The sequence below is a fragment of the Lissotriton vulgaris genome, chromosome 2_1 (assembly GCF_964263255.1).
Source record: "Lissotriton vulgaris chromosome 2_1, aLisVul1.2, whole genome shotgun sequence".
Classification (NCBI taxonomy): Eukaryota; Metazoa; Chordata; class Amphibia; order Caudata; family Salamandridae; genus Lissotriton; species Lissotriton vulgaris.
Genome location: NC_141687.1, coordinates 1981533769 through 1981677947, shown reverse-complemented (window position 1 = coordinate 1981677947; position 144179 = coordinate 1981533769). Strand labels below are relative to the sequence as shown.

Genomic DNA, 144179 nt, shown 5'->3' with positions numbered 1-144179 from the left:
GATCTTTTAGGAAATTGCGGACATATCTTATCCTCAAAGCCCCTTCTAATTTCAAGGTATCCAAAAGAATATCTCTGTTTAATTTTGCCTCTTCTTTAGTCCAGAGCATAAGCCATAATAGCACAGGCTCAAGCTTTATTAAATCAGAGATGAAGGGGAGTCCTAACACCGCATGGCATATACACGCTGAAGTACCCGTAGGTACGGTTAAAATATATCTTGGGAAATAATTTTCTGCTCATTGGATAGAGAGCATGTTGGTAAAGCCCCAAACTCCTGCCCCATATACTACTGCTGAAAGACGCTTTGCCTTATAAACTGCAATGAGCTCCTCAGGTGTTCTTTTGCTCCGTTTCCTGGCAAAGGTGGTGATGGCAGATGTTGCTTGTAGGAGTACCCGTTTTTTCGCTGCAACTGTATGTGCCCAGTTAACATTATGGGCAAACAGAATAACCAGATATGAAAACCTCTTGCTTACCCCGATCTTCTGACCTGACACAAACATAGTTCAAGATTTATTGATGCCAAGACTGCAGCGCTTAATGGAAGTCTTGGAGGAATTTGTTCTAAAACCAAGATCCTTCATAAATAGAGAAACCCTGTCAAACACTCTCTAAAGACCTACTTGTGTGCGGGACATCAACACTGCATCGTCCGCATACAAGAGTGCTGGTATTGGGCATCCGGCCACTTGAGGGGAGTGATGGTTATTGAAATGAAGTTTAATGGTAGTCATGAGGTTGATTCTACTTGGGGGAGGCTCTTCTTAAAGATTAATTTTGTTATCTTTAAGAAGAGCCTCCCCCAATCCACTGATGTAAAGGTTAAAAAGGAAAGGGCCAGGACACAGCCTGGTCTGACTCCGCTCCTAATCGGAAAAGCAGCCGAGTGCTCGCCCTTCAAACCGCAGCGCATGTGTGCCTTGGCATCACTATAAAAACGTTTTGAAAAATGAATGATCTGAACATCAACTCCCTTAACTTCTAAAATTGACCAGAGCTTACTATGAACCATGCAGTCAAGCGCGGCTGTGAGGTCAACAAATGTTAAAAACAGGTTCCCCTTCCAAGCCTGCGTGTATTTCCCCACCAGGATGGACAGATTTATGCCCTGCTCCACCTTCCCTAGACCGGCTCGGAAGCCGTATTGCAGGTCAGATAGAACAGAGCTCTCCTCGGCCCAATCCTGGAGACATTCAAGAATTATTCTGCCCGCTACTTTAGTTAATGCATCTAATATGGAAATTTGCCCTGTAGCACCCTAGGTCCTGTCTATTGCCCTTTTTAGGTCTCGCGCCTAGCGGTGCACTGCGCAGCAGTGCTCACCCAGTGCGAGACATTTTGTATGTGAAAAAAGGGGAATGTGAGGTGACCTAGGAATCGCACACACTCGTGCGTGTGCGTTTCCTTTTGTGCTCCCCCATTGGCCTTTGCGTGCGTCTTATTGTAAAAGAGTTGCGCGCATAGCTCCTCTCATGCCTATTGGTGTCTATTATGCGCACCAAGTGCGTAATAGACACCAAAAAGCCATGGGAGGAGCAATGATCGTGCCCCGACACAGGCGTGACGCACGCATGACTTGTGGGCTTGTTTCAATAGCGATCAGTTTCGCAATCGCTTTCAGTCCGGCTTTTCAGAGAAAGCCGTGTTTTTTTTTTTTACTGTGTTTAACAAATTAACTTATTTTTTTTAATTGGGCACCAGCGAGGTCAAAGGAGAGGTTTACCTCAGCGTGCATGGACATGAACTCCAAAGCCCCGAACGCACCCAGCAAACTGAAACTAATCACTGCTGTATAATCCCGCCTGTCCGACAAGGTAGATGGTAATGCCTGCCCTGTCCCCACAGTGCACACTAAACCAACAACGTGAGAAAAATTGCGCAAAAAAAACTTACCTCGCCTTTGCAGAGGAATTTTTTATTTTTATTTATTATTTGCACATGATCCCGTGTCCTTTGTAGACACGAGGGAACATCACCAGCCTGCCTGGTAGGCAGAGACAAGCTGATGAGAAGCACTGAACAGGGGTCAGTGCGAGAGACCGCAACGCCTCGAAATGCCAGGTTGGATACTTTTCTCATGATAAAAGGCCTGACAAGTGCCGCATTCCTCGCCGCGCCCTCCCTCTTCCTTACAGAAAGGTATGAAAGCCTCCATAGAATGCACTCTGCTCCGTGATGTAAGCGCTGAGGTATCTTAGGAGTACTCACGTTGGAGCTGTGGGTAGTTTAGTAGTAGGTTTAATTATTTTTGCATGCTTGCCTAACGCTTCCTAGAGCATGCAGGTAGAGTTGTGAATTGTGTACATTTGTGGCAGTCGAATTTTCTCAAAGTCTAGGAGTGGTGAGGATGGCTGGCACATGGCACACCAGTCTGCCAGGGGGCATTGAGAGCGGGGTTCTCTTTAGATCCGTAGTGGTCGCCTGTTCCATTGGGACTGGTATGGGAGCCTCGCTGGCATCTTTAATATCCTTGCATTCCATTGCTGGCACGCTGGTTTCTGTGGCTTATTCTGCCGACAGTTGGAAGTGCCTTGCATGGCTGCTTGACATTGGAGTTTCACTGCGCTGCCCAGGGTGTTCTCTTGTACAGCTGTACCTTTCAGTAGTGAGCGATCCTACTACAGTGTATCTGCAGCAGACTGTTGGGGTGCATGTAGGAGCGTCCAGTGCAGTATAGTCCATTATGATAGTATGGACTCTGGTTCTTCCCCATGGCTGAGTAGGGTGCGTGGCAGGATCAGTTAGTGAGTTGTGTACATTCAGCGAGCGCTGCCCTGGGTGTTCTCTTGTACAGCTGTACCTTTCGGTAGTGAGCGAACCTACTACAGTGTATCTGCAGCCGACTGTTGGGGTGCATGTAGGAGCGTCCAGTGCAGTTTAGTCCATAATGGTAGTACGGACCCCGGTTCTTCCCCAGGGCTGAGTAGGGTGCTTGGCTGGATCTGTTAGTGAGTTCTATACATTCAGCAAGATGTCCATGTCTTAAAAATTGACTAGACTAGTTTTTTGGGGCTGGGTGTGCCCTCCCCCCTTGCTAGTCTGTGCCTTACTCTGCAGACCATGTGTATTTATTGGTGCTGCTGGCAGGCGGCTGTAGTGTTCCTGGTTATATTTGCATGCATTACAAAATTGGGCAGACTCTGTTCAGCATTCTGCAATCCCCGCCTCACCCCACTCAAGTGAAAGTCGTGGCTCGCAAAAATCTATTTTTCCGTTCGTGCTTTGAGGAGCATAGGCAGCGTAGGCCCCTTCATATGTGAGGAGGTGGGCAGGGAGTGATGCAGCTCTATTTGTTTCCTCATTTGTACTGCAATAGATTTTGTTTAGAAGATGGCATCTTCCCAGCTCATTGGCACTTATGCAGGTGGCTTTTCTTAAGATATCCAGTTGTTCTGGTAAGTGTGGCAATCTCCCGTGTGCTCACGTGCATGGTATTGCCACCTTTAGTCAAACTTACTGTGCTAACCGTGTCGCCTCCATATTAACTTTTTCCTTTTAGCCCATTCTCTCGACACTTTCATTCAATCAGACAGTCTCCTTTTTTCCTGTTACCAAATAATTTCACTTCTGTGTCCAGCTTCTCTCACCTGTCTTATTCGTCTTACTTCTCCTCTCATACCACCCTATTTTTTAGGTATAGAGGCAGTTTCTCTGCCTTCTAGCATATCATTCCACAGTCTCTTTTCTCCTTCTTCTTAGCTTTTTGTCTATCCTGTGTGTTGGACAGGCCACAGGACGGGCCGCTCTCCCCCGGCTCGACCAAGCCCGAGCCAGTCATACAAGCACCACACACCACCATTGCACGTCCTACGTCCCCTCAGGGACACCTGCCCTCGAGCATGATAACCTCGTGGGTCCGATCCACGGCCGACCCACGCGCCCAGCCCGGGCCGCCATCTTGGACACTCGCCACGAGGCCGCCTGGCCCCCGATCGACCTCAACCCTGGGCCTAGCCCGGCCTCAGACATTCCGGCACCACCCTCCACCCAGGAGGCGAGCGAGCTACTTGGCCAGTCAATGGGAGAAAGAGGTGTCGATGGTTCTCCCCCGGCCAGTGCCGCTCGCCCATCGCCTCCCCGGGCGCTGGCTCCACCCCCCTGCTGGGTGTCTGGACTCCCTCATCCCGGACCTCCCGACCTCCAAGTGCGAGGGTCCGGACATCAAAGCACGCCAGCCCTATAACTGGGGCAGCTCCAGAACAGGAAGGCAGTTGTATCTTGGAGTCGAGAGACGAAAGAAGAACTCATCCTGGACGGACTACTGGCGCTGCCGTAGCTCTGTCCTGTGCACCATCATCCTGCCTGTTGGCGCTGCCACAGCCGTCGTAACCTTCATCCTTCACCGTCGTCCGGATCTGCTGGCGAGGCCGCGGACCGTTGTAACTGTCATCTGCATCGGGACCTGCTTGGCTTCTCCACGGCCCGTCGACCATCCTTCATCCATATCGGGACCTGCTTGGCTTCTCCACGGCCCGCCGACCACCCTTCATCCATCTCGGGACCTGCTTGGCTCCTCCACGGCCCGATCAGCAATCACGCCGAGCTCGAGGATTGAGAGCTATTGAACTCATTGGTAACTAAGACTGTCCCGCTACCCTTTTCCTCAACCAGAGATCAGAACCGAGGGGACCCCTGAGTCCAGACCTCCTTGTATTATATCAACGTAACCTAAGAAGTGCATATAAAGTCTCGTTAACCTTCAATCTTGTGTGGTGTCCGTCTGTGGGGGGGAAGTTACTTATCTGTACAGTCGTTGGAGACGGCTCTCCCTGGAGACCTCTCCCCGTAATCTCGGCCGACCCTCCCGGTCCGTCTAACATTGGTGGCCAGCGGCGCGATCCGAATCACCGCATAACGTACAGAGAGTAGCTCACCCCACAACGAACAACAATGTCGACTAAAGAGAGCGGATCAACTGAGAAGTTCCAAATGGAAAAGCTAGAGGAATACAGCCATCGTGAACTAAAGCAGTTCTGCATCGAACTAGGTATCGCTACCACCGGACTAAGTACCAAGGACGATTTTAAGCATGCCCTAGAATCTTGGGCAGAGACCGGGGATGTCGAAGCCCCGGAGCAAAGCACCGCGAAAAAAACCAACACGGCCCCTGAAGAGCAAAGAACGGGTCTCTCGCAAGACGAGATCCAAGAAAGAGAAAAAGCCCGACTACACGAACTTGAAATGGCCCGACTCAAGATGGACATAGAACTCAAATTGGCCGAGCAAAAAATAAACTTAGAGCACCTTCGCCTCCGAGAAGAAAGAGAGGAGAAACAGAGGCAAAGGGAGCTCGAGGAAAAAAGACTAACGTACGAGCACGAGCGGAACCTAGCCGAGATCAACCTGCGCAAACAGAATAAAGAATTAGGGGTGCCCGACAGACCGTCCACCCCCGGGACCACGGACAAAAAAGTGCACATCCCCAAGGATGTGGTCCGAGAATATTTTCGAGAAGACGACATCCAGCAATGGTTTAAGGCATATGAAATCGCGATGACTGCGCACCGGATCGATAGAGCCGACTGGGGAGCCGGCCTATGGGGCAAATTCCTCAATGAGGGCCGCGATACTCTGTTACAGCTCCCAGACCACCAGATGACCTCCTACGACCATATGAAAGCGGCCCTCCTCACTCGCTATGGCCTCACGCCCGAGATGTACCGTCAGAGGTTCCGAGACTGCACACGCATTCCAGGTACAACTTGGGTGGACTATGTAACGTACTTCAGCCGAGCCTTCGAAGGCTGGATCAGAGGGAACAACGTCACGACCTACGAGCAGTTGTTCAATCTGATGGTATGGGAGCATCTGTCCAACAACTGCTTCATTGAACTACGCCAACACCTCCTCGACAGCAAGTTAACCGATCCCCGGCAGCTCGCAGCCGAAGCTGACCGGTGGGAGATCACCCGAGTGGGCCGGAATGGGTCCTACGAGCAGAACAGGAACAACAATGGTCACCACCGATCCAGAGGAGGAGGAGGGGGCCAAGGACGAGGAAGAGACAACACTCCGGCCGCCCCCACTACCAGCACCACCCCCCCGGCCAACCGGGGCAGCACCCCGGCGCGACCGGGATACAGAGCCAATGTTACATGTCACCGATGCCAACGAGTAGGCCACTATGCAAATGACCCAAGCTGCCCGCAGTATCCGAGCCCAAGACCCCGCCAGGTGGCCGCCGCGGCACTAGGGGAAGAACAGATCTCCGAGGAACCAGAAACAGACGAGCAAGAGTATCAAGGGTGGGAGCCAGCCGCCATGACTCTCGCGTGCTTAGGGGGAAGAGACATGGTCCCGCGGGTCCCCCTACCCGCTAACACCCAGAAGTACAGCCAATGGGTGAGCATCAATGGACAACGGGCCGAAGCCCTTCGAGACACCGGGGCCAGTGTGACAGCCGTCCGCTGTCATCTGGTGACCCCAGAACAATATCTACCGAACATTCTCTGCCCTGTACGATCAGCCGACAACTCGGAGAGTCTGTGTCGGATGGCCTGCGTCCCCTTTGAGTGGGGAGGGGTCTCCGGCATGTTGAAAGTAACGGTCCGAGACGACGCCCCCGTGGACTGCCTCCTCGGAAATGACCTGGAAAGCTCCCCGTGGGCAGCCGTGGAGCGAAAAGAACACTTGGGGATGTTGGGCGTCCCAGACTGGGCGTGCGTCACCACCCGGTCTATGGCCGCCCGTGCCAACCATCACCCGGAAGAACCAGAATGGCCGGCGCCTCCGCCTCCGGTCGCCCCCGCCGAGACCCCCGACCAGGGCATCCCCCTCGAACCTGCTCAACCTTCCGACCTTGCTAATCTCGACCAGTGGGCTCAAGAAGGGGGGCCCACACAAGAACAATTTCGTCAGGAGCAGAAGACCTGTCCCTCCCTTGAGGGACTCCGACAACAAGCGCTCGCCCAAAGCGCAGGGGATACCTCCGGAACTCATTGGGTCTACTGGGACAATGACCTACTGTACAGCGAGCAACGAATCGCCGAGCTGGGGGCCAACCGAGTACTAGTGGTGCCACTCCGCTTTAGAGACTTCCTGCTAAATCTGGCCCACGATGTCCCCCTGGCAGGGCACCTGGGACAAGATAAAACCTACAGCCGCCTAGTGACCCACTTCTTCTGGCCAAAAATGAGAAACGATGTGCACCAGCATTGCCGATCTTGCCCCACGTGCCAAGCCAGTGGGAAGAGCGGCCGCAAATTAAAGGCCCCCCTGCAACCCTTTCCCGTAGTCACGACCCCATTTGAGAGGGTCGGAATAGACATTGTGGGACCCCTAGACCCACGTACAAGACAAGGCCATCGCTTCATCCTAGTACTAGTGGACCACGCCACCCGCTACCCTGAGGCTATTCCTCTCCGGACCGTCACAGCCCCAGTGGTCGGCAGGGCCCTGATGGGGATCTTCTCCCGTGTGGGGTTCCCCCGAGAAGTCGTCAGTGACAGAGGCACGAACTTTATTTCCAAATACATGAAGTCCCTCTGGCAACAGTGTGGGGTCACCTACCGCTTCACGACCCCCTATCACCCCCAAGGAAACGGACTTGTTGAGCGGTTCAATCGCACTCTAAAAGGGATGATCGGGGGATTGGAAGAACCCCTCCGTCGCCAGTGGGACGTGCTGCTGCCGTGCCTCCTCTTCGCCTACCGGGAGGTCCCACAGAAGTCCCTAGGCTTCAGCCCATTCGAGCTGCTCTATGGGCACCCAGTACGGGGGCCACTCAGCCTGATCAAAGAAGGCTGGGAGTTGCCTCCGGCCAAGAGTCCTCCAGATGTCTTCCGGTACCTCCTCACCCTCCGCAACCAGTCCCAGCGGTTCAGAGACCTAGCGAAAGCCAACCTAGAGGCCAGTCAAGAGGACATGAAGAGATGGTATGACCAGAACGCCTCATCTATTGAATTCGAGCCGGGGCAACAGGTCTGGGTAATGTCCCCCACAGAACCGTGCGCTCTCCAAGACAAATGGACGGGACCCTTCAAAGTAATCGAGCGCAAGGGACCCGCCACCTATCTGATCGATATGGAGTCCGCCCGGAATCCGCTCCGAGTCCTCCACACCAACAGACTGAAACCCCACTTTGCACGAACAGAACTCAGCCTCTTGATGGCCACAGACAACGGGGTTGAGGACGACTCCGAGCCTCTCCCTGACCTCTTGCGGACCCAGGAGCAAGACGGCTCCGTGGATGGGGTCCGACTCTCGGAGACCCTCTCCCAGGAACAACGCCAAGAGTGCCAAGCCCTCCTATCACGGTTTTCCAGCCTGTTCTCCCTCACCCCAGGTGTCACTTCCTGGTGTGTGCACGATGTGGACACCGGAGACAGCCCTCCTATCCGCCACCGGGCCTACCGCGTACCTGATCGGGTACGGGCCTGCATCCAGGCGGAAGTAACTAAGATGCTCACGCTCGGGGTCATCGAGCCCTCCGACAGTCCATGGGCCAGCCCGGTCGTACTGGTCCCCAAAGCAGCCGCCCCCGGAACCACACCCGAACTCCGGTTCTGTGTCGACTACCGGGGCCTGAATGAAGTCACCAGAACGGACGCACACCCCATCCCCCGGGCAGATGAACTGGTCGACCGAATGGGCGCTGCCCGCTACCTCAGCATCTTCGATCTAACGGCAGGATATTGGCAGATCGGCCTCACACCCCGAGCACAAGAACGTTCTGCCTTCTCCACCCCCGATGGCCACTATCACTTCACGGTCATGCCCTTCGGCATGAAAAATGCCCCAGCGACGTTCCAACGGCTCGTCAATCAGGTCCTGGCGGGGCTCGAAGAGTTCAGCGCCGCCTACCTGGACGACATCGCTGTGTACAGCCACCACTGGACCGAGCACCTCCACCACCTCCAAGCAGTGTTGCAAGCCCTTCAGCGAGCTGGCCTCACGATCAAGGCCAGCAAATGTCAAATTGGACAAGGGTCAGTGACCTACCTCGGACACCAAGTGGGAAGCGGTCTAGTGGCCCCTCTTCAACTGAAAATTGCCGCCATCCAGAACTGGCAACCCCCTAACACTCAAACTGAGGTGCGAGCCTTCCTGGGCCTCACGGGCTACTACCGAAGGTTCGTGAAAGACTATGGTACCATCGTGGGGCCTCTCACCGAACTCACGTCGAAAAATCAGCCCAAGAAGGTGAACTGGACCCCAGAGTGTCAAGCGGCCTTCGAACAGCTAAAGGCCGCCATGTGTTCCGCTCCTGTACTCCAGGCCCCAGACTACAGCCGGGAGTTCGTCGTCCAGACGGATGCCTCCGACCAGGGCATTGGGGCGGTCCTGTCCCAGGTGAACACCGAAGGCCTTGATCAACCGGTGGCCTTCATCAGCCGGAGACTCCTACCACGGGAGCAACGCTGGAGCACCATAGAGAGGGAAGCCTTCGCTGTGGTATGGGCCCTCAAGAAGCTCCGACCCTACCTTTTTGGCACCCACTTCCGGGTGCAGACTGACCACCGACCCCTGCAGTGGTTGATGCATATGCGGGGGGAAAACCCAAAACTGCTACGCTGGTCCATCTCCTTGCAAGGTATGGACTTTACCGTTGAACACCGGCCTGGGTCTGACCACGCCAACGCGGATGGCCTGTCCCGGTTTTTCCGCCTCGACGAAGAGAGTCCCCAAGAGGATGGGTAACTCTCCCCGCCTTCAGCTGGGGGGGACGCATGTTGGACAGGCCACAGGACGGGCCGCTCTCCCCCGGCTCGACCAAGCCCGAGCCAGTCATACAAGCACCACACACCACCATTGCACGTCCTACGTCCCCTCAGGGACACCTGCCCTCGAGCATGATAACCTCGTGGGTCCGATCCACGGCCGACCCACGCGCCCAGCCCGGGCCGCCATCTTGGACACTCGCCACGAGGCCGCCTGGCCCCCGATCGACCTCAACCCTGGGCCTAGCCCGGCCTCAGACATTCCGGCACCACCCTCCACCCAGGAGGCGAGCGAGCTACTTGGCCAGTCAATGGGAGAAAGAGGTGTCGATGGTTCTCCCCCGGCCAGTGCCGCTCGCCCATCGCCTCCCCGGGCGCTGGCTCCACCCCCCTGCTGGGTGTCTGGACTCCCTCATCCCGGACCTCCCGACCTCCAAGTGCGAGGGTCCGGACATCAAAGCACGCCAGCCCTATAACTGGGGCAGCTCCAGAACAGGAAGGCAGTTGTATCTTGGAGTCGAGAGACGAAAGAAGAACTCATCCTGGACGGACTACTGGCGCTGCCGTAGCTCTGTCCTGTGCACCATCATCCTGCCTGTTGGCGCTGCCACAGCCGTCGTAACCTTCATCCTTCACCGTCGTCCGGATCTGCTGGCGAGGCCGCGGACCGTTGTAACTGTCATCTGCATCGGGACCTGCTTGGCTTCTCCACGGCCCGTCGACCATCCTTCATCCATATCGGGACCTGCTTGGCTTCTCCACGGCCCGCCGACCACCCTTCATCCATCTCGGGACCTGCTTGGCTCCTCCACGGCCCGATCAGCAATCACGCCGAGCTCGAGGATTGAGAGCTATTGAACTCATTGGTAACTAAGACTGTCCCGCTACCCTTTTCCTCAACCAGAGATCAGAACCGAGGGGACCCCTGAGTCCAGACCTCCTTGTATTATATCAACGTAACCTAAGAAGTGCATATAAAGTCTCGTTAACCTTCAATCTTGTGTGGTGTCCGTCTGTGGGGGGGAAGTTACTTATCTGTACAGTCGTTGGAGACGGCTCTCCCTGGAGACCTCTCCCCGTAATCTCGGCCGACCCTCCCGGTCCGTCTAACACTGTGTCTCTTTAATTATTATTCTACCTTCCAATGTTTTGCTCCACTTCGTATCTCCATTGTACATTTTTGGGGTTTTACTTCACCTGCATTCAGTGTCTCTCTCCCCCATACATCTCCAGTGCCTCTTTCATTCTCCATCATCCGTACTCCATATTCTTTAAACTCAGCAAAAGTACAAACCATTGTCATTTTCAAAGTCCACAGTTCTAACTTTAACAATTGCAAGACCTATTGCATTGCAAATGCTTGTTAAAAATGGGCACCATCCTGGATTCTACATAGGTAGATAAAAAAGGAGTACTGCAGCTAGCAGTAAGCACCTGAACTATAATAGGCCCCTGCAGAGAAGTATTTGCTTTGAACAAGACTACAGGGATTCAGTCTGGTCCAGGGGCCTTGCCACCCTTACTGACAGAAAGTGCCCGCTCCACCTCATCCAGAGTGAACAGCAGGTCGTGATGCTGGGGTGAGGGCTTCCACCTGTAATCCTCCCATACATGGTTATCTGTCTCAACCGGGTTTACCTCACCATTATATACTCATGAGAAATGGTTAATCCATTGTTCCTCACTAATTGCAATTTCAAATGAAGGGTCAACCTCACTGTGCAGAAATGGTGCCTTGACTGCTTTCCAAAATGCCGCACTATCTTTAGCTACAGAGGCCGTGTGTAATGCCTCCCACACCAGGGGCGTAACACAGGCCGAAGAACCCCCGCAGTCTGGGGGCCCCAAGGAACCTTTACCCTGGAGGGGTCCCCATCCACTTCAGAAGCCTTCTCGCAAGGGCTTCTGGAATAAACACAGCAGCTGCTGCCTGGCTGAGAGCTGCTGTACAGGATGGGATATCCCAGCACAAGGAAACACATAATAAACATGCAAAATGAATCGATTTTGGCAGAGGGGGCTCCCGGCTAAATGCGCCTCAATGTCTCTGTATGTCAGTGAGGAAGGCAACACCTGCAGAGCCCAGGGTGATAGAGGGGAAAGACAACGCAGGGAAGGAGAATGGCAAACGAGTAAAAGCAAGCACTAAAAAGGCACAGGTAAGAGGGAGAAAGAGAGAGAGAGAAGTGCAAAATTTAGTGACAGGCAATAAAGAACAGGTTACAGAGAGAGGTGGAAAGGTGGGAGAGACGGGAAAAGGGCAGATGAGAGAAGAGACAGGTGTGAGACAGAAATAGACACAAGCCAGCTCCCAGAGAATTAGAGTGGAGGGGTGAAAAAGAAGCAGGCAGGTGAGATAGGAATTGGCTAGAGAGAAAGAGAAGAGACAGGTGTGTGAGCGATAGGCAGGAGAGGCCAGTTAAAAAGGTACAAAAGAGACTGCATAAAGAAAAGTAATAGCTTAGAGAGAGAAAGAGAGACTGTTAGAAATGGAATTTCTGGTTGGCTAGGGCTTGCGCCAAAGCCAGGCAGAAACCACCATTCCTAAGGTAGGGTAAGGAAGTCACCCGCCAAGACAATACCCTGCTCACCCTCTTGGTAGCTTGGCACGAGCAGTCAGGCTTATCTGGGAGGCGATGTGTAAAGCATTTGCGCACGCACCCACCAGCAACAACATCCAAGGCCCCCCACAAAAGGAACTGCACACAAGGTATATGTAAAAATAGCCTTTGTATTGAAAAACACATTAGATAGGAACACCCACTTTACAATGTGCCAACAGGCACGGGCAGAATTTACAGGGGATTATGTACAGGACAGGGCCACAGGCACCACTGTCAGGAATATGCACTTAGTAGAACTAGCACTTAGAACATTTAACAATCAGAAGCTTCACACATGATGCATAGAACATTCAGAGGTGTAGGAAACACACATGATGTATAAACATACATTCAGCAATGTAAGGAACAAGGCACATGACGCATCAAAACACATTCAGAGGAGCAGGAGAAAACACATGATGCATAAACACACATTCAGAGGTGTAAGGAACAAGGCACATGATGCATCTACAACACATTCAGAGGTGCAGCACAGGTGAACACATGATGCATAAACAACACATTCAGAGGTGTAAGGAACAAGGCACATGATGCATCTACAACACATTCAGAGGTGCAGCAAAGAACACTTCGCAGAAATCCTATTAGCATGAACTGAAAACTATACCCAGGCCAACTGGCCTCACTGAGGCTAGGACGCCCTATGTCGCAATGCCAGGACAGGCTGCAGGTAACCAAGAACACCTAAACGTGGCAGCTGCCCACGAAGTGCTGGGCAGCTGTAGATGATGGGGCCAACGTGGGAGCCTCCCAGTCTCTGAACAATTACACTGTCCCCCTGAGCCTCTCTGGGCTCGAGCAAATGTAGCACCAACGTTGGAGTTCCCCCTCTGGGAACTCGAAATCAATGAATGCCCCCAAGAGCCTCTCTGGGCTTGCAAAACAATGAAATGCCGCTTGATTGGGGGAGTCCCTCTCTGGGGACTCTCAGCAAAAATATGCCCCGTGGAGCCTTTGGGGGCTCGAGAACAATTGCACCTCCTGAGCCTCGTGGGCTCTGCTCAAACACTGCGGCACTCCAGCGCCTCTCGGGCTCTCAACCAACTGTGGGGCTCTGGAGCCTCTCTCTGGCTCGTGACTAAAGGTAGGGGGTAGGCGGAGTCCCTCTCAGGGGACTCGGCATCACTCGAGGCCCCTCCGGGCCTCTTAGCACAAAGTGACTCGTCTGGAGGGGAGGGGCGGGCACCGGCAATGTGCTCCGACGCCGCTCCTCCCCTTCAGCCAACTCACCGGGTCTCTGGACGCGCCGGACTCTTCTTCTGTGCTGCGCTCTTGGGAGCCCCGGGGTGGGGGGGACGGCGGCTTCACCACGGGCCATGCAGGAGCGCGGAGTAGGCTCCCGCCGCTACCTGCTTCCTCTTTGCTCTCCACTGGGGGCTGGGCTCCTCGGGCCACCAGCCAATCACGGCGCGGCCCGGAGAATGACGTCAGAGGGTATCCCGGGCCGGCAGCCAATCCCAGCGCTGCCCGGGGAGAACGTCTCGAGGGGTCCCGGGCCAGCGGCGGTGAACTCGGGGGACAATGAGGGGTGGGCTCCCTCGAGAATCTATTAAATAAGAAATAAAGCGAGGTAGGCACTCGCTGGGGGTCCCGGAAACCTTCGTATGACGGGGTAAATGCCGGGTGGGCACCGGCTTGGAAACCAAAGCGCTCTCAGCGCTAGGGAGAAATGAAGCGCTCCCAAGCGCTAGAAGGTAATAACCAGCGCTCCCAAGCGCTAGGCAGGAGGAACAGCGCTCTCAAGCGCTAGGGGCCAAAGGAAAGCGCTAGGGCAAGCAGAAAACTGCAAAGTCCTTCAAGGGTCCAGGACCTCAGCAGTCCAGGGGCCAGGGCAGGGCCCAAAGAGGCAAGCATCCCCCCGGGCCCCAGCAGCAGCACACCCCTGGTAAGATTCAAGTTGGTAACAAGAACATTTGACAAGAGGTCACAGCCTCCTTTTATACAGAGAAATCCTTAGTCTAAAGGTGCAGGGTGGGGGAAGAACCAGTCGCAGCTGGTCTGGAAGCACCCTTGATGTGCTCAGCACCTCACTCTATTCACTGGCAGGGCTAGGGACATTAGACGCACCACAGGGGGCGGAGCCAGCATTGTGTGGGGAAAGCCCAGCACTATTCAGGACCCAGGTGCACTCCTCCCCAGCCATCAGCATGCTAATCTCACACTCACCACCGGGCAGACCCATCCAGATTCCTGGAGCCAGGCTCACCAGCCAGCTCCAGCCAATCACAAGCCAGACACAAATTACACAACCATGGCAACGTCTAGAAGTGGCACTTCCACACTAGACACAATCATGCCGCATATATCATTGCGCAGCATTCAATCACACGAGTCCGCACATACCAAACTCGAACCTGCACATACCACGCATCAGGAACTACCAGGGACACAGACATTCCCCATGCATTCCTATGGGAGGGCAGGCCAACCTCACTACACGCACTCAGAGTGCGCACGCACTTTCCACTGGGACACAGTGAAAGTGCGCAGAAACCAAGACATCACTATAATTATTTAATAACACCAGGCAAAAAGTTCAGGGGTGAACCTGCCAGAAGGGCCAAGTCCAACAGAGACAGAGTGAGTGGGATGGGGGTTGGTACAGAGACAGCCATGTTATAAATGACAACGGAGGATAAATGTGTGGAAGAGACAGATGTGAGAGAGATAGCAGACAAGCGAGAGACAGTTATTGAGAGAAGGGGAGAGGAGTGATAGAGCCAGAACAGTAAGAAAGAAAGGCAGTTGAGAAAGAGACAGTCAGTTGTTCGGAGGGAGATAAGTTAAATACAGACAAGAGGTATGGAAAGAGAGATTTGTGTGAGAAGTGATGAAGGCAGAGGCATATGAGAAAGACAGCTTAAAGGACACACAGACGGGGGCATGGGAGAGGGAGAAGAGCTGGGAGGGGGAGACAGGAGAGCTAGCCAGAGTGAGTGAGTAAGAGAGAGAAGTAAAAAAAAGACTGAAAAGTAGAAGAGACAGAGATAGGGAGGAGACAGGCATTTGTTTGAGAAGAAGAGAGGGGAACGTAAACTGAGAGAGGTAAAAAGGGTGGCAGATGAGAGAGGCTTTAAAGAGACAGCCAAGAAAGCAATAGCCTCGAGAGAGCATTAGTAGCCATAAAAGAGAGGGATGAGAAAGAGAGGTACAGGTTGGAGAAACAGAGGTGAGAAAGGGACAAGCTAAAAGAGGAAATTAAGCGACAGACAGATGCGAAGGGGGCAGCAGAGAGCGATAAGGAGGGGCGAAGTGAAGGTTGAATATGATCAAGAGACAGTTTACAAAGAGGCAGTGGGGAGAGAGATTAGGGTATATTAAGAGACAGATACAGATGGGAAAGAACTGAGAGAGGGTGGGTAGATAGGAGAGAGCATGGTGATACAGAGACAGGTTAGAAAGAGAGCAGAGGGGGAAAGAGATAGCAAGTTGATAAAGGGACAGGCATGATATAAAGAGACAGGTGACACGAAAGACAGCGAAAGGGAGTGGAAACCATAGGAAAGGGAAGATGTGAAGGAGAGGGTGAAAAGAGAAGGCCACGTGAGGGAGAATATTAGTAGGAGAAGATACAAATGGGTAGAGTAGCTACAGGAAGGGGAAACTTGCAGAGGAGTACAACACAAAGGAGAAAAGTAAGCATGTCCTATTACAAATATAGATTAACATTCTGGTGTTCTATTATGGTGAATGTGTATGTATGTAGAGTGTTGGCCGCTTCACAAAGAACAGCATTACCCAGTAGAGCAGCAACTCATCCTTAGCTATACATTTTCTAGAAATGGCTGGTTTTAAACAGTTTCTCAGTTACCTAGTTTTCCAAAGGCAATATGTAACATAGGGAAACCACAAAGATGGCAAAGAAGGCTCCACTGGAATGACTTTTACAGTATCTCAGTGAGATAGGTCTCATTGGAGCTGAATATCGCAAATGTCTTCTGGGGCAGCATCTTCTAATGAATTGCTTTTTAAGGCACAAATCCCCTTTGTAATAAGTAGCTCTATGGGCCGGATATAGTACCTTTAATTCCATAGAGCACAGCATAATGTGGTTTCTTTACGCAGTAAATAAATCACATAGCACGTTAAATCTGCCCAGTAGTTATCTTGTCATGAAGGACATTATCATAGGCCATACAAAATAAAATGTTAACCCTCATAAGTGCAGCCCTATTAGTTGAGCCCAAGAACGGAACAAGATGTCGGGCCAGTCTGGACTACACTTTTCACTTCTGTTCTAATTTTAGGACTTAAAGAGAGTTGATGGTCAGTATAGACTTTTAGTATCTTAACGGTAGAGATAGTTCATGATGCTGCCATAAGGAACTCTGGCCAAGAAAACAGAGATTAAGATAAAATAGCCACTCCATTTTGTGATATTTCCTTTTTTCCGCCACAGAAAGTTGGTTTACTTACTCTCATCCCCACAAGAAGCTGTTATTTACTCTCTCTCTATTGTCAGACATGAGGGGATGGAATACAACAACCCTCACTCTAAAATAGTGCATGCATCCTAGCTTACAAGAGGCAGCACCAAGCATCAGGATGATGGCAGTCTAAATTCTGTCTTTCAAGATTGGTCTTTGAACTTCAATGGTTGTGGAGTGAAATGGTAATCAGCAGTACAGTTGACCAGCTGTAGACTAGGTAGTGATAGTAAAGAAACCAGAAGCCTGGAGTGACGCACTGCTAGTTGAAATTCGGATCTGAAAATGCCTGGTAATAAAGGTATCTGACGAGGGATAAATATAGTAGGTCAGTAGAAAAATAGCATAATGGCACTGAAAAGGCAAAGAGGACAATTTGGAACTGAGAGGCTAGGAAATCTAGAAGAATGAAAGAGTACACACTAAGGGGTAGGCAAGGAGAAAAATGTGGAGTAGTGATGAGCAGAAGTACAATTGAGGATGCTTAGAAGAGCTGGAGAGGTTCTGTACTGCAACGAAATGCTGCGGAACACTGGAGCTAAACTCCTTTTTAAGTGTGCTGATATTCAAACATGCTCAATTGATCAGAATTTTCTTAAAGGCATTTGCTGCATTCCGTTTACTGAAAAAAGGCATGTGCAGGATAACAGCTAATTCCGTGCTTGGTGTGATTGCTGATGAAGGCTCATGGATGAAGGCAATGATTCCATGATTAAATGTTGCCACCGAGAGGCCATCATCTCTGTGAGCCTGTAAGAATGTGGGAACAGAGCCTGGCAACTACCTTCCTCCAGATAAGCCCTTTGGGTGTCATCTATTTAGTGCTGAATGTCCACTCCAGTTGAACGTCAGCCATATACCCTTTAAAAAGCAATCGCTAAACTGCAGAATTTTGTGGCAGTGCAAAAACAAAGCTCCCTCACCATAGGATAATTATCTTAATCACTAAACCCAGTCTAAACCTAATTACAGACAAGCTTTGTACCTCAAATCCGTAGGGAAAAGTTCTCCAGTTCCAGAAGAACAGAGTCATCTACTGTAACATAGGACAAGGACAGGTTCAAGCAAAAAAAATACTATCTCTGTACCATGCCCCAGTTGAAATCCTAATTACCATTCTCTGAATAAGTAAAACTTACAAACATGCTTCTGGATCAGAAACCAAAAGATGGGTGTTTGATAGAGTCATCCTTAAAGATGAGTCAGTGATTGAACAATTAAAAGTGGATAATCTGCTCTTTTTTTCTAAGTAAATGATCAGTCCGCCCCTCTGGAGAGAATATGGGATGCCTATAAGGTGTATATCAGAGGCAGAATCATTGGTATCTCGGCTAAAATTAATAAGGAAAAAAAAGAAAAAATTAAGCTACTGGAAGCAGAAATTCTTAAAGCCTCGCTTAACCAAACAACAAGTCGAAGGGGTGTAGAACAGAAGGAGGAAAGTCCTGAGCTATTATCCAAACGACGATGCATCGCTTTTTATGGGCACAAACACATAAACCTCAAAGAGATGTCGCCTAGGCAACAGAACTTGCGCGATCGGGCCCAGACCCACCCACAGGTACTGATAGGCCGCATCCAAGACGAGCCCCTAATCACCATTTAGCGGCTGTACCTCGCGGTGCAGACAGGCCCCCAAGATATCGCTACATCTAGCGTGAGTGCTCCGAGCTGCCCCATGACCAGTAATCGCCGAACAAGAGAGAGGTGAGTCCTACCCGGCTGTCCCTAGATTAACTGCATCTTGTTACAAGAACTTTTTGAGTAATACGTAGCTACCCACTTGACCGCAATGTTATTTTACACACACTGCCTCAGCCCGATTTAGTTCACTGCGACGGTGCCGCGCACCCGATAGTAATGCGCTCTTGTCACAAGATTGTTTTGAGTAAAACGTAGTTACTACCTACTTGACCGCAATGTTACTTCACGCACACGGCCAAAGCCCAATTTAGTTCACTGCAACAGTGCCACTTTCTGGGGTATTGCACTTTGATAGCCCGAGCTCTTCTGACAGCGCGTCCTTTTAGCGAAGACACGCTGGGTCGGATTTTCAAGCGTGTGATGTGTTAGCGACACATAGCCTTACACCCTGCATACCATTGATGGGTCATGCCCGAACATAAGTAAACTGCTGACACCGAGTATGCCGATACCACACCCTGGAAGTGCTCTGGGGTTATTGACCCGGCTAGCCTCCTTTCCCCCCGTTCTCACGCTGACAACGCTTCTTCCTCGATAGTATAGTTATGTAGACACCTCATCACGATTGGAATGCACGCGTTGTTCTAGCCCTACATAGCCTCACTTCCTGAATGTACCTGGTTTGCTATGCCCGAACTCACTTACCATTTTGAATAAGAACTCACATCTCTCTCCTAACCTTGAGGGAGGACATGCTCCTGAACGACCCCTTTTCTTCTCCCTTACAGACCCTGTTTATGATTGAATCTACTCCGCATCGGGAGACTCGTCACCCCGTTTGCCAGGTTTACTGAAGAGTGAATCTCTGTACCGCCAACCTCATACATGAGGATTCTAGATTCTTCTACCTCATACTTAGTGCCTGTATTCCTGTTTAGATTTCCAGGAGCCTTTGTGTGCCCTACAAGGATTGTGCACTTTCCGTCCTTCCTTTTACAAGTAGGTTTAATCCGGATGACCTACCGCGCGTTTCACCAGAGATACTATACACACAAACATACTGAACCATTTCCATTACTTGCAGGTGCTCCACACTTATTCTTGTCCTGATGAAGACCCCAAAGTGAGGACCAAGTCAACCTCCTTATGCGTGGGGTCGAAACGTAGACCATCTACCACGTACCAACAATTACCCAATACCCTCTTCTTCATCCATGTCACACTGAGAGCATTGTAAATATTACATGCACTTTAAATGTATTCAAGTTGATACATGTTGAAACATTAATGCTTTGATTTATAATTGCAATTAATGAATGTGTCACTTATGGAAATTAAATTTCCTTATCTTTGAATTGAATCAAAATTCTCTGTGGTGAATTGTCTGTTTCTATGTATATAGTGTATAGTAATAAGAAACTACCACAACCACCTCTTGAAAAGTACTGTACTACTGACCCAGGCCGGGTAGTTTTATGGGTTCACCCCGTTAAAACTTAACACTATATTCCACTCTGGCCAACCTTACCATAGTCAGATATCTCGGGATCTTATGCAGCTCTTTTTTAAGTGGGAGTAGGCTTGTGTGCACCTAGAGTCAAACCATCCCTTTGGGTTCCTATTACTACTTTTCCGTCTAAGGAGGACTCTCTTACTGCATTGGAAATCATGGAGAATGATGATAAGATGTTAGCTAGAGCAGCTGATTCACTCAGACATGTCTCTATAGCAAGTTTACACTGCCGACCACTGCTGTGACTAGTGCTACTTGAATCATATTCCAGCGCAGGGAATATCCGCTAACACTCCCGATGGCTAGATTTTCTAACATCTGATCTTTAATTTTAGACACAGTAATTTTGCTAGAAGGTAGTGTAATAGCAAGGCATAAAGGAAAATGGCCACTTAGCGAGTTGTCTGAGACATGGAAGAAATGGAGCCTGTGTGCATGACAGCTAGATATTAAAACATAATCGATAGTAGAATAGAGACCTCTGCCCTTGAAAGTCCAGGGCATGGGGATAGGTGCTGGGCATAATTCTTTAACAAAACCCAAATCAAGACTAAAGGTTAATTCATTTAAATGCTCCCCTAAAATTGAATACCAGAAATGTGATCAGCATGCCCCTTCTTCATTTAGGGCTCTGCATAAATTATTCCCAGCATTAGCACATAGCGCACAGTTAAAGTCCCCTGCTAATATTACCATTGTGTCTCTTACTAAGTTTCTCCCCACAGATTTAAACAATTGCAACATATATTTAACAACAGTTCCTATTTGCTTGGAAGGAATGTTATTATAGAAGTTGGTCAGGACTATAGAGTGTTTAGCATCTATGTCCGTTTTACTTAATTGGTAATAGTGGTCGCTAGCAAGCATCGTTATCTTCTTTACGTTCATGCTGCATGATATATATGTACTCGACCCACCCTTAGCCCTACCACTCAGACCATCAAATGCTTGGGTGTGAAACGTCCTGAACCCATTTAGATGAGTTGCCTCCTTGGTCCATGTTTCTTGGAAGCACATAACCTCAAACTGTGAAATAAAGTCCCACCATAGATGACTGCCTAATTTGGAGCAGATACCTGCAATATTCCATGAAACGATATTATCTAGGGCGGGTTTGACGTTATCCAAAGGATTAGTGGGGAATGCAAGCCCAGGTGGATCCTCAATTACATTGCTACGTAGAGGAGAAGCAGTTAGAGGACCATCTTCAATTACATTGCTATGTGTAGGAGAAGACATTAAATGACCATGAGGATCTGCATGTACTGCCAGCTCTAAGTTTGTAGTCATAAGGACCACATCTATACCTCTTTTACTAATATATGTAGGCAGTGAGTCAACATTACCAGTTGAGGTCAGTCTAGAATGGCCCTCATCATTGGGCCTACTAGCTTCGGGGCAGGGACAAACAGGCCTCTTTAAATTCAGGTAATCAATGTCTTCCAAGGGATTCAGGACATCGAAACAGTTACCTACCGGGACCGAAAAGCTGAGATCCCTGGTCCTCGTGGGGTTGCCTCCTACGTGCATGTGACCTCAGAAGTTATGGGGATTAGGTGGTTGATAAAAATAACCAAGTGGAAGTACATTTATCTCATTAAATTTGATGTATCCATTATTTCCCCTCTCTAAGATTTCATGCACCAGAAAAGGGGAGCTAAAAGTTAGGACTACACAATCTCCAAAAAGTGATTTGGCTGAGGGCCCCACCAACCCTATTCTCCGTGCCATTTTACATTTTGAGAAAAGGAAGTTTTTAATGCTGGTCTTTGAGCTTAGATAGTGTAGTGACTTGTTCTTTAAAGTCGACCAGTGTTCCTAGACATTATGGGGTGAAGAAGGGACATTAGCCAAGATGACAGTGAACGGAGTTGCTTCTGTGGGCAGATTTAAATGTTGTGGGGAATTAGGAGGTTTATCTTCGTGTTCTTGGAAGTATGTCCCTCTCTCAAGCTCCTCATTTCTGCCATGTATTCTAGCCCCTGGGGCTCCTCTCTCGGAACTAACTAAACTATTAGTTGCTCCTACCGAAAGTCCTACTCCAGGGGGAATCTGGTCAGTACAAGTGGGGATGTTAGTTACACTAGGTGCGAAATTATCAAAACTATTCTTGTCTTGAGCCTGTCTATTTGCAGTAATACTAACTGACTCACCAGCCCTCGTATCTGTCCTCACAGTTCTTGACGGGTCTATGTTGTGTTTAGAGTTAACTGCCAGAAATGCTGAAGAGTTACAGCTCGCCAGTTCCTCCAATTTAATTTTTCTGGCTTCAACGGTACATATTTTTTGCAAAATATGTTCCAGCAATGTTGACATCATAGTTTCAAGTCTGCCCCAGAAATTCCCCTCTTGTACACTATCAGCAGGCTTCTCTAACACAATGTGAGGAGGGAAGTTGAAGGGACCCTCACTGGGTTCATTTACAATTATAGCAGATTTCGCTTTCTTCCCATGTATTCTTTGTGCGGGTTTATTCTGTTGTGGTATCCCTCTACTCTTTCTTTTATTTGGGGGGGTTCAGTGGTGCGATCCGATCCAGAGATATTGGATTAGACACCCCAGTCACTTATCCTGACATAATGCTAAATAATTAACACCTATCCACATCCTGGTAGGATGATACCACCAGGGCAGACTCAACCAAAGATGGAATGGGAGTTCTTTAATTAAATCAAGCTGGATAAGCAGTGATCCAGAAGAAAGGTATATTACTTAAAATACCTACAGGTCAGGGGCGCAATGTCCATTGGGCTCAAAGGGCATCAGCCCCCCATCGTGTGTGTCACCCCGGGCTGAGACAGCTTCCCGGGCACACACAGGCAGCTTTTTACCTTATGGCAGCCGCACCTGAGTACTTCACAGGTCTTTATAAGACCATTTACTTGTTAACGAGGCTTTGTTGTGTTTTCACCCATTCTTAGAGCCCCTACATCTCCATTCTGCCTAGTACTGGAAGAATTAGCTCCCCCTCTGAAATTGCTCCCCCTCTGAAATTTTCATTAGCTCCACCCCCTTCCCCCCGAAATTTGGCTCTAGTTGCGCCTCTGCTACAGGTATACCCAAAGGATTGCCATTATTTATAGGGTACAAGGGGTATGGGTGAAAACATTTTTTTATAGAAAATAATTGTTCAATTAGACCCCCTATGTCTGTGCCAACATGTTTCGGCCCACTCTATGAGCCCGGTTGGGTCTGGGGCCTTCGTCAGGGCTTGTTATGTGTATCCCTGCCTTTCTGTGAATGCATATTGTGCACATTCATGAGGCCTAAAGCTCTCACCTGTCTCGTTTTCTATCCTGAGAGCTTTCCGCAAGACAGAAAGGTTAGATTGAAAGAGGTTAAAAGTGGACCTAACCTGTTCTTTATTAGACAAGCTACTTGATCCCAATATATAAAGAGATATTTTCCAAAATATAGTCTACACCGTCTTAATTCTGAGCAATTGGGGAAACGTTCCTTATATTGAAGTGATAGTGATGCTACCAGGTGACTTTATGTGTTTTAACTCGTCTGGGTAGTTTACACGAGGAGTTAATACAATTTTAACCGATTTTTTTTTGTGTCTGAAACCCTGCTGGGCGAACACCGCGCTGAATAGCAACGAATAAATAAAGATCCACCAGAATTGTCTATAAATGTCATTGTTCACTCGAAGACCCTAACTCACTAAAGCGAGAAAAAGTTTCCAGAATGCAACTAATACCCAAGGCTAGAAAGCTGGAAGCTGGGTCAGGCATGGGCGTGAACAGGAGCGTGATTAAAGTTTACAGGACACGTGATGAGAAAACAGGTTTCAGAAAGTCAGCGTGAAATTGAGTTTCACAGCGGCAGTCTCTGTGGTAAATCCTGCCATGTGCACCCACAGGGCAGCTTCAGAAGCGAGGAGCGCGCCTCTAGGAAACTCTCGGCTGCAGGCAGGGCCGGTGAGGAGGCGGGGCGTGGGCGTGTCCTGCGCGCTGGACTGGACGGTCGCTGCGGGAGGTGGGCGGCGAGGGAAGCCCAGAACACGGCTGGGAGATCCCGAATCAAACTAGCTTCAAGCGGCCGGGAACCGAGGCTGCAGGAGCTTCCCTCTGGCGGGCAGCAGCGCACATTGTGCTGGAGCGCCCCCACAGCTGCCCGCCGCCATGGACTACCTGCTGCAGGTGAAGCTGGGCTGCCTCTTCGGACTGCTCGTCCTGACCTTGTTCTTCGGGCTCGTTCCATCCAGGGTCCCGTTCCTGCGCGACTCTGCGGGCACAGGTGAGGTGCATGGACGGGGGCAGCGTGGGAGGGGTGGGGCAGGAGTGAAAAGGATGCACATGGGCGAGGAGAGGGGCGGCTGCACTTGGGACAGGCAGAGTGGGGGAGGGCAAGGGGCACCAGGGAATTGGAAGAGTGAGAGGAGGAGGTCTCAAGGTAGAGGAGGGGGCAGGGCTTTAGGATAAGGATTAAGGACAGGGTCGGACTGGGACTGAAAATTAACATGGGTACACAATAAAAGATCAGATAGCTATAAAAAGTGACCCATGTTCGCATAGTGGGGCGGGTATGAACTTGTAAAACGCGCTGTGTTTTTACATTTGGACGAATGCATTGGGTTGAGCTTTTTCTTTTTTTTTTTTTGTAGTATTATATAGCGCGAACTCTACCCAAAGTTGTTATAGCGCTTTACACGAGGCCCAGTTACGTTACATACGGACACATTCATTATTATTTTAGACACGGGAAGATTGTCCACAATCTCTGGATGTTGAGCTGACGCCGAGATTATATTGGTTCCAAATTCGGCAGCTCTGGGCAATGTTTACAGTAATATCGGGGAATTCAGAAGTAAAAACTGACTCAGTGCACTATAAAACAACCGAAACACCGACCCCACGCAGTCTTTTCAAGCCAGCCCACTGGGCCCTGCCAGATTGTCGGAGATCCGACCGTGGCTACAGAGGGGGATTAAAGGGAGCGAGGCTCGCAGGAAAGTAGGTGTGCACAAGCAGAGATGAGGGTGGGTCCCGCATACAGAAACACACTGCTGACAACTTTCAGATCAGGACATGTCTTAAAAGTTGGCCTGACTGACACGATAAGCATTCTTGTAGAAATATGTTAAACACATAACCGAAACCAGTGTGGCTTTATTTTGCCCTGCAGATGTATCCGCATCACGTGTTTAAGTAACTTTCTTATCAGATAATTGCTAATTTTATCAGGTCAAGTGAAAGGGATGATTTCCACATAATAATACAACGAACTAATTAATGGAAACAGCAGACAAAAGGATCGTTTACATACAGACCCACCCCAACCCTTTTAAAGGTGACTCCTTCAGTAAGTCTACTATGCGCCTGCTGATCATTGCTTCAGAAAAGTGAGAACAAACAAAAACAAAGACCACGCATTCTCTTACACAACGTGTCCGAAAGCAAAGGAGAAACCATTCATTTCGTCATGTGGATCAATGAATATGACCTACACTAAAGGTTCACCAGCCACATGTATATTCCTAGTTCTGATGTTGATGGCAAAAGATAGAAAAAATACCTCCTGAAGTTTATCAAAGACCCCCAGACCACACATCCCTCCTAAGAGATGACAGTCCACATCCAAGATCATTCTTCTGTTGATTGACAGTTCCCCTTGATCAGGCACAATTGCAAAAATAGCGCCATATTCCTTGAACAGCCAGATGAGTTGATCAAAAAATTATCTGAAAAACTTGATTGAATGCAACTATTTTGCTGTTCAAAGAATTAGCTCTGAACAACAGGAAATATCTTTTTGAGACCCAAGAGACAGATAAGAATAAACATACTCCATGCATGAACAACTACTTGTCTATATCAAAGAAGTAAAAAAGATCACAAATAAACACCAGTGTTTCGTCAACGTAAGGAAAATGCAGCCTGACTGCATTATTTGCGATAAATAAAGGTCACGGCTCACTAAACTTTCTTGAATATATCGGTTGGAAACTCCAGATAGGCCACGATTATTGAATTTTCCACTAGTGAATGGACATTTCCCTTACATTAATGATAGTGTATGCAGATTTATTAACCAACCCATGAGATGGACATGGGCCCACACAAACCTCAGGAGATGCGTACAGACAGTAGTTTTAATAATGGCAATGGTCAAAGACAAGAATGTGCACCCTGGAGCAGTTTTGTGTGTAACGTACTACCATGAAAATGTCTACACACCTCGTAGAAGTAGGACACTCTGGAAATGATCTCATGTGTGTGGTCTTAGAGGAAGCACAGTCTGAACCACATTCGTCCAGAACACAGGCAAGACAGTTTACAATAGAATACTGAAATTTTCGACTACGGACCAACGTAACAGAACCGAACAATGACATTCAGTCACACCAGGTTCACTAGTAAGTTCTATTCCAGTCACTTCCCTCTGAAACACTATTAAGCTTCTATCACGTGACACATTAGTCACATCCATTGTGGCCAAATACTTCCACTACACGTTCTCTAGGATACCTTACAAGGCCATGCAGTCTGGCTGTGATCCTACATTGAGAAATAATATCTTTGTGCAATTTTTCTTTTCTTGAAAACCTACTGGCCCAGCATGCAGGGTGTTTTAAATTCTAAGTTCTCATGTACCTCTATAATTGATAGACAGTAACTACAAGATAATTTCCTCTCAAACAGCACGTTGCCAAACAATTCTCAGCATAAAGGAGGTGTCACAACCATGAAGGTGCTCATTCATTTGTCACCTACTTTGGACTTTAAATGTGGTAAAACAAAGTCCCGGGCACACATTACAAGGTAAAAACAATGGTTAACAAAGTCTCTTGCATCTGGAGAGTTGTCATGTAAGGTCCACTCAAGTAGTTAGAATTTCTTCAATTATTTAATCTTTGTCATTGGTGATAATTCCGACCCGGATGGTCTGGTTTAAGTATATAAGGATAAACGGAATAATTCTTAGGAATGTAAAAAAAGAATTGGGAAGCTCCCGAGTACCTTTTGGAACAGAAGTGAAATAGTGGCTGCGTTTCCCATAGCACACACACTAGAGGTTCTGTTGTAGGGGCGGACCCGCCACTCAACTTGATTACAGGCACTTACTTCCTGGGATCTCCGGTACACCGGAGAATCCCAAATCCTTTTTTACATTCCTAAGGATTATTCCGTTTATCCTTATATACTTAAACCAGACCAGCCGAGTCGGAATTATCACCGGCGGAGCGATTTCTCATACAACCCTGAAGTAGTCACGGGATACATCCCATTGTGACGAAACACGTGTTGGCTGGTTGTGTCCATTAATAATAAAGATTAAATAATTTAAGAAATTCTAACTACTTGAGTGGTCCTTATATGATAACTCTCCAGATGCAAGAGACTTTATTAACCATTTTTTTTTACCCTGTAACGTGTGCCCGGGACTGTTTTTCTGAAATTTGTGCGGGTCTCTACTCACACACACATAGGAGTTATAGGGTATTTCCTCTAACCTTGTTGCACCGTGTCGCAGTTATAGCAAACATATTAAACGCAAACATAGCAAGGCGCCTTACTTCCTGGCACATCCAAAACAATACTTTTCAGACAAACGTTTGATTGTGGTATTTCAGTGATACTTTTCTGTGATCAGTTATTGATCATACTCACCAGCAGCCGGACTGCCTGGTCATGTGTGAAACCAAAAAGCAGTCAGTATTTCTCTGCCACTTGCATGCAAGCGGGAGCAGAGACAAGAGTTGGTAGGTTTACCTGTGCTGTATTTTGCATAGAAGGTACTCCTGCAGCACCTTGTACTTTGTACAAACGCCTAACCTCGCTCTGATCCTAGTGTGCAAAAATAGTTTCATTGTCTATCTTTCCCTAGAGTCAAATGTGTCCTTGCAAGTAGGAGATTGGTCGCTGCCTCCATGAGGCCTTCCCTATGTAAGGTCAAGGTAAGTGAGTTGCAAAGCATGTTGCACTCTGCCACCATGTCTTGACAGATGCTCTGCATGTTGTGTTTGTTACATTGTCTGCCTCTGTAAATACTACATTCGTTACAAACCCTTTGTTGACTTCGTGGGCACCAGGTTTAGGGAGAAAAAATACTGTTGAAATCCGACATCATTTGATTTAAAATACCAGGGACTTCATTTGTCCTGTTGAATTGTCACAAACCTAGACCCGTCTATTTTTGACCCGAAACATGCCGATAGCCAGACATGAAGGGCAATAATTCACCCTCTTGCTTTTTTTTTGAGTTGCCACGCGCTAATAAAATACTAATTTTGTCTAACACAGACAATTTTATTATTGGGAGTCTGTAGCAGTAGTGTGAAGAGGGCGCCTTACCCAGTGCACCATCCTTTGGAAATCATCGTTCTAGTCACCAAATGGTCATTGAGGAACAATACAAACATGGGTGCTTCTTCTGCTAAAAAGCTTCTACCCAGCCCACCCCTGACAAACTCTGGTGTTTTAGTTGAGTAGCAGGCCTTATGATGAAGCATGCAACGTTGTGCAATGTGGGCCTCGAATCTGGTGTGAATTCTGCTGTGCTAGACTCTGCACAACAACCTAGGCTCTCCCTAAATAATTTGTAACCCTCTCTGTATCACACACAATGCCCGGCATGGTGCCCTTCCCCCACCTTTTGTTACATGTCACTGTAGCCATGAATTCTGGCCTGAGACAAGGAATTAAGGTGATCAACACCATGCCATGAGCCTTCCTCCCCTACTGAGAGTTGTTTCAAGTTCTTTGTCCAGTGCCATTGTTGGGAGTGCCTTTGTGGTGCAAGTACAGCCACTCATTGTAGAAATTGTCAGGGTGTGCAGATGGACATAGGCTATAAAAAAAAAAAAAGTACATTTAAAAATATACCTTTAAAAAAAAAGTAGTGCCCTGAAAGTAGCGCCGGCCGCGACGCTGCTCTGGCCGCGACGTAGCGCTGGCTGCGATGTGCGTGATGAGGACGTGCATGATGACGAGGCGGAGAGTGCGTGATGACGAGGCAGAGAGACGTGGAGCTGCGGTGAAGTGAGGAGCGCAGGCGCGTCATGGCGAAGAGGAGCGGCGGTGAAGTGAAGATCGCGGGAAGGAGCGGCAGCTCAGGTAAAGTAAATGCTCTTTGAAATCGAGGCGGGCGGCGGGAGGGGGGCGGGAGCGGGTGTGCACAGAGGGACAGGTGGGAGGGAGTCGGGGCGGGAGGGAGTCGGGGCGGGAGGGAGTCGGGGCGGGAGGGAGTCGGGGCGGGAGGGAGTCGGGGCGGGAGGGGGTCGGGGCGGGAGGGGGTCGGGGCGGGAGGGGGTCGGGCGGGAGGGGGTCGGGGAGGGAGGGGGTCGGGGCGGGAGCGGGTGTACTGCCCTCAGCCCCTTTCTGCTCCAGGCAACGCTGGGGCGGGCTGCTAGTCGATCTAATAAAGGTGGTTGGGTAAATCTTTTTCTTGTATATCAGCCAGGCTGAAAAGCAGAGTAAGCATGCCCTGGTCTCATAAATAAGAGTGCCTGATTGAGGTACATACAGACTAGCATGGTTTTGTCGTCGCACAACAGTGTACCTCTCTGCAGTCTGCCAATCATGCTGCTAGCCCAGATGTGAGGTAACACACACTTCCACACACACACACACACACACACACACACACGCTTCTAGCGGCCATCAGGTCGGGCCCCTCCCCACACCGCACAGCGCCATCTGTGCCCCCAGCCTCGCTGCCATCTGCTGCATTCTGCCTAATTTACTGCTTGTCTCACTGCCAATTCTGTAGTTTTTTCCCATTTTGCTGTACTTATTCTGTCTTGCCACGATTCCCACTCTCCTTTTTTGCATTCTGCCTTCTGTATTCCCGTTTTCCCCCGCTGCCTCCCTGTGGCCCCCGCCTCGCCGATTGGCCGCCCAACTCCCGCCTCCCAGATGCCCCTCCCTTCCACCTACCATTATATGGCGGCCTCTGCACGGCAGCGCAGCGGACGCCCTGCTGGCGCGCCTAAGGCAAGCCCGTCTGCACCTGGACCACGCCCAGCTCCAGAACCTCTGGCCCCCGCACATGCCACAACGAACGCCTCTGCTACGACTCCAGCATCCTTCACGCACTCAACACCAGGCGATCACACACCTGCTTCCAGGCCGCCCTGAAGCGCACCCAAGGAACCTTCTCCTGCAGGAACTGCAGCTTCACCAGCATCCGGCCTGCCAACCCACCAACCAGGTAAGAACTCGACTACCTCGGATGTATTCTTCTGAACACCCACTCTGCCCGCAAACACGCCGTTGAACTCTGGGACCTACTCGACTCAACCACCCCAGACGTCGCCTTCCTGACTGAGATCACCCCCAAGGACTGCACCAACGGAGTAGGTGGAGGAATCACCATCGTCCAACGGAACACTCTCCGAATCTCGACCAACACCGTTGACCCCCTCAGCACTGCTGAACACCTGCACTTCCAGATCCACACCGACCCCAACACCACCCTCCAAGGAACCCTTATGTACAGACCCCTGGACCCCAACCACAGTTCAGTGACTCAATCGCCGACTTCGTCAGCACACACGCCCTCGCCTCCACGGACCTGAACTTCTACCTCGTGAACAACAACAACACCAACTCCACCACACTGATCGACAACCTATCCAACCTCTGACTCGGACAACTCGTCACAACACCCACCCACCCACTCCTCCGTCCACACGCTTGACCCCATCTTCTCCGCAAGTCCCCACGTCTCCTTCAACCACACCTGCGAACTCCACTGGACTGACCATCGCCGCATCCACTTCACCTTCCGGAAACCCACCACGCACCACCGTACCCTACACGTGCCACGCCACTGCTGGAGCAAAGTCACCGAAGATGAGCTAACCATCGCCCAGAGCCCACCGGCTGACCCCGCCGCCTACAACCTCAGGCAATGGATCGACGACTGCTCAACACCCTCGCCCCGTTCAAGAAACCCTCCTACAGCCACACCAGCAAGAAAACCAGCAGACCTCAAAGCAAAACCTGCTGAAAGCTAGAGAAGAACTGGCTCCGTAAACGAATACACAGACACCATCACCTCATCAGATCTGCCAAAAGGGCCTCCTTCAAAGACCGCCCAGACCACAGCTTTCCAAACTTTTCATGTTGGTGACACACCTTTTTGTGAAAAGATGTTCAGGGACATGGTAACGCGAGCGAGCCCAAACCACCTAAGGGGGGTCGGGCCCCACACACACACACACCCCACACACACACCCAGGACCCTACACACACCAGACCTCCCACACCCCCCCCACACACACAACCCCACACCCACACAACCCCCCCCACACACAACCCCCCCCACACACTCACCCCCACACCCCCACACACTCCCCCCCCCCCACACACTCCCCCCCCCCCCCCACACACACACACACACCCACACACACAACGCCCCACACACACACAACGCCCCACACACACACAACGCCCCACACACACACAACGCCCCACACACACACAACGCCCCACACACACACAACGCCCCACACACACACAACGCCCCACACACACACAACGCCCCCCACACACAACGCCCCCCACACACAACGCCCCCCACACACAACGCCCCCCACACACACAACGCCCCCCACACACACAACGCCCCCCACACACACAACGCCCCCCACACACACAACGCCCCCCACACACACAACGCCCCCCACACACACAACGCCCCCCACACACACAACGCCCCCCACACACACAACGCCCCCCACACACACAACGCCCCACACACACACAACGCCCCACACACACACAACGCCCCACACACACACAACGCCCCACACACACACAACGCCCCACACACACACAACGCCCCACACACACACAACGCCCCCCACACACACAACGCCCCCCACACACACAACGCCCCCCACACACACAACGCCCCCCACACACACAACGCCCCCCACACACACAACGCCCCCCACACACACAACGCCCCCCACACACACAACGCCCCCCACACACACAACGCCCCCCACACACACAACGCCCCCCACACACACACCGTCCCACACACACACACCGTCCCACACACACACACCGTCCCACACACACACACAACGCCCCACACACACACAACGCCCCACACACACACAACGCCCCACACACACACAACGCCCCACACACACACAACGCCCCCCACACACACAACGTCCCCCACACACACACCGTCCCACACACACACACCGTCCCACACACACACACCGTCCCACACACACACACCGTCCCACACACACACACCGTCCCACACACACACACCGTCCCACACACACACACCGTCCCACACACACACACCGTCCCACACACACACAACGCCCCACACACACACAACGCCCCACACACACACAACGCCCCACACACACACAACGCCCCACACACAAACCGCCCCCCACACACACCGCCTGTTAGACCTGACATCATTGGCTTGAGTCTCTCCTCCATTTTTTTCTGTTTGCCTCTACTGTGTTACGATGTTTTGCTGGTATATGCTTTGGGCGCCGTGTCACTGCTGATCAGTGCCATAGCGCAAGTGCTCCCTCTGTTAAAATGATGTATCTATTGTATCCATGTTTGGCTTATTTGGTTTACTGTCAGCCCCTAGTCTAGTGCACCAGGAGTGCCAGGGCTTGTAAATACAAATGCCGCTCGTGGGCTTGCAGCACGTGTTGTGCCACCCACAGGAGCGGCCTTGTAAACGAATGTCTACGGGTCGGTCATTGCGAGACCCACGTGCAGTCCTGCACTGTCACGTCGGCTGCGCAGGTATACCTACTTGCCAGCCCCTCCAACCTTCCCTTAACTTCATGTTAGTCACCCCTATGGTAGGCCCATGGGCAGGGTGCATTGTAAGTGTAAGGTAGGACAAGCCTGACCAAGTTGGCATGTCCTGATAGTGAAGTGCCGCCATCTTAGGGCTTCACTATTGCGAGGTAGCCTGCTCTCCGTTGGATAGAATGGGCCGCCGGGATTATTAACGCTATAATCCTAGCTGGCTCGGGGAGCATGGTGCAATGTCGAGTTTGGTATCCCTGAACTCGGGGTTTAATTACGCATCCGTTGGTGTGGATGGTCTTTGGACTCTGGGTTCGAAAATAGCACTTTTAGAAAGTGTCTATTTTCTTGTCTAACCATATCTGGTCTCTGCTGGTCTTGCGTGTGTGTGACAGGAGCTGGGTGGCTCCAAGAGGTCTGGATGAGTCAGTGTGGGATGAGTGGGACATTACGTTGAGAGTAGGGGGAGAGTAGTTGTTGATAGCCTGCCTTGCCTGATACAATGCTGGCTCCACCTCCTGCCGAGCGACTGATGGCTCTGTACCTGCCATGGACGATCCTAGCCCCACCTCCTGCCAGGAGGGCGATAGCTCTGCTCCTGCCAGTGTCAATGCTGGCTCCACCTCCTGCGGGGCGTCTGAGGACCCGGCCCGGCTCAATGAATAGGCCAGGTGCTACTGCCTAGCTCCACCCACCACAGACCCAGGATGTTGGGAAATCCCCGGCATAGACAAAGGGATCAAAGACGAAAAGGGGTATAAGAGGAGGACCCCTGAACTAGGAAATCAGATCACTTCTGACAAGGAACCCTGTAACCAAGGACAAGAAGCCTGCTGATCTAAAGGACTGCTTACCCCTTCTGCCAGTGTGCTGTTGTTGGGGGAATCCTGCAGCGCTTCTTTATTTTTGCCAAGGAACCAGGAGAGAGGAACTGTGTGTGTACTCTCACGCTTGCTAAGAAAATCTCCAAGGACTGGAAGAGTGCCAGTCTCCTGCCGAAGTCACAGGGCTAAAGGACTTCACCTGCTACAAAGTGCTATCTGCTGGAAGTGTGAATCCAGCATCTCTGAAAGAACCAGCAACCACGACGATCGGACGCTGGGCCCAACCGACGCCAGCAGCAACGCCAGTGAGTAGGAGTACGGCTCTAACTCCAGAGGACCTCGTGTCTGCCCCGCTGCTGATCGCATCAACCGTGTGCCCTTCGACGCCGTGAGCGCTGCTCACTCCGTGCAACTGCATCATCGACAACGCCTGCTGAGGCCTGATCGACACCGGAGACGCGACGCCGGATTGCTCGACGCCGCTGATCATCGTGTGCTTCATTTTCCTAAGGTACTGTGTGGTTGGGGGTCCGTGTGACTCCAGGCCCGACGCAGCGCTCCTCGCGGTCGACGCCGAACCTGTGGATTATCTCTGCCCAGCGTTGTGTAGCTCCCGTGTGAGTTACCCTGTTGCTAAAGAACTGTGTTTCCAAGAAGAAGATTTGCTTGATATAAAAGACTCTTGTGCTAAAGAAGAAACTACCTTTGAACTATCCTTTTTCCTTCCCGAACGTATTTATTCCGATTGTGTACAGTTTTGCCGTTATTTTGGGTCTTGTGCTAAGCCTTATATAAAAATACTTATTTTTATAATACTACGGTGTCGTGTCCATTTGTAGTGTATTCACTGTATTACTGTATGTGGTCATAATTGCTTAACACACAGCCTCTGAGATAAGCCTGTTCTGCTCTGCCAAGCTACCAAGGGGGTGAGCAGGGGTTATCGAAGGGTGTGATCCCCTTGCCCTGACTAGAAAAGGAGTGTCCCTATTTGTCAGAAGTGTATACCTCTGCCAACTAGAGACAGCCGGTTCTAACACCGCCCCACACACACACCGCCCCACACACACACCGCCCCCACACACACACTGCCCCCACACACACACCGCCCCCACACACAATCCCCCCCCACACACAACCCCCCCCCACACACACAATCCCCCCCCCACACACACAATCCCCCCCCCACACACACAATCCCCCCCACACACAATCCCCCCCACACACACACAATCCCCCCACACACACACAATCCCCCCACACACACACAACCCCCCACACACACACAACCCCCCCACACAAACACAACCCCCCAACACAAACACAACCCCCCCACACAAACACAACCCCCCCACACAAACACAACCCCCCACACACACACAACCCCCCCACACACACACAGCCCACCCCCACACACACACACACAACCCACCCCCACACACACACACACAACCCACCCCCCACACACACAACCCACCTCCCCCACACACACACATACAACCCCACACATACACACAACCCCACACACACACAAGCACAACCCCACACACAAAAAAAGCAAGTGTCCATCTGTAACACAACTGGTGCTCATGTAAAGTGCTCTGATACCTTTGGCTCTAGTGTCCTCAACAAAAAAAGTTTGGCAAAAGTAGGTGGTAAAGCGTAAAGGATGTTTTCTACCATTATTTATCAACGTAATTGCTTTCTTAGAATTACTCCACTACGCTACACTGATGGTCGATTGGTCCCCAAACTACATTCACTTAAGAATCCCCATTTTGAGTACTTTGAAGCCCTGAAAAGAAATCAATATGAGGTTTTATAAAAACAATAGTTTCTACTGAGTGCCGATATGTATTTCATCCGTAGCCTCCAGGAGCACATGGGTGTAAGTGTGTGTGTGTGTGTGTGTGTTGAGTTTTGGAAAACCTACAGTACTACAGAGTGCAACACCATACAATAGGATACAATACTATACTATATACAGCAAATTAGGAAATGCTCTGAGCTTTTCACATTTACATCAGCTGGCCTATATCGTAGTCACATTTAACAGTTACAATACATCAGTTGACTATATCGTATACACCTGGAATATATTGATCCATCCTCAAACATCACAAAGATGCTGCAGGAGTCTGCAGATTTAAGCCAATTCAAAACTTTGAGAATTATGTAGAATAGTCCTTTTATGAGTAAATTGTTAATACTTCGGCCACCTCACAATTTCCTAAACATCAAGTATTTGTAATTTATGTCCATAGTTTATACAATACCATCCTTCCCCAAATAGCCGACATTGTAAGGGCCTAAAACGCTTTCCTATGCAATCTATTGATTGTAAATGTACAAATCCATTATTTCACTCATAAAAAATACAGTATTTACTTTATACAGTTAGAAATGCACTGTGAAATTACTACTGCGCATACATTTTTAAATACAGAACACTGAGTCACAGCAGAATATACTGATTTCCGTATTTTGCTTCTATGCCTACTGTAGACATATAGACATGCACAGTGAACATAAGTTATTTTATATCGCCTTCATGAACACAGTACATACCCAACCTCAGATACCTACATGCTAGTGCTACTTGCACACTCACAAAACCATATACATAATACATAACACACGTTAACCCAGTCAACACTAAAACACATTAAAAAACTGCACTTTTACAAGCTTTGTGTCCATGAGCAGATGGCCGTCCAAGAACCACCTCAGCACACTCATACCCTCAGAAAACATACAAGACTTTCAAAGACCAACACGGGGGCATGCAGAAAAATGCATGCATATACCTCACATGTGGCATACGTGTCTGCACGCACATGACATTACACAAAGTCGTACATGCAGACGTGTGTCACACATAGAAGCATGTATATAGCCATATACACAAATGCTTTATGCTTGTGTACATATGCACCCGAGTACTTCGCAGGTCTTTAAAAGACCATTTCCATGTTAATGGGACTTTGCTGTGAATAATCGGCCCCCATAGAGCAGAGTGTCTCGGAGTCCGCGCTGCTGCGGCAGACTCCGAGACACTCTTTCATAGGAATGCCTCTTCATTTTAGCAGCAGTTATGTGCTAAGTGCCCTGTCAACCTGCGACACACCCACCACTTGCAGGCGACACAATACTGTGTCGGGACACACATTTTGGAAAGCTCTGGCCTAGACAATAAGGCACACAACAGCAAAGAGCTCTTCCAACATCGTGAAGGAACTCTCCAACCCCAGCTCCAACACCAACGACATCCCACCTCCGCAAGACCTATGCGACTCGCTGGCCACCTTCTTTCATTGCAAGTTCGCAGACATCCACAACCTCTTCAACACCACAATCGCCCTGGCAACCACTGACACCACCGCCCCCACGTCCTCCACCCGCACCAACCGCCTGCTCTCCTGGACCAACATAAACGACGACGACACCATCCAGATCATGAATACCATCCACTCCGGATCTCCGTCAGACCCATGACCACACCACACCACCGCCAAGACCTGGACCACCCTCCCCATCCACCTACGGCAGACCCAAGACCTGCTGACCTTTAGAAGACTCCTCAAGACCTGGCTTTTTGAGCAATAGCAGCATTCCTGACCTGCCAGCGCCTTGAGACCCTCACGGGTGAGTAGTGCGCTTTATAAATGCTATGATTGATTGATTGGGTATGTAAGATGTTGTGTAATGTATTTGTAGTTCATTTATGTGAAGGGTATAAACAAAGCAACAAAGTTGGATTTCCAATGCCCCCTTCTCTACGGACGGTGTTGTGCTACCTGGAGGGCATTCAACCCATCCCACCTGACACGTTAATTTTCGTTATTCATTTATTATAGAATGCATCTAGAATAACGTGGACACACCTAAGACTTGGAAATGGGGACAACAAAGACACAACTTGTTGATTTACTTGCAAAACCGACTGCTGTAAGCCCCATTTCGAAAATAGTTATACAGGATCAGTTGTCCTCCTGATTACAATTATCACTTCAAGTATTGCCCCCACAAACATTGGCCAAAGTCGCATTGAAATGCCCATCTGTTTTAATTGGGTGCATAATCCCACACTCTTCTGGACTAACGAAAAGCTATTAGCAGTCTCTACTCCGAGCCAGTCCCTAGAATTGGTGTTACCTTTTATTGCTCATTCACAGAGGCTTACTGAGGACGTTTGACCTTGATCATTCGAGAAATAACCTATTCCTCTGACCGTCCAATTTTAAAATGTTGTGTTAATTTTATTTTAATTTACTAGTAAAGAAGCTTTAACTAGACACAACAGCACAATAAACATGTCTGTAGCGACACATGTGACATTATCCAAAACTATTGGTCCGATAACCAGGTTTAGGAGAGATTTTATAAAAGTAAATATATCCGTTTCAGTTCGCAGGAGGAAGGATTTCCAGAATCTGGTAATGGCAATGCAAAATGTACATTGGGTTGCCCCTTACGCCAGCTGAAGGTAGTGCAGCTCAGTGCTTTTGCCCATGCCCTTTGAATACTCAATATGCCCTTTGATGCATGTAAATGTTTAACCTACTTTTGTTGTGCTTTTCACAGCTGTTTTTTCTGTGTGGAATTCGACAGCACAGATGTGGCCCCCATCCCTTGGACTCATTCTTTCAATAGAAAAACTGCAGAAGACCAGAACACTTACAGGAATGCCATGACTGAATATGACCAGAGCATAAGAGCCACCAAGAGGACCTTTTATCCAGAACAAAATCCACACCAATGCAAGTAACGCAAAATAACTCTTCAACCTCATACAGCAGTTCACCAAACCCCCCAGCAAAGCCACGGACGTCACACCATCCCAGGACCTCTGCAGCAAGCTCAGCTCCTACTTCCACCTGAAAATCAAGGCCCTCTACGACCACTTCAGCGAACAGACTCCAGACATCACCCTCCTCACCACCACTGACAACTAGCCCACCATCACCACCTGGAAACCGGCTACCACTGATGACACCGCCACAACCATGAAGAACACCCACTCAGGAGCCCCCATGGACCCCTGCCCGTCGCAAATCTACCACAGAGCTGCCGCCGCCATAGCACCCAAACTACGCCGGACCATTATCCACTCTTTCAAATCCGGCATCTTCCCTGGCGACTGGAAGGGGGTAGAGGTTAAGCCCCTCCTCAAGAAACCCTCGGCTGACCCGATGGACCTGAAAAACTACCGGCCCATCTCTCTCCTTCCCTTCGCAGCCAAAGTCACTGAGAGATTCGTCAATGCCCAGCTGACCACCTTCATCATAGAAAACACCATCCTCGACTCCTCCCAGTCCGGATTCCACAGCACTGAGACCAACCTCCTCACTCCACCAAAGACATCCGCATGCTACTTGACCAGGTCCACACAGCGGCCCTCAACCTACTAGACCACTCTGCAGCCTTCGACACCGTCTCTCGCCGCCAGACTCCACAACGCTGGCATACGTGGAACTGCCCTCGACTGGATCCACTCCTTTCTCACTGGCAGAACCCAAACGATCAGACGCTCTCCCTTCCTCTCCAAACCCACAGAGATCAACTGCGGAGTACCCCAAGGATCCTCGCTCAGGCCCATGCGTTTCAACATCTGCATGACCGCCTTCAATAGACAGCATGGGCTCAGCAAAGCATACTTCGCCGACGACACCCAACTCATCCTCTCACTCACGAAGAACCCCGAAGACACCAGACTCCGCTTCCAGTAAGGAATGAAAGATGCCGCAGACTAGATGAACAACAGCTGCCTTAAGCTCTGCTTGGAGAACCCCACACACTCCATCAGACCACGCCCCAAACCTCAGCATCATTCTAGACTCCTCCCTCACCATGACCCACCGAATCAATGCCGTCGCCTCCACTAGCTTCAACTCTGTCCGCAAGACCTTCAAGTGGATACCCCCCGAATGCAGAAAGACAGTTTCCCACGCACTCGTAACCAGTAGACTGGACTATGGTAACACCTTCTACGCCGGAATCAGTAAAACCCTGCTACACCAGCTTCAAAATATCCAGAACACCGCAGCCAGACTCGTCGGCGAGTAGCTTGAAGGTTACTCTCTTCTAGACGGGCAGCCAAACTCGGCCTCAAAACCCCATGACATGAGCACATGACCCAGCACCTACGAGATCTACACTGGCTCCCCGGTAAGAAGAGAGTAACCTTCAAGCTACTCACCCACGCCTACAAATCCCTCCACATCATCGGACCCAAATACCTCAACAAGAGTCTCCTTCCCCTTTCCCAAAAGGAACCTCCGCTCTGCCAACCTCGCCCTGGCAGAGACCCCACAAATCTGCAGCACAACAGCAGGTGGAAGAGCCTTCTCCTAAATCGCAGCAAAGACCTGGAACGAGCTCCCAGTCAACATAAGACAATCCCCCACTCTGCACACCTTCAGGAAGAGCCTCAAGAACTGGCTATTTGACTGATCCGGAGCTGCAACACCCGCCCCCTCCCCCTTTAACACCCCTCCCACCCCCGCTGCCTTGAGACCCTCACAGGCGAGTAGCACACTCTAAAAAAAACACTTGATTGATTGATTGATTCATTCTTCACTTTGGTGTTCTAGCCAAAAGGCTGATGCTGCATGCCACTGCCAGTACATATGTGGGGTTTGAGGCATATTTGTGCACACATGTCAGTGTATGGACATAATAGCACTTTGAAAGTATAGGCCTTTATTTTATTTTGGCGATTTTTTTTAGAGCGCGCAAATACCCAAGGGTGTCTCGGCGCTATAGTTGCAGAACTCTCTGGTGGATAGGGGAGAATTAGGCTGGGAACAACCAAGTTTTCAAATTTTTTCCTGAAATTAAGCAGAGTCGGAGCACACTTGATGTGGAGGGGGAGGGTGTTCCACAATTTGGCTGTGGCAACAGAAAAACGTTTGTCGCCCCAGTTAGCCCTTCTTGTGCGGGGGACTCTTAATAAGTGAGCTGAGGATGACCGTAATGTTCTTAGGTGTTCGAGCGGGCGGAAGGCTTGTCTTAGGAATAGAGGGCCGTGGTTGTGGATAGCTTTATATGCTATGCATAAAGCTTTGAATTTGATGCGGCTCCTCACAGGCAGCCAGCGTAGCTGTCGGATGTAGGGGGAGACGGATGCAAATTTGGGAATGGATAACAGAGTCCTGGCTGCTGCATTTTGCACTGTCTGTAATTTGTTAAGGACCTTTTGTTGTGCATTTAGTAGCAAGGCATTACAATAGTCAGTTTTGGAAAAGACTAGAGTGCTGATTAATGTTTTGCCTGCGGATGATGGTAGGTACGGGATTAACTTTTTGATCCTTTTTAATATGTGGAAGGAAGATGAAACCACCGAGTTAGCATGCTGCTGGAAGGACATCTTGTTATCGAAGATAACACCTAGGTTTCGTACCTTGGTTACTGGTTCAGGAGGTTGTCCCATCTGATGGGGCCACCATTGCGGGGACCAAGTTGGTTGCAATCTCCCGAATGTCATCACTTCTGTCTTATCAGAATTTAGTTTAAGACAGTTGGATGACATCCAGGAGCTATTGCCTTCATTCCAATTTGGAAATTAGCAGCTACAGAGGTGCCATCATCGTATACGGACAACACCAGTTGGGTGTTGTCAGCGTATGTAGTGAGGGAGATTCCGTGGGATTGTATGACCCTCGCTAAGTCAGACACATATATGTTGAATAGTGTCGGGCTTAGCGAGGATCCCTGCGGTACTCCACAAGGCAGGGAAAAGGTCTGAGAGGTGTAGTTGCCTAGCTTCACAGTTTGTGGGCGGTTGGACAGAAATGAAACAAGAAGATCCTTTGCTTTGTTTTTTATTCCTATGGCCACGACACAGTCGATCAGAGTGGCATGATCGACCGTGTCGAAGGCTGCGGACAGATCTAAAAGTATCAGGATTGCGGCTCCTCCGTTGTCCATCGTGGACCTTATCTCGTCCGCTGCTTTTAAGAGCGCAGTCTCTGTTCCGTGGCCCTGTCGGAACCCGAACTGGTTGTCATACAGTAGGTTGTTGTTGTGAATATAGGTTGACAGCTGAGAGTTCATGATTTTTTCAAAAATCTTAGCAGGGAATGGGGGGCATGCGACGGGCCTGTAGCTGGCAGGAAGGAGACCGTCTAGGCTAGGCTTTTTTAGTAGAGGTTTGATGATAGCTTCCTTCCAGACCGAGGGGTAGGTGCCGGATGTAAACATTGCGTTACAGATGGTAGTTAGTGACGGGGCAATAGCTTCAGGGATGAGATTAAGAACGCCTGGAGGGCAAGGATCAAGAGGTGAACCGGATTTGGTTCGGGCGATCAAGGGTTGAATGAGTTCTTGCGTGGTGTTTTCAAAGGCTGCAAATTCTGGGGAATTATCGGCGGTAGATTGCCCGGTGGAAGTGAGAGAAGGGTCAGGCGAGAAAGTAGAAAAAATGGCTCTGACCTTATCTTCGAAGAATTTGGCCAATGCGTCCGAGAGGGCCTGAGATCCTTCTGAGCGGGGTGCAAGAGGATTGGACAGGTATGTTACCACCTGGAATAGTTTCCCTGTTGAGTTTTTGGCCTGATTGATTTGGTTGGTGTAGCAGGTGGTTTTCTCAGCTGTTATAAGTTTTTTGTAGTTGGAAAGGGCATTTTTGTAGGTGATCTTGTCAGTGTTATTGAAATGGCGACGCCATTGCCTTTCTAAATTTCTGCAGTATTGTCGCTGTAGTCGGAGCGACTCGGAGAACCAAGGGGCTGAGGGAAGTTTTCTACTCCGGTGAGATGTTTTAGTGGGTGCTAGCTTGTTGCATGCTCCATTCAGATTCTCCAGGTAGGTAGCCGAAGCTGCTGTGGGATCCTGTTCGTTTGGTATAGGACTGTCCCGCATCATTTGAGTAAGATGGTCGAGATTAATGTTCTTCCAGTGCAGATAATAAGGAAACTGACTGTAACAATCAATATTCAAAAACACAATAAGAAAATTATAAAAGATTAAAAACTGAATTGCATTACAATATTAAAAAACAATTCATGGCACATGATTAATATATTGTCATATATCCTATTATCATAGTTATATCATATTTCAATGATTTAAAACAATTATTTCAAACAATCATACATATATCAACAATCTAAAACCAATAACATATACAGCTACGACATTAACGGTGGCAAAGAGAATCAAGTATCTTTGACGCGCATTTCAACGCAAACTGCGTCTTTGTCAGGAAAAAGCCACACAATGACTCTATATATTGAAAGTGGATCTATGGATATTGCTGTTTTTTCATATGATTTGCAGCATCTCTCTTAGATGTCCAACTTTTAATTTTATATGATGATCAAAAAATTCTTTGAATAGACTGCTTTACATAAATCTGTGGAGTCACTTTAAAAGTTTATATTTCCTTCGTTTCTGTAAGAGTTAATCTTGTTTTTCGGTATATTGATATACCTTGAGCTGATTCATTCGGGATAAAATTTGTCTAAAATATTGATACAGTTGATTACTGTTCCGTCGGCGTCTTGGATCCTGACCGGTCGTCTCAAGTAAGCAGTTTGTGTCGAAACGCACGTCGAAGATACTTGATTCTCTTTGCCACTGTTAGTGTTGTAATTGTATATGTTATTGGTTTTAGATTATTGATATAAAATTGTGGATATATGTATGATTGTTTTAAATCATTGTTTTAAATCACTGAAATGATATAAATATAAGAATATGATATATGACAATAGATTAATCATGTGCCATGAATTGTTTTTTAGTATTGTAATACATTTCAGTTTTTAATCTTTTATAATTTTCTTATTGTGTTTTTGAATATTGATTGTTACACTCAGTTTCTGTATTATCTGCACTGGAAAGGCCTATATATTCATAGATCTATGACAAGTATAATAAATTGCCTAGGGATATACAATACACTTGAATAGTGCCTTGCCCTAGGATTTGCTGTACCAATTCAACAGGGGGTCCTTGTTACTTTTCGACATAACAGCACTTTTATGCTGTTGCACACATACTAAAGGGAAATATGGGCAACCTGGATGCCGTTTAAGGTCACACTTCTGCCACCCAAGGAATCCATGGAATGCTCTCTGTTCCTGGTGGGTATTTTATGACGGAGCCATGATGCCTAACCATTATCCACCAGTAGACCTCCAGAGAGAAAACAGTGGGTGGCAGCTCTGCTGTCTCAAGCCCCCAACCCCTCTCCCCAAACCATAGTATCGCACAAGTGCTCTCTCTAGCAGTGAAATGAAGCAGAAGATCAGATTCTTCAGGTGGTTCTGTCCTCGGGTTCATGGCTTTGCCAGTCGAAATGGAGAACCGGGTACAGTTTCCCGGCCTCTCATTCGACCACAAGCAACAAAACAGTGGCTGAACTGGCCTTCGAACTAGTGAAAAGATTCCCTTCACTTTTGGAAAAGAAGAGGAGAATTCGGGTGATTGTTTTCGCCAGGAAAGAAACCCCGTCTTCTGTTTATGCAAACATTAACCACTGTCGGCTGCATCAAGTGTTGTATCTAGTCTGTATCTGAGTTTATTCTGTGCCTAAACAAAAGTCAAGGAATAAGCTATACAGGGTAAAACAGTCACCCCACCTCCCTTCCCACCTCCACCCTCCACCCCCTACAAGTTTGAAGCTCATTGCACTTGTACTTTCCACTGCTTCATTTCCCACCGTCTTTCTTCTCAGTTCTCACTGGCCTTAAAGAAATCTCCCATTTCAAAGTGTGTGTGTGACTTGGACAGCTTAAATGTTGTTACAAAGCAATAATGCGCTCAACGTAATTGGGGATTTTATATTAAGATGGCTGTATAAAGTGGAAACAGCGAGGTTAAATGGGTATACAGCTTCTTGGATGGGAGTGACAAGGGGGTGTTGAGTACTGGGGTTATAGGTATGCTGTGGCAGAGCAGTGGGTGGGATATGGACTGGGAGTGGAAAATCTTCAGGTTGTCTGCTATTTGAGTGGTTACCCATTTACGTGTTACTTGAAGAGATGGTTTTCCAGCTTCTTGCCGAATTTGTGACTTAGTATGGCAGGTCTGCAGTTGGATAGAGTGCCCTATCCCCACTTTCACAGAAAGGTTATTGGTGGCCCTCAAACTTGCTCATGAATACAAAATGCATCATCGCTGTTAAAGTGATAATAGTACTGTCAATCAGGGCCTCCCTGGCATGACTTTTTCAGCTGTAGGTTGTCAGAATCCTGGTGTGGTCTTTAAAAGCCCCCAAAATAAATGTCATTAGCAACTCCTGTAATTAATGGTTAATACGTGGACGACCAGGTCGATAGCACTCTGTACCATGTGTGCTGATGTAAAAGAAACACGATAGTGATCAAAGGGTCCAGTGTACTAAACACCTTTGCGTTCACAAAAGCGGTGATCCACAAAATCACAGGGTTTTCAAACACAAAAGTTTTATATGCATCTAGGAAACCTACTTTGCAAGTCAGAAAAGCCTTTCCGAGTTGCCAAATAGGGTTTGCAATCCATTTTAAATTGCAATTAGGAGAGGACATGAAAAGGGCAACCCTTCCTAATTATGTCACAATGGTATGTGTTGATGGTTTGTGACTGCAGTTGATTGCAATCCTTAGATCAGTTATTAGCATCTCAAAAGAGTTGGTAACTGATTAACATCTACCCCTTTCTGAATTGTGTCGGGCATACTTGGTGGGGAGTGGAGGGAGGTTTCTGAAGAGGGATGCAGGCAGCGGTCCATGGGACTGCTTTCTGCTGTCACTGTTTTGACGAATGGAAAAAAATTCCAGATGTTTATTTTCCTTATATTATGCATAGAGTGGGCTTCAGGTCCACCATCCACCCATTGACCTTCTTCGACCAACATCTTTTATCCACTGGCTTGAGACTTTGATAATCGCGTCTTGGCTCAGCGCAGTGGCGTTTTCATCTCTCACCTAATGCTGTTAACTAATAGTAGAACCAAAAGATAGGTTTTTCCCTTGCGCCCAATTGTCCAAATGTATAAGAACAAGTTATCAAAAATTGCTACCAGGGATAATAATGACGTCTATCTAGCGTCATAAGTGGTGTAATAAATTACACACAAAACATTTATATACAATATATCCCGAGCAAATCTGTGTCGTGTACAAAACAGAAGTTCAATCCAATGAAATGTTCCAAAATTTCTTTTATATCAAATTCTTCTTCTTTATTGTTCTTGATAAACCACAAATATCTCCTCTGATTACTAGCCAACACGTGTTTCGTCTATTTACAGCAGTCTATGCAATTAGACTTCATCAGGGCAATTCAATCACTTGCGATATAATGTTTAGCATTGGCAATATCGTCACAGCGATAATATTTGTGTTTTTACAGACGTCGAAGAATAATCTCATCCCACGAATTAACAGCACCTTAGAATATCACTATGAACACGACCCGCGTCAGGGCTGGTCCAGTTTCTCATCCGTTAACTTGGAGTATTCAAGTCCACGAACAGTCATGAGTGCGGCGTATGCTGTTAACTGTTTGGGTGTTTCCTTCCCTGTTCACTAGTGTGCTTGTATTGAACTGCATAACTAATATGTCCCCTCCTGCAGGCTCCCTCCTGTGATTAGTGTGCTAATGTTGATGTTGGAACATGAAACCCAAATCTATTGGCGTTGCCAGTGCTTGCAGAGGTCTTGCTACAGACCACCTCAGCTGTCTTTTGCAGACCGAATTGTATACAATAATCCATAGTCACCTCTTGCTCATACTAGGATGGCTTTCTCGTCACTCAGTTCCCTTTGCACTGGTGACTTTCAGCTCTGTCTTCTGTGTTTGTCCCTCCCCTTACCCTTCCTTTTGATTGGCTATATGTAGCCATCCACTGTTGACACCATAGAATTATGATTTTGTATTGTATTCATGTCATTACTTATTTAGCACTCCATGGGAGTCCATAGCATTGTTTTCAGCGCGTGCTCATCCTCTTTACTTTAATTCCCCCATCTTCCCCCCTGTTCTCGCTGCTCACGCATCTCGACAGCGCGTGTAAGGTGATGGCCATTATGATGACCTGGAGGTTCCCTAAATACTCCATTGTGGCATGCATTGCGATGTCATTCGCGATACATGGTGGAAGGTGCTATTGGCTTTGCCGCTGGTGGTGGAGTTAAAAGGTTTTAAATTCCTCAGGCATTGGGAATGTCAATAGTGGCCTCAGGCCATGTTAAAAATATTATAAACAATGAAAACATTGTTCTCTGTTCTTTCAGGATGGCTTTTACATTGCGTGACTCAACGTGTGCTTCTTTGTAACGTTATGGAACCACGCTTGACAACATAAGGCACGTTGCATCCTGCAACCTGAGTGTTATATTAAATGTTTTGAAAGTAATCTATGAATTGTTTTCCACATTTTCAACATGGCCGGTCGGGCATTGTCAAAGCCATATGTGTGTCTCGCTTTTAGCGCTGAATAGTGAGATTGATTGACTCTGCCAATGCTTTTTAAAAAGATTTCTTTAAGGAACCCGGGGTGTGTTAAAGCAGCAAAAGTTTCATGTTGTGGAGTGCTGCAATCACAGGGATGATGGCCTGCGGTTTCTTGCATATAACCTTCGCTGTTTGGGTCCACAATCTCAGGGAGTTGCAGATTGCCTCCTGCCTAATCAATGTATCGCTGGGCAAGTCGTTCTGTGACCGTCTGTACACCCTGCCCGATCAACCCCCCGGGACCTGGGAATGGTCACCACGACTTAATAGTATGTGACCTGTATTGCATCACAAACCATGAAATGGGGGCAGAAAGGTGCAGTGCACTTTGCCTTTCATGTCTTTTGTCATGTGATTTAGGATTAGTTGTCACGGGGAAGAAATGATGGCTGGGATCCTTGACAAATCCACAGAAACGACTTTGTCAGTCAAGCAGTGTTTGCTCAGTGAAGAGTAGATTTCTAGGGATCAAAGGTCTGCTGTGATGAGGGCTCTGCAGGGAGGCTTTCCCTCTGCAGCTCTCAGCATGTTAAGGAAGGATCGAGCGGCTTTGTAGTTCCCCGAGAAGTTATCCTAACTCATGCAAACTTAAACCATGTATTGCTGTAATATTCCAGTTAATAATTTTCGAATTACTTTCAAATTCATGAATTGAATAGGAACAGAATTCTGTTTTTAAAGAGCCGACGTGTGTTATACGTGACCGTTTTCCACCCTGTGTTTATATTGCTGCTCTTTTTAATTGCACGTTCTTGACCTCTGCTTGCACTTTTCATCATTTGAATACTCGCTGCTCATTATATGGTTGCTGGGAGCTTGTTTTGACGTGAGGGGTGCTTACACTTCAGGTGAAGAGGGAGCACCATGCAGACTGCATCATTGCATGCGCATCATCTGCGCGAGGAAGCAGGCGCTGATCACACACTATAGTCGGACTGAAGGGTAAGAGTCTAGCACTGACGGGTGCCTCTGCGAGCATCTGTGGAACCTGAAACTCTACATTTGTGGCTCAAAGAGGCAATGTGGGGCTGGAGCAAAGACGGGGAGAGCAGGTTTTCTGCTTGGCAAGAGCATCACGCCAGAAAGAAATGATATAAGAGCACCAGCATCTTATAAATGTAGAAACAGATGGGACTTAAACTGCAGCTCAGTATTCCAGTGAACAAGCCTGGCCTCGTAAAGTGGGTGCGACAGATGCAGACTTGGTCAGTGCACAGATAAAGGCTGCCCCTCGCCGCGGGACAGCCGTGACCTCACACCTGCTATGGAGGCAGCACATAAGTGAAGAAAGTGGACCAGCTGACTAAGGTAGCTGTTCCACTTTTCATAATGCAATGGCAACAATGCCTGTTGTGTCCAGCTCCTGCCTGGAGAGGAATGTCTGGGTCATCCATGGTACCTTCTTTTATCCCCTTTCAAGGGGTGGCCTTTGCCTCTGCGCTTATATCTGTAATACCATGTAGGCGCGTGGAAAAGTGCGCTGAGAAAAAGGTTTCTCTCATTTGCATGGCGCCACCTGAGGCATTTCTTTGGCTTTCTGCTAATAATGAACCAGCATTCTCACAGAGGGCATGGTATTGATAGCTGGAGGTAAGACCTGGCCTAGTGTCCTCGCCGTTCAAAGAAGTTACACGGATAAACTACGAAAAATATAGGAGATTCTAGGGAAAACGAACCAGACGCTGCAGGAGACAGGGAAAATGAATGCTGAAGTGGTCTGCTACAACCTGAAAAGTAAGCACCTGTCGAAGGTAAAGCCCTATGATGAACTACTTTGCATTACTATTTCTGTAAACTGACAGCTGGCATTTGTTGATTACATACAATGTTAAGGAATACAGATAGTTAATTTATTGACGTAAGCAGCCATATGTTCCAAGAGGTACACAAAATAATATGGCTCATTACCCCCTACAACACCATAAGTTAAATGAACATTTCTATGAATAATCATTATTAGAAAAGATGCAGGCAAAACCCCAGTCATCCTGCCCTGTACCATCATGAGAGTCCTGGGTAAATTCTGTGAATGGTGAAGGCCAGTAGGGTAGAATACTGATGAGCTTCACTCACCAGAATGGTGATAGTATCAAAATATTCCACCAAAAGCAGAGCATTTAAAAACATCATAAAAAGGAATTGGATAATTCTATCTCAAGAAACTGAATTCAACAACATTTTTTGTGAACCACCTTTGTTCGCCTACCAAAGAGCCCAGAATTTGGGAAACCTGATTAAACCTAAGAAGATTGAAATGACTGAAACTTTTCATGGAACATTACCTTGTCACAATTGCAGTCACTGCAATAATATCATAAAAGGAAACATCATTACTCACCCAAGTAAGGGATATAATATCAGATTACGTGTGTCAGCCACTTGTGATTCAATGAATGTTATCTATTTGCTGAAATGTCCCTGTGGACATGGTTACGTTGGTAAAACAGAGAGAAAAATGAAAATCAGGTTGAACGAACATAAATCGAACATTCGTAACAAACAAACGAAATCCGCAGTAGCAGCACATTTTTGTGAAGCTTCCCACAATGTCAGCCAATTGAGGTTTACCATTCTTGAAATTGTGGCTAAGAGAAAAGGGGTGGACAATAACAAGAACTTATTGAAACAAGAGAACTTCTGGATTTTTAAATTGGAAACTTTGAAACCAATGGGGATGAATGAACGTACAGAATTCAGTTGTTACCTTTAATTTATGTCATGACACAGTTAATTCAGATTGATATGTAGGCTTCCTCTTTCATTGCCCTGATTGATGTCTTTATAATCTGTTTGACTTTTCGTTTGCACTTCATTCTATCAGCTCACTTTACACTTCTTTAAGATGGCGCCCACTGATTTCTTTTTACCTTAGTCCTACTTTTATTTTCACTAACTTCACGGCATTTATAGAATACGTGCACGCTTCACCAGTAGCTAACAGCTTTCCAAACCGGCGGTAATGAACGCCCGGCACGAGTTCTTCAAATGTAAGTAGATATCACTTGTGGTTACCTTTGGTGAATGGGCTTGTGTTTTACCGACACGCTCTTAGTTATCACTCATATGAGGTCTTGAACTAGCAGCACCGGCGATGTTATCACATCACAACCGCGTTTAACATTCTTTTGAACCTTGAATTTCACTTTGGTGGTCTGTCCTACCGAACCGGCACATATAGAACCGATTCTTTATTTTCATTTTCACTTCACTTCTAGATGATTCCGATAATTTTATTTTGACATTGGGCTACACTTGATTATCTTTCTTATGTTCGCTCCGTCACTTCATTCGCTTTTCTTTACCCGTTGCTTAATTTACTATGAGAGAGTATTTTTACCGCTACGTTAATAACTGTTTGCATATTCTCTGAGTATTCCTCATATATGATCATAATTGTTTGAATTTTCAGAAATCCTGTCCCCGATGAAGGCTAACCAAGCCGAAATGCATTGGACAATATGACATTGGATATATATTGGATGTTACCGTTGATTTTTGTTGGATTAATCTGAGGATTTGAACATAAAATCAGATGAAAGAATAAAGAAATCTGAAAACACGAACACTTTTGAACTCATATTGTGAAATTATAACTTAAACTTTACAACCCACATGTTTGGGACTCGGCTGTGACTAGGGGACGTCACCCAATTCAGGGTAAATGTAAATGTATTTGAGCTTATATAGCGCACAGCTACCCGCAGTGGGTTTCCCGGCGCTTGCTTAGGGAACCTGTCCTGGTATTCCCCTGTGAGATAACCCCGGCAGGGTATCCACAAGGTGAAAGCCAGGCATCCCACCACGAGGGGCCGTTGTGGAGATTAAGCAAGCTATTGCCCAGAGTCACAGAGTGTGAACCCGTGAGTTGAGAAGGCACCGGAGCGAGAATTATCGAGTCCGTGGAATTTTTAGCCCAAGACCTGCCAAGGCGGGGAATTGAACCCTGGTCCAGGGCCGATCTCAGCTTCCGGGTCTGCCGCCTCTAACCCCTGAGCCACACTTCTCCACGCTTTCTCATTCACTCACCTCTGCCATGTGCCACCCTGGCATATAATTCACGCTCCATAAAGTACACCGTGCATCTGTGGTTTTGTTATACAAATTCCATTAACGTTCTTTTCTACGTAAATGTATTAGTGTGCTGTCTTAGAACTCTGATTCATCAAATGAAACAGCAGCTATGTATTGTCATTGCTAGAACAAGTAAATCTAGCATTTATTTTTATGAATAGACCATCTTTATATTTTAATAGTTACTGGTGGACCTCTGCATTCACTTCACGCAGTGTCTGTCCTGTTTACCGCTCAAAAAATGACACTAAAACTAGTAGCTCCTTTTGTGTTTGTAACAACATCTGAGCATTGGAATGAATGTGGAGTGTGGCTCAAATTTGAGATGAACTGGGTTATAAAGTTATATTATCTGAATTCATAGGCATGACCAGTTTTCCACCAATGCCAGAACATTTTCTGCCTCTTGTCAGTTCTCTGATGGTGTGGCATTCGTCAGTATGAGCTCCTGCAGTCTTATCTTTTCTACGACCAACATTGTTTTGTCATTTCTTTGGAGCAGAACGTCATCGAATGTGTCTCAGTTTTATCAGCTGTGTTGCTGGAGGAGTTTTTCTGGCTGCCTGCCTTTTGGACATCATTCCGGACTTTCTGTCTGACATCGGAGAGGAGTTGGAGAATCATCAAATAGAGGTATGGGATCACTTTTGCTTTATTCTACTCTACCTTATGTTTTTAACAGGAACCAGAAGAAGAAAGAAAAGGAGTGCATTTTATCATTACCAGATAATTCTGAAATCACATTGTGTTTGCTCCATTGAGAACAGGTAGCAAAAGGAAGATCTTGTCAAAAAAGAAATAATCGTTTTTTTCCGGTTTCAGTTATTTAATTGAACCAAACCTGTTTTTTAACAGAAATGTACGTCACATCAAATTTCGAAAAGCTAAACTAATGTCAGGTACACTGCAAGAAACCTTATGAAGATTAGGACTTGTAAAATGTTTCACAATTTCAGTCTTATAATATTAAAGAGCAATGCTAATGTCTGGCATCCATGAGTAGACATCAGAATAGGGAAGGGTAGAAAGAGGAGAAATAACCGGTAACCAGAAAAATCCCACCCCATATCAAAATCCCTTCAGCCAATCCTCCCCCCTCCACCAAACTGTATCCCCTAGGACGACATCCAGCACAAGCCAAGCAAAGTTCGAAGCATCTCACCGGGTGCTCTGTGTAACCTCCTTTAAGTGCTTAAATAATCTTATCAATCTTTACACGCGTTTATTTCCTTCAGGTAAACTGACGTTCTTCTTTCATGTTAAAGGGCTATGAAATATCCTGATAATAAATGTTCAACCCGGCAGGGTATTGGAGCGATCCTGCAATTTGTAGCATACAGTAGCTCTTTTTTTCTCCCTACTGTCTAGGGTTCCGGTGGTAGGCAAAAAGGAGGGGCTTCTGCTTCTATTTTACCACTTTCCTTCACCAAGGTACTTGCAACGTGCAGTCCTCATGTCAGTGGATCTCAATGTCACCAGCGCTGTACCCCCATCAGTCTCTGCGGATTTAAGGCTTTTCATAGGCAGCCAACAGGTGCTAAATACACTATCTTGGTCACTTTGATTCTGTTTCTCACTGATCTTTTCTTCCATCACTGCTGTAGTGAGTGTATGAGGAAATCTTGTTCTGGGACACTTTTGAATCTGTTTGAGGAAAGTGAGCGTCAAATTGTGTAGTTCGGACAGTTACACCCTTTAAAACGTTTTTACCTTTATTTATGGGGCAACGCAGAGCGGACATTTTGGGAGGCCCTTCCTCTGGGAGTGATTAGCATTGTAGATGTCCTGGCTTTTCCTCCCTCATTACAGCCCAGGCCTTATCTAGCCATGGCCATAGTGCGGACACGTGCAGCAGGAGCGCTGCTGGTGCACCAGAGGCAAGACTGTCTGTGCTCATCCTTGGCCAAACGGGTCCGGGGCCCGGGAACTCTGGCTCTTTTAACTCGATTAAATTAAGATATTCTGCGATGCCTGTCATCTCACAGCCCTCTTTTGTGCTACCTCAGACGTATGTCATTTATCCATGAACTTGATTACTGGTATCACAGCGTGTAGTCATTTTGATTTTCATTTTTCTCCTCAATTTGCTAGTTCAGGAACATGTAATAAGACTGATGCTCTTCCTTCTGATGTTTCCACTGTGAGGGCTCTAGAATTATTGAACCCCAAACCCACCTTCTACCGTTTTTTCAATAATAATTGCCACTCTCGGGCTAATCACCAGTGAGATTTATTTAGCTTTCTACTAACTAGCCTGCCGGATGCTGTTTTTCTAACAGAAACCTGGCTTTATGAAGCCTTAGCTCCAGTCGTTACTGTTGCTCTTCCTAGTAATTATCACTTGATTGGATTAGATTGCGTGGACAAGAAGCGCATTGGAATGTCAAATGTTTTTTAAATGTAATATCCGCGCAGAATGCTTGATCTTTGTATCCCAAACTGTGAGTCTTTATTTTCCACCTTCTGCCTCTCAACAATTTTGAAATGCTGGGGCTTTAGTCACTCACCCACCACGACCTGTTGGCAGTTGGAGTCCTCAGTTATCAGAAGCACTTTCTCCCTATATACTCCAATGCGCTAATGTTAACGTTCTAGGTGAGTTCAACATTTATTTTAATGACCCAACTAGAAGCATCTCCACCTCAGTGGTAGAGGATTTTCGAGGCTCAGATATAATTTTAATGAATAATGTCCCCACGCATAAAGCTGGACATTTGCTTGATCACCTCTTTTATAACCTCAAGGGTTTGTGGCTGGATTGTCTGATTCCTCTATTTTTGTTTGGATCATTTTGCCGCACTGTTTTCCATCTCGATTTCTTCCACAGTTACAGTGCAGTCTCGTAGTCAGCTACCCATTCTAGAAATTGATCAAAACATAATTTCTCTACTTTTAATACTACACTACAGGATACAAAACCTGCTTTGAGCTTTGAGTCAGTTGATTCTGACTTCTGTGCGATTGATAATTGGATTCGGACCTCTCTTGACTCTGTTCTTCCTTACAAACTATTACTCATCTTACATCTCTTCCCTCTGCCCCCCAGATTTAATTATACTCTTTGTTGGGTCAAAAAGCATTAAAAGCACCTTGAAAAGATTTGGCCCAAATCTTACTGTGCGGAAGATAAATGGAAATATAGCCTGGCCCTGAAGAATATTACAAGGCCTGCCTCTCCACCCGAGCTACTTTTTATTCTGATAAAATTACTATGGCATAGAGCTGTCCAAATATTCTATTTCAAGTGGTCATGGATCTATCAGACCATGGGAGGATCTCTCCTTCCCCATATCTTTCACAGTTGCAATGCAAGGAACTGGCTGGTGTCTTTTGCAAAAAAGTGGTGGAAATTCAGAATCTTTTATCTTTTGTTTCGGACTTCCTGCCACTAGCTACAATCAGAAAATAGCACTACTTGCACCGCGGCCGCCTGTATTAAAATGGAAGTTGGTAATGGAGTTCAAAGAGGATCCAGATGGGACTGCTCTTTGGGTAAATTTTTGCCCATCAATGCACATGCTTTTTTTTTTAACCTTTTTGAAATCAATAAGTAGTCTGATTTGCCTCGATACCCTCCGCTGCCCTCCTATTTTAGTAAGTTATGCCACAACTATCTGCAAATGGTGATTTCTCTTATCTATATTTTACTGTTGGAAAGCAGAGACCCTAAAGCGTAGTAACATGTTATGATTCTACTCCTAATTAAGAAGCCTAATCTCGATCTCTTTAATTGGTCTAACTATTGACCAATTTTGCTTTTACCATTATTTTCAAAAATCCTGTAGAAACACACGAATCAACACATTTTGTTGATTGTTGAAATGAATATTCTTCTTCACCCTTCTCATTCTGGTTTTAGGGCTGGTCACAGTACAGAGTCACAGAACAGCTCAGATTCTATCTTAAAAGAGGTATGTTAAAGTGAAAGACGAAGCAGTAATCCTTCAAGGTTGTTTATTGCAGAATAAACATAGAAGCACAGGCGGAGCCAGGAACACATCTCACAGCAAGGCAGCCAGTTAGTAACTGACTCAAATAAGAGAACACTGTTGAAGTATGAGCAAACATTCTAGAGGCTCGCTCCAACACGAGCCTTAAAGCTACACACAAAGAATAATCACAACATAACACACCCCCCCCCCCTTACAAAGAACAGAAGGAATAAAGATAAAAGGGTAGAGGAAAAGGAAAAGCGGGGAAGATAAGACAATAAAAAAAATAAAAGATAGCCTACCTAACATAATCTTTTAGACAACCAGGCAAAACCCTTGACCTCTTTCAACTACCTGCGACAGGTAAACCGGCAACAGAATTAGCATCAGTAAGAGCGGGGCAAGAAGTCACATTTCCGCCCTTATAATCAACAACACCGTGGCTAGGTAAAAACTCACCTTGAGCCTGACAGATAGGATCACTAACCACCACTTCCCCCTCCCTTAATTGAGGAAGCGACACGTCAGGCGCTAACTGAGACTGCAACTCAGTATTCTCAAAATAATCTTCAACCCAATCAAAATCACCTGAACCTTTCCTCCCAAAAGACTCCACATCATGATCTTGACAAATGTCAAAAGCCACATCCTTTAAATTCCAAACTTTACCATCACTTAGACTAACAGTGTTCCTGAGAACATCAACAACCATTTTAGGCGAATCAAATTTATTCTCACCTTTCACAACTTTATAAGGTTTCCTAACTCCTACCCAATCTCCAGCTTTCACTACAGTGTATTTAGCACCATGACGTTTATCATAGTATACCTTGCTTTTGCCATGAACCAATTCAAGATTTTTTTTCACCTCCTCAGGGGACCATTCCTGAACACTGTCTTTAAAAACCCAACCTGGATTGAACTTACATCTGGGTAACCTACATCTCATCATTACAAAAGGGTACACACCAGTACAATTGTTCACAGTGACTTTATAGGACCAAACAGCCTTCTGTACTTCCAATTTCCAATCCAACTTCTTGTTGTTAGCCGCTTGCAAAATGCCTTTAATAACCCTATTAAAGCGTTCTACCGTTCCATTCCCACTAGGATTGTACAAAGAGGTGGTTTTATGTGTGATGCCACATTTTACAAAATACTCTTTGGCATCTTTGGATAAAAACTGTACTCCATTATCCGTTAGGATGTTCACTGGTAACCCTTCCACTACAAACATTTTATCCAAAAACTTTAAAACAGCTTGGGTGTCCACTTTTCCTACGAATTTAACTATAGGCCATTTGGTAAAAAGATCAATAGCCACCAATCCATATTCCTTCGCATCCCCAATTGGACCAAAAATGTCCATTGCAATAGTCTCCCAAGGAAGAGTAGGAATGAGTCCCTCACTCATGGTTGGTCTCAAAGTCCTTAACCCTTTCGATGCTGATGACGAGCTCAGCTCGTCATCACCCACGGGTGTCGTGTGCTGATGACGAGCTGAGCTCGTCATGGTGCCACTAAAATGGCATTTTCCAGCACACGGGGGGGGGGGGGGGAACGCCTAGCAGCCATGTGGTTAAAGACTTATCTGCTGAACTACAAACTGAACAACCCCTTACAAAAATTTCTACCTCTTTATCAACTTTCGGCCACCAAAACAAATTCTTGACCGCTAATTTCGTTCTTACAATGCCGAAATGTCCCTCATGGCACATCTGCAAAATTATTTTCCTTAATCCAGCAGGTGGGACAATCCTGTCACCCCTCATCAAAACCTCTTTCCAACGATAACTCTGATCGTATTTCCCAAAACGATTTCAAACTGCCTGACATAAATTTTTCTTTAGGCCATCCTTGACAAATAAACTTTGAAACTTCCACCAAATCCTTGTCCAAACCATGCTCCTTTAACCAATCATCCCTGCTGATGGCTGGAACCCCGGAGTCATGTACAAACGCCACAGTGAAGTTCCCCCACGGATCATCAACACACTCCTCTAGAGGAGAAGGTAATCTCGATAAACAATCAGCTACCACATTGTCTTTCCCCGGTACATAAGTGATGCTGTATATGTATTCTTTCATACGCATGGAAATCCTTGCCAACCTAGCAGAAGCAGTTGCAGTGCCATCAGTAGATAAGATGTGGACTAACGGTCTATGATCTGTCCTGATGTTTACCATCTTACCCCATACAAATGCACGAAAATGCTCTAATGCCCATGCACAGGCTAAAGCTTCCCTTTCTATGATAGGGTATCTGCTTTCTGCTGGTGGCAAGGCTCTGGACGCAAACAAAATAATCCTTTCTTTTCCATTTTCTCCAACTTGCGATAAAACGGCGCCTAAACCTTTATCGCTTGCATCAGTTGTCAAAAGACAATCTAAATAAGGATCAAAACTAGATAAGGCGTTTACTTTCTGCAGTTCCCACTTAATCTCGGCAAACTCTTTCACATTCCTTAGTCCATTCAAACTTTACATTTTTCTTTAACAAGGACCTGATATTATACACCTTAGAAGCGAAGTTTTTAATGAACTTAGCGCAGTATTCTGCCATTCCCAAAAAGGATTTGATTTCTTCTTTAGATTCAGGTGCAGGCGAAGCAACAATGCTTTCTATCAGCGACGTCTTCGGCCTGACACCCTCCTCGCTGATGATATGGCCAAGATAAGAGACGCTTCTCTCACCAAATTTACATTTGGATAATTCCACAGTTAAACCTGCTGAGTTAAGTGTGTCAAAAACCTTCCAGAGTTTAGCATCATGATCTTCTTTGTCGGTACCTGCAATGAAAACATCATCCTGAAAAAAACAAATGCCATCCATATCACCAAACAATTTGTGCATTAAACGCTGAAACACAGCTGCGGCCGATGCAAGGCCAAATGGCATTCTTATAAATTGGAAACAACCAAACGGCGTGATGAAGGCCGTTAAATGCCTCGACTCTGGTTCCAAAACTACTTGGTGGTAAGCAGCAGAAAGGTCTATCGTAGAGAACCAAGTTGCCCCTCTTAAGGAAGAAAACCATCTTGTTAATTTTTGGTAATGGAAACTGTTCAATTACAATATTTTTGTTAAGATGGCGTAAATCAATACACAAACGAATTTTGCCATTGGATTTCTTTGCTACAACTACTGGACTAATCCACTCCGAGGAATCTACCTCTTCAATAACACCTTTAGCCAAAAGACCATGAATTTCTTTCTTAACCTCGTCCCTTATTAACAGGGGAATAGGTCTGACCTTGTGCACTTTGGGTTGTGCATCACCCTTGAGCATGATTCTATGCTCAAAACCTTTCAACTCGCCTAAGTGTCCACTCACAACATTGGTGAATCTACTTTTTAATGCGTCTTCTATTTTGCTACACTCATCTAAGACCAACACTTTCTCCTTGCTGTTTGGGTCTAAGATGATGTGGAGATTTTTTTGGTCAAACCAGCCCAGGACAGATGGTCCCGTTTTGGCTATGTACAATTTACCTCTAGTTACTCTACCTTTAAAGAGGAAAGTGAGCCATCTGAAGCCTAACAACCCTATTCTTTCTCCTGTGTAACTCACAGGATTAACATCTGAGGGATTCAACTTGTCCCCTATTTTATGTGTAAATTTCTTCCTCCATACCTCCTCATTAACGATCGTGTATGGCGATCCAGAATCAGCATACACATTCACCTTAATGCCACCTAAAGACACTTCGCAAATTGGTTTACCTTCCATTGCTTCATCAGTGATGTTTAACATATAGTTACCCCTTACATTTTTAACGCAACCATCCTCATCTTCACCACTTTCACTAGCACTCACATCTTCATTCCAGATACATTTGACATCACTGCGCTTGCGACACATTTTGCTGAAATGGCCTATTAGACCACACACACTACTCTTTTTCCGTAAGGCAGGGCACGACTTGCAGTAAGCCATATGTTCTTTGCTACCGCAACGATAACCTCTTCTATCCTCCGATCTATTGTCTCTTGCTTGATTCCTGAAAGGTTGATTAAAGTTCTTGTTCTGAAATTGTTTGGTCTGATTCTTTGTTGTTCCTTGAATCTTGAAAACGGCAGACGACACTTTATCCGATTCCTTTACCGTGTCCTTGACAACAGTAGCACATCTCCCTGACATTTCCGACTTCCTCGTTATAGCAAGTACATCATCTAAAGGTGCGTCACCATTCACCCAAAGACGATCCTGAATTGGTGAGTTGTCATTGTGCATAACCAATTGGTCTCGAATGAGGTCTTCGTGCAAGTTTCCAAACTTACAGTCAATAGCAAGTTTTTTTAAGTCATCAAACCATTCATCAACCAACTCTTCCTTCTTCTGTTTCCTTTGAAAAAATTTGTGCCTCACCACACCTATGCATACCTTAGGTGCAAAGTACCTATCCATATCTGCAATGGCGTTATCAAATTCACTTAGGTCAGCATTTATTACTTTTCGCGTTTGTGAGAAAGTTTTTAAACCTTTAGGTCCCAAAGAATGTAACAGTATCCTTTTCTTTTGTTCAGGTTTCATCTTTCCATTTTCATCAATGGCGCAAATATAGTCATTGAAATATTCTTTCCATTCCACCCACTTCATGTCAGGTTGAGAACCTGTAGCCCAAAAAGGTTGTGGGGGGCTGATTACAAAGCTTTGTTGGGCCATCGCCGTATCCGGAGGTTGTTCCCCAGTATCCATAAAAAGTAACAATTCAAATGTACAACTAATGCCCAATAATATACAAAAAAATAAATAAATAAATGAGTGTCCCGACTGTCTCACCTGTGCTCCTTGTGAAATGTCAATCGATTCAAAATCCTGCGTGTAAATAATTAAACCTTGCTTCGTGTAGTCTCTGTGGTGAAACGGCGTGTGAAATTGACCATAGAAGCCGACAGCCGGAATTCCCACAAAATGGCCGCTACGCAGGGTCACGCAGCGTGACCTTGCGCGCCTCCGTCATCCCGCAAATGTTATTGAGTGACGATGCAGAGAAGAGTCGCGTAGGCAAGAGGTCGTTGCAAAGCCAAGATCGCGACTAGAACCTTGTAAGGAGATCGAAAAATGCAGGCAGGCGGCGTCAACAAGATCGTGAGTTGTAACGATTTTTGCCTACCGTGACAAAATTAATAGAGTTCCTTAACGGTTGTGGTAGGAATGGCGGAATAGCGGTCCACATCAAGGAGAAGTCCAGAAAAGTAATAAATCGTCAAATTTAAGTAACAAATATGTCTTTTTTTTTTTTTTAAATACCATGAAATTAAAGATCCGGATTGATCCCTCGTCATCGCCAATTGTTAAAGTGAAAGACGAAGCAGTAATCCTTCAAGGTTGTTTATTGCAGAATAAACATAGAAGCACAGGCGGAGCCAGGAACACATCTCACAGCAAGGCAGCCAGATAGTAACTGACTCACATAAGAGAACACTGTTGAAGTATGAGCAAACATTCTAGAGGCTCGCTCCAACACGAGCCTTAAAGCTACACACAAAGAATAATCACAACATAACAAGGTAGCACAGAAGCATTCATTTCATTTGATCTGATTGTCGCATTTGACACTGTATTGCACCAGCTACTTCTAAAAAGACTGTGAGTGTTCGAGACTTGGTATTGGCCTGCTAGATTCAGTTTTACAAGATCAGACTTTTCTAATTTTTGACACAAACCATACTTCCAGCACCCATCATCAACCTTAGAGTGTGCCCCAGGGGTCGGCTCTTAGCCCTATGCTATTTAACATTTATGTACGCCCCTGTGCAGACATTTTGGAAAGTTGTGGTCTCTCTATTTTGTTTATGCAGATGATACCCAGTTTATTTTATCCCTTTCACCTAAGGAGGATCGCAACTCCCACATCCTCAACATATGTCTTTTGAAGGTGGATGCCTGGATGAGCAACAACTCCCTTTAAGTAAATGGAGACATGACAAAAGTTTTGTTATTGGGCAATAACCCTAATTTTTGGGGATCTCCTCACTAATCGTGTGTGTTCGGCAATGTTCCCTCTAATTTTTTTTCTCTGTGTGCGGCAGTGGAGGGTCTCTGCCATAGAAGCATGGTTATGTGTGCCAGGAACCAAACCGCGCGTGTCTGCGGCGCCAAATGGCACTCCAAAATTTTACTTTAAAAAGTGAAAAGATAGTGCATTTTCACACATACAGCGCCACAATAAGGGTCTTAAGGGCAGTTTGCAAATTGGATAAGCACAGCATGGCATGAATTGGTTACACTGGCAAGTACACTTTAAGTTTAGAAAAGCACAAGACTTCAATGGTGGTACCATCATAAGATTTTAATAAATATTCTTAACTGGAGCACAATTCATTGGGTGGAGTTCGGTACTTCTCCAGTCCCTGATTCTGTGTTGCAAAAACATAGGGTTTTGGCTTGATAACAAGCTCTTGCTGAATCATCAAAATTTGAAGGTAGCCATCACCTGTTTTGGTGTTTTATGGTGGCTTAGGAAAATACTTTAGGTTACTGCCTGTTCCTGCCCAACGAACAGTAATACAGTCTTTCGTTCTGTCTAGATTGGACTATGGTAACATTCTTTATCTCGGGCCTCCAAGACCTCACTCAAATGTCAGCAGATTGCGCAGCATGCAGCTGCCTGATTATTAGCTAGATTATTAATCCATATCCCCAGAAATTCATCCACATCTAATCTTTCTCGAAACCTCCACTGGCTTCCAGTGGAAAAGCGTATCCAGTTTTCTGCACAAAGCTATGTCAAGCTCAAGTCCACAGTATCTTACAATGTTGGTGACACACTTTCCAGTCATTCTCGCTGATCAAGCAATAGTAATTTCTATGTAGTGCCCAGAATCTGGAGGATCCAACTGGGTGGTCGATCTTTCTCTTATCTGGGTCCTAAATTGTGGAACGCACAACCTGCTTTTATGAGAACATTACCGTCTTTAAGTGCTTTTTGGAAACTTGTACTGATTTGACTTTTTTTTCTAAATCTATTTCTGCTCTATTTCTGCTCTACCGTTCGGGTGTCTTCCCTACACATGCTTAGCGCTGGGAAACACTGTTGGGTAGCTATGCACTCTATAAAACTATATAATACTAGCAGCCCGTCCCGACGTTGTCCGGCTGCTTCAGGCCCCCCGCCCGCCCCGCAGAAGAGTTGTCTGTGCAAGTCCTGGCCCTGTTCAACTGATTTGGCCCACTTGTGTTATTTTTTTAGTTCGTATGTATTGTTTTCCGTGTTTTATGTTGTCCGCAAGATGTGAGGAAAGTGTGGTGTCACCTGTTTAATGTTTTTTTTTCTTTCGAAGGCTCTTTCCGTGTGTTCGTTTTTGTATCCCTTCAAAGAAGTTTCCCTTTCGTTTTGTCAATTGTGTGGTGAAGTCCTGGCAGTGCTCAAGTGATTATGGGCAGTTGTGTTATTTTCGTTATTCGTATGTCTTATTGTAAGCGTTTGATCTTGTCCGCAAGATGTGTGGAAAGTCTTGTGAATGCGCAGTCTATTGCGTTTCTCCGTTAAGAAATGTCGGCTTTTTTTGTTTGTGTTTACCCCCGTGTGACGTCGTTGGTCAATGGCCAATGGTTAAAGACTTTTTTTTGGTAAGCCGAAGTCGTGTGTGTGTTTTCTTTAGTGCGTTGTGATTGGTGTAGTATGCAATTAATCCTTCCCCCCTGTGTAGCGTCATTTGACACTCCTCGTCGATGGAAGGCCTGCCGTTTTTTAATGCAAAGGCGTCAATGTTGTCTGGGTAACTGCAACAAGTGTGTGTATATTTCTTACAGCGTGCACCTCTGCTGTTTTTGTATATTGGGGTTACCGCGCTGTATGTGTGAATTTAAATTCATTGAAAGCGCATTTCTGCTGTATGTGTTGGGATTTGCAAATGTTTGTTAGAAATTCATTGAAAGCGCGTTTCCGCTCTATGTCTGCATATTGTGCATTCTAAATTCAGTGAAAGCGCATTTCCGCTCTGTGTGCATATGTTAGTGTGTTGTGAAGTCGCTTGGCCTATGTTTGTTATTTGCACTTGGCACGGCCCTGTAAACACCCAAATTTGTTGTTTGAGATGCCCACGGCCACGACCACGCCCCCAAGGGACTACTTTACCACTTTTGGCGTTTTTTGCTTTTTTAATGTATATGGTGTACATATCTATAGCCTATGTCCTTCTGCCACATCTTCCCTTTCAAATGGTGTATTGGGTGTAGTGATTGGTGCATTACTTTTGTAGTTTACCTGGCTCAAAGGTTTGTGTACTCTCTTTATAATAGTAGTATAGATAATAATAATTACTGTCATAAAAGAGAATGGTACTCCGATTTTCAAAGCTTATGTTCTTTCAGGGATTCAAACTTGGATTCCAACTTTCTCTGCACCTTTTCTATCCTAAACACTCTCCTGCCCAGATCCTGTAATGTACCTTGAACAGATTTGATCACCAGTTATATTGTCCCAGTTTTGCTATTTAAAAAAAATAGTTTTAACTTTGTTTCATACTGTTCAAGTATACAGAGGCTTCTTTCAGCTTAAGAGCAGTGTAGTTCCAGCGCCAATAAAGAAATATCGAAAGCCACAAACACCACCACCACTCTCTCCTAAGACAGACATTGGTTGCTACAATAGCAGAATGAATCAAAAGCAATTAGTTACACGCACCAGTACATCAGACCATCCCACATCCAACCCTCTTTAAAGCCTAATCTGGCTCCAATAACAATCCTCATCATACGGTACTGAAAAACACGAGTGATATTGCAACCAACTGCCCCAAATCTTACGGAGTCTCCAGGGTCAGCCTCTGCACGTTACTTTTTCGGCAACCATATACATAGCCATGCCTCTCCTCCGCTCCTGTAACATAAGGCTTTACTGTGCACCCCAGTAGTGGGCTATACCTCTCTTTGCCACTATAAGGGCCAAGCTTAGATCTGGGTAAGTCCATGTCATTGGGGATTCCGAAAAGGATACATTTAGGGTCCAGTGGAACTGGTCCCAACAATGCCCCTGGAGTTGCTCAAGAAATCGCTGCCCAGTACACCTGGATTAAGGGGCTGCTCCAAATCATGTGAATAAAGGAGCCATCCTTTCCCTAACATCTCACACAACTTGGAGTCGGTGCCCTCTCCAAAGCATGCAGTCTCTGTCTATCATAGTAGTATCTTGAATTTGACTAAACTGCGCCTAGTTTTAATTGCCACTTCCTTCGGATGCATTCGCGCCACCTCCCAGTCATTATCTTCCAGGTATCGCACTTTTTTCACCCACTTTCCTCGCAGCATAGTATGGGTATCAGGCATGTTGCTATTCAGGGTCTTATAAGTAATTTGAGACCATACCACTACCCAACTCTTCTGTAAACAGCCACCTTGTACCCTGGGAGTCCCTCTGCTCACAAGGCAAGCCATATCTGTGTGTAATGTATGAATTTGTTGGCATGTAAATCAAACATTTGCTGAAGAGGCACATAACATGACATCGCTGCCTTCTAACAAGTCCCCAACCTTAGGGATACCGATAAGATCCCAGGCCTTAAAGCCTTGCTGTTTCCTTATTTCCAGGAGCCACGTTCCCTCCCACATATAGAGTACCGATTTGTCCCAATCAATTCGATAACCAGTGTAACTCACATACTCCTCAAACAGTTGGAAAATTAAGGTAAGGGAAGTTGACAGTTTTGATATTCTTGTCATGTTGCAAGTTCTTGAGTGACATTAAATGTGCATTTTCTATACTTTTGTTCCTTCCTGATGACATCTTCTTTTATCGATGTCTCCACCATGGCGAATGTCCTAAATGTAAATATGTTGTCCCCACCTCTTTTCCTTGCTCAGCATTGATGCACAGTGGCCAGATCCAGTCTCTGTGGAAAACATTAGGTTCCTACTTAGAGATCACACAAATGTCTTGTGGAGTCTCCTGATTCACTTTGAGGCAGAAATCTGGGTCCCAGTGCTTGATGCATGTTGGCATTTCTGCTGTGCTCGTGGTCAAATTTTTTACGGGGCGCCGAAGACGGAGTCTATATCCTATTGACTTGCGTTTGGTCCAGTCTCCATGAGACCACAAACTCAGCGTTGAGTTCGAAGTTGTGTGGTACATGTATTGTCTCTGGTGCTCCCAGAATTTGATATTCAAGTCTAACCAGTAAACACCAATGTGTAATGGAATACATGTCAAATTGACATAAAAACACACTGTAGCAATGAAGCAGGTGAGATAATGAGCCTTTACTTGGGAATGTGTTGCGGTGGACATTATGGGCCCTCTTCAGGAACAAGATGGTTCTCATCGGTACTTGATTGTCCTCATTGATTTGTTTTCTAAATGGCCCGTTGTTAAGGTTGTAGAGAGGGCAGATACTGATTCTGTTCTAAGTTTCCTGGATGAGACTTTTGTTACAGAGGGAATCCCTTCTTGCATTCTCACCGATAATGGTGTTCAGTTTTTGTCTGTAAGAACGAAAAGATATTTCAGTAAACTTGGTATTAGGCATAGGACAACTTCTCTTTATAATCCTGGTGGTAACGGTGTCTTAGAACGTTTTAATAGGGTGTTGAAGAATACTATTCAGCTTTCTATTAGTAATAATCTGGATTGGCCAACTCAGGTTGGGAAAGTTGTTTGGAATTACCGTATTACCGTTAATGATTCTACTGGTGTTTCCCCTTTTGTCTTAATGAAAGGTAGGAACCCACGTTCTAAAACTATCCCTACTTGGTTATTTTCAGGTGAAGTTGAACCTTATTCTAAGGACTTAGTTAAGGCACGGTTGGTACAGGTCCATGACAAAAGTAAAAAATATCATGATTTGAAACATGGATCTAAGGAAGTCAAGATAAATGTTGGTGATTGGATTAGAATTAAAAAACCTTTTAAGGTACAGAAAGGCGAGTCTACTTTTTCGGAACCCTTTCAAGTGATGGAAGTTTTAAAGAATTCTGTTAAACTTAGCAATGGGAAAGTTTGGAATTTGAGTAGGGTTGCTAGATGTAATCCGAGTTGTTTTTCTAGACCTGATTTTTCTACCACCCTTTGGAAACCAGAAGATTTGGATGTTGATGATTCTAGTGGTAACAATAATTTGATTGACAGTTCTGGGGTGGTTAGCTGTCCTAGTTCGAGTGATATTCCTAATTCTAGTGTGGTTGTTTCTGAGAATGATAATTTAGAGTCTTCTAAGCAATATCTCTGAAGATTCGGTTGTCACTCTTATGGAAGGAAGTTCTGTTGTTACTGGTGAGGATCCTTTTCTCCGCCATTCCTCAAGGAAGAGGGTGGTTCCTCTGTGGCTTAAAGATTATATCACAAACAATAGTTAAGGGTTATATCACAAACAATAGGTAGTAGTTTTCTTGTTTTTTTATAGCATTTAATTGGAAAAGTTTTGATCCACTTAATGTATGTTTTCCTTTGTTCTTTTATTTTTTATTTTATTATTAGAAAGGGGGATGTGTTGTGTTGCTTACTTATTGTACTGTTCCTTTAATCATACACATTCTAGTTATGTCATTACTGAATGTGGAATGTTATACATGTCATGTTGATGTGCATCCTTTGTAAAGGACAGTTATTCCTTGATGCTGATCTTGCTGGATTACTTGTACTGTGCTCTTCGATTGAAGAAAGGATCTACCTTAATTTCCTTGAATTTATCTTCATTTCATATTTGCACCATAATTGTCTATGGTTCTTCCGAATCTGGCAAATAGTGTCCATGCCCCACTTGAACGACCACCATTGTGATGTCTGCAGAAAACATGGTGATTGAGCGATCTAAATTAACAATAGTCCTAGTGGGTCATGTATACTTGATAAATTCACACCGAGCTGCAACTCCTTTTTCCTGTCAATCAGACTTTGACTTCAAGCTAATTCAAATCTATATAAGTGGAATCTGGTAGTGTCCACAATTCATCTCCTCTCCTGCTGTGAAAGCAGTTTAATACCCTGCCTGTTCTAAGTCTGGTGTGTTTCTGGTGCATTGTTCATCTAGTTCACATTCATTACGGGTGGACTCATGCCAGTCTCACACAGATCACGTTGGTAATGCTGTCTTAACACAAAAAGGATCCATTTCATGCTCTCTCATTTTTGACCACCACAGTGCATAGTGTTTCTGGAAATGTTTCTAGAGATGGTTGCACACCATGGAGAGTGTTTGTTGACTTTGGCACGGTTTTCAGTTTTTGTGGTAATATCACTGGATTATTGTGTTGTATGGGTTACATGGTATTATTTGACTGAGTTGATGGACACCTTCATCTTCTTTGACCCTGGGAATTTCAACTGTCCCTCAAATCTTGTGCTCTCTGAGCACTATACAGGTTATTTAACTATGATGTATCATTACTTAATACCCTTGTACTTTAAAGCTGGCTTAATCATGGTATTCATCCTCTCCACCATGCCGTTCATTTATGCAAGAGAAGTTTGAGAAGGAAGTAGGGCTACCTCTTTGGTAAGTGTTTTTACTAATACTTTGAAAGTGAAAACCAGCCCTTGGATGAGTGAAAAGTACACACCTATCCAATTACTACCAAGCCCAGTGGCTTGGCACTATGGCCACGCTCCTACTAAGTGACTGCATAAGTCAGCCCTACTAATACTAGTTTTTACATAGTAAGTGTTGGGAGAAGAGCAATATGGGTGAAGTAAACTGTCTCAAAGGACAACCTGCCATTTGCAAGAGAAATAGGTGATGGCCTTAGAAGTTTTGTTAATGGACATATTTTGCACTGTAGTACATATTGTCAGGTTGCATTTAGCATTAACCGCTGGCAATATAGCTTATGTAACCTGAGTAGAGACTCCAGCAGAAGTTGAATCTGCACTTATGAGCTGCACTTATAAAGTCAAGTCAGGTAGACTAATTCAGTACATCCTCGTCCCATACTCCTTCTACTTGACATGGTATCGGGTATCAGAGCGCTTTACATAGCACCGGTTACATTACTTGAGGACACATTCATTCTTCGGTCAAGCCTACGCAACTCGCATGCGCTGCATTAGGGACCTCTTGCAATTGATTTGCTTTTTCGGAGACAAACGTGCACGCGTTGCATTGCATTCAATGCCGACGCGTGCAAGTTTGTCTATTCCCTTGCAGGAGCGAGCTTTGGATAGTGCCCCTGCTTGCTCCCGCAAGGGAATCGCTCTGTGTGCTCTCGGCCACACTCCTCCCCTCCCTCCCCTCCCTCTCCCCCTCCCTCTCCTCCCAGCGTCTACAGGCCGCGCATGAGCCATATGTTATCTCGCGCCGTACCCGCTTTCACTTTGCTAGAAGCAGGCGCGCTGTCCCAGACTCGCCTTTGTTGGCAAGCCAATACTTCACCCTCCTATGATGACTTGTTTTAAAGATGGTGGCAATTCCAAGGAGGACCTAGTGGGTTCATCAGTGTTCTAAATGCACATTTATTCTACTACTGTACACCATTTTTCACCTGTGAGCTAATTAATCATTCCTCGCCCTGTGGCAGACAGCCGTGGCAAACTTTTTTAGAACAAGGCGATGTTAAAAGCACTTCAATAATATATATATTTTTATAAATCTTTCAGTCTTATAGGAACAAACGCATCTCTCATCGATTACACTTGAGGCGTAGTTTGAGGAAGAGCACAGACTGATCCATTTTCATACGCAATTGATAAATGGGTGTGGCCATCACAAAACGCCCAAGTCCGTTTTAGGTCGAGGACCGAAGGCTGCGCTTGCGCAGTCTCCGGGAGGAGATTTAATGATTTGGAATATGGTGGCTTGAACCGGCCTCTCTCCTCCTCCTCTCCTCCATTAGCTGGCTTCCTAAACGGAGCCCAGCCATTGGAGGAGACAGGCATCACTCCAATAAAGCCCCGTCTCTTTCGGATTCGGGGGCGTGTTTTCTTGCGTTCTTTCGACAGTGACGTCATCCGTCACTCAGAACGCCAAACACGCCCCCGAATCCGAAATTTTCGGATGTTTGCGGCCGCCATTTTTTTTGTGTTCTTATTTATTTAGCGTGCAGTCTCGGCTGTCCGCATCATTCTGGTACTCGGTGCTGAGGGTCACCGCCTTGGTGTTCAACCCTTCACCCCGCCATACCCAGCTGCCACACGGACTGACTGGAGCGGCCCCTCTCCCGGGCCTTCGGCCGGCTGGGCGCATTGATCGCCAGGCATCCCTGGTGATTCCTGCTGGTGCCCGTGGTGCTGGCTGCAGGGCTGGGAGCCGGGTTCTACTTCTTGCCCCAGAGGCTGTCCAATGACATTGAGGAGCAGTTCACACCCCTCGGGTGGCCCGCCAAGAGCGAGTGGGCTATCATCATAGAACACTTCCCTACCAACGACTCCGGGCTCTTCTCGGCACAGAGGATGTACACCGAGGGCATTTACGCCTCCCTCATTGCGGTGACCAGAGACACCAATAACATCCTGACCCCTGCCGCCTTCGAGGAGCTGCAGAGGCTGGACCGGATGGTGAGAGCTCTGCGTGCGTCCAGCATGAACCTGACCTTCGAGCAGCTCTGTGCCTGCAGTGGGGGCTCCTGCATGTCACCCAACCCGCTGCTGCACGAGGTGCAGGGCAACCCCGCTGCCATCCAGAGCCTCAACATCACCTTCCCCATTTTCCAAGGAGCATCAACTCCCGGGCCGCAGTTCCTTGGCGCGGCGCTAGGCGGCGTAGAGCTGAACCCCGAGTCTGAACTGGTGGAGCGGGCCAAGGCCGTCCGGCCGGTGTACAGCCTGTGGGAAGACGCGCCCGGGGACCGGGAGCAGAGCCGCGAGTGACTGCAGAGCTTTCTCAGTACCGTCCCGGGCAAGCTGAAGGCCTTCCACTTCAAACACATCGAGGTGAGGAGCGTACACTTAGTACTGTATCCCAAACGCGTGCTTGTTATCCATAGAGTGCAGAATAATGATGCTTTTTTTGTCGCCGCTTATCTGATTGTACAAGTATTGATGCCATTGTCTGATTCATGAATGTTTGCAAGCCATGTAAGAGTTGTAGGTCTGTCACAAAGTCTATAAAGTAACATAACAAACTGCTTGAAAAGCATACACGGTTTAAAAGACTGTTTGAGTCGCGCTGGGTAATTTTTAAATCACCTGTCATTCACCCACGCTCACTCGAGTAAGGAAGGGAAGACATATCTGTAAGTTAAGCAGCGACAGTCCAGTAAGAGCGCTCACTTTACAGTACACATCGCTGCATATAACTAACATCAGTACTCCTTATCGGCTAACCAACTTTACAACAAAGTGTGTCACAACACAAGCACACGCATGTACGATATTTCATATTCTAATACTGGTACAGTACAGTATTAAATCAGATTTCTGAGAAAGGCTATTTTCATGCAGCGCTTCAAACCACACATCTGCAGTTTCAAGGTGTTTCTGGTGCATTGTTCATCTAGTTAACATTCATTACGGGTGGACTCATGCCAGTCTAACACAGATCACGTTGGTAATGCTGTCTTAACAACACAAAAAGGATCCATTTCATGCTCTCTCATTTTTGACCACCACAGTGCATAGTGTTTCTGGAAATGTTTCTAGAGATGGTTGCACACCATGGAGAGTGTTTGTTGACTTTGGCACGGTTTTCAGTTTTTGTGGTAATATCACTGGATTACTGTGTTGTATGGGTTACATGGTATTATTTGACTGAGTTGATGGACACCATCTTCTTTGACCCTGGGAATTTCAACTGTCCCTCAAATCTTGTGCTCTCTGAGCACTATATAGGTTATTTAACTATGATGTATCATTACTTAGTACCCTTGTACTTTAAAGCTGGCTTAATCATGGTATTCATCCTCTCCACCATGCCGTTCATTTATGCAGGAGAAGTTTGAGAAGGAAGTTGGGCTACCTCTTTGGTAAGTGTTTTTACTAATACTTTGAAAGTGAAAACCAGCCCTTGGATGAGTGAAAAGTACACACCTATCCAATTACTACTAAGCCCAGTGGCTTGGCACTATGGCCACGCTCCTACCAAGTGACTGCATAAGCCAGCCCTACTAATACTAGTTTTTACATAGTAAGTGTTGGGAGAAGAGCAATATGGGTGAAGTAAACTGTCTCAAAGGACAACCTGCCATTTGCAAGAGAAATAGGTGATGGCCTTAGAAGTTTTGTTAATGGACATATTTTGCACTGTAGTACATATTGTCAGGTTGCATTTAGCATTAACCGCTGGCAATATAGCTTATGTAACCTGAGTAGAGACTCCAGCAGAAGTAAATCACAGGCGACACTATTAACTACTCTAACGGTACTGCGCCCAAATGGTAGATTCGCCTAGATTTCCGTGAAGAAAGCATCGCATTTCTGAACGCGACTGAAAACGATGATCTTCAAATGGGTCACTATACATTTACTATTAGAAAAGCTTTAATTCACTCGAGTGCCATATTTTCCTTTTCGTAGAGCTTAAGACCGCAGTTTATCTTTTCTGGGTGCTGCAAACAAACAAAACGGGCGACAGGGAAGTTGATGCGTCACTACCTTACACTCAGGGAAGGTGATGCGTCGGTTCCTTACCGGAGAGGAGGTGATGCGTTGGTTTCTTACTGCGTGGGGAGGGGATACGTCGGTTTCTTATGTGTCCCCCAACGATGCAACAAACTTGGCACCGCGATGCAACGATGCATGAACTCTTGCAGCCACCCAGCAGGCATTGTGTTGAACTCGGTGCAGTGATCTCGGACTTCAGAGATCAGTGCACTCGATGCAGCAATTTCTGAGCCGTGGCAGGCGCTATGATGATTTCTTCGGCCGTGCGTCAGAAACCGGTGTGGAGGTGCCTCGCTTCTAGAAGTTGTTACTTTTCCAACTCCCAGAGGAAACCAGTCTCTAGAGCTCCCAAACAACAGCACACACCTCTATGCTGGTCAGAACTCCCAGCAAGGAAGTTCAGGGAAGCTGTTGGTGAAGTCTTTGGGTTCCTGAGACTTCAGAACAGGAGGCCAGCTCAATTCAAGCCCTTGGAGATCTTCTTTCAAGCAGGGGACACTGCAAACAGCAACGTCCTTTTCTCCTTTGCTTGGCAGCAAGTAGCCACTGCAGGCCAACCCCATACATCAAACAGAACAGGGGCAGTATTCATCCTCCGCTTCTCCGGCTCTTCTCCTTGGCAAAGGTTCCTCTTGATTCCCAGAAATGATCTTAAGTTTTGGAGTCTGGGTCCCAATATTTATACTACAACATCCTTTGTTCTCTGGTGTCAGAGAAGTCCTGTGCTTGGTGAAAACTGGCTCCATCCTCTCTGGTGCAGCTTCCTTGCAGGAGGTGGAGACCACATTATCCTTGGCAGACCAGGCCCATTCAGGTGAAAGGAAATCTCCCCCTCTACTCTAAATGCAGCTCAGGTCTATTCAGCCCAATCCTGACTCATCAGGCTCTCTGGAGCCACTGCTCCTCCCCAGCCCCTGTCATCCAAAAGCCAGACCTGCACTACAAAAACCTAGCAGAGGCACACTAGATGGCTAAGCAAGAAAAAAACTACTTTCTAAAAGTAGTATTTTCAAGCACAGAATGTAAAAATCACCCTCACTAAAAGATGCATTTTAACATTCTGAGTTTAGGCATACAAAAGTAATATTATTTTCCTACCCTGTTCCCAGGGGCAGTTGTGTTTATAAGATGTTATAAGCAAACTCCCAATTCAGTCCTATGTGAACAGGTAGCCTTGCAATAGTGAAAAATGAGATTGGCAGTAATTCACTATCAGGACATGCCACACACACACCAGGGCATATCTTGCCTTTCACATACACTGCACCCTGCCCACAGGGGTACCTTGGGCCTACCTTGGGGGTGACTAACATGTAAGAAAAGAGAAGGTTAGGGCCTGGCAAGTGGGTGCGCTTGCCAGGTTGACATGGCAGTACCAGACTGCACACAGGCTCTGCACTGGCAGGCCAGAGTTACATTTACAGACATATGTGTGTGACACAATCAGTGCTGCAGCCCACTAGCAGCATTTGATTTACAGGCCCCGGGCACACAAGGGTGCACTGTACTAGGGACTGACTAGTAAATCAAATCAGCCAATCATAAAAAACACCAATCCTAAACACAATTTACAAGGAGAGCATATTCACTTTAGCACTGATCAGCAGTAGTAAAGTGCCCGGAGTCATAAAACCAACAAAAACAGGTCAGAAACAGGAGGCTAAAAAGTAAAACATCTGGGGATAAACCCACTGAAAAAGCCAGGTCTAACCAGGATATATAATATTCAACATGCTGGAAAATAGTAAATCATGATAACCAGAGTGCTACAACAACAGTTGATGTTGGAAACAGAGTATGGATCAAATTTGTAGTGTAATCTGATCATAAAGTAATCAAAAATGGGGGTGCATCTTTAGAATAAACAAGTGCTGTACATGCGAAACCATGTAGAAGCTCTCTGTTCACGAAACATGACCAATTCAATGAAAAAGAGTGCGCCAAACAAAAAATACATTATTCTGTAAGGGGGCATGTGAGAGGAGCAATCAATCGCCACAAAGAGAAAAACACACTCAAAAGCAGGCCAAAGAGTAGTGTTTCACCATAGGAAGAATGGAATTCAAAAAGGCACAAGAAGAAACTAATAGAAAGCGGACCTCTAGGCTCAACCTTAAAAAATAAATAAATAAATAAATAGTGATCCTGTTTAGCAATTGCAAAACTCATTGCCAAGGCGAGACCTATTGGCTTTGTTAATTTTTTTTTTTAAGTAATTTTTATTGTAAACACACTTTACACAGGCCAATAGTTGCACATATTCAGTATCACTCACAGTGCCACAGTCTGGTTCATCAACATCTCGTTTACACAGCCTGCAGGCCCACATCCCGGGGGCCGGGCGGCAGCAGTGGTTCCGCACCCACATGCCTGGTTGTTCTTCCTCAGGAGTATGGTCTTGGATTTGTGTGTGTGCCTACTTTTCCGTCCTCGCCTAAAGAAACCCTGAACTCCCCCCCCCCCCCCCCCCCCCAACTTTCCCCCCAGTCCTAAAATCTAACCCCCCCCTGCTCCCCCCCCCCCCCCCAACCCACCATCCGCACAGGAGCCTTCCGATGTGTACCTCTAACCTTGGGCTTCAGGCTTTCTCTTCTACCGGTTCTCTTATCTCCAGATTATTGTAATGTGCTGTCCCCGGCCACGTCTAGGTCCTCCCCGTCATCCACCATTCCACTATCTCTAAGGCCTTGAACCATTACCTCCCAGGCCGTTGCTTGTTCTACCGCCCTCTCATTAGCAGTTCTACGCGCCATCTGATATCTATGCGTGCTATCGCAGGCCGCCCACTTCAGAAATTCGTTGTACCACCTCCTATGCGTCGGGCTCGTCCTTGCCTTCCAGTTTCTAGTTATCTCACGCTTGGCTACCATCAATCCCATATCTATGAACTTGCTTGAGAGCTTGTTTTTGGGGGTATGTGGGAACCAATGCAGGATGCACGCCGCTGCTCCTATTGGCTTTGTTAATGCTTGTTTAACTATGGAGAATTTTTTCAATAAGAGCAACACTCTGCTCAGCTTTTGAGTATAAATGCGATTTGCATGTTATAGGCGTGGTCTGACCTTCATTGTACACTGTTTGTAAAACCAAACTAGCTTTATGCCACCCTTATCACTACATTTACATTTAGTGTCCAGTGTCTATAAGTAAGCGGAAAGAAGCACCCACATCTCTTTGCAATTTTCTCGTACTGTGAGTGTGGCTTCCTGCCCAATGTTTTCCCAGGATTGGTCAAGGAATGATCAACTTATAAAGCAGCTTGACTCTTTCAGCATAATGTTAAATGGTATGGTTGACCAAAATTTAAAAAGCCCACTAAAATTTGTCATTTTGTAAGAGAGTTATGAGGCTCAATTCTAGCAAATTTTCCTAGGACCGCTGGAGATCATCTGTGCCCTTTACTTAGAGACTTATAGCCCAAGAATATGATGTAAATTTTCTGGGGGATTTCCTGAAATGCATAGGAACACCTGCTAGGATGAGGACAATGGTATCTGCATGTTGAAGGTCTCCTCTATTTGATCATCAATTGTGTACAAGTCATTCATACATCACACCACACATGTTTTCCAGAAGAAACTCAATGAGTGCTGCAAAATCTCAGAACTGTTAAGTGCTGTGACTCAGTAGCCATCTTTTATTGAAAAAATTATTAGCAACATCGGTTGTACTCTTTTGATTTTCTTTTCTTTTTTTAAAGCCAATCAGTCATCAGATTTTGATTTTGTAATGCATACGTTTAACAATGCAGAAACTGTTGGGCATAAAAAATGGGAATTTGAGGAATTTATGAATGATGTGCTTGGGGCTATTATTCCTGATATTCTAAATAATCTACGATTAATTTCTAATCTCTATAGTGCTCTGGTTTGTTAGAAAATGTTATTTCACCCGTGGCTCATCATGCATTGAAATTGTATGAGGAATTGCTGCTTTAACCCAGAAATCTTGAATAATTTTTTTTAGGGCAGAAACCAATTGTAATCGCCACTTCGTGGCTGACCTCTTAAGGTAGCTGGCGAAGAGGGGGCCCACTTAACTTCTTCCCTAATTGGAGCTTTAATGATTCAATATCAACTTGTGGAAGCCGGTCTTCCACAGCTACTGTAATAGCATAGGAGATTAATTCAGCCCAAAATATTATTGAAATTTGCTGCTCAGTGTCCCCTGCAATTTGTTTTGGGTTTTGTAAATTTTGTCAGGTTTGTTTCAAAGCTCCTCTACAGCTTCAAGTTGAATGTAGTTTTTAGTCTACGTTTGGAGGAGGGGCTTCAAGCAGGCTTCACTGTGGTTTCTGCTGCTTTGTCTAGGGCAGGCATTGCCCATTCCTAATCATCAGGAGAGTAGGAGAAATTATTATAAGAGGATTATTACTCTAAATACTGTTCTGGCTCAAATCATAGTCCTCTTTACTCCTGTTTTTTATGATAATAAATATTGATATTTCTTTTTACGGAGTTCACTCTCAAATCATAGTCCTCTTTACTCTTGTTCTTTATGATAATAAATATTGATATTTCTTTTTACGGAGTACACTCCTGGATTTATAATAATTTCCACTGGATCTTTGATCATGTGTTTTTGGGGGGGGGGGGGGGGGGGGGGGATTTACCTCACTTCAAGATTAAAATTTTAATTGGAGTCTTTGTGCGCTTGTCCCCAGAGTGTACTCTACCCATCGAAACATGCACTTGAGAAAAGTATTTTGGTAATTCTTATTATTTCTGATACTGTGGAGTAACCGTTTGAGTTTGGCTTATAGCTAATAGTGCTATGCCTCTGCCATGTGCAACCCAGGCACGATATCAGTATTTCCCATTATTTTTGTACCAAGATCTCCTGACGGGTAGGCTCCGTGCTCTTCTTGTATCTGCTTAAGAACCTCAGTAAATACTTTTGTTGAAGGAATGTTGTTGTCTTCAATGATGTGAATGTGGCTCCACAAAACTGACGTTGCTTGGGATTAGGAACCACTCCCATACAAAGACTCGTTCATCTGACTTGTAGAATGAGGTGGTACTCCTGGTGATCCAAAACATGATCTTATTATCCTGATGTAGCCTATCACCTCAGTGTCTTGTTGCTGTAACGCATATTGTTCAAGTTGCTAATAAATCTTTACTAATTCTAACAACATATCTTTCGTCATATCCATATTTTGTTGAACTGTAACAGAATGTGTGTGTGTCTGTCTGTCTAATAATGGCCTTTTTTGCCATGTAATGTTAAAAGTATGAACTGTGTAATCTACCCTAGAGTCTGTTCTACACTATTTAAGGAAAATGTTATGTAACTATAAAGATTATACTATGTTCATGGAGCCATCGGAGTATATTTAGTAAAGAATCCCTCACCATCTGCAACTTTACGCCACTCCATAACACTCCACTGTACTTCAGTTTATGGCACTCCTCGCCACCCCATTCTCCTTTAACCCTCCTAACTTTTAATTGTGCTGAACCGCAGCCACACTGGTGTACAACATGGCTAAAACATATTGGCCGAGCCCATTGCTCTTCAAAAGGGTAGACCTGTTGGTTTTGCCAGTTCTTGTTTTCCTGTGCGTGCTGGTGCTTGCGGTTCTGCAAAACTACACGTGCCAGAATTCTGAGAATACAAGAGCTAGATGAACTGCTCATTTTTAAGTCGAGCTGGTGTAAGCAGCGCAAAGCGCTGCTGTCTACAGCGAGCTCTATTGTTAGGGAATTGCTTTAGAAGTGGGACAGGAGATGGGCACGAGCTTTCAGAGATTTCAGCAGGTGCACGTACACATACAGCCACGCGCCTTGCACATCCCCTGTCCCGCTTCTGAGTCAAGTCAACCTCATACAATAGCATTATTTTAACTAACACACACGCACACACAGACGCATACACAGGAGCACACACACATGCACACACACACCCACCCCCCGCCCCCAGCCACTGCACACAACTTGTCTTCAAACAGCCTGCAAGCTCTCACTTACCGGCTCGATACTTGCCCGTCTCCTGGCATGCCGCAGGGCTCTCCTCACCACTCTGGAGCCCCCTGTTGCCTCTGGTGCCATGCAGTCTTCGCCCGGTCCCTCTGATGGGGCCAGGGAATTCAGCATTGAGCCTGCAGGGTTCCGGACGTTCTCTCGGCGGTTCCTTCCTGACAGGCTTCGAGCCCTGAGTGGACTGGTAAGAGCTTTTCACAGTTTGAAATCAAGACTCGTGGGCATCCTCCTACCCCAAAAGTTCTAACCTTTGAATCATGAATTGGTTAAGCATAGGCATAGCGCTCCTGTGTCTGCCTCATAGCTAGATTCTGCTGCAGGTTGAATGGCACAGTTTAAGGAAATCCTTTGTATATAATCACTTGATTCCATGTTGATGCTCGTGGTGCTTGAGAGGAGAGTGCGCGACCGGTGATCAAAATGTACTTCTCCTTGGCATATCCAGGGTTTAATACGTGCACGGATGGGCCGCTAAGAAATCCAGTGTCAGAAAGCACCAGACACCATGCAGAGCGCTGGGGAAGCCACGGTAACGCCGATGACTATGGGCAGCCGAGGCAATATATGGGATTTGTACTCAGATGGGATGGGAAGTATTTTTGTTCTAGCAGTTTATTATTATTATTATTATTATTAGGGCAGTTTATAAAGCGCCTGGTTACGCGCACCGGCGTGTCCCCGTGCTATGATAAGTGCAGTGAACAGTCCCAGCCGCCCTCATGGTCGCCTACCTCCCGTATAAGTGAGTTTTAAGTTTTTTTCTGAAGATGGACTCCGAAGGCTCCAAACGTAACTCCAAAGGGAGGGTATTCCATTGCTTGGCGGCCAGATATCTAAAAGACCTGCCCCCCATTCGGGCCTTCTTTATTTTAGGGACCTTCAGTAGTCCTGACCGGGAGGATCGAAGATCCCGCGTAGGCTCGTAGCGAGTCACCAAATTCCGTAGCGGAGCAGGGGCTTTGCCGCTCAGAATGCGGTGACACGTAGTGAGAGCCTTAAACTCCACCCTTCTTTTAACAGGGAGCCAGTGTAATGCCTGGAGCGCTGCTTTAGAGGGAGATCTCTTTGGGAGCCTCAGGACTAAACGAGCGGCTGCATGTTGCAGCACCTGAAGACGGCCTATGGCTTTCCCCGTGGCCCCCAGATACAACAAGTTGCCATAATCTAGGCGCGACGTGACTAGGGCATGCACCAGCGTTTGGCGCGCTGTAATGGGTAGGAGGTCTAAGACCTTCCTTAAGGTTTTCAGAACGCCGAAGCATGCCCCTACCACCCGGCCAATCTGGGGGCCAAAGGCCAGGTCAGCGTCCAGCCACACTCCAAGATTTTTTGCTTCCTGGCAGGAAGGCCACCATGCCGACGACCAGACAGACGGCTCTCTCCCTACCACGAGTACCTCGGTCTTGCTACCGTTTAGCTTCTAACAGTTGGCGGACATCCAGGTTGCAAGTTCTTGCATACAATCTCTGAAGATGTCTGCCGCAAGACCAGGCATATGTGCGACGGAGATGACCAACTGCGTGTCGTCGGCATAGGACACTAGGCGCAAACCATGTCTTTCTACAATTGCCGCCAGCGGGGAGACATAAAGATTAAACAAGGTTGGGCTCAGGGACGAGCCCTGTGGCATGCCCTGGCCCAAACTGATCTCCCTGGAGTAACAGTCTCTCAGACGGACTTGAAAACATCTGTTTGCCAGGAAGGACTGGAACCATCCAAGCGCAGCTCCTGATACCCCTCCTTCATTCAGACACTGTAGCAAGATGGAGTGTGCTACAGTGTCGAATGCTGCGCTTAGGTCCAGAAGGATCAGGGCCATAGTCTGGCCCTCATCCACACCCTGTCGTAAAGCCTCTACTGCCATGAGGAGTGCTGACTCCGTTGAATGGCGAGGGCGGAAGCCAAACTGAGAATCGTGGAGCAGGGAAGCCTCCTCCACAAAATTCATCAGTTGAAGGTTCGCTATTTTCTCTGCGACCTTCGCCATATATGGCAGGAGAGAGATGGGACGGAGATCTTCAAATTTTTCAAAACTGATGTTGGGCTTTTTCTGCAAGGGGAGTACCACCGCCCGGTTCCAGGCAATAGGTACCGTTGGGTCTCAAAAGAGGAATCCAGTAAATGGCGGATGTAAGGCTCCAGTACTGGCAGACTGCCCATCAGCCGTTTGGGTGTGGTGGGGTCCCTAGGAGATCCCGACTTTATGGATCCACAGATTTGGATAAGTGCCTCGGTAGGCGGAGTGATAAATGTGGTCAGCCATTGATCCCCCCCCCCCACCTTGGTTGTCACCTTGAGTTCAGGGCTTTCGCTAGCTTGATTGGGGAAGGCAGAGTATATCTTTGCTACCTTATTGGCGAAAAACTCTGCTATACGATTGCAATTATCCACCGAGCAAAGTTCTGCAGGGACGGATATGTTTAAAGTTTAAACATTTGTAAATGGAAAGTATTTAGATGCATGCGAGGTGTTAAGTGGGCCGGGTCTCAGACCCCGAGTATTTAAAATCGGAGATTGAAACTGGTACCTTTTGGGCCCTGTATTAATGTCCTGGACTTTACAGGCAAAAACATTGATCGATTTCTGAATAATAAGTGTAAAAATGTTAGGATAATCCACGTACTTTCTGTTCATATTTCATCTGCTTTATGTAATCTTGCATTCCCTAAGAGTTTTAGCTATTTGTAGTATGCTGTGTTATGGTATATTTTTCAAGCAGCCTGTTACTATTGTATAGTGCATGTTTTGAATTGAGTCTCATCCAGGTGATTCTAGGGGCCATGATTGAGTTGAGCCTGAAGGCACTGAACGTTTCTCTCAATGCCGCTCAGTGGCTCAAAAATGTTTTTGGAGCACATGGACATTCAATTCTTGGCCTCCATGTAGAGAGCGCACAGAGCAGGGATCATGAATGCTAGTTGCTCTTGTGATTTTCTGCAAATGTGTGGTAGGGTGGCATTCTGGGAATTTTAGTTTACATGTTTAAGCCATGCCCTTAATTATACATCCCTCGCCCGTTTTAGTCCCCCCCCCCCCTTTTATTTCATCCCCTGTAAAGCCCTGGATGTCTGGCACCGCACGTCGTTTGTTTACCACATCTTCTGGGCCACTAAGTCGGTCTGTATTGTCCTGCTCTAGCTACCTCCGTGAATTCACTGTGTGGCACGTTGGTGATTCTTGAAACAGCTAAACACATTGCTTGGTTGGTGCATAGCTCCTTGGGTTTTCTAAAGGCCCTGTAAAACACATGTTTAGATGCAGCATTACACTTAACAGCTGCCAGACTCAGAGTTTTCTTCCTCTTTTATTTAGTTTTGTAGCCTGTATCCACACCTCACTGTTTACTAATGGTCATCCCTGGTTAGGATTGCACCATTTATTCTCTGGGTAGCCATTGCATTTCCGCATAAGGCGCTGTAAGAAACACTGCCATTTACATGCACATGTTTCTTAAGTTTCCCTCATTTCTTCACAATGACTTTTGACAAACATTTGCCTGCTTGACAGTGCAGGATTAATTGATCTACAACCACACTGCTTACATATCCACTTTGTAAGTACACTATAACGACACCTTGAACAGTTAGTAAAAGGCCTATTCATAAATTGTGCAAATGTTGTTGTTTGTTATTCGTCCGTAAGGCGACATAGCTATCACAAGAGGATAAAAAATGACAGCCTGACTGAGGCCTCAGCACAAAAGCAAGGATTAAATGTACGGACACATTTCCGTGTTCAAATCGAAGAAGCACTTGGCTGTCATTGCGAGGTAGCTGTTATCAGAGTCTCAGCCCAGCTGATTCCTGTTTTCCCTCTCAGAGGACGGATGTCCAAGTTGTGACCAGGGCGGGGACTTGACCACATTCACCCTCAGGTAATGGGGAGTTAGATCATCCAGTAGGGGGTTTTGGCAGATCACCTGCCCTAGGTAAGTTTATTTATTATTTATTATGAAGTTTAATATAGCGCTGGCCAGACCCGACAACACACACAACCACACACACAGCCACACGTACAATTAAACACACACACAACCACACACACACACACAACCACACCCACACAACCATGAAACCACAAACACAATACACACAACCATACACACACACAACCACACACACACAACCATACACACACACACACAACCACACACAACCACATACACACACACAACCACATACACACACACAACCACACACACACACACACACACACACACACACAACCACACACACACACACACACACACACACACACACAACCACACACACACACACAACCACACCGTCCGTGCACACTTTCACCAGGCACAGACACCACCAGTCATCAGTGCACGCGTTCACCGGACACAAACACCACCACAGTCAGTGCACGCTTTCACCGGGCACAAACACACCAGCTTCCACCAGGCACACACCACCAGCCGTCAGTGCACGTTGTGATCAGGCACACACACACCACCAGCCGCCAGTGCACACTTTTACCAGGTACACACATCCAGGCGGCAGTGCACACTTCCACCAGGCACACACACCACCATCCATCAGTGCACAATTTATACAGACACACACACCACCAGCCATCAGTGCACACATCAATTGTTAACGCATCCGCAATTAACTATTGTAGTATTTGCAGTATGGCGCACTTTACTTTTAAATATTCATCTAAAGCGCAGCATGCTGCCATTGCCACAAAAATAAGTACACTTTTTTGGCCTACAATTTATAGACTTTTGTTGCAATTGGTGTTGCAATATTTAGCAATGCCAATAGCTCAAACTTAATTAATGCGAGACCTATTGCATTGCAAATGCTTGTTTTAGAAGTGGTAATGTGAGATCTGGGCCGGCATTATAACCTGTCACATTCAAACTTTAGTCTGAGCAGCAGGAGATCAGCGGTGTCAAAGTTCTTTCCTTCAAGGAAACCCTTTCCTCCGATCTTTATTCATTGGGCTTTCACTGTGTAAGTAAAATGCACTATTTGTTTTAGAGAGATGGGTTTGGGTGCCGTGTGTGTGTGTGTGTGTGTGTGTCTCTGTGTCTCTGTGTCTCTCTCTCGCTCACTTTTTAAAACAATTATACAATATTATGTTTTAAAAGTGCTAACCAACTTTTTTGCCGTTTTTTAAAATAATTTCATTTTTCACTGTTTGTAGGTGTTTTCACCAAGTAAAAGCTAGTGAAAATCTTGCAAGCAAGTATGCATACATTCTGCTTTTGTGCACCTCGGAGCGGACAAATCGCACGCAATGTGGTTGTTGCTCCCCACTCTGAGGTCTGAAATGTCAGCCACCTTGAATACCACACCTATATTATTGCAATCCACACCTGCAAAATGACCACACCAAACGCTCAGAATAGAGCAGGCCTATGTAAGAGAGATAAGCGTGATTGATCAAAGGGTGAAAATGACATTGATTTTCTCTTGTTTGGGCAATTTGACCTCAGTCTGCGAAAACTTTAGGAACAGCATGAGTTATATAATTACTAATCGGTCAGTAGCTCAGTGATCCGTTACTTTTGTAACTAAAGTTACTCCTTTCTGCTCCCACTAAAGAAAACAAAGCTCCAGGATGTGCTGCTGCTCTTAGACTACAACCACAGCTCATTATTTTGGGCTGATGTTCTCCTTTGTATAGGCGACACTTTGTGGAGTGAGTAATCACTGAAGCACAAGTCATACAGAAATGCTTTTCAACTTCTGTTTTTAGGTTCTTTTTTTAAGTTCACTGTCATAACTTGAGCCTGCCGCTAAAAATCATTTCTGTGAGTAAGAGGAACAATGCAGTCTTCTCTTCCTCAAACCCCATTCTTGTTCCCATAATCCTGAGCCACAGTCTAGTTTACCCATTGGATGGAAGCGGGTACAGCAGACTTGTCTTTGGCCACAAAACGCTATGGGAGGTATGTGTGTTAGAGTTGCAGAGTTTGCAGTAGCGACTCTGCATTCATGGGCAAGTCACATTTTGCTTTGAAAAGACAATTTTTGTACCACTAACTTTAGCAGTTTGCCAAATCTGCACAACATTTTTACACAAACATATATGCACCTATATTTGATCTGCTAAAGTTTTGTGCAGAAACTCTAAATCAGGCCCAACGACTTGCTGAAAAAGCCAGCAGAATTTTATTTTTTCATGAGATGACCAACATCTTTGCAAACATCGTAAATTGCACTAAAATAGTTAGTCCTCAAATTGTTAAACCACATTTTACCACAAGACCCAAAACTGATTTCCTGTATTTATGTATATATATATATATTTGTTTTACAAGAGTCGGAGACTATCCAATGGGCACTTCAGCACACTATCTCATGCAAAAGAAATTTGGGTTGAACTGTTTGTGTCTCGAGTAGATTTATAGCCAGTTGCTAAATCCTATCTGATCTTCTTCTTTATCGCTTGTTTTGAATGGTTGTGTTTTTAAAAATCACCTGATGTGCAAGTGATCAAATCAACTCTCACTGACCGCCTTGTGCTGTGTCTAATACTTCAATGGCATGTAATATGCTGCACATTTTTGTATTTAATATACACATTTATTTTAGTATGTTTTAAACAGTGCGGGCAATTTTCAGTTTTCTACAAGACTGTCATGAGCTAATAGAGGAATCTCGTTCCTAGCTTTAATTAGGTACGTTCAGGCACATTTTAGTTTCCTGTTACTGTAGTCTTTGCACCAATTAACGGTCATTTTGAGGAGCTAGGTGCGGATTACAGTTGTCTAAGCTCGTCATCAGAGATTTTGTCAGATGCACTGAGGGATATTGTCAGTGCTGGTTCAAGTATTCACCACCACATTTAAGTTTTCCAAGGGTTGTCTTCGACAATGTGACTCCCTCGTGGCACAAGGTACCTTCAACTACAGTGGAAATACATTTATGCCTTTGGAAGAGTTGAGATTTTGATCAATACCTTATCACTATCGATCTAAAACCCCGGTCTGGCCGACTGAATCTTTATTGCCTGTCATTGAGGAAAGAAAGTGCATCTCTTACCAAGTTAGTTCCCCCAGTAAAGGACTCTGCTTCAAAGGATCACAAACAACTTCTAGCTTTCAAAGATTTATTATAAGTTGCAGGTACAAGCATCTCAAGATGAGATTCACCAGATACACGGGCCCAACTACGTACACGTGTTCTCTGAAAGCCCTCAGACGAACAACGGAAACTATCAATACCAGTTCTAAAAACAATAGTGCCGTTAGCATAGACACATATTGAAATCTATCACTCATTTACAGGCGGAAGGAAAATACAGGTTAGGCTTTCCCTACCCTGTTCTAGATGGTATCCCTACTTAACCAGGTCTCAACCTATCAAAGGTGTCAGCAGTGAATGACTCCCAAGGGAAGCCACCCACTCTCAAACTCTTGGTGAAAACCTATAGATCTCCAATCATGACCCCTCTCTGCCTACCCATCCGCTCTCTAAAGGGTCCTCAGGCGTCTGCTCTAACTCCACCCAGGGGTGCTATCCCTAATACAAAAATACAACAACATTTAGGACGCCCCTCGTGAGACGCCCCTCACGTGGTGTAGCTTCTGGCTTTTTCCATGATGAGGCCTTGTGGTTAGAGTCGACCTTGCTTCTCAGACTCGTCTCCGGCCCGCTGATACCCCTTAAACATTCCGGAACCCTCCTCCATGTCTGGTCCATTTCTTGAACAAGCTTCTATTCATTATATTAATAATTGAATACCCCCCTTTTCTCTTCCAGACAGACATCTGCAGCCTAATCCCATTCTCATGGTTTTCCAACCGCATTGCAACATTCCCCAACCCAGACTAATACGTATAAATCAACATTTAAAGCTTTCCAGCTCTACTACATTTTATAGCATTCAACTTCTTCTTTAATTATTAGCATGTTAGTACTCATATTCTACTGATTTCGGTAAACACATCTATAAATCAAAAAGCCTACTCATTAATACTAAACATTAGTGCAATCCAAATTGTGCATCTTAATCACCTTCCCCCTCCCGCCTTGCTCTGGCCCTGAGGCCTACCACATTTCAACGTTTCCGTATGCCATCTTACATTTTAGCAGCTACACAACATGGATTCAGGAATAATCACGCTTAATAAAATTGTATTACTTCACACATTTCTGTATTAGTTCCACTTCTATTTAAACTTCTATATTAACTACACATTTCAGAATACAACTTTGAATACTATCAGCACTCATGGCATTTCTCTTCATGATTTGTGCTTACTACGTGTAAGTGTGATGTATTTCTACATTTTGGTCAGTTTGCGCTCTCTCAGTTCCCCCCTTTGATGACCTCTCGGGGTCATCATTAATATTCAAACTGCAGTGATTGCTAGCATAACTCGTTTCTGTGTTTCCAAAGCCCTCAGACTCCGGTACTGACTATCTTGTATGGCAGCCAATCTCTGCAGCTGTTTTCTCCGAGCCCTCTCTGACCTTCTTGATCTGTACCATTTGAATACCCTCACCAATCCCCACAACACGATCCCACAGATCAATATTATGATGATAGGTTTTAGTATTTTCCACACAAAGCTTTTGCCTAAAGTGGTGAGCCAACCTCCAGCGTCACTTATCCCTTGGCCCACCTTCTCCCAGACATTTTCTCTGCTTAGGTCTTCGATCTCCTTGTGAATATCAGTTATGTTCCTAATAACCTTTTCAAGGGGCTTCGAATTGTCTGGAATGTAAGTACAACATTCTTGGACCTTCAAAGCCTTACAGACTCCGCCCTCTTTTGCTAATAGGACATCTAAGGCAAGACGGTTCTGAAGAACCATAGCCCTTATCGATTGCATCTCTCCTTCTACCAGCATTAAGGACTGAGCAGTACTGGCAGACAACCTGTCTACGACTGTTGCTAGTCGTCTAATTTTAACATCATTAAGAATTAATCCTAGAAGAGGGAACACAGCTCCAAAGACATCTCCAACCATTTCTACACCTCCTACATCTCTCCTTCCCCTCGATGATGTCTTGCCCTCGATGATCTCTAAGTCTTGGGCATGGTATATTTTAGGGAAGATAATTGCCAAGTAACATGAGCCATACCAATTATCAGGTAGCTTCACGTAAGCATTTCTTCCACATACGAAATATACATTTGGAATCACTTGCATTCCCTTCAGGAAGTCCTTGGTGTAGTACTCTAAATTGAAAGCATGTTCACAGCTAACTTCTCCCACGTATACATTTTCATAATACGTTTTGGCTCTGTGAAGACATAACTTTCCTCTCTGCGTTCTATCTAAAGCTATTGGACCACTACTACCCTTTCTTTTGTGTACCCTTTCTTCATCGGTCCAATCTGTTTTCCCTTGTCCTGATTTTTTCAAAATCCTTTGTCTCCTATTCCGATCATCCACCTGCCCTATGAACTTTTTCTCGACCTCTGACACCTTGCATGTCAGATTATTTCTGCGGGCATGTGAAGTATCTAAGGTAATCCAAGGAATGAAAAATTTTGCCAATCTGTCTTCACTTTTCCAGTAGTCCCACTTGTTCATCTGCTTATAATTTGGGACTTCCGGCAACACTGAATCGAAATTGGAGAAATAGTATTCAAAACTATCTCTCCCATAAAATATACTAAGCAATAAGCTACATGTAATGCCATATGTCAGCGGGAGGTGATGATAACGAATGCCTTCATCTACAGACGCCGGCAACTGCATGCAGACATAGCAGTCCTTGACCTCCATGGCATCCACATATTCATACAATAATTTTGCATAAGCATTTGACCTAAAGTCACCTTGGGACTCATCTACATGTAACCTGCGGGCTTCTGCCGCTAATAACGCTTTCTCTTGTGTGTTCTCCCCTTTCCCACCAGCAACGGCGGGTGTAAGCGCCTCTACAGATTTCACATCAGTTACCTTTGCCTCTTCCTCACGTCCCTTTACATAGGAGACAGTCACTACTAAAGCTATTAATATTATCACTCCTACTATTAGTGTACCTATTATACATTTTGCTCTGCGGTTCTGGGTACCAGCCTCCATTTCGTCAGATAGTGTGGCTCTCTCGTAACTCTGCACAAAGTTCCTTTCTTTCCTTCTTTCCTTTACAGTCTCTTTACTCCTTTTGTCTTGAGAACCACGCACTGGAAGCTGACAACCTTTTCCGCCAAAGTTCCTTTTAGTCCAATATAGACAACCCTAGCCCTTCTCCATCCACTCAGGGAAAGTCCCTAAGATTCTCTGCTTCCTAGGCGCTAGGTAATCTTCTTTTCTTCGCGCTTATTTACAAAGTCTTTTTAAGCATCCACTATCAGGCGCTCGCCTGCAGCTTCGACAGCAAAATTCAATATTTCCAGACGAAGATTGTGCTCTTCTGCGGCTGATATCTTTGAACCAAAATCAGGGAATTGCAATTCTGTGAGAAACATGTCCTTTATCTTGCTGAGGCGGGGAGGACGGGGAAGCATGAATGTCAGTGACCCTTCTTGTTCGACACCGGGCACTAACAATCTTATCTCCACTGTCACGATGGGCTCAGAACTGGACACCACCACCGCTCGGATCCTCCCTGTCACTGGTTTCGAAGCCATCTGTCGCCAGATATGTCCACTCAGGGGTGGAGTATCTTCTGTTAGGCACCCGCACTCTTCTTGACCTCCTCAACTCCGGTGCTTCAGCGCCCTGAGCACCGTCTTCTGGGTCTGAGTCTTCTGATATTGGAGGAAGGGTTCTCTCCAGAGTTGACCTTAGGCTAGAGCTCCTTCTCTGCGGCCAATCAGCTTCTCCGCGTACCCTTCTACTCCGTCTTCTTCTCGTTGGTTCACGCTCTCTGTCAGACCTGTCAGTGTCTGACTCGTACTCCCAGCTACTTTCCCCTTCAGTAGCGTTGTCTGTTTCGCTGTTGTACTGACCGTCCTCAGCTTGGTCAGACTCGTTCCCTGCTTCCGCTGGCACCTCTACAGCTTGGCTAGCCCCCTCTATGGCTTCTCGGTCCGCTGCTGGACGTCTATCCGAGAGAGGAGCTGTTTCTATCAGAGGTGCTGGAACTCTCCGCGTGTGCGACGCGTGGATCCAATTGGGCAGGCCTCCCACTTTCACGGCTGTGTTTGTGGTCAGGATGATCTGGAAGGGCCCACGCCAACGAACATCCAAGCAGCTGCTTCTCACGTGCTTCTTCACCAGGACCCAGTCCCCAGGAAGCAAGTCATGACAAGGGTCCTGGCTCGATGGTACCTCGGCAGCCTGCACCTGAAGGGACACAGAATGAATGGCGTCAGACAGCCCCTTACAATAGTCCAGGATCATATCATCTGTGATGCTAATCAATGCAGCAGTTGGGACAGAAGGTAACCTCATTGCTCTTCCCATCAGTACCTCATGAGGAGACAAACCAGTTCTCCTATCCGGGGTACTACGGAGGCTCATAAGGACCAATGGCAGCGCATCAGGCCAACTCAAGGATGTTGATGAACACACTTTCGCAATTCTGGCCTTGATGGTGCCATTTATTTGCTCCACAATTCCTGAAGCCTCTGGTCGATAACTGCAATGCAGTTTTTGGTCTATATTCAAAGCTGCACAAATCATTTTCACAAGCGAGCTGTTGAAATGCGTTCCCCTATCTGATTCCAAAGAGGCCGGCACCCCGAAGCGCGGGATAAGCTCCCTGAGCAATATCTTAGCTACTGTGAGGGTGTCGCACCTGCGTGTAGGATATGCCTCAACCCATCTGGAGAAAACGCAAACAACCACCAGGATATAACGGAGGCGGCTGCACCTTGGCATTTCAATGAAATCTATCTGCATTCGATTGAATGGACCTCCTGACCTCCCTATGTGGCTCAGTGCAACTGGTGTCTTCTTCCCTACATTCAACTGCTGGCACGTCACACAACGCTGGCACACTGCTTCGGCTGCTACTCTGAACTTGGGGTTGTACCAGGTCTGTCTAAACACTCTCAGCATAGCATCTCTTCCTAAGTGGACAGGACCATGTATTTGTCGGGCCATTGGGCTCACCATCTCATTGGGCAACACTGCTCTGCCATCTGCTGAAACCCAGAAATGGGCCTCCCCCACTACACATCCTGCCTTTTGCCATGTTTCTTTTTCACAGTCAGGAGCATTTTCTTGCATCTCCTTCAGTTCGTCCCAAGTATCAACAGTTTCCAATATCATAGCTAATTCAGTCCTTACATTTATTCCACCCACTTCCACCTCAGTGAAAGAGTACCCTGTTTCCGCGCAATACCGTGCGACTTCGTCGGCATATCTATTGCCTTGTGACACGAAGTCCATATTTCTGGTATGTGCGGTGCATTTCACAACTGCGATACCTGCTGGACATTGCAATGCCTCTAACAACAGGCGCACAAACTCTCCATTGCGAATGGGAGAGCCTGAAGAGGTCATGAAACCTCTTTGAGACCACAACTGCCCGTAATCATGAACTACCCCGTAACCATATTGACTGTCAGTGTATATGGTGACTCGGATTTGATTGCTTGCCAGGCAGGCACGCGTCAGGGCAACAATCTCGGCTACCTGAGCGGAGTGTACTCCTTCCAGGCATCCAGCTTCCACTACTCCAGTAATTGTACAAACAGCGTAAGCTGCTCTTAACTGCCCAACTTCGTCTCTTACACATGAGCCATCGACAAAGAAAATTTCATCGGGGTCGGTCAGTGGCTCATCTACGATGTCGGGTCTTGGTTTGGTGCATAGTTCAGTCACATCGAGGCAGTCATGGTCTGTACATTCTTCATCATCCTCAATATCATTTGGAAGTGGCATTAAGGTAGCAGGATTTAAAACAGAGCATCTCCTGAGGGTCACGTTCTCTGCAGCAAGAATGACTTGCTCATAGCGCGTGAGCCTGCTATTCGTCAGATGGTGAGTTTTAGTCCTGGTCATCAACAATTCAACAGAGTGGGGCACATGCACCTCTAATGGGTGCCCCATTACAATATTCTCACATCTCTCAATGCTGACACCTGTTGCAGCAACGGATTTGAGACATCCGGGCAACGCTGCGGCTACTGGGTCTAAAGTAGCCGAGAAATACGCGACTGGTCTACGGGCATTCCCATGGATTTGGACTAACACAGACAGCGCGCATCCCTCTCTCTCACAGCAATAGAGCAAGAATGGTTTATCGTAATCTGGCATTCCCAGAGCCGGAGCACGACACAAGTCCTCTCTCAGCTGCAGGAACGCCATCAAACAGTCTTTGTCCCATGGTACCGGATCACTCACCTCCTTGTGCGTCAGTTTTTGTAAGGGCTTTGCTTTCAGTGAAAAGTTTGCGATCCACTGTCGGCAATATCCCACCATTCCTAGAAACATCCTGACTTCTCTCTGCGTTTTAGGCGCATTCATCTTCATGATGGCCTCTATCCTGTCTGGTGACACCTTCCGTTTCCCCTTCTCAATTCTGTGTCCCAAGTACTGTACCTCTGTCAGGCAGTACTGCAATTTTCCCGGGGACACCTTATGCCCATTTTCGGCTAGATGGTTTAACAAAGCAATAGAGTCTTCCCTGCAAGCTTCCTCTGTCTCTGACGCCACAAGGAGGTCGTCTATGTACTGGACCAGAACTGACCTCTGGGGTAGTACTAGACTTTCAAGATTTCTCTTCAGGAGCTGGTTAAAGATCGATGGGCTCTCTGTATACCCCTGAGGAATACGACACCATGTTAGGACGCGACCTTCCAGCTTAAATGCGAAAAGAAAATGGCTTTCTTCGTCCAAAGGGATCGAAAAGAAAGCCTGGCAAAGATCAATTACAGTGAACCATTCTGCTTGGAACGGTATCTGAAACAGTATCACTGATGGATTTGGTACCACTGGACAACACGAAACGACTATGTTATTAATCTTTCTGAGGTCCTGCACTATCCGGAATTTCCCATTTGGTTTCTGCAGACCCATAATCGGGGAGTTACATGGACTACCCACGATTTCCTTCAGTATTCCCTGCCTAATCATGGACTCAATCACGGGTTGTATACCTGCAATCGTTTCTGGTGTCAATTTATACTGAGGTGTTCTTGGGAACTCAGCATGAGGTTTCACTACGATTTTCACTGGGTCTACTCCTTTCACCAACCCAATCTCTTCCCCAGTGAAATCCCATACTTCCGGGGCAACGGTCTCTCTCAGATCCCAGGGTAGCTCGTCTACTGTCAAAGTGGGATACAGTTCCACACATATTCTGGAATTGGCGACTTTAAAGTCAGCATCATCATCATTAGTCAATACCTCCACGCCCTGTGGTGTGCAATATATGGTGCAATTTAACTTGCACAAAAGGTCTCTTCCTAGCAGACATACAGGACTAGAATCGCAAACCACAAACTGGTGCTCATCACTGTACTTCCCTATTTTCACCTGTACGGGTTCCGTCAGGGGACTGGTCATTCTTCTGTTAGCGACCCCCACCACTTGTATGGTCTCTCCAGACATAGGCAGGCCTGGCACGGCGGCTGACCTGATCGTGGATCTGGTGGCTCCTGTGTCCACTAGAAATGTCGTGGGGAACCCTGCCACTTCGGCCTCAACATAGGGTCCCCTCTGATCTACCTCCAGAGCTGCCCCGAGGGTGCAGTCATCCCTTTCCACCCTCTGTCCTGTTAGTGGGTCCACATAATAGCATTCCTCTCCCCCGACAACCAGGGGCATCTGTCTATAGGTCTTACCCATAGACCCTACTCTGGGTGGCTGTGGGAACTGAGCTCGGGGAGGTGGCCCCCCCCCCTTTGAGCACTTTTCCCTGGTACTGCGTTACCCCTCTTGCAGGCGCACTCTGGGTCGCTTCCTCTTCTACCTCTTCGTCTCCTATCTCAACATTATAGGGACACTCGCGTTTCCAATGTCCCACCTCGTTACACTGGTGGCACCTAGTTGTTTTCTTTAAGGCAGTTATATCTATCCTTGGTCTAAAGGTGGAGTTCTCCTCATTGCCTTTGTTCTGACTGTACTGTTTCTTTCCTCCAGTACCTGTTCCTGGTTGCTGTTGCTGCTGTCCCCCCTTCCCTGCTGCCTGCATCTGTACCACCATCAGTTTCTCCTTTAACTTCTTAGCCTTGGAGTCTATTTCATCACAGCAGTACCTGGCATACCTCAATATTTCGTCTAGGGGTTTATTTTGCCAACAGATCAAGTGTTGCTGTATCATTAAACTAATATCCGGTCTCAGACCCAAGACGAATTTGGACACAAACTGCCCTATGTCCTTTGGATCCATTACATCCAGACCGCTATACTGTTTGAACGCCTTCAGCAATCTCTCATAGTATTCGTGAACTGTCTCTTTGGGTTCCTGTCTGGTTCGGTCAATTTTTACCCAATCTATGTCTTGCATTGGCACCTTATCTTTCAGCCAAGTCATTACTCTCTCGAACTTTGCCATCACACTCTCAGACGGCCCATTAGTCTTAGCATCTCTCTCGGGCTCTATGGTGGGCCACTCAGCGCTAACCTTGCATGCGGTCCACAAATCTCCTGGCACTACTATGTCAAACAGCGTGTTCAAATCTATCCATAAGACCTTTGAGATTTTTACGAATCTCTCAACTTGCTTATACCACTCCACTGGGTTTTCCCGCAATTTGGGGAAAGAGGTGGTAAAAGCAGCTAAATCCCCCCTACTCCAAGGGACGTGGACATAGGTCCCATTTGCGACTTCCCTCAAAGGGTATGTCTCTACCCCCTGCTGTCCTCGTGGTGTCATCATAAGTGTGCTTCTCCTGACGGTCCCTCTCTTGGACCACCTCTCTTCCCACTTATCTAGGGCCCTCCATGTCCTTATTCCAGTGATCAGTTCCCTTATGTGTGTTTTCAATCCGATGGTTCGCCTCTCATCTAGGTCTCGGTCTGTGTAATGTAGCCTGTGGTTGCCCTGTAAGGCTTTGGTTCTTGACAGGTCTACCATGTACTTGCCTGCTAGTTCCACTAATTTCTCATGGGTTGCTCTCGCCTTTCGAGTTACGTCCTTTGCCATGAACAGAATTTCACCCTGCTCATACATGTCTATTCTTTCTAAGGGCAGGGTACCATCTACCATGTCATCCAGATCTGACTTTAAGCTGGAGACATCGAGCCTTTTGGCTTTTATTTCTGCTCGTAATATCTCCTTCGAGGGAGGTTCACAGGTGTCTCTCCCATCCCAACTCCGGGCCCTTCGTTTGGGTTCGGGAGAGTTGGGGAGTGCTCTCTCTTGTTCCCATCTCTCCAGATCCCATGCTCGGCCATCCGATCTTGGAAGGTGATGGAACACAGGCCTGTTACCCCCTAATTTACTCTGCCCGTTCTCTCCTCTTTTCTCACAGTAAGCCTCTCTGTTATTCTCCCTTCGATCACCATTCTCTCTTGGCCTCGTATCACTCAGTATCTGATACGATCCTTCCTTGTTTCCCATATACCCTGGGGTGTTCTCTTGTCCGTCATCACAGGGACTGTGGTGCGGCCTTTCGCAACTCCCACTCTGCTCTCTATTGTCTGGCACGCAGTGGATACACTTAAAGCTGTCTCTGTACTCCCGAGCCCTTCTGTCTTCATCACTACATAGTGGGCGAGACACCCCCCCGTTTTCCAGGTCTGATCTACCTCCACTCCGGGCCCAATGGGTGCCTCTCCTACTGTCTTTCTCCCTCCCGTCCCACTCCGGACTGCTCTCTTCAGCCCCGCAGTGAGTTCGGGCTCTGCTGTCCTGCCTTTCCCTTTCAGCTTCCGCCACTATGATGCTCTTGTGAGCCTCAACTGCCTCATCCCATTGCTTCATGTACTCGTTTAACTCTTGGAAGGATTTCCGTCCTGGTCCCCTCATATCCTCTGGGTATCTAATGTTCCCCAGATCCCCTGCCGTGGGTACTGGGGTACTCCACTCTCTTGGTATCGGCAACTGGCTCGGGGAGTTGATCGTATCATTCCTCCTTGCCATCTCTGCTCTTTCTCTGTCCCTCCGTACCCGTTCCTCCCCTCTTGCTCCCTCTGGGTCATATATTGATACTATAGGACCTATGGTAACAGGTACCTGTAGTGCATCAGGTAACGCGTAGGATGTGGCACACTCCATTTCTGGCGCTCTTTGCACCACAAACCTCCCGACCACCTGTTGCACTTGGCTAGGCTGGGACAGTTCTTTCTTTGCAGCAGGATCCCATTCGGAACTGGGAAGTGGCCCATGCTCTCCTGCATTGCCCCCCCCTTTCTCGGCATCTCCTTCTGCCCTGTTATACGGAGGCGGCCTGTCTGTCAATAATCTGTTTATCAGGCTATCCTCTGTCTCGCTCTCGTCATCCTCTTCTAGGGGGCTTTTATTTCCGGGCATCTCTAACACTGGATACAATTTGTTTACTTCCATGTTATGCGCCCTCCATCTTTTAGCATCCTCATCCCACTTGGCATCCTGCACTGCTCTTACCGAGCGTTTCACTCTTTCCTGCCGTCTGTTCATGTTCTTTTCATGCGCTGCCCTAATCCATGCATTGAGGGCTTCAAACTGTGTTGGTCTAGGCAAGGGTCTCGTAGAGGTCATAATTGCTTTTAATCTATGTAGCACCTCTAATCTATACGTCCCGTACTTCGGGAACGTAAGTTCCTCATTTCCATCTGTCATCTTACTCCACTCTGAGATCCACAGAATCGTGTGCAGCCCAACATTTACCCCCATGTAATGAGCTGGCGTACCCTCCGGCGGGGCTTCTTCCCCTTCATACGATCCCCTGCGTTCTCTTTTAAACAGCGCTTTTAACCATTTAAAACACTTCATAATTATGCGCAAGATTTCCAGCTTGAATACTCTGTTTACTTCCTGATGACAATCCACCAATCCTAGCGCGGCTTTGCCAGCTGGCCTATCGCAGCGCGGTCTTTCACCGGCCGGCCAATCCCAGCGCGGCACCTTCTGACGTCACTAGTCTCCGCTTCGCAGCAGCACCCCTCCTTTCTCAACTCTCCTCGCGGTCATGCATGCGTCCCATTCATACTCCGAAAAATGACTACTTCCGACCAAGCGGTCACTTCCCTCGACTGTACGTCCACAGTCTATCTGTAATTATCAACACAACTGACGAGATGTCTGTCGTCACTCTGATAGGTTCTTTACGCACACAGTAACTTCCGACCAGCGTCTGTTACTCGCGCACTCACTCCCCCTATCTGGTCCTTCGGGTGGTCACTGGTACCTCATGACCCCCTTTAGACTGATTAACAATTACTCTGAGTGTCCGATACACCCGAACCACTTAAGCTCTCCTTGAGCTTAAGATTTCCACCGGTTGCGCGCGCTCACAACCTGTTCCACAGTCTCTCTACAGTCATTCAACTCCGCCAAACATTACAACATAGATACAATACAAAACACCGCAATCTTAACACGCATGACCCTTTATACTCACTCTCGACCGATACTGCTGCTTTTCTGTCTCACGTCATCCGGTCCTTCTTCCGCGGGTGGTTCCTTCGATCATCGGTCTCTAGGGGGCTTGGGGTAATCTAACCTGGCCTAGATCACCTTCCTCAAGAAGGCAACCATTCTCTATAGCTACCAACTGGAAGAGTTGAGATTTTGATCAATACCTTATCACTATCGATCTAAAACCCCGGTCTGGCCGACTGAATCTTTATTGCCTGTCATTGAGGAAAGAAAGTGCATCTCTTACCAAGTTAGTTCCCCCAGTAAAGGACTCTGCTTCAAAGGATCACAAACAACTTCTAGCTTTCAAAGATTTATTATAAGTTGCAGGTACAAGCATCTCAAGATGAGATTCACCAGATACACGGGCCCAACTACGTACACGTGTTCTCTGAAAGCCCTCAGACGAACAACGGAAACTATCAATACCAGTTCTAAAAACAATAGTGCCGTTAGCATAGACACATATTGAAATCTATCACTCATTTACAGGCGGAAGGAAAATACAGGTTAGGCTTTCCCTACCCTGTTCTAGATGGTATCCCTACTTAACCAGGTCTCAACCTATCAAAGGTGTCAGCAGTGAATGACTCCCAAGGGAAGCCACCCACTCTCAAACTCTTGGTGAAAACCTATAGATCTCCAATCATGACCCCTCTCTGCCTACCCATCCGCTCTCTAAAGGGTCCTCAGGCGTCTGCTCTAACTCCACCCAGGGGTGCTATCCCTAATACAAAAATACAACAACATTTAGGACGCCCCTCACGTGGTGTAGCTTCTGGCTTTTTCCATGATGAGGCCTTGTGGTTAGAGTCGACCTTGCTTCTCAGACTCGTCTCCGGCCCGCTGATACCCCTTAAACATTCCGGAACCCTCCTCCATGTCTGGTCCATTTCTTGAACAAGCTTCTATTCATTATATTAATAATTGAATACCCCCCTTTTCTCTTCCAGACAGACATCTGCAGCCTAATCCCATTCTCATGGTTTTCCAACCGCATTGCAACATTCCCCAACCCAGACTAATACGTATAAATCAACATTTAAAGCTTTCCAGCTCTACTACATTTTATAGCATTCAACTTCTTCTTTAATTATTAGCATGTTAGTACTCATATTCTACTGATTTCGGTAAACACATCTATAAATCAAAAAGCCTACTCATTAATACTAAACATTAGTGCAATCCAAATTGTGCATCTTAATCACCTTCCCCCTCCCGCCTTGCTCTGGCCCTGAGGCCTACCACATTTCAACGTTTCCGTATGCCATCTTACATTTTAGCAGCTACACAACATGGATTCAGGAATAATCACGCTTAATAAAATTGTATTACTTCACACATTTCTGTATTAGTTCCACTTCTATTTAAACTTCTATATTAACTACACATTTCAGAATACAACTTTGAATACTATCAGCACTCATGGCATTTCTCTTCATGATTTGTGCTTACTACGTGTAAGTGTGATGTATTTCTACATTTTGGTCAGTTTGCGCTCTCTCACCTTCAAAGGGGTAGTTGGAGATTTGAACTTCGTCCTCACGGAGAACACCATTGCCAGGCTCACATGTACCATTGTGCATAGATTGGAGTTGTACACATTCTAAGATGGCAGTATCTGCACAGAAGATGATATTTTCCCTTCCAAACCAAGATGGTGCCCATTTCTAAAAGGAACTTCTGAGCCATGACTGGCAAAGCAAACATAAAAGGCAGGCTCAAAAATTACTTAATGCCTGGCAACAGTGCATCTTGCTAAGTTCTTCTGCCGGTCCTCTCAATTTACACCCGCCTTTCCCTGCTTCTCACCTTTGAGCTGTTTCTTTGATTTACCTCGAGATTTTTATATGATATTCTCCTCTTAGTCCCTGCTGATCCTCCCTTTCATATGTAGTTCTCCCTTGGCAATCCCTACGGTGTTGTCTCATTACTCTCACCCTTATAGGTGTAGCCCTCTTCTAACCTGCAACGGTGAGTATAGACCTCTACATCTTCTTCTACTAATATGTCTAGTATATTTGATTGTGCTATTCTAAACATGTTATGTCCTATTGAAGGGTGCCTTGTTTAATTATGTAGGTGGTGTATTGCATGAGGGATCTTGGAGAGTGTTCCAGTAGGACCATTGTTTTTCTTTTACCTAGCCCTTCTTCTAGGTTTAGCTTGAGTCCGATATCTAGGTCTTGATATACCATTAAGCACCAGACATCTAGGCTTACAAGAGACAAGTTGTTATCATAGTTCTGACAGATGATTTGTAGGAGCAGAAGCATTTTCCAAAACAAAAGTGGTTGACCCATTTTACCCCATTTTGCAAGGTAGGGAATGCACACCCTCTTTTAACAATGTTCCTCCTTATCTTTGATTAACAACTTTTTTTTGTGGTAGCGTGCACATCGGAATGGTGCCCTGCCCTTTCGGCACCATGAGTACTACATCACTGCATTTTTGGGACGACATTCCGCCCCAAGATCCAAGGCACAGCATCATGCAAACTTGCGTAATATGTTCCAGCTTACTCAATTTTTAATCATAATTTTTCTTAGCTCTCCTTTTGTTTTTCCACTTTTTTTCTTCTCTTCAATTACCCATTGACCCATTTTACCGCCATGTGGATTTAGGTTACAAATGTGTCCCACATCGAGTATCAGTCCGGTTACTCTTTGAGTATTCGTTTCTCAGTCTTGGCTCCATTCAGACTAGCCAACTCAGTCAGGTCTTGAAAGCAATACATGGGTTCAACAAAGGAATTTCAGTAGAGCTGTGTGACCAAGGCATTCCATAATATGTGTATGCACAATATGTAGACTCCTGCCCAATATCCTTTTCACAAAATGTACATTAAGCACACATTTTTATAAAGCGTTCATCATAATGGTCATGTTAGTAGAAAAGGTGTGCACATTTATTTATTAAAGTGGATCTTCTGAGAATACAGAATGACCTGCCGTGATATAGCTTTTGAGAATATATATGCCACAACCCTCTGCCTTATTGCCTCCGGATCAACAACTTTGTCTCTGGAAGGCTTGAGAACTAAGGAAGGGTGAATGAGAGGTGCAAGCTATCCTCCTGCACTGTCCCACTCTACCTCTCCTCTTATTTGTGGGTACTAAGATCAAGAGGTGGGATACACAAGGGAGTAGGGGGAAACAGAACAACTTTCTTCTAGCCACCCTCTAAGACTCATGTGGTTTGCATCTTCCATAAGGGATATCATGGAGCTGGGCACCGATTCCCTTCTCCCTTGGCCCACCACAAAGGGGATGTTCAAGTAAGGGATAAGCTAGAATCACGTATTCCTTCCCCCAGCCCACCCTTTCCACTCATTGACACCTGTAATAAAAATGAGCAAAGAGATGCATGGATGGCGATTCACCAAAATGCTAGGGGTAGTGGAGTGGCATCACGTGTCCTTATATCTGTGATGACATCATAAAATCGCCCCAGATGCATTACATTAAGTGACGTCATGTGACCTTTGGCTCTAACCACATGACAGGAAGTGACATCACTGAAATAAAATAAATGCAAAAAGAAATAGTCAATATGAATAACCTAGACAAGTTTCTAAACCAGGCATTTATATTTTTGTTTCTACACATATACTAAGTATGCTGCTACCATGTGTCGGAGATCCAGCGGACGCCATTATATGACAGTCATTCTAATCCCAAAAACATCCTCAAATGCCTGGCACAGGCCCAAATACATAGGCATAAGTTCAATTAGAAAATAAACAAAAAGGAGACAGACCGTATTCCTTACAAGGGTGAGACCTGCTGTCTGCGTCGCTAGACGCAGCCTTCAATAGCTCCGAATATTGAACCTAAGTCATAGCATTTCGTCCTGAGTGCAGGAAGTGGTTTCCTGTCCGCTGCTGATGAAACTGCCATGCATTTCAACATCTTGAAACTGATTTTGTTCATTAAAGTTATTACTCTTACAAACGGCTTTTGCAGGAGCTGGAGAGATATTCAAAGCCTTTTGTAATGCATCTTTTAAGAAATTTTAGTCTGTGAATCTGTTCAAGTCAAGTGTCTGTAGATTTTATCCAACTCCATTACAAACTGAACATACAGTTCGTTGAATTACCTTAAGTTTTATACATGGATCTCACCTACTTTTGAACCAGCAGAGAGCCACCGACCCCTTCCCAGCTCCAGCCACTTCCAGACATTATGGGGCAGACGTACTGCAGAATAGAAACCCTCTGTTGCTAAGCATAGCCAAACTCCTTATAGTTTCCTATAAACTCCTATTACATAAGGTGCCTGTGCTACTGTAGTTTATTCATATCAGAATGCCAGTCCCAGTGAATTTTGTACAATTTATTGAAGAGGCACATCATTCCTAAGCAATTAAAGGCCACACAAATGTGACTCTTTTGCACATTTGACATCCTTGGAGGGCAGATATGGCCTCATGGATTGCAGCGGCAGAAGTTTTTTAGGGCACTACTGATGAACACTGCAACAACACCAGGTTGCATGGGATAAAGTGCTGAATGCTCGATATACATGCTTCTCTTATATAATCTAAAACTGCTTCACATCATGCACTCGTAGACTGACGCTTAGGAATGCTGAAGGAGAAACTCCTAGTAAACAAAGATGTCTATAACATGAGGTTAATGCATAAAGAATCAAGTGAGCACGCATTTATTGTTCCAAAAGGATTACAGAAAATAGAGGATCTAGCCATCTATAGAAACTTGTTGTATTGGGTGAGATTGTAGTCCACCCCTGATTTGGCTCCATACAGAAATGGATTGCAAGAAATTTAGAATCTTGGCAAGGACCACACCCTCCCATGACTACTCCATGTTAAATCTTGGAGGAATGTCCTGGGGACAGGAAATACTCTGGCATGACTCCTCCTCGATTAACATATAGCCCCCAAAAATTGAAATGTGCATATTGGGTGTCTGTACTGGAGCGATGGCACACGTCCGTGAAAATCGACACCCGTACCAAAATATATTTGGCTATTAACCCTCTACCATCTGTTGAATCTTACATGGGTGAGATCCTTTACCACCAGGCAAAACGCCTCTTTATCAACCTGAGATATGGGAATTTGTCAACCACTTTACATGCAAATGGAAGCACAGCCAAAATGACTTCATAACTTGTAAGAGGTGAATCCATGTTGCTGTCTTGTTTTGCTGCCCATTGTATAAAGTAGCAAGAAGAAAGTGGATAAGACCGCCGTGTATAGGGTACTATCGGATTGCTTTCAGAAACTTTTTCTCTGGCATCCGCACACCCATTGTTTTAGATCTGTCTCCATTTTTGTTTTTAAGCTGCTGGCTTTTAAAGCACAGGCAAGGTCTGATAATATAATATGCAGGCCAATTGTAACTGTTCTTCAATAATTGACTCCTTCTTAACTTCGTACATATTGCATATGGCATGTAACATACTTGATTTTACTTGTACTATGTTGTGTTTTCTGTACGTGTGTTTTTATGGAACTATTCCCAAAATAAACATTGATTAATTGAATATTTTGTGGCAAAATAATTTAGAAATATTAGAACACCACTTCTCAGAAAGATACTGAAAAATTGTTTCCAATTAAATACATAGATAATGTGTTACAAAAACCTCTAAAACATGTATAATGGTACCACCGATTTAAATATGGAAATCATGTGAAACCTACCAAGCACTTTAAAATATTTTTTTGCACAGCGTAAGGGATATCACGGAGCTGAAATTACTGAGAACTCAAATGTCCGTGGTCGAGTTCCTACAGGAATAGGATAATTCAGTTAAATACAGATTAATCAAGGAAAAGCCGGGTTTTCATTTTCTTTCTGAAAATGATGTGGCTTTCTGTGAAGTGGATGGCGAGAGGCAGTTAGACGAAAGAATAGGTAGTCCCCCATGCCCACATAAAGTGCATTCCTATAGTCTAATCTACTCTTAACTAGAGCCTGGTCTTCAGTTCTACGCTAGCCCACAGGAATCCAGCAGAAGAGTTTTCTCAGGAGTTTAAGTATGCAGAAGCATTTACCACACATGGCGTTGACTTGCTCCAGCATGGATACGGAGTTGTCGTTTAAAACCCCCATGATCTTCGCCACTTTCTTGAGCTCAGGAACTGAGCCCCGGGCATTCAGCCACCAAGAGGAGTCTCAAATCTTTTGAGCCCCATCAAAGAACAGTATCTCTGTCTTTTCAGCGTTTAATTTCAGACAGTGTGCTCTCACGCAACTTGAAACCTCCGTAAGACAAATAGATTTTATCTCGTTTCCTGATGTTTTTCGCCTTTCAAAATGACCAGTTGTGTGTCATCTGTGTAAGAGCAGATCTCAAATCCACATTTCCTGACAATTTTCGCAATGCATGAGATGTAAACATTGAAGAGTATTGGACTCCAGCAGGAACCCTGAGGAAATCCACATTTGGACGTACGGGAAAGCGACCTTAAAATTGCACAGATTGAGGAGTGCGGCTTCGCCGTGTTGCGGAATGGCTACTACTTAGAGTGGCTCCGCCGGCTTACTTGAATTGATCCGTTAAATATCTGATTATTTTACCCAAATCGTGTGCCCATTACTGGTAGCAGACTTGCGCATGCTGAGCGGGCCCGGTTGCATACCAGATCGCAGAGCTGCTGTCAAAGGAGCCGGGAGATGGTGCGCCGCCTAAAACGGATGCAGCCCAGCCAAGCTCTATGGTGATTGAATGCTGGCCCAGGTGGCGATGCGGACAGCTAGAGGTGCCGAGGTGGAAGTAGTGGTGCTGGAACGGTGAAAGTAGGGATGTCAGGTCCATAATACACTGTACACACGCAAGTAAGACTGAGGCAAAGCGTGGGCTGTATTAGGCGCATTTAACTGTAATCGGCTTGCACAGAAATCGGAGAGCTCGATTGGGACTGGAAGCACTGAGGGCCGCTGCCCTGGAAGTAGAGATCTGTCCTCAGGGAGCTGGCCAGCAAATGCAGTGACAGGTGGGGTTTGGGGGTTTGCAGCGATTGTTATCCCCCGTGTGTACCGGCAGGGAAACACATACTGCATGTGTAGGCTGCCACATTATCGTGAGGGGACGAGAGCAATCGAGGCCTCCATTTTGTGCGGGACCTGGGAGAACTGGGGCTGACCCCTGGACGCGACCCTGTAGCGCTGGATGGATGGATGGATTGCTTGCTTGCTTGCAATGCATGCTGATGTTGGTGAACAGTAGTACGGCCCCTGAGCTAACAAAGATACGTGGCGGTCTGCACTCAATAGGAGGGGGGTGCAGTGCATAGCGGCACTCTTTCACCGACAGTCTGGTTCAGGTCTCAATCTGATGCAAGATGGTGGATGCAGCTATGATGGGTGAACTAAAGCACTTTTGAGACACATTGCAAACCCTATGCGAGTATACGTCTTGGAATCAGAGCCAGATATTAGTGCCTGCCTGCATGGGTGCGATCCACAGCAGCCCCATAAAGAAATGACAGTGGTGTGGTGTATGGAGGGGTGACATACTGCAGGATCCCTACAATGAAAGTTGCCACGGTCACCTCCCGTGAGGTTCAGCGCTGTGCAGAAACACCAGGACGGCAGTTGGTGTTAATAGTGGTAAAAAAAACCTTCGCTAAGTCGTTGGAGGCCACGGTCCGGTGGCACCAGTTTCCAGTACACCGGGTAATTTATGACCATTGGACAAGGGGCAAGTTGGCCTGAATAGGCTCAAGGCTCTCTAAACGGAGGAGACAGATGGCGCAGCTGGCCTAGTGAGAGAGGGACACGGTGCAGGTCACGCTTGGTGGCACTGCGACTGAGAGTCATTGAATATAAGCCAGGACGCGCTGTATACTGTGCCCTATATGACCTTTCACCTATTGTGTGTGGTCTGTCTGCTGCGAGGAATTGTAGAAGAGTGGAGTGGAACCCCAGTCGCTGTGAAAGGATAACGTTAGATTTGTGCCACATATCTGTAGTAGGTACCACTCTCCGAGGGTGCTATCAATAGAGAGGCATCACCCCACACGTTCCGTAATCGGGCAAGATGGGAAAGCCTGACACGCATCAACCTCGGATCACCTTCGATAAGAGGTCCAACAAAATGGCAGATGGAGATGCCGAAGACAGTGGCGGTGGACACCGCCAGAAGAAGACTTCCGATCAATGTTTAAGGACCTGAAAACGAGTCTTCAATGTATAGTTTCCAAGATGGATTCTCTTGCAGAGAGAATGGACAGGATAACGCAAAGAGTGGAAAAGCAGGAAGGCCGAATGAGTGTTTTGGAAACCAGAGTGACAGAGACTGAAGAAGGGCAGACTGACATGGACAAGAAACTGCGTGATATGGACAGTGTGCTGAGTGTCATCAGGCAAAAGAATGAAGATTTGGAAGCTAGATCGAGAAAGAATAACATAAGAATCACGGGTGTTGCTGAAACAACAGTCATACAAAATATGGAGAAATACATCGAAACAATGATGGTAGATCTTTTTGGACCAGACTTATCCCCATGTTTTTAGTAGAACGTGCTCATACGACACTGGGCCCAAGGCCGAGACCGGGTGCTCCACCGAGGCCTATATTTGCGAGAGTGCTCAACTATAGGGATCGGGATATGATCCTTAGACTGGTGTGTGAAAAGGGGGCCATACAGTACAAAGGTAATGACATCGCTATGTACCCAGATTTTACACTACAAGTCCAAGCGGCCCGCAGGGAGTTCATGCCTGCGAAGATCTTCCGGCACCTTGGAACCAAATACTTGTTGATCTATCCTGCAAAGCTGAGGATTCGGGGTCATGGCAAGTCTACCTTCTTAAACTGATGCCAAAGTTGCCTTGGCATATGCAAAGCAAATGGCTAAGGAACAAAAGCCAAATGAGCGACACACAAGCTGAAAACAACCTAAGCGGCAATGATTGAGATCTCAGCTCCCATACTCTGGTTATTCAGATAAGTTTCTATGTATGAGGTGTTGAAATATTGGTTCATCCATGATTAAAGGGTCAGATAGCATTGCCACTATGCAAGTATGTTACAGATGTGTGTATGTCTATTAATAGCCGCGTCATAAGTGCTGGAACGAATGGGTTTTATGTTGAATATACGATTTGAGGTAGCATGACACAGGGTCGGCCACCCTGACGTAAGTGCAGGGAAGTCCCGCCGGTGGCCCCGCGTTCCCCCATGGGATGAATCCCTTAGGTTCACTTCTGTGGAGCAATTATTTAAATGTAATGTAAATGTAGTGTTGCTTGTATAGTGCACGTATCACCCCAGACGTGGCATCAAGATGCTGTAAGCATACCGCTGAGAAACCCTTCCTGGCCTCTCCCTGTGAATTGCCCACTCCTGGGCACCCCCAGGGTGAAAGCCAGGCATCCTAGCGCTGTTGGGGCTGTTGTGGAGATTAAGAAAGCTATTGCCCAGAGTTGCAGCGTGGGACCCATGATTAAATTAGGCACCGAGGCGAGAATTATCAGGTCCGAGGAAATTGAGCCCAAGACCGGCCGAGGCGGGAATTGAACTCAGGTTCTCTGCATCAGGGTCTGCCGCTCTAACCATAGAGCCACACTTCTCCACTTCTCTTACAGTTGTGTGGTAATGGGGTGGTAATTTCACAACCTGATTGGGGTGTTGGTGTGGGTGGGAAGTGGGAGCTGGGGAAGTTCTGTTACAGTGACCTGCCAGGTTATAGTTCAAGATGTGTGTATCGAACTCAGCAGCAACGTACCAAACTGTTTGGACCGCATTGTTACCGTAGGAGTATAGCCACTCTGGTTTATATTACATCTGCACTGCTCTTTGCTTTTGCTTTGATTGTACGTATGTTAACAGTGAGCCCTAAATATATGTCTTACTTATATCCACTATGACACATATGACATGCCTCACATGGAATGTTAGAGGTCTGAATGAACGAAGAAAGTCGAGGTTGGTGCACTCTTACCTTCAGAGACATGGAGTAGACATATGTCTACTTCAAGAAACTCGCCTGACAAGAGAGGCAGCGGGCATGCTTCGTAGTACTAGATGGGGAGAGGTTGTGGATGCTAGGTACTCTAACTACTCTAGAGGGGTTGCAATACTGATCCGTAAAGGACTCCAGTGGCGCACCCACAACACTATAATTGACAGCGAAGGGCAGTACATTATGCTTCAAGGTACGCTATACAATACCCCCACAGGGATAGTAAACAGTCCTAGCAATGCATAACACAGCAGTCATCTGGGAAGGCGATTTTAATCTAGTTCTTTCGGACACTGCAGACAGGCAAGGTGCGTCCCGTGTGCACCACCCGAAGACGGCGGCCGGCCTGCAAGATATTGTGGTTGACCTTCATTTTGTTGACTCCTGGAGAGCGATGCATCCCACGCTCAGGGAAGGCACATGTGTGACACATCATCGCAATGCTTGTTTGAGGCTGGACTTTTGGCTGGTCTCCAGGGACATGCATACTTAGGTCACTACTGCGGTGCACCACCCGCGTACTCTCTCTGATCATGCACCTGCTCCGTTACCGTTTCAAGTCCCAAGTCCGTACATAACACCGTTTAGCTGGAGGTTCCCGTCTAGCGCATTGTTGGACCATGTGTTTCGTGAGGAATTCGAGGGAAAATTGAAGACTGTTTCACACTGAATGAGGGCTCGGTGGAGTCACCTGGTACACTGTGGGAAGCATTTAAAGCTGTGATAAGGGGGGGGGGGGTTGTATATCACTTAAAACAGAGGTACTTAGGGATATACGTAACAGACTAATGAGACTGCAGCGTGAAATAAGGGAATTGGAAAAGTCGCAGCTACAGTCCCCCTCCGCTGCCACCATGGCATTGATTAGGACCAAATTGACTGAATTTCAGGCAGAGGCAGAGAGAGAAATGGCGAACCTCCATAAACACGCACATGCGCGGAGATATGGTGGGGGAGAGAGAGCTGGGAAAACACTGGCAGGCCTACTTAGACTGACTAGGGTTGCGGAATATATAACCGAAATTCGCACGGTTGATGGGGAGTTGGTAGGTACACCGTCGGAAGTATTACGCACGATGTCCCGCTTCTATGAAACACTATACACTTCTAAAATCAATCCTTCCCAGACTGACATAGTTGAATATCTAGATACATTGGCCTTGGTCTGGTTTAATGATGGTGCACGTCAATACATGGAGCTTCCAATCACTGTAGAAGATATCCGACGCGTAATCAGCAGTATGCCAGCAGGGAAGGCTCCTGGGGCAGACGGGCTAACTGCGGCCTTCTATGAAGAGTACGTTGATATCCTTGCTCCCCGTTTACTGCAGATGTATATAGAGGCTATGGAAACAGGTATCCTTCCCCCCACAATGCGCAAAGCTACCATAATCACACTGCTGAAATCAGACAAGGATCCCACTGTGCCCGATTCATATCGCCCACTATCCCGTATCAATGTAGATGCTAAGATCTACGCCAAACTTCTTGTGAACAGATTGCAACCAGTGCTTCCGCAGGTAGCTCTACAACACCAATCCAGTTTTATACTGGGTCGCTCGACCTCTCATAATTTGAGAACAATGTTTGGGCTGCTCCATTACCTGACCCCCCATGTACAGGCGACTGCCGCATTGTTAGATGCAACAAAAGCGCTTGACTCCTTGGAATGGAAGTTTCTGTTCGTCCTGTTTACTTGTATGGGGCTCAGTCCTCTGTTCATCAAGCAGATTCAATTGATATACACCAATCCGACGCGACAGTCGAAGTCAATGGGCATATGTCTGATTCTTTTACGATAACTAGGGGGATGCGGCAGGGTTGTCCCTTGTCACCGTTATTGTTCGCAATTGCGACTGAACCATTAGCAGCCAGGTTGCGACAACACCACACGCTTAGGAGCATAGGTTTCACATCCAGGGGCTTGTTGATCTCAATGTATGCCAACGATATGATAGTGTACTTGACCAATACCAAGGATAACTTTGTGGTAGTTATGAGGGAACTGATCAGGTATGGGGGGCTAACTGGCATTCAGATAAATTGGTCAGAATCCATAATGATTCCTCTCACTGACACCACAGCTCAGTTTGACACAGAGTTCCTTATCCAGTGGGCTAGTGGGGAAGTTAAATACTTGGGAATTTGGATAAGCAGGTCAATACAAGAAATCTGGCTAGCAAACTAGGGTAGGGCGGTAGATTAGATAGCGAGTAAAGTACAGAGATGGAAATCACTGCCACTGTCTTTGATAGTCCGTATTGCTATCACTAAAATGGTGCTATTGCCTAAACTATTGTACTTATTTGCTAATATACCAATGCCGCTGAACACTCGTTTTTTCAGACAACTCTGGTCTTATATTCTTGACCTAGTGTGGGCAGGTAAGCAGCCCCGGAGTCTCATGGAATTAGTTGACACTGCCATTTACCCAGGGTGGTTTAGGGGCTCCGGATTTTGAGCTTTATGCTTATAGCGCACAGGCGCAATACCTCCATTATTGGGAGCACCCGACATCCTATCAACCACATATGGCGATAGAAATTGATAGAGTGGCTCCCATTCCCCTGAATACGGCAGTATACCAGCCTTATAAAAGACCGCATTTGGAAATCGACACGGTGGAAACCACACAATGGGCGTGGAGAGGAATAGTGAAGAAAGCTCACCACGAGGAACTTTATGCTCGTTCCATGCCATTAGGGGGTAACCCACTATTATTTCCATTAACAGATAAGGCAGCTACAATGCGAGCTAAGGCAAAAGCATTGGAGGAGGGGGAGATCTATACCCAAATGGGACGTTCCTGACACTTCAACAGATGTGTAACATACAGTCGCCGACTGCAACGGACATGCTATTGTACTACCAAATCAGAGCCGCATGACGAGCTAGATATAAGACTTTTCCTCAGGAACTGCCTGGATTACCAGCGCTAGAAAATGTGCTGTCCAACCCTTCTCCTCGTAAATTAATTACACGTATATACAGTATAAAGCAAGGGGAGTCTCCTATTGTAGCGCCTACGTCTAAAGCGGAATGGAGAATGGTACACTGACCTCGTGATTACAGACAAACAGTGGCAGTACTGTTGCTCGCAACCAGAAAACCTTTCTCCAAATTATAGACTGCGGTTAAACCACTTCAACTTTTTACACAGACTATATCGTACACCTTTCCAGTTGCACCACATGGGTATACACCCAGACACAAGATGTTGGAGGTGCGGGGTTCCGAGCGCCACTTTTTCACATTTAGCATGGGAATGTGGTCCAATAGCAATGTTTTGGATGGAGATTTTAAGACATATTAGTCGGATCACTCATTATCAGATACAGGCTTCTCCTTTGATAGCTCTTCTGGGCTTTGTCCTTGATGTCCCAAAGAATAATCGCAAACTTACGGCCATGCTATTACTGATGGGGAAACGTCAAGTGGCAATACACTGGAAGAAGCAGCAGCCCACACGATAGCTGCATGGGTGAAAACTGTGGTCTATTGCAAGGATCAGCTATCCCACTACTGGGAACTAATGCCCAGCAGATCCAGACCTGCTGACATTTGGGAGCCCTTTGTGACCTGGCTGGGTTCGGGTGGGTCCGACCTCCTAGAGGACCAGACCATTAGACATGAATAGTGCCGCTATGAAATAGCTATCTATACTGACACCTATGAATGTAACTTCATGTATATGATTTCAGGCAGAGGGCAAACAGGGACAAGGGTGACCAAAGTGCCTTGGGGGTCGACGTGACCAGGGTGACAACAGCAACAACATGACATAAAGGATGGTGCAATGGTAATCTGGAGAGGGCAGGTGGGGAGGGAGGGGGAAGTTGTTCTTAAGTTATATTGCGGAACAATTGCTGATATTATAGACTGCTTGCCACAAGAATTATATATCGCTGCCGGTCCATTGGGTTGTAGGCGTGAGAGCTGTGTATTGGTATCCCCGTTCCTATGTGTTTCATGCTGCCAGCCTCAGGGTTGTGGATACACAGCTGTGTCAAATCTGTTATAGGCAATACAATTTGGGGGTGGTTAGGGGGGGCAGGGGCAGGGGGGAAATTGCACAGATTGGGTTCTCTTACGTAAGAAGGAGTCAAACCATTTGAAGGCCTTGGAGTGAATCTTAATCGCATTAAGTTTGTTTTTTTATCAGTAAATATTGGGATACAGTATCAAATTCTGCAGAGGGATCAAGACTGTGACTTTGCCCTGATCCACTTCTAATCTCCTGTTGTCAAGTATAGCAAGGAGGGTGGATTCTGTATTGCTGTTATCTCTAAATCCCGTCTAAGATCGTTCTAACAGATTGTTTTCAAGAAAGGCAAAGAGCGAGGCATTGACTAGTCTTTTAAGAACTTTTGACATGTAGGGAAGCAATGAAATGGATCAATAGTTTCATAGGATTGTAACATCTATGCTTGATGTTGCTCAGGTGAGTATAAACGCTTGCTTCCAGACGTCGTAGACAGGGTTAGGTTGAAAATTGGTGTCCGAGGAGGGCTTAACATGGGAGGCCAGATGAGCGAAAATAAAGCGGGGGCAGGGGGTCTACTGGATGATCCAGACTTTTCTACTTGTTTTACAGAGAACTTAGCAACATTTCCTAGTTCTGTGCTGCTGTTGGGGAGGTTAGATTGTTCCCAGGGGATCTCCTCTAAATAGAAGTGTGTATCAAAGGTTGCAGAAATACTGTTGTGCTTATCGGTGATGAAATTGACTATTTATTCATAGCCAGTAGCTGAGTGGGTGATCGCCTGAAATAAGCAGACTTACAATTTAAAAACGTTCTTTGGAAGAACTGCTATTTTCTTCCAGCCGCTTAATGAAGTAATTCTTTTTAGCCCTTTTGAGTGCTCTATGATAGTTATTAAGCTCTTGTTTACATTTCTGATGATCCTTATTACATTTGGAGCGCCTCCAAGCTTGCTTCAACAATGTATTGTTATTAACTCGATTGAGTACCATTTTTTTCGAAGGTGAGCTTTACTGAGATCACTTTCAGTGGGGTGCAGTTATTTAAGGAGTTGGTAATTACGATGCTAACCGTCTCTAGTCAGTCAGTCAGTCAAAAAGGCTTTATTTCGACATAAAAAATATCTTAAAAAGCATACATACAATAAAATTCATTTCAGTGCATTTAAAGATAAAAACCACAGATTTAAATATACCCTAAAAAAGATGATTAAACAATTTGTCTGAGTCTTTTTGACCGAATTCGCCATGCCCACCCAAGGTACTTCGAGGTGGCACAAGCGTAAAAGATACGAGTGTCTGAAAGTAGAATCCTTAGGGCCACGTTACAATGTCTAGTGCCCAGTGTGCGACACATGGGTTTTAGCCATTTTGACCGTGGGACTTTATATGCAGGACACTCGAATAAAAGGTGGGGGACGGATTCTTGGCGCTGTGGGCAGAAAGGACACCACGGAGCAGTCTGGTATGGAATTTTCCAATGACTAGTAAATTCCATTACGGGGAGGAGGCCAATTCTAAATTTAAAATACAAGGACCTTTCCCACGGGGCTGAGATTATGTCCAAATACAGTTCTCTAAAAGGAGTATCTTTGGACTCCATGAAGTTTCTGGTCGACTTGCAAATCGAGGTGGAAGAATTCCTTCTATTTGCCACCCAGTTCCAATAAAGCTGTTTTATTGTTGATTTGGGCGGGGCTGTCTGTTGGTGCCATGCTTCTTCTAGCCCCAGATTGGTGAGTAAAGCTTTGACATCCGTTAGCCACTTTATTTTCGCCCACCCTGTTGATCTTAATATCTCCCGTAGACCATCCGCGTAACTTGAGAGTTCAGGGACTCTCCAGATGCGGGCCCACAGGAGCAAAGGGCGTAACTTCGCTAGATCTTCAATAGCCCGACAGCCCATGTCCAATTGCAGAGGCAAGATGGGGACAGAAGGGCCAAGGGACATCAGGCTTCTCAAGAAGGTGTTCTCAGCTCGAATAAGGACTTTCAAGTTCGTCATTCCCCATAACTCCGCCCCGTACAAAGCGGCGCTTACTCCTCTAGCCGCGTAGATGTCCAAAACTGCAGCTATGGGTTTAGATGATGCTGCTCTCTGCTCTTTTAGCAGGATCCCGGTTACTCTTTTTAAGTTTAACAGCATTTTGAGCAGATGCTGGTCCCATTTCATGGAATCCACCAGCCTGATGCCCAAATAATCGAAGGTTTTAGTCCTGTCTAGTGCCACGGAGCCCAATGTTGGCGGAGGGCCAAGTTTTTGCGGAGGGTTCAAAATAAGATACTTCGTTTTATCTGTATTTATACTGAGTCCTCTTTGATTACAAAAATCGTCAAAGCCTGTAAGAAGCTGTTGTAGGCCCATTGGCGATTTTGACAGGAGCAAAGTATCGTCCGCAAAAAGCAGGGTGGGAATAGAACGACCTGCCAGGCGAGGTGCATCCGCTGGAATCTTCGACAAGTGGTCCACCACCCCGTTAACGTAGAGCGAAAAGAGTGTTGGGGCAAGAACACACCCTTGCCGCACTCCTCTGTTCACATCTATTCTTCGAGACTTTTGGCCATTGGGACCCCAACGGATTTGGGCATAGTTGTTTTCATGAAACTTCATGACCAAGTGGAGCAGGTAGGGTGGTAGGCCAAGATCACTAAGAACCTTCCATAAGTTATTTCTGGGGACCAAATCGAAGGCCGTCCGGAGGTCGATGAAAGCAAGATATAATGTGCCCTTCCCAATCGTAACGACCTTCCAGTAAATCATAAGAAGCCTTAACGATTGCTCAATTGTTCCGGTGCCAGCTCGGAACCCTGCCTGGAGATCCGAAAGGATCCTGTTCTCATCTGCCCATTGCTGTATTCTAGTTAGGAGAATCTTGCCTGCTACTTTCTGTGAGCAGTCTATCAGGCTAATTGGCCTGTAATTCCCCGGATCTTCTCTCGAGCCTTTTTTGTGTATGGGGACCACTTCGGCGGCCATCCAGGAGGCAGGCAGAGGTGCACCCGCCATAGCTGCGTTCAAAACAGAAGAAATCAGCGTACTCCAATCGTCTAGGTCAACTCGGAGCAGGTCACCCGGAAGACCATCGGGGCCAGCCGCCTTACGCGGGACGAGAGATTTTATTGCACCTTCCGCTTCTTTCTTAGTAAACAGACTTTCCTCGGGACTTTCCACCACTCGAGAGGGCTGTGGTAGTACGAAATCCAATGCTTCAACAGCGATTGCCGTATACAATTTCGAGAAATGTGTGAACCATTGATCCTCGGTTATGTTACAGGTGATGACTGTGTCGAGGGGTCTGTTTTTCTTATGTACTAAGTCCCAAAAGCCTTTTGCGTTTTTTCCCATGCTGGCAGTTCGGAGATCCTGCCAAAACTTGTCTTCCCAGTCTCTCTTTGCTGTTTTGAGCTCCGTTTTATAACCCTTCCGTTTGGTGGCTATTAGGGCGGCATCTCCACTTTTCACAGCCAATATCAGAGCTCTCTTCATGGCACGACACTCCTTTGAATACCATCCTGGCTTACCCTGCCAATTATCACGATTGGGGTTTCCCTTTTTCACTTTGGCTTTGAAAAGGTCCCCAATTGACAGCGAGACCTCGCAGAACAATGCTGTAATCTGATCTGGGCAAATAGGCTGACTTTTTAAAATGGCACAGGCTGTAGAGGTAACAGCTCTGATACATGCCATTTTCTCCTCATCTATTGCCACTTTGTCCCATTTCAGACGTCTTAAGCAGTTTGATGGAACCACCCCTCCCAATGGCCCTGTCGCTAGTGCATCATGATTTCCGCTTCCTGGGATATTCTCTTTCCACCAGATTGATAGGGTCAAAGAAAGTGCATTATGGTCACTATCCAGAGAGGGTAGGACCACCATATCCTTCATATGTACCCACAAAGAAAAGTTTAAAAGGATGTAATCAATCCGGGAAGAATGACCGATCCTATTGTATGTATGAGCCCCCTCTAAGTCTGATGGTGTCCTCCCATTGGCTGCCCGTAGGCCGTGCTCTAGAGTGAGGGAATTTAGCTGGATGATTCTGGGGGTCCAACTATTTATGATGGGAAGATCGAGTGACGGGACACCACTCCTAGAATCTTCTTCATACAAATCCAGGGATTCATCGGGCAACAAGGGCTCGAATGTGCAATTGAAGTCGCCCATGACCAAAATTAGGGAATCACTACTACACTCACCCAGGGCTGCCTCCAGGTCCAAGAGCGTTGGTGACAAGGCTCTCCCGGAGGCCCCTCGTGTATAGATGTTGATAATCTCCAGTTTTTCCGCTCTCCTGTTACAAGTTGCAGTGAGATGCATCAAATCTGGAGATTTTTGGGGGTGATGGTGTACCCTCCATCCCAACGTGATGTTTACCCAAACCAAGAGACCTCCATAGGGACGACCTCTTCCCGAAGCTGGTATTTCTGCCGGGACAAAAAAGGTGGCATAACCTACTCGGTGCCTTGGTTCTACGCACCACGTCTCTTGGAATGCGCAAACTGAGTGAGGTTCAACGAGCGCCACCCAGTCTGGGACATCTTGCTTACTGCTTAAGCCTGCCACATTCCAACTAATGATTTTCAGAGGTGCATGGTGCTGGGGCTCGTTACGACCGCTATTCCCACCCTGGGGACCCCAAATTTGAAGTCCGTCCACTAGTTCAATATTATCTAACCCCTCGCCTAAAAGAATGGGTAGAATTGGGGAGGGCGGGGGATGGTGCACGACATTATTGGTCAAGGGTTCCTCCCCTACTGTGCAAGTTGTGTTAGCCCTAGGGGGGGAGACATTGTTTGCCACTGAGTTATTAAGTCACCAGCCCCAACCCTGTGGAGTGGCTGGTTGAGTAGGAGTCCTTACCCTTGCTCTAGGATCCAAGATTGGATAATGAGGGAACCATACACCTCTACCCCCATCTTGGAAAGTTTTATTTGGCCCCATTAAAGGGGGGGGTGATAAAAATACCCCAAATCCCTAGTTTGTATGTCGCAGAAGTTGTGATGCGACTGTTGGCTACAAATCATGCCAGCTGCTCTGGGATCATTAAAATTGATCAACACACAGTCCCCGGTAATAGCCTTGCGTCTGTTACCAATCCAACCCACCCGTCGGACAAGGGCTATTCTACCATCAATGTGCCCTGGGAGGGGTCTATTAGCTTTTAGCCAGGAGAGCGTCTTGTGCTTGAGTTCAGAGTAGGACTCACAAGAACCCTCTTCAAGCTCGGGTACCCCTGTTAGAATAACCACATAAGGCTTACAGCCAGGGGGAAGGCTAGCATTTGGCGTACGCCGTTTTACCCTGTCTTTGGCCGGAGATTTTACTGTGGTTTTTGCTGGAGATTTGGGCACAGCTTGTGTAACAGGAGTGGGAGGAGATGGGGTTGTAACACCCTTACTTCCGGTCACTGTATCTCCGGTTACCTTAGTGTTAGGGGCAGTAGGCTTAGGATTTGCAGCAAATTTGACCCTAAGTGCCTTGGGTGCCTGGGTGCTAGATTTATTCATTGGACGGGCCAAACTAGACTCAAGAGTAGAAGTAGATGGGGGGGGGGTATGGTACCAGTTTTGGATTGTTGGGATTGGGGAACCTTAGCCAAGGCGGGCGTTTTTTCAGAAGATGAGGGCTCAGGGAGGGCTGTAGAAATAGGGAGAACTAATGGAGCAGCACCACTCCTTAGGCCACTGTTTTCTTCAGCCTGGGATTTAGCGTGAAATTTAACTAACGATTTCACTGCATAAAAGTTGTCCAGCATTGACTGCTCAAGTGAGGCCAGTTTGCGTGTGAGGCCATCAATCTTATCTACGAGAGGCATCACCACAGACTTAATGATGCTCTCTACTTGAGGGAAAATGCTAGCATCTATAGGAGCCATTTGACCAGGAATGCCCTCAAGGGCAGAATCTCCGGTATGGGATGTTTGGGGTTTTAAGTGGGGAATCTGATTCGGGGTATTGCCCCCTTTTGATATAATGTTCCTACTAAGTTTACTGTGAGGTTTTAGAGAGCCTCCCCTGCGGGGACTAGCGGGGCGCTTTCTCTTCTTTTGGGGGACTATGCCTAGGGCTGGGTTCCCTACAGGAGCAGTTTGAGGGGCTACTACTCTAGGAGTGTTAATATCGGAATGGCCTGCAGTGAGTGGGGAATTCACAGCTTCACTAACAAGCACAGGAGGGCTCAAGGCGTCAAGGATTTCGGAATTACAATCTGGACTCTGGCCCCCTGGTGATGAGATACTAGGAAGGGAGGAAATGGAGTGTGTCGGGTCAAGCACAATACTTGGTGCTGTGGTGGTTACCCTTTCTAAGCTAGCCCTAATCCGACTCACTCTCTCGTCAATAGTAGGGGAATCAGTTATCAGCAGAGGAGTTAGGGGAATATGACCAGGGCTATCAGCTAGGGCAATGGCGCCCAAAGAAGAGCGCTTATTAGACATACTCAAAGACTCCCGTGATAACCTTCGCTCTGCCAAGATTATCTCCTTCTCAACTATGGAAACGGCTCGGGTTATGAACTGGTCCATAGTACCTAACACAACGTCTCCAGCAGATTTTTTTGTCTTACAGGATCGAGTTCCTGAAGCCATTGTCCTGGTGGCTTGACGTCCGCTTTACGAAGCCAAGGGATGTGGCCCAGCCCGGCCTCCTCCAGCCCCGGACGGCCACAGACGGTCCCGCCCTTGTCCCGGGCTTCTCCCGCGCGCTCTCCCGCGCTGCGGGAGTACTAGTGGATATTTATAGGACCTACAAAAAGGTGGAATGGTGGGAGGGGTCGGGGAGAGCGGCCCAGGTGTTGCTCCTTTGTGCTGGCGTGCGCTCCTGGGATATGGAGTCCCTCCGTGAGCGCACGCACTCGCTCGCAGCCCCAGACAAGGTCTTCCCTCCAAGGACCCTCCAAACCTTGGCAAAAGCAGCAGTTGCACCAACGCGATGCGGGACCCGCGGAGCGGGTTCCGCGAGCTGTAGAGATGCAAGCAGGTCAGTCCCAGCAAGGAAAGCTTTAAAATCCGCAGAGCGTCCCGCTTTCTGCTCTGAAAAGCGCCCTTTTAATGGTGATCGGTGGAAGGGTGGGAGGGGTCGGGGAGAGCGGCCCAGGTGTTGCTCCTTTGTGCTGGCGTGCGCTCCTGGGATATGGAGTCCCTCCGTGAGCGCACGCACTCGCTCGCAGCCCCAGACAAGGTCTTCCCTCCAAGGACCCTCCAAACCTTGGCAAAAGCAGCAGTTGCACCAACGCGATGCGGGACCCGCGGAGCGGGTTCCGCGAGCTGTAGAGATGCAAGCAGGTCAGTCCCAGCAAGGAAAGCTTTAAAATCCGCAGAGCGTCCCGCTTTCTGCTCTGAAAAGCGCCCTTTTAATGGTGATCGGTGGAAGGGTGGGAGGGGTCGGGGAGAGCGGCCCAGGTGTTGCTCCTTTGTGCTGGCGTGCGCTCCTGGGATATGGAGTCCCTCCGTGAGCGCACGCACTCGCTCGCAGCCCCAGACAAGGTCTTCCCTCCAAGGACCCTCCAAACCTTGGCAAAAGCAGCAGTTGCACCAACGCGATGCGGGACCCGCGGAGCGGGTTCCGCGAGCTGTAGAGATGCAAGCAGGTCAGTCCCAGCAAGGAAAGCTTTAAAATCCGCAGAGCGTCCCGCTTTCTGCTCTGAAAAGCGCCCTTTTAATGGTGATCGGTGGAAGGGTGGGAGGGGTCGGGGAGAGCGGCCCAGGTGTTGCTCCTTTGTGCTGGCGTGCGCTCCTGGGATATGGAGTCCCTCCGTGAGCGCACGCACTCGCTCGCAGCCCCAGACAAGGTCTTCCCTCCAAGGACCCTCCAAACCTTGGCAAAAGAAGCAGTTGCACCAACGCGATGCGGGACCCGCGGAGCGGGTTCCGCGAGCTGTAGAGATGCAAGCAGGTCAGTCCCAGCAAGGAAAGCTTTAAAATCCGCAGAGCGTCCCCGTCTCTAGGTAAACATTGAATGATGACCCCTTATCGAGCGGCGGCAGGACTAATTGGTTTGAAAATGATAAAACATTTATTGTGCTCTAGGCTATCTGGGTGAGGGGGGTAGTGTGCCTCTTTTCATTTTGTGGCAGTGAGACTGAGAAACTAATCGACAAGTGGTCCGTCAAAACAGTGCATTAAATGGGACGGTACTGTCTGGTACTAAGTACTGGTACTTTTTTATTTTGAGAGGGAGACTACTTGCACATCTCAAGAGTGACGTAATACTTTAATTGGAGAGTACCAGCACTTCTCAGAAATAAGCAGGTTCTCTGGTACAGGGTAAATGCACTTCTATTTTTCCATTTCAAGCACTGGTCCAAAGTAAAGGATAAATGTAATGGATTGAGGTGGTTAGTGTGCCTTTTTAGGTCGAGCCTACAGCACGCATGTGCTGTCTGAAAGACCTGCTGTCGTCAATTATACTGCTTTTTTCCCGCCTACTACTTACCCATGGGTCACTCAAGTGTCACTTTTCTTTGGTGCCTCCTAACTCATTTACTTTGCTGATACATCACTCTTGTTGAAAGCTGTGGTGCACCGGCTAATTACACTTTCAGAAAACTTTAGCAAAAGGCAATTGCTCAAAAGAAAGCGTCCGTCACCCATTGAGGGTAAAGGCATGGTGATATGTGAGAATATTACATCTGGCCATTGTTAGCAAATGGCAGCAGTTTCAAAACTGGTAATTCAGAGCAACGATCATGTCACGCCCCGAACTGCAATATAGAAACCTAAAAGAGGTTATATTTTCGCTCTCTCTAAATGTGTGTTGTGTGTCTGTGTCTCTCTCTCTCTCTCTCTCTCCCTCACAATCTCGCCACTGGCTATTAAAATATATGAAAGACAAAATGTGCAGTAGCTGATAAATAAAAGGTAATATACATTCACAAATGCAAAATAAACAGGCACATAAAAAAGCACGAAGTTATTCTTTCCTTGCCTGCTATTGTGTGGATTTTAAAGCAATAACGCAGTTTCTCTTTCGCTTGAAGAGTTGTTTTGAACTCTCCTGTGACTTTGCCCAGACCGGTTTTTCTGCAGTGCGAGATATACATGTCCCAGAGCCTGTAGATTAACTTTCAGACAGTTTGCAGTGGAGGATGAAGGTGTAAACAAATAAACCCTTCTCTCTTCCCCACCAGGAGCAGGTCTCTCCCGTAGCCTGCCTATTGTTCTAATCTAGCACCTAGACTAAATGTCTTTAACAATGCGTGTGCACCCACACTTACAGACCTGTCTGACTATTGTACAGCAGACTCATTCGCAAAGCGAAACACCTCACAGAGTGCTTGTAAATCCTTCATTTGTTGCGTCGTCCTTTCTCTCATAATATAATAATTACTTTTTGTCAAAATGGCGTCCTGTTCACTCGGGGAGTGATCTGCGTCTGCTTTTCTGGCTTATCCAATAAACGTTGGCTTGAATTAACTTGTTTATAATTATCAGTATTATGAATAATAAAAAGATTCTGATATTTGTAGTACTGACAGCAATGTGCGATGTGAGGCACAAATGTATTTTTAGTATCATTTTCATCATTAATAATAAATAGTAAATAAGACCTCCGACCCTCGGTCTAGGTCCACAATTTCCCCGCAGCTCCGCTGTGCCGTCTCTTGCCTCCAGACCCCGACTTCCTCCTTGGGAGCTTCGAGGCTGCTGCCCACTCCTCCGCCTGCTGCCTGCTCCAACTGGGACCAGATTGCCTGCAACCACCATAACCTTTCTCAGCTGTTTTTTCTTCTTAATTCTTCCCTGTTGTGCCACTGTTATTGTGCCCATCTGTGTCTTGCTCTAATTCCCCCACTGTTTTTATTTTCTCGTGCCTGCCTATTCCTTTCGCTGCTGCTGCCCCTGTGGCCCCTCCCAACAAGCATTCCCCCCTGGAATTCCTCCGTTCCCGCCCTCTCCTTCCTCCCAGCTCGCCTACTTAATGGCGGTCTCGCACAGCAGGTACGCTGCCAGCGTGCCAAAGGCAAGCCTGTCTGCGCCAGTCTGTGGCCTGCGCCAGGAACCCTGGACCTCTCACTACCCATCGCTACGACACCACCATCCTCCTTCCACTTAACCCTGAAAGACTCAGAGAATGCCCACAGGCCTTGCCAAACACGACCCATGGGCAGTTTTCCTGCCTCCACTGCGGCCAGACCCTCACCACCACCCCGGCCTCCAACACCGCCGACGCCAGCCTCGGCGACGCCCTAAAATGCATCCTCCTCAACGTGCGGTCCGTACACAAACACGCCATGGAAATCTGATACCTACTTGACTCTCTCTCACCTGACATCGCCTTCTTCACAGAGACATGGACCAATACATCCTCCACCCCCAACATCAGCACCGCCATCCCAGATGGATACAAATTCTAGAGGAAAGACCGCCCGAGGAGAGTGCCTCGCCATCGCCCACAAGAGCACCCTCCTCCTCACCACCTCCAGCGAAACCTCCCCCTCCGCTGATGAAAATATCTCAAGCATAAACATCGGAATTGAAAGAAGACGGATTGGACTTTGATTTCATAACACACACTTAGTAGTGCTCAGGATAACCTGTTTTCAAATATTCATTTGTTTGGTTTCACACCTTACTACACTGCTAACAACGCGTTTTTCTGCCACTTAAAAATAAAAAGCTCTGTTGATGGATAGTTTTGACCAGAAGTTGTAACAAAAATGCAAATGGGCAAAAGAAAGTGAGTTGTTACTTGAACACCTCTGCAAAGGACTCTGCATTACCAGTCACTTCTACTTTAACTGTCTGGGATCTTTGGTGCTGGAAGAACATTTTCTTATATTAGTTTCAAAGTGTAAAACGTAATTAAACCTCAGTTAATTCACCAGGGCACTGGCTCCCATCAGAATACGAGAAGACCCGGGTGTGAGGTATACGTGTTATGGCTACTGTTTCTTTTTTGTAGGGCAAGCCTACAGTGCACATGCGCTGTCTGCAGGACCTGCTGTAATCAATAATACCACATTTTCCCCACCTGCTACTTACCATTGGTTCACTTCAACGTTGCTGTTCTTTGATGCCTCCTAACTCGTTCGCTTTGCTGATATGTCACTTCTTGGCAAGGCTGTGACGCACCGGCCAGTTACAGTTTCCTTAAACTTTCACTCTTCTGATGTTGTGTGGGAGAACTCTTTTTAGGTCTCGCGACCTATCGATGTGCGCAAGCGCATCGAACGGAGCGAGAATTCAAGTGGCGAAAATCTTCTTCAAACCACAGGCTTTCAGCCCCGCGGTTTTCATGCAGTTCACGTGAACCACGTGATTAAACATGCACGCGCATCGGCAGCATTTCTCCTGCAGGCTCGCAAAAGGCTCTCCTCCCTCCCCACATCAAAGTCATCAATCACCCTCCCACAGGCTTCCCCAGCGCTGCCCCGCCCCCTGCTTCACGGCCAGGCCATCTGTTCCCTGCCAGATCTCGTTTAACTTGTTCCCTTCTTGCCTCTCCCCCGCCCCCCCCCTCCCCCACCACAGCAATGCCGAGGGTTGGTTTCACTTTCAGCACGGAAGACTTGCCTGCTTTGCCAACGCTTGTTTTTATTAATTTTTTTTATTCAATGCTTGTTGTTTTCGTCTTCTTTTGCATGCCCCATGTGTGTACATGTACTGGCGGTCTGCTTGAGTATGGTTGCAGGTGGAAGATATTTCATCGGTTTACAGAAGGACGCATTCATCTCGTGTAAGCACACATTTGAGTCACAGGATATTGAGCCAGCTCGCACGAGGGTGGTCCGCTTGGGCCACCTTGTTGATTTATTTACTTAGTTGCACAAGCGTGGTCCGCTTCGACAGTGCTTGTTTATTTATTTAATGACTTAGTTGCACAAGCGCAGTCCGCTTCGCTCTCGTGTCTCTTTCCTGCTCTCTCTCTCGTGGTTCTGTTTAATATCCGTCTCCTTAAGTCTTGCTCCCTCCTCTCTTTCTCGCTTCTTTCAGTCTCTCTTCCAGTCTTGCCGTTATGTCTCTCTCTCGCTTGCTGTTCTCTCTCTCTTGCTGTTCTCTCTCTTGCTCTCCTCTCTTTCATTCTCACTCTTCTCGCTTTTATTCTCGCTCTTTTTTATTCTTGCTCTTCTCTTTCATTCTCGCTCTTCTCTTTCATTCTCGCTCTTCTCCTTCATTCTCGCTTTTCTTCTCTTTCATTCTCGCTTTTCTTCTCTTTCATTCTCGCTTTTCTTCTCTTTCATTTTAGCTCTTCCCTCTCTCTCTCCTGCTCTTTTCTCTCCCTCTCTCTCTTTCAGCCTCCCTCTACCGGCACTCACTTGATCTCTTAAACACACAGAGCTCCGTCTTCAGCCCATGCCTTTAACAGGCGAGTGAGGCGGGGAGAGATGCCCCAGCGGGCTGTTACCACCAGTGCCTCCACTGAGCGGCACTGCCTCTTTAGTAGCGTATATCGTCCACGGCCGATGTGATGACTGGTTCATGCTGGCTTTTATTTTACAAAAGATGAAATTAAGCACAATGAGTGAAAGATTGAATTGCATTTGTTTTCAAGTTTAGCCCCTTTTACACTGAGGCAGATTGTCAGAGGCTGCTCATTCAGTCACAATTCCTCCTGTGTTCCAGAGCGAGCCCAGCACGCAGGCCGCTGTTCTGCTTATAACCGAAGGGTGTACGTCTGGCACAGGGGCAACTAAAACAGTTGCCAATCGCTTGGGCTATCAATTTCATTCAGAATCATCTTGGGTTGAGGTCCCTTAATTGTTACATTTTCCAGAGTTAAGTAGATGAGCAGGGTGCCTTCTGATAAATTGAAAGTGTAATTTTTGTACAGGTTTGTGCACCAAATTATTACTAGCTCACTTAATGGCTTTGTTGTAATGCTGTAATAATGTGGAAGTGCAGTGAGTTACACAAAATGAGGGGCCTCACTGCAAAATGTGGTCATTCGTAAACACTGTGGGTTGCATGTTTTCTAAAGCCCTATGCCCCACTTGATTTCGACCCTCTCACCCTCTTGGTTGATCTTGTTTGGTATTTTGTAGCCACAGAGACCAAGTTATTTTAAAACCTACATAAGAACTAAGCCCTACCATCATCGGCTCTTCAGTGTTATTAAGATTGTTGAACCGGTTTAAGGGCGATCGTTGACTGCCACTTTATAAGTAACTGCCTTTATGTTGAGCCTCTGAATTTATAGTAATCTAAATTGTAGTGACTCCAGAGCCAAGTGTAGGTTGCAACAAGCAGCACTCTCGATTGTACATCTATAATGCATGGCTGTATGCAACAGTTCAACTTTTAAAGATAGGATGTTTCTGCATCCCGTGTTTAGGTAATCTTACAATGGCTAAAAGGGCAGTAAAATAAAAACACCTGTGGCTGCAGGATTTCACTTATCAATGCCCATTAAACAAGCATCCAGCCTTGACTATTTTTTTCCCCGATATGTCTATCACTGTCTACGCCCTTTCTCAGTCTGTTGTTAATTTTGTGGTCTGGAAGTAGTGGGGATTTATGCTAAGCTGCCCTTTGGATGTGTTCCTCTATTGCAGCATCTTTCTTTTGCCATGTTTCTTATTTATGCAGTGTCCTCAACAGCAAATGTGGCTAAACGCATTGGAGTGTTTTGCATAAGCACCTATTACATTACACAAGGTCAGATCCTGCGTATCTTTTGTATGTATTTATTTAGTTACTTATGCTGGAAAGTGCATTGCTAAACACGTATAAGGTCCCAAAGGCCACTGCAAATCCAAACACATAGGTAACACATACAATTCTGACAACATAAAATAACAACATATCACATACATACACTCAGTAATACATAGCTATAATACAATACCATTAGCAAAGCAAATGGCTTTAACTTAAAGGCAAGACCTGTTCGCAGTAGGAAAGTTGGAGTTATTGGTTTTGTAAATGACAAAGCCCTTTATGTTTTTAAAATGAAAACAAAAATAAAAGGCATTGTTATTTGCAATTGTAATAGCTCCAACTTTCCTACTGCGAGACCTATTGGCAACGCCAGTGCTTGTTTTGTTGTTGTTACTTTCTGCCGCCGCAAGTCATTGCCTATTAACGGGGTCGAATTGGGATGACAAATTGGCCCGTGCACTCGAAAAAAAGTGGCCCACAATTGCAGTTTGCAACCATTCATGCCGAAAAAGGTGAATTCTTCTTATCCGATTCTAGTCAGATTTTTTTTAAATTGCAGTTATTTTCCACGTTTGTATTTCATTTTTTTTTCTCTCATTTCATTGCATGGAATTTGAATGAAACTCCTAACCTCAATCTGAGAAAACTGGCAGCTTGCCCCAGAGGTTTGTCTGTCTGGTCCTGGTGGCCTGCGGAGGGGGACAAAAGCCTCCTCACCACACCAACGACTTGTTAATTGCACTGCTCAAAAGACACCTCTGTCAAAGGCTCACTGACACCTTCTGGGGCCCAGGATGAAAGGAGGTGCACCACATGATGCGTGCCCTCTGGCACCCTAGTGTCATTCTGCAACTAACAATAAATGGGCCTAAGATGTGCCCTTCGCAGACTACCTCTCACCTGAAGCTGCAGCTATAAAGGGGAAATCAGCCTAGGTATATGGAGTTGCTTGATCCACAGACTAAAAGAATTGGCCCACAAGCTGGCCTCTGCCACAGGCCCCCAGATTGCCCGCTCTGCCAATCCGACCCTGCTTGTTAATAATTATTACCATACTTTAAACTTTCAGTGCAGCGGCTGTTCCTCAAGCGCCATGTTTTATGTTTTACTTTTTCTTTCTTGTGTTGTATTATTTATGCACCGCATCTTCCAGTGAAGTGCCCTCCCTAGCACTGGGGAAGCTGTGTCGAGTTCACACCCTCTTCAGCAGCCCTTTGTTTTGGCGCCTTGTCCCTGACTCACCTATCCTTCGCATGACTGGCTGCGCTCTCAAACAGAGGACGTTTCAACACACTCCTTACAGTTTTTTTTTATTTAATCTTCCAAGATAGGTATCTAACCATGTTAAAATGGTAAATTAAAACAAAATGGACACCATGGCATGGTGCATTTGCACGTATATGTACTGAAACACAAACCCCTATTTGTCCGTCACCACGCTGTGCCAGCCACCTTCCTAAATTTCGCAGGTTTCACATTCTGAGTGTATGTGTTTTTTAAAATATATATTTTTTATTGAATTCTAGGTTGTACCTGCTATACATTCCATCCTGCATTTTGCTATCCTTTTAAAATATTTTAATCATCCATTCACACCCCTTTATGTAAACATAGCCATAGCTTTACAGTACAGTTGCTATAAAAGCTTATAATATGGTGTATCGTGCACTTTTTTCTTTAAATCACTTCACTGCAAACAAAAAAAACATTTATATAAAACATTGCCATTTACTGCTATGCCAATACCAACAACGTCAACAAATGCGGGATCTACTGCATTGCAAATGCAAGTTTTGATTTTGTGGCAGTAAGACTGAGAAACTAATCTACGAGTGGTCTGTCCAAAGTAGTGCTTTAAATGAGCCGGTACTGTCCAGTACTGAGAGTACTGGGACTTTTTTATTTTTAGAGGGAGAGTACCGGCACTACTGAAGAGAGACGTAATCACTTTAATTGATGAGTACCGGCACTTCTCAGAAACCAGCAGGTACCCCGGAAGAGGTACTTGCACTTCTATTTTTCCATTTCAAACACAGGTCCAAAGTAAGGGATTATTGTTCTGGATTGAGTTGGTTTCAGTATTTGAAAATTGTAGGTCCAATGAGTGTCCCGCAATGTGGGTCAGTATGTAAATCCATAGTTTGAGCTGGAGGACTTGCATATCACTCTCCAGTCGCCTGCAACGGGGTCTTCAGGGTTTTCGTAATGCAGGTTGAAATCTCCAATCGCTATATACATACACTTCATGTTTTAGGATTAGAACATTACACACAAGATAGGTCATTTCTGCACTAAAGTTAGGAGCCTTACCCACCCTTCTCCCAATACCTGGTTAGATTGTACTCTCAGTGCTCTTTTAATAATAGTACAGAATGCAGAGGAAAGAATTGAGCTGTCCACGGCAGCCTCTGCTCTCTTCTAAACACTCAGCACAGGCACTGTTCCCTGGTCAAATCAATGGCCATCCATTCAGACTTGGTTTATTCATGCAGTTATCCTGGAGGGGCCGGCACGTGCTATGTGTACGTTTTTCGTCCTGTTGCACGTCCTGCCTGGTGACATAAACAGGAATAAACATGGTTACCTCCCCTAGACCTTCGGTTGAAAATAGGAGCCTGCTGCAAGGCCAGGTGACAGATAAGGAGTTGAAACAACCCCACCCATATGCTCTCAGCAGCCTTCTACTTACTGCTGAAGGGCCGAGGCAAGGCAGGGGAAGGGGCGGAATGTAAACACGGCTGATGGGGAGCCGCCGCTGCTTTTCTTGTTCTTTGTTATTCCCCAGGACCCCTGTGCCAGCGGTCGGAAGGACCGTGCCAGAGGTTGCAAAGGGCAAGGCAGGGGTCGAAGGTGGGAGCCCACAGTGCATGCATACGTCTAGAGTTGCAAGTTATGTGATCTCTCCGGCTTGTAAAGGAGCCCTCATTGCCGATACTGATCTGGCACCCCTGAACTTTTCCTGAATTTAATTCAACACTTCGTTAATCCCTCCCGTGATGTTAAAAGTTTAAAAATAATGCCTACCAAGGCCTACAGGGGCTCTCAGAGGTCAAGGATATCTAGCTATGGGTGAAGTGTTTGTGAGGGAAATTATAGTGTCTATTTAAATGTATTATTTGCCAAAATAATGAAAAAGATCTTAAAAACTTCAGAAAATTATTTATGGCTACAATCTAATACCCCCAAAAAGCAGAAATGCACTAGATGTGTGGTGAGCTATGCAAGCACGAGTCCTCCCCGACCCGCATGTATGCAGACTTTCACATATTGTCACACGAGACCTCTCAGTTGACTTAATCGACGTTGCTAGTTTAAATGTTGGTGTATTTTGAAGTACTAATGTCAGTCAGCAGGTGTGGTCCACGTAAAGCCTGCAGGAACGAAATGATGCTGACGTTGCACTCACTAGCCATCGAAGTCATCGTGCGCTGACATCCGGTGTGACCTTCAGTTCATCACTGGCACCACCGTTTAATTTGTTTAATCCTTGGTTCTTGCAGCTGTTGGAGTGTGCGAGCAAGCAGCAGTTTAGGGGCATTGCGTCATGGGAACTGCATCAGAGGCTGCAAGGGAGGTGTCCTGGAGCTCCTCTGCAGCAGCGTGGCTACGCCTGAGTAAATAAACAGTTCACATTTTGAACTATTATTGGATATGAGTCATGTCAACCCCTGCTGCCAATCCACAGAGCTGGTGCATACACGGAGCTCACTTACATAGTAGGAGATGCTGCAGTGTAACTAACAACCTTATGTTACATGATTTTACAAAGCTCAAGGTTCTTCTGTTCTTCGGCCTCTTGGTACTGTTAGATACTTAGACGCACAGACCATGGTGAGCACAGACCATAGTCTGTACAGTGTGTTTCTCTGGTTGGGGCTTTGTGGATTGATAAAAGCGTGGAGAGGGTCTCTGACCTTTTCCGTAACCTGAAATAGTTCGATTTGTTTTTCCTTATGGTTATTTGGTTCAGAACATGCTCTCATCTGGTGTGACTGTTCTCTGACTAGAGACTCCTGCACCGAGAACACAGTGACATTCACACACAACGTAGACCACGTACATTAGGTCAGGACATGCCATGAAACTGGGACAGAGAAATGATTAGACCTGAACAGGGTAAAGGCCTGCACAGGGACTGGTAGCACAGTGAGACCATATGGTGGGGGTGAGAACACTTACTGTAGATGCATAAGCATGATGCAAAAGAAGACATCTGTACCACCAAGAGTACACACAGGGTCAGGGGTACCTTACCCGCTGATACTAATACAGTAAGGCATGCAAGGCCTTCTTTACAAAGCCATTTGCTGCTACGTTTAGCTTGCATATGCGAATACCTTCTTTCAGTTGTGGCTACCAGCGTATGTCTATCAGAGCTCCTGTCATCAAATCTAGAACTTGCTGGAGAGATAGGTTTTTAGTCGGCCCATTTCAGTCATTGGTGCGTAGTTATGCACCTAAAATACCTTTTACTTCAAAATGTCATATGTGCTCCTAATGGTTTTCCACGTTCATGTCAATGCTGCACCAAGGGTGGTTCTGCACATCCATGTGCTGTCAACTAAATGCAGTGTTATAGGTTTACACATGATATGAACTCTTACTACTAAAGTTTCTCTCTGTACAGAGTGGTTTTCCACTTAGATTTGATACCACCACCTGCTAATGTTGCACCAAAAGTGGTTTTGCACCTAAATTGGGTTCTCCACCTTCATGTGATTTTGCTCTTAAATGTGTTATTGATTCGAAATGGGATTTAAACTCTTAATTCACTCAGTGTTTTGCATCAAGGGAGATTTTTTGCCTAAATATAATTTTGTACTGACGTGTTTTCATTCTAATGATGTGTGTCTCTAAAGGTGATACCATTATCCTGCTACTTTGCAAGAGGACTGAATTAGTACCTGAAAAGACTTTTATACCTGACGCTATTTTCTCATCTAAGCGATTTGTGCTCCTCGAGGCTTTCCACACTCCTACTGATGTGTCGGCAAGTTACACTTGAACCACATGCAAATCTCCAAACCTTTGAAATGATATTGTGAAGCTCTCATAACTTCCTTAGATATGTAGCGAGCCTCTCATAACTGCATTGTGTGGCAAATTGAACTGTTTTTGTATTCCTATGATTATGAAAGAAATGTACTGTATAGGCCTCATTCAGCTGCACACCAATAATGGCGATTGGGTGGTAACAGCTATTACTCTCCCCATTGGCATTATGATATGTGGTGTTTTGTCCAAACATTTTGGATGAGACCCACCAAAAACATTCAGGATTTGCTGTGGAACAGAAACATCGATTTCAGTATGTTACTCGCTAACGTCTTATAATCCTGATCATGTCTGCCTTCCTTCAGCTGGAGTTACCAATGCCACCAACATTGGTAAATCCTGTGGGATAGGGAACAGGCCAAATTTCACCTGGTTTATAATCGTATCCTTTGTATACTGTTGACTGCTGGCCCGTGTCACCTATTAGAAGGGAGGAGGCAGTATTCTGTTCTCTAGCAGATAGAGTATTTCCTTACTGCTGTGTTTCTTTTCTTGTTTTAGACTGACTTCCCGCTCCCAGAATTCATCATCGCTTTGGGCTTCCTCCTCGTGCTCATCATTGAGCGCATTGTCCTGGAGTGCAACAACCCTGCATCTGAAGAGACCGTCCCACTCCTTTCTTCCAACGGACAGCCCCGTCTTCCCAGACTCTCCAGTGAAATCTCTGAAACTTCCAGAGATACTCAAGACATGGAAAAAGCAGGACATCACTTCCATGTAGATTTCAACGCACACTCCTCGTTCCGCTGCCTGATCCTGGTTCTGTCACTGTCCCTGCATTCCGTGTTCGAGGGACTGGCCATTGGGCTGCAGAACACGCAGTCCAAGGTGCTAGAGATTGCCATTGCCATTCTCGTCCACAAGAGTATCATCGCCGTCAGCCTGTCCCTCCTCCTGATGCAGAGTGGATTGAAGCCCTTCTGGTTCAGACTTTCCATTAGTACCTTTGCAGTCATGTCTCCTTTGGGCATTGGGCTTGGGATTGCAGTGATGCAGGGTGAAGGTTTGTGGAGCGGCATGGTTCAGTGTGTGCTGGAGGGACTGGCAGCTGGAACCTTCATATACATCACCTTCTTGGAGATCCTACCACATGAATTGAATTCCTCCAAGTGGCGTTTGCCTAAGCTCTTCTTCATTGTAACGGGATTTTCCTTGATGACAGGCTTGAGATTTTTAGGCTGAACTTTGTGTGCCATAAGACATTGACTTTTATGAAGGCGAATAGTTTTACATGTTTTGCAGCTCCTTCGTTAGAGCAGGTAAATGAACAATAATTATACATCCAAATAGCGTGTGAACTTTTTATTGACAGAGGAAGGTGCAATATCAATTCATGACTTCAGACTGCCTGAGGAATTGCGCATGAACGAGGACTCTCACTAGGATGTGATTTCAGTGCCATTGAACATCAACACAGAAAACATGGCATCCGTTCTTGCCCGGTGTACACCTTGAGGCACTCTGGATTGTGGGTTGTTTTTTTACCCATCTAGTTCTAATATTAAGTAGTTCAGGTGATTTAACTGTAGTTGCCTTTTTAAAAATATATATGTATATGTGCATTTTATTTTGGTCTTCTTTGCTTTTGTGAGGAAAGGGTGAATTAGACGATATCCCCAGCTATACCAGAAGAGTGTGTTCTCTTGGTGAAGGAGACAACATTAATAGTACAGACCAGTATAAGATTACTCCTACTTTAAAAATCAATTTTAAACCCTTATCTACAGACAACAGTGAAGGCCCTTCGCAGAATGAATGTCGATGTGACCTTAGTACAATTTAACATACCGACCGTAAGACCACAATTACAAACTGCATAATCAACCAAGAGCTTTTGTGTTAACAAACATCAATTTAAACAGACATGAGCATTCACTGGAAAATCTAGGAACATGGTGGATCATGAGTATCCCACTGTGGAGCAAAAAACAGTTAAATCTGAAAAAAGTACACTGTTGAAAGGGGAAGCCTGATCTACAAAGCATTGTAAATGGCAGGGTTTTGTCTATGTCTAGATCAATGTTGAGGGAGAAAGAAGCTATGATCCATTCAGCTTCCCGCTTCCAGAGGTAACATTAATAATCAGGGGGAGAATGCATCTTTTGTCCTGTGAAATCAGGGTCTTTGTTAGATAGGAACCATAAAAAACCCCTCATCAAACGTACACAGGTCGGGGCGGTATATCTTGATTCTCTACCTTGGTGTAACGTTACAGCATGATCATAGGGTTCTTAGATTGTCCACATGCTGTCCTCCACCCGGAGGTAGACCAACTGATTTTCAGTAGTGTTCAGAGAGATAAGAACAGTGAAGCAAGTGCTCAGGTGCTGTAAGTAAAAATTCTCTACACCACTTTTGCGCAAAAATTTTATTCTGTAAGAAGTGATGAGAAAAATAATAACAAATTCAAAGCAATTGTAGACCCAGTTACCAGTCTACCGCACTACTAGGTCGACATGTTTCAGCCTTCTTGTAAATTCTTAAGGCTTTCTTCACGGTCGAATTTCTTAGGTGACTTATTGCAGCCCCTAATTGTAGTGGCTAACTTACCACTCACATTATGAGTTCAGATATGTAGTATCTTTCTCCTTAGTGCTTCGTTCGTCAGGATGCCGCAGAGCGGTACGGGCCTTGTCGGATACAGACAAGTCACTTGCTTGTCCTGGCTCTGCGCGGCGTACCGGGACGCTGCGCAGAGCCAGCACAAGCAAGTGACTTGTCTGTATCCGACAAGGCCCGTACAGCCCGGCGGCGTCCTGACGAACGAAGCACTAACTAAGGAGAAAGATACTACCGATCTGAACTCATAATGTGAGTGGTAAGTTAACCACTACAATTAGGGGCTGCAATAAGTCACCTAAGAAATTCGGTCCTGAAGAAAGCCTTGAGAATTTACAAGAAGGCTGAAACATGTCGACCTAGTAGTGCGATAGACTGGTAAATGGGTCTACGATCGCACCAAATTTGTTTTTATTTTTCTCACATCACTTCTTACAGAATAAAACTTTTGCGCAAAAGTGGTGTAGAGAATTTTAACTCACAGCACCTGAGCACTTGCACTTGATTCACTGTTCTTATATCTCTGGACACTACTGAAAATCAGTTGGTCTACCTCCTCGTGGAGGACTGCATGTGGGCAATTTAAGAACCCTATGATGATGCTATAACGTTACACAAAGGCGGAGAATCAAGATATACCGCCCCCGGCCAGTGTACGTTGGAGGAGAGTTTTTTTATGGTCCCAATCTAACCAAGACCCTGATTTCACAGGACAAGTGATCCATTCTCCCCCTGATTATTAGGATTTTGTCTATACCATAATTCTATCCAGACAGTAATTCTCTGTACGAAGGTGCAGGATGTAAAGTATCTTTACAGGGTGTTAACTTGGAGGAACCATAATTACGCTATACATTTTCATGCTCATGTGCCACCTGGCCGTCATTGTAGTGTGTTCCTGTGTCATAATACCAAGATGCAAAAGCTAGAATATGCAGCCTATGCAATACACCAGCTCCAGAACTGCATACCTTTTGAAGCTCCATGTTTATTTGTTGCCTGCTAGTTGTACTAAACATCATATTAGCTCTTTGATGGAATGCCTTGACTATTCAGTTTCTGCAACTAAAAAGAACGGATGGACACTGCTAACTGGGATTTAAAGGCTCTGTTTTAATGGCAAGTACAACTAACTCTTTTTCAACAGCACTAGTTTATAAATTAGGTGTATGCTACCTAGTCTTCCCCCCGCTAGAGTAAATACTAGCAAACCTTTGTCAGTTAATTCAAAATTTTAGAAACCCTGACAAGGGGTTGCAGATTGAATATGGTTTAAAAAAATTCATTTCAAGGGAATAGTCAAATGAATGTGATCTGTATTTCACGAACTCTGAACACCTTTGCATCCACTGCAGGGCAAGTTTCAAGAAAACTTCAGAATTTACATAGTTCAGGTCACGCCCACGAGGAACATGGCGGCGGGCTGAGAGCCGGTCGCGGACGCACCCGGGGATCCCCTTAGACTGTATGGAGGGAGAACGAGTCTTGCGCGAGAGGAGATTCTGAAGCATCATGCCCCCTGCTTTGAGGTGAGATGTGAGCTCTGCAGCGTGAGAAGGTCCCGCACACATCCTAAATCGGTCTTGCCTTGCTTTCCTCTTTGTTTGTTCCGAGGATATGGCTGGAAGGAGACGGCGCTAGGACCTGCACGGATCCGCGCGCGCCTGCACTTTCACTCACACTGGAAGAACGCCGGCGGTGTTTGTGGAGCAGACTTCGCTCCGTCCTGTTTAACATCAAATTAAGAGGTCCAGCGTTTAATGTATATACACAACAACCCTGCAAAACGGAGACTGGAAAGAAGCTCTATTTACTCGCGTAAGGTGTGGCGAGAAGGGGGGTCAAGTGGCAAATCACGTGTTTTCCTTTGGTAGGCAGGGGTGTATGGATCAATCGCAGACTGGGGCTCCAATTGTCAAAAACAATCCTGTACATTTGAATATAGGATCAGAGCAGGAGCCGTCTCTACTGAAACCTGCTGAGTCAACAGAAAAGCTAACAGAAACCGCTTTAATTTTTGCAGTCCAGCCTGCCACTGTAAACATAACTTCTAATACAGTAAGAAAAAGGAACACCCCTCCAATAAGAAGGAATAGGTATCAGCTGAGATCCAGGGTAGAGCTTAAAGAGAGAGGTGCCTTAGAATTTGAATAGAGGGAAAGACCTATGCCATTAACCCCTTGTAAAAGAAAAAAGAAAAAAACTACTTTAGTAAAAAAAAAATCTAAGGGAGTAACCCTTGAAAACCAGGTGGTGAAGAGTACCCCTTCTCTTAAATCCTACTTTAAAGTTCTAGATCAGGCTAGGAGTTCTATATCGCAAATGGAGGATAGCACCAGCACTATATCCCTAAAAAATCGTTTTGGGCCCTTGGAGAACTTGGGCAACATGGAAAATGGCTCCCTGGTCTCCTTGAATGATGGAGTGTCGTGTGAGGAAGAGGGGGGTGTTGAGACTTTGAAACTAGCTGGTTTAGAGCAGCAACAGGCTCAGTCGCATCTTCCTGAGTTTAAGAGTCCAGGTATACCCCCTGCACCATCTACTCCGGCTAATTTAAACAAAGCGCCCTCTGGTGACAAAGCGCAAGGAAAGCAGGACACTAGACCGAAGAGTCAGCCGGTAACAGCCGTACCCGCACAAAGTAGTTCTAAAGGGGCTGGTGAGGGAACCAGGAGTCAGGATCTTAATAAGGACATTCATTCAGACCCGGCACCAGCTCCTATTGGAACGAGGAGAGGATCTGAAGACTCTGGTGAGCAAGTGAATGATCGCCTGGGCGATCTCTTTCAATCATTGAGAAGCGATATGATGTCAAAATTCGAGATATCAGAGAATAATCAAAAAACAATACATGACAGATTTGATCTTTTGGAATCTAAGTTAGAGGAGGTTACTCTTCGTACAGGAAAGTTGGAAACGGAAGTAGTTGCTCTGAATAAAACAGTTCATGGAAACTTAAAAGATATAGATACTTTGAAGGTCCAAAATAGAGCATTGGCTATGGACATTGAGAGATTGGAGACCCAAGAAACAACCTGAGGATCCTGAAAATACCCGAGGGGGAAGAGCTGGAGGATATAAAGGGCTTTGTGTGTAAACTACTGAGAGAAGGCGTTTTAAAAGATCGCCCAGACATAGACCTGGAAGCCGAAATTCAAAGGGTGCATAGAGACCCTTATAAGAGACGCACAGATAGGAAAGCACCTAGAAAAATATTAGTAAACTTTCTAACGTATAGCATCAAGGAGCTCATTCTGGGGAGATGCCTGTCAAAAACAGATCTTCGTTATAGGTCCAGTCCCTATCTTATCAGGTCCGACATAGGTGCAAGAACTGCACAGAGACAATGGGAGCTGGGCACCAGAATGCCAGACTTGAGGTCATTGGGGGCGCACGTGCAGATGAGGTTTCCTGCCTTGCTCAGGATCATGTGGAAGAATAAGACCTATAGCTTTTCACAGCCAGAAGAGGTCGATAATCTTTTAGGCCGAATGAGAAATGATCAGGATGATTAATAATGGGCAAATCTTGTCACAACTTCAAAAAAAAAAAGTGTATATTGAAGCTCAAAAACATTAAATATCGGTACAGGGGGCATGACTTATTTAATTATTTACTTTTCACTCGCTATAACATATTTGATTTGTCTGGGGATTCACCTGGGTGCTTCGAAAGGCGAAGCCATCGTCTGGTATGTTGGGGGGGTTCCTCAGGGGGGAGGGTGTTCACTGGGTGGAGGGAGCAAAGGGGAAAAGATAAAAAAAACTCATATATAGATGAATATATCTTGCACATAGCTATGGATGGGTACGAGAGAATAGTAGACTCATGAGTAACTCATATAAGCTTAAAGTCCTGTCTTGGAATATTAATGGCCTGGGGGGAAAAACGAAACAGAATAGAATTTGTGACTTCCTAAAAAATTCAGAAGCGCATATTATAATGTTACAAGAAACCCATTTAGAGGCAGATATCTGCAGTTCTCTCTTTAAGAATTTAAGCTGGGTCCAGGAAATAATTTGTTCCAGGCAATCTGGTACCACAAGGGAAGTCTCCATCATAATCCGAGCGAATAGAGGGATAAGTCTAAAAAAATACGAGACAGATCAATCAGGAAGATGGTTGGTAGCAGTAATAAATATCCAAAATATCCCGTTCACACTGGCAGCGTACTATGGTCCGAATGATGATAACCCGGGCCCATTATCTAAGTTATAGATAGCATTATTAGGGTCAACTGGCCCAGTAATCTTGGGAGGCAACTTTAATTTGGTCTTTGACCAAAAACTAGATAGAACTTCTAAAGCTAAATATCACGCCCCCTCGAAATTACTTGCTACCCTAGACGCAATAATGAAGAACTTTAGTCTCTTAGACGTATGGAGAAAAAAATACAGGACCACACTAGGGTTTACTCATTACAGTAAAAAATACAAGAATTATTCCAGGATTGACCACTTTTTAGTCGATCAGCACTTTCTCACAGACATCAATTACCTTTCCTTTACACAGACAGGGATGTCAGATCATGCAGTACTGGAAATGGTAATTACATTGAACTTAACTCCCTTAAAAACCAGATGGACCCTAGAGAGATCACTCCTATTTGATAATCAAGTAAAAATAGAAGTTAAGGATAAAACTGTAGAATTTTTTATATTAAATGCAGGTACTTCTACCCCTCAGGTAGTATGGGAGACATATGAGGCCTTTTTGAGAGGAGTCTTAGGCTCTTTAATGACTTATAAGAGAAAGAGTATGAAAGCAAAAAGAAGGGAAGACCTGGCAGCAATAATAAGAAAGGATCTTGAGCTACAAAACGCAATCTTAATTAACTCCTGGAGAATTCATTCGATAGAGAAGGAACTTATTGAATTACAACTTCAGCTTAAAATCTCGGATGAGAAAATTCTTAAAGAAAAGTGGGAGACCAGTAGATTAAAAACATTTGAATATGGAGAAAAATGTGGAGCCCTCTTAGCTTGGAAATCTAGAGAAGAGAGAACGAGGAACAATATTAAAACCCTATCACAAAGGCAGACAGGAGACTTCATAGAGACAGATGCAGAGATTAGAGAGGAAGCGCGGTCTTTTATGAGAAGCCTCTACACGGAAGACAAAGACCCCAAAGGGGATGACTTAGTAACTTGGTTGTTATCAAAAAATTTACCTCAAATTTCTGAACCAGATAAAATATATCTGGAAAGTGAGATCACAGAAGGGGAAATACTAAACCAATTGAAGAGAATGAAACGGGGAAAAGCTGCAGGTTCAGATGGGCTGCCCGTTGAGATTTATATGGATAATAAAGATCAGTTATTACCTACACTCAGGGAACTTTTTAACCTCTTCCTAACTCATGGTTACACTGTTCCCCCTTCTTGGGCAGAAGCTATTATAACGCTCATAGTAAAACCTAATAAAGATCCAAAGAGAATAGTCGTATCGACCAATTTCACTCAAATACGGATATTAAGATTTTCTCCGGAATTCTAGCCACCAGATTATCAAAGATCATAAAATCTATAATCCACCCTGATCAAAGAGGTTTTATTCCAGGGAGACAGTTAAATGAATTAACATTTCAAGTGATAGGGGCCATTGATTATGCCATCGATAAAAACCTCCCGTTGGCCTTGGTTGCGATAGATGCTGCTAAGGCCTTCAATCAGGTCAACTGGAGGTATTTATGGGCAACAATGTTGGCATTTGGATTTCCTCTAACCTTCATTAAGACGGTTAAATCTTTATATTATAACCCAAAGGCAAAAGTTTTAGTTAACGGAATACTATCTGACTGGTTTGATATATCCCGAGGTACTAGACAGGGTTGCCCTTTATCCCCTCTTTTGTTTGATGTTTATATGGAGCCTTTTGTTTGTGGAATCAGAGATAATATAATTCAACCTTTTCAGCTTGGTAATATGTCATTAAAAACTGCTTTGTAAGCAGATGACCTTCTCTTGTATACCTCTAATCACTCAGTGGCAATACCTAGGCTATTTTCTTTATCAGAAGAATTTGGAAAATTGTCAGGCTATCAGATTAACAAGGAGAAAACGGAGATAATGGGGTGGAATAATAACATACATATACAGGGCGTAAAACATAAAATGAGATACTTGGGAATTTATTTAACCCAAGCGCTAAAAAACATAACATCATTTAGTTGGCAGACTGTGGTCAAAGATATTAATAAAACTCTAACAAGATGGGGGAACCTACCTCTAAATATTTATGGCTGTGTTAACCTTATTAAAATGACAATTCTCCCGAAACTGACCTTTCTATATAATTGGATCCCTTTATCATTTTCTTCAAAACATATCAATACTTTACAGGGTAAGATCGGATCATTCATATGGGCCTGCAAGTCATCTAGAATAGCATGGAAAAAGTTGAGAAGGGGCTTAAAAATTGGAGGTTTAGCCCTTCCAGACTTACTATCATACTGTCATGCATTTCACTTTAAAAATTTTAGGCTACCTGCGAACAAGTTAGATGCATCATCACAGGGCCGCTTGTTTCAAGCTTTATTAAATGATTTACCTTATGACCATGATTACTTTTTATTCAAGTTTGGAGACCAGAAGTTTTTTTTAAAGATTCGTCTTAAGATACTTCAGACTGCACTAAAAAATTGGGGGTTCATCCGGAAGATGTTTAATATTCCTTACTACCATACTCACACTCCAATCTGGGATTCCCCGAGTATGCCCCTATGTCTCCAAGATCAGCTTTCACAACCCTTGAAAAGACCTGGACTACGAAAGTGGGGAGATCTATGGGTAGATTCATGTCTTTTGGATTGGAATGCTTTAATACAACTCACAAATGGACACCTTATTAGGTTTAAACATTATCAATTATCAGCTTGGTGGTCAAGTCAGAATCTGCAACTGGAAAAGGACCCAGCTATTCTTGATGCCGTTTGCAGAGGGGGGAAATGGATAAAAGAAGTTTCATTCTGGTATAAGTCGATAATCAAGGATGAGGAGAACAAACTACACTCGGAGGTGATAAAATTATGGGAAAATAACATAGCCGAACCTCCGGAAGAAGTTAGTAAAATATGGTCAGACTCCTTCTTTCTTTCCCAGAGGCTAATTAAACCAGCCAATTTAAGACGTAACCATCTTTTTACTGTCTATAGAGTATATTGGACCCCGGCCAAACTGCACAAGATAACACAGAATAACTTTTACTGTCCCCGATGTAACCACAATGTAGCAGACGATATCCATATTTTTTTGAATTGCCCAGCAATTCAGGACTACTGGAGAGCGATAATTGATTTTTTGGGCGATGTATTGTCAATAACTATTACATGTTCACCCAGATTGGTTTTCTTTGGCTTATTGAAAGACTATAACTTAAATAGTTGTGATACCCAGTTTATTTTTTATGTAGTAGTCTTGGCTAGGAGACAAATATGTATGGAGTGGAAGTCAACAGTTCCCCCCAGATTTTCAGCATGTTTAAAACATATAATGGAAGTATGCAAGATGGACATGGTTGGACGTAATGAGAATACCATGAATGTCTGGTCCAAACTGGTGGTCTGGTCAAACACGTAAATGGTCCGATGATTATGCCAGAGGTTGTGTCGGCCCTGTCCTCCCCCTGGTTTAGGGCTTCCAACATGGGCCAGGGGGAGTGGGATAAGGAAAACAGCCTACCTCTGGGACATCCCTGTTTGCTATGATACTGTTACCAGGGCGGACTCGAAAACATCAGTATAAGAGGCAACAGCGAGACACATCTAGAGCATACGAATCCTGGTGGCATATATGAGGACAAAAAAAAAAAAAAAAAGAATTGACATAGTTAAGTGGCTCAATATGTCAACTTTTAGATTTGCCTAGCACAGAGATTTATTGTTTCACAATAGCCATATAATTGCTCAAATCATGCTACGTTTTCCAGCTCATTTAACTATCCATAACTGTAAGTATTTGTAGGAGGTAGCTAACAAAATGACTGGTTGAAAAATATTTGGTAACCGCAACAGTTAAGAAATGCGGCAGATATAATTTGCTAATTTTTGTTTGTTTCTCATTGATGTTCATAGTTACGTTTTTGCAAGCCAGAACATGTACTCACTAAAATGCATTTAACCTCTTGTTAGTTATTGGAAAACAATTAAGTTTACCTTTCTTTTAGAGAAGACAACCTTGAAGTTAAGTTGTTAAAGGTATGAACATTTCCCATGAATGCTATTTTTATCAAACCTATATTCAGTGTATGTGTGTGTTAATTTTTTTTTATAGTAGAGGCATCTAGAAAGACACGTGACCATGACGCCACCTTTTGTCGTTTGTCTCAGAACTGTGAATCTTCTGTGAACTTTACATTTTAGATTGTGTCCTTGGAAATCTGTTGGTTTCTTGAAGTTTAAATATTTTTTTTATTTTTTATAACTATTGCATTCATTTTACAGTAGATCATTGACCATATTTGCCTAGTAATTAGCTCAATGCCATCAAATGCTTTTTGTACATTTAATATCACCTTTATTAGGTTCTGAAGCCTTTTAATCTTGCATGAATCACATGTTATACTTTCTTTACAAAGACATGTATTAGGTTTTGCAACTTTCTTCTCGGGTAAAAAAACATTTCAGAACTAAATCACTGTCGCTGCTACGGCACAGCAGAAAATCATCTGTTGTGTACAGCAATGGTTTTTTACAGCAATCTGTGTCTAGTTATTTGTCTGATAATTTCATAGGATTGTCATCGGCTAAGGAGGGGGGGGTTTGAAAGTAAGAGTGGCCTTGTAGTCTGTTGTAATTCAGTTAATGTCCCAGCCATTTCCTCACATCACTAAAGCAACAGGTAAATAAGTGACGCAGATGCCCGTATATCTCTCCTCACGATGTGGAGCTTCCGTTGAAGATGCCAGCGGATGCTGCTTAAATGACCTGATTAGTTTGTACATACAGTGAAGAGTGAGCTGTTCCTAGTGTTGATGATGGCCTACTTGTTGGAACAAAATGTTCTTGCGTTGTAGGGCTATTCCTGGAATATGGTTCAAATTATACACTGTTCAGTAAAATTGGTTGGGGACCCATTGAGCCACTCTAGGTTTTTGTATTTTTAGGGAACTTGAGAGTTGTATTATCCTCCCATGGATGAACAATCCTCCTGGATTCACTGTCTCTGCTGTGATGTCGAGTGCATCACTTTGCTTGCCCAGAATGAAATGCACACATTCAGGTAAGGCAATATGTTCTAGCCCTTTGTTAAGGGCATCACCGCAGTGCTGCATTGCATTAAGGACAGTTCTGAACTTCTGTTGATTGGTAAGAAATGACTATTTTTGTCTCAGAATCTGATACAACGTTGGCATTTATAGTGGGTATTTTAGGGATTTCTTTTTTAAGCCCACCATTTCAGGCTTTTCGTTCTAGCTCACCATATTATTTTCTCTGTTAACACATTGATGATCCATAACTGAGTAAGCATTACCTGTGTCACCTATCTCTCAGTGCTTTTCTGTCTGCCTTTGGTTTCCTATGTTTCTTGTCATTGGTGGCTCAGGGTCTTAAGTACGGTTGCACTCCAATTGGTTATCCACTCTACTTGCTTATGACATGTGACTGTCCAAGGTTAGTATAGATGAGCAGTTAACTCCTACTCCAGCAGGAAGAATGGTTGAAATTCAGATACTATTTCATACAAGTAATGACACTTATTAAATGAACTCCATGCTCAGATGGTGCTATATGTTTTTAAGTAAAAATATTGTATATGCATATCGGAAAGTAGGGCAATACAAATTTGAAACCATGCAGGATAGCATAAAGGCACCTTATGTGGCTAAGATATACTCGCAAAATAAGTGTTTCACATATGAAGCAAGAAGCTATGATACAAAGAAAATAGACTAGATGTGCATCGGGAAACGTTTGAGTGTCCTTTTTGTAGCTTTACAAACAATGACCTATCTGTGGGTACCAAGCAGAGTATTATAGTGCATTAAACTTAAATACAATTTGCCTACTTTTTACTGCCTAGGTCTGGTTGCAATAGGTTTCATCCTTTGTGGCTGAGATTATTCAGAGTGAAGTCAAGCATGGCACTGCACTCCAAAGCAATCAATCAGAACATTTACAGAGCGCGCTACTCACCCGTTCGGGTCTCAAGGTGCTGAAGGGTGGGGGGTGGAGGGGTGCTACTGCTCGAAAAGCCAGGTCTTGAGGTGTTTCCTGAAGGTGAGATGGTCCTGGGTCATTCTTAGGTGTGCGGGGTGGGAGTTCCAAGTTTTGGCTGCCAGGTAGGAGAACGCTCTTCCTCTGGTACTGCGAATCCGTGGAACGGTGGCAAAGGCAAGGCTGGCGGAGCGGAGCTGGCGGGTTCGAGTGTAGAACGAGAGGCGGTTGTTGAGGTATTCGGGGCCCATGCCGTGGAGCGCTTTGTGTGGGTGGGTGAGGAGCCTGAATGTGATGCTCTTGTTGACTGGGAGCCAGTGCAGGTTTCTCCGGTGGGCGGATATGTGGCTGTGGCGAGGGATGTCGAGGATGAGTCTCGCGGAGGCGTTCTGTATGCGTTGTAGTCGTTTACTGAAGTTTGGCGGTGGTTCCGGCGTATAGGGCGTTTCCGTAGTCCCGTCAGCTGGTTACGAGGGCTTGGGTCACCGTCTTTCTGGTTTCGGTGGGGATCCACTGGAAGATCTTTCGGAGCATGCGCAGGGTCTTGAAACATGATGATGAGACGGCGTTGACCTGCCTGGTCATCGTGAGGGAGGAGTCCAGGATGAATCCCAGGTTGCGTGAGTGGTCCGAGGGTGTCGGCGCCGAGCCCAGAGCTGAGGCCCACCAGGATTCGTCCCAGGCGGATGGGGCTTGTCCGAGGATGAGGACCTCCGTTTTGTCTGAGTTCAGCTTCAGGCGGCTGAGCTTCATCCAGTCTGCAACATCTTTCATTCCTTCCTGTAGGTTGGTCTTGGCGGTGGCTGGGTCTTTGGTGAGGGAGAGCATCAGCTGGGTGTCGTCGGCATAGGAGATGATGTTGATGTTATGTTTGCGTGTGATGGGGGTGATGGGGCTCATGTAGATATTGAAGAGGGTCGGGCTGAGCGAGTAGCATTGGGGTATGCCGCAGATGATCTTGGTGGCTTTTGAGCGGAAGGGAGGGAGGCGGACTCTCTGTGTTCTGTCCGTGAGGAACGAGGGGATCCAGTCCAGGGCTTTTCCTTGGATCCTCGTGTTGAAGTGGCAGGTTATTAGGGTGCGGTGGCATACGGTGTTGAAGGCTGCGGAGAGGTCCAGGAGGATGAGGGCGGTCGTTTCTCCATTGTCCATCAGGGTCCTGATGTTGTCGGTGGCTGTGATGAGGGCAGTCTCTGTGCTGTGGTTGGCTCGAAACCCGGACTGGGTAGGGTTGAGCGAGTTGTTTGCCTCGAGGAAAGCAGTCATCTGTTTGTTGACGGTCTTCTCGATGACTTTGGCCGGGAAGGGAAGAAGAGAGATCCGGCGCAAGTTCTTGAGGTCTTTGGGGTTCGCTGTGGGTTTCTTTAGTAGTGCGTTGATTTCTGCGTGCTTCCAGCTCTCCGGGAAGGTGTCTGACGTGAAGGAGTTGTTAATGATGTTCAGGAGATGGGGTGCGATGATGGAGTCACCTTTGTTGAAGATATGATGGGGGCATGGGTCCGAGGGGGAGCCGGAGTGGATGGAGTTCATGAGGTTGGTGGTGTCTTCAGAGCTGATGGGGGTCCAGGCGCGGAGGGTGGTGGTGGGGGTTGTCGCTTCGGTGACTGGTGGCGGCGGAGTCTGGGGTCCGAAGCTGTCATGTATATCTGCAATCTTACGGTGGAAGAACATGGCGAGGGCGTTGCAGAGTTCTTGTGATGTCGTTGCTGGCGCTGGGGTTGGAGAGCTCTTTGACGATGTTGAAGAGTTCCTTGCTGTTGTGGGTGTTGTTGTCAAGTCGCTCTTTGAATGATGTCCTTTTGGTGGTGCGGATCTGCTGGTGGTGTTTGCGGGTGGCGATCTTGAGGGCTGTCATGTTTCCTGTAGTTAGTTTGTGGCGCCAGGGTTTTTCGAGGGTTCGACAGGATTTCTTTGATTCTTTGAGGGTGTCTGTGTACCATGAGGTTTTCATGTTGCTGGACATTGCCGGGGCGTTCTTAAGGGGTGCCAGGTCGTCGGCGCTGTTGGTGATCCACTGTGCGAGGTTGTGGGCTGCGTCATTGGTGTCAGCGGTGTGGGCTGGCGGGTTCTGGCTCCGCGATGAGAGGAGCTGGTCTGTGGTGATTTTGTACCAGCATCTGCGGGGGGGTTCTGTTGCATGCGGTGGTGGGATGAGGTCTTTTTGAAGGTGAAGTGGATGCATCTATGGTCGGTCCAGTGTAGTTTGGAGGAGTGGCTGAAGGACACGTGGTTGCTGGCAAAGAAGATGGGGTCGAGCGTGTGGCCAGCGATGTGGGTGGGTGTGTTCACCAGTTGCTTGAGACAGAGGTTGGCGAGGTTGTCGAGTAGGGTGGTGGTGGTGGTGGTGGTGGTGGTGGTGGTGTTGTCGTCGCTGTTTTTCTCCAGGTGGAAGTTCAAGTCTCTGAGGAGGATGTATTCTGGTGAGGCCAGGGCGTGCAGGCTGATGAAGATGAAGATGGCGATGGTTTCGCTGAATTGTGTGTGTGGGCCCGGGGGTCTGTAGATGAGCGTTCCTCTAAGGGTGGTCTTGGAGTCGGTGTGAATCTGGAAGTGTATGTGTTTGGCAGCGGGGAGTGTGTCTTCGGTGATGGACGTTATGTTGATGGTGTTTCTGTGGACGATGGCGATTCCTCCTCCTCCTGTTTGGTTGACGCGGTCCTCCCGGGTGATCTTGTAGCTGTCTGTGATGGCTATGGTGATGTCGGGGGCCGAGGAGGCGTTCATCCAGGTTTCCGTGAGGAAGGCGACGTCCGGTGCTGTTGTATCGAGGAGGTCCCACAGTTCGACGGCGTGCTTGTGGACGGACCGTGTGTTGAGGAGGATGCACTTGAGGAGGATGCATTTGAGATGGTTGTTGTTGTTGTGGGGTCCGGTGGGTGGGTATGCAAGATCGGAAGCAGGTGCATTTGCAGGCTTGGTAGGTGAAGTGTCCGTGGGTTCGCTTTGGGGTGGCTCGGTAGCAGGCGGGTGTTCGTCCGGTGTTCAGTGCGTTGAGGGCGGCAGAGTTGTATCTCAGTTGAGTGCTCTGGGAGCGGCGGGGACCAGGGGTCCTGGCGCTGGGCGTGGTCCAGATGCAGACGGGCTTGCCCGCTGCGCGGGTTCCATATGAAGGGCTGTGGGAGGGAGGAGCAGCTGGGAGGCGGGAGCGGGGTGGCGAATGGGAACG

The 144179-nt window shown here is 46.2% G+C and overlaps 1 protein-coding gene across 1 annotated transcript; it reads left to right on the top strand.

Moving 5' to 3' along the window:
• Window positions 1-23612: 23612 nt before the first annotated feature.
• LOC147733602 (zinc transporter ZIP1-like) lies at window positions 23613-129863 on the top strand. The gene is made up of 3 exons (XM_086958995.1): window positions 23613-24111; window positions 51465-51595; window positions 128803-129863. Exons 1-3 carry the CDS (start codon window positions 23997-23999, stop codon window positions 129481-129483), a joined length of 927 nt encoding a protein of 308 aa, XP_086815121.1. The 5' UTR covers window positions 23613-23996; the 3' UTR covers window positions 129484-129863.
• The last annotated feature ends 14316 nt before the right edge of the window (window positions 129864-144179 follow it).

What these genes read in the sequence shown, in the direction of transcription:
- LOC147733602 (XM_086958995.1), top strand. Translation starts at nt 23,997, where the DNA reads ATGGACTACCTGCTGCAGGTGAAGCTGGGCTGCCTCTTCGGACTGCTC. An exon ending in GCGCGACTCTGCGGGCACAG is followed by an intron (nt 24,112 to 51,464) that starts GTGAGGTGCATG and finishes TCTTTGGAGCAG; the next exon opens with AACGTCATCGAATGTGTCTC. An exon ending in TGGAGAATCATCAAATAGAG is followed by an intron (nt 51,596 to 128,802) that starts GTATGGGATCAC and finishes TTCTTGTTTTAG; the next exon opens with ACTGACTTCCCGCTCCCAGA.